Below are 144,179 nucleotides of genomic sequence, written 5' to 3' on the forward strand. Positions count from 1 at the left end.
AATAAATAAAACCATAAATGAAAGAGGAGTAATTACAACTGATAGCACAGAAATGTGAAATATCATAAGAGAATGCTATGAACAAATACATGCCAAAAAAGTAGACAACCCCAAAACTGAACTCCTAGAAACACACAATCTTCCAAGATTGAATCAAGAAGAAATAGAAAATCTGAATATGCAATCACTAGTAATGTAATTGCATCAGTAATTTAAAAACTCTAAAAAGCAAAGTCTGAGTCCAGATGACGTCACAGGTGAATACTACCAAACATGTAAAGAGGAGTCAGTGCATATCCTTCTCATATTATTCCAGAAAATTGAAGAAGCAACACTTCTGAACTCATTTTATGAGATTACCATTATCTAACCATCCAAGATATCCAAAGAGTACACAGAAAAGAGAAATACAAATCACATCACTGATGAACGTCTTCCTGTCAGGTCAGAAAGAAGAAAAGGATGCCCATTCTCACCAATTTTTGCTACAACAGTTAGGCAAAGAAAGAAGTAATAATCATCTAGTTTTGAAAGAAAGAAATAGAACTGTCACTATTTGTAGATGACATGATATTATATATAGAAATTCCAAAGATTCCATCATAAAACTTAGATCTAATACATTCATTCAAGTTGCAGATGACAAAATTAATATAGCAAAACCTGTTGCATTTCTATATACTAATAACAAAATATCAGAAAGAGAAATTAATAATAAAAATCCTGTTTATAATTGTATCAAAAATAATAAAAGAGAAATCAATTTAACCAAGGAGGTAAAAGAGCTACTACTCTGAAAACTATGAAACACTAAGGAAAGAAACTGAAGATGACGCAAATAAATGGAAAGATATACTGTGTTCATGGACTGGAAGAATCAATATTGTTATTAATAAAAAGCAATCTATGATTCAATTAATTCTCTATCGAATTACTAGTGGCATTTTTTATAAAACTAGAACAAAAATTTCTAAAATCTGTATGGGACCACAAAAGATAGACTAGACAAAGCAATCAAGCAAAAAAAAAAAAAAGAACACAGCTGGAGGCATTATGCTCCCAGACTTGAAACTCTACTACAAAGTTATACTAATCAAAAAATGTATGTTACTGGCACAAAATACACACACAGAGATCAGTGAAATGGAGGAAATAGGTGAAGGGGATTATGAGGTACAAAATTCCAGCTATAAAATAAGTCACAGAGATGTAACATACACACAGGGAATATAGCCATCATATTTTAACAGCATAGAATGGTGACGGATGAAAACTGGACTTACTGCAGTGGTCATAATGTATAAAAATATCAAATCACTATGTTGCACACATGAACCTAATATAATACTGTATATTAATTATAACCCAATTTTAAAATTAAGAACAGACTTAGTGGGAGAGAAAAAATACACATGGTTCAATTATGACATAAAAAGAAAATTTACATAAATTTTAAAGAGAAAAAAGTCAGTATATTCAAATGTACTTCACTGGTATCCTACATGTACCAGTATCATATGAAAATTAAAGTAAATCTCTATGTAACAAGATAGAATAAACCTCAAAAAGACGATGTGATTCACACATTCTGTTACATAGGTGCAATTACCTGACATTGTTTATATTATAGAATGGACTTGGGCTATTTATTGCATAAGATTCTTCTATAAACAACTCAATGATGAGGTAATTTCTTTTTTTTTTTTCCCTAAACAATGTGAGGTAATTTCTTAAGGTAAAGGGAACCATAAAAGCAAATACATTCACTAAGTGGAAAAATAGCTAAACCACAAGCAAAAATAGGAATAACTTTAGAGAAATTTTATAAATGATATGTCTAAAAATATCACAGAATATGCCAATTTCTCTTTCTACAGTATGATATCAACCAAAGACAACTATATCCACTGCACTGTGTATTAGATGTATATGGATTACCTGCTACTTGTTGCAGGTTGGGGCCTTTAAACAACACCAGCCTTATTGCCCTATCCCATTCTCTAGTAACCACTATTTTACTTTGCTTTTTATAAGTTTAATTTTTTAAGATTCCACATAGATATGACATCATACACTAGTTGCCTTTTTCTATTGGACTAGTCCACTTAGCATAATGAGCTCAAGGTTCATCTATGATGTAGTAAATGGCAGGACATTCTCCTTTTTTATGGCTGAATAATATTCATGTGTGCATGTATGTGTGTGTATACCACATCTGGTTTATCTATTCATCTGCTAATGTGAATTTAGGTTGTTTCCATATTTTCACTATTGGGAATAATGCCATAATAAATACAGCAGAGCATATATTTTTTCCAATTAGTGATTTTGGTGTTTTTGGATATACTCCCAGAATTGGAATTTCTGGATCCTTTGGAAGATCTATTTTTAATTTTTATTATAAATGAAATCATAACTAAGTGGGGAAGGTGATGTAATTATTATGAATAGAACAACATGTTTATTTGAATCTTTTCTGTTGTTGTCTTCACAACCCCATGAACTGCATCATCCCAGGCCTCCCCGTCCTTCACCATCTCCCAGATTTGCCCAAGTTCATGTCCACTGCATTGGTATTGCTATCCAGCCATCTCATCCTCTGTTGCCTTCTTCTCTTTCTGCCTTCAACCTTTCCCAGCATCAGGGTCTTTTCCAATGAGTCGGCTGTTTGCATCAGGTAACCAAAGTATTGGAGCTTCAGCTTCAGCATCAGTCTTTCCAATGAGTCTTTCCAATCAGTCTTTTCAGAGTTGATTTCCTTTAGAATTGACTGGTTTGATCTTCTTGCTGCCCAAGAGACTATCAAAAGTCTTCTCCAGCACCACAGTTCAAAAACATCAATTCCTCAGCACTCTGCCTTTTCTAAAACCATCATGGCTTCTTTTTCTCCTGATCTACCCCTCCTGAAAACCTCTAAAGGATCTATATTCTTTATCTCATTATTTAACTGCTACACATTTCTATAAGTTTAATACATATTTTACATTGTCAATATTGCTGCTAGGTAAATTATTAGCTAGAGGGGAATATGTTTATACTTCTGTATATACCATAATACTTTGAATTCTGCTGAATAAACTAGAATAGAGGGAGGATATTGATTTTAAACACTGACATTACATGAGTTCCCACTACTACATATGTTTTTATAGTTAATTTTCCAATCAATCCTGTGAGGTAGATACACTAATAAGCAACTGAAAAATGCAGAATCTGATACTCAAACTGACCACATGATTTTTCAAAGATGGTTCTGTTAATTGGTAGGAGAAATGGAAATCAAACTCACTTTACTTTGATGAAAATATGACTCTTCCATTACATAAGGCTGAATCTAAATGTTTATCAAATAAGTAATTGTTTATATTTCCCACTTATTATATGCTCCATGAATATGTTCTCATAATTTTCCCTTACTTTGCATGCATTACAGAAAAGCAATATATACATACACTTTTATATTCTGTTTCTTATGAAGAATCAATATGGCTACTGGCCATAGAAAACAGAAGTTTTAGGTTGTAATTTACTAAAAAAAAATCAAAATAAGGTTAGGATGTTAAAATATAGAGTAAAAGAAAGTTAATAGGATGCCAGATATGATTCAGGATGACATGACCTATGCAAATGACAAACATATATGATTTACTTTTGTTGTGAGTCAATGTAAATAATATGAAATCATCAAGATATAGACTATAACAGATTAATTCACTCTATGAAAGAAACATGCCGCAAACCTTCACAACAGAATTTGTTCCTTTCTCTGCCACAATTTTTCATGGGAGCAGTTACTTCAGGAAATTATTTTAAAATCTGTGCTCAATTTAAAAGATTTTGTAACATTAAATTATATCAAGTGAAGCAAATTCTATTAAAAGAACAAAGTGTATTTCAAAGCATAGGTGGTAAATTATTCTAAAGAATATGTAGTGTTTCATAATTTTAAATGTAAATTTGATCAATTACATATAAAAAATTTAGATCACCAAAACCATAGAAAGTCAGAAAACTTTTTTAAAAGTAATGGAATATTAGAACTTAAAAGTTATGCACAAAGAATTTTTGGCTTTAACAAAAATCATTAAAATTTTATGAGATTTTGATGAAAGTTATCATGTTACATACTGTGCCTTTTTAAAAAAAAATCTTAATTCCAAGTTATGGGAAAAATAACTCAAGTGAAATACAGAACTATCAAAAATAGAAAAGCAAGTCTTTCCCTTGGAAATGGACAAGTAATTATGGCCCCTTTACAGAATAAATCGAGGCCTGTTAAAATATGCTTGAAAAGGACTTTAAAAGATTTTCCCCCAAAATATACGAGATACAACATGACTTTTCTCACATTGAAAAGTAAGATTAAGTCAGATTTAGAGAACATCAAGCAAGTTTTACTGCTCAGTTGCATGCCTATGCAAGTGTGACAACTTTATTTTAAATTGTTTTAACTAGCTTACTTATAAGGAAGATATTCAATGTTATTGTATATGCTCACCTCTCAAGTTTTAGACAAACTTGACTAAAGATGCAGAAGACCCATACATTGCCAAATACAAAACATTGCTGAGAAAATCTGAAAATGAACTAAAGAAACTAGAAGGTATATGGCACTTCTGGATCAGACAACTAAGAAGTATTATATTAAGATGCTGATTCTTTTCAAGCTATTCTACAGTGTTGATACATTCCCAATCAAAATTCAAGCAGATTTTTCAAGTATAAATTGACAAAGTGATTTCAAAATTTGTAAAAAAAAAAAAATTAGAAAAAGGATCCAGAACTTTCAAAAACAATGATGGTAAGGAAATTCAAAGTTGCTCATTTATACTAACTGATTTTAAGAATCATTTTAAACCAATAACACAGTGTGGCAAGGTCATAAAAGGCAAAAAATGAAACAGAAAATGGAGTCTAAAAATAAACCAACACATCTATGGTCAATTGGTTTTCAAAAAAGATATGGAAGCAATTTAACAGGAAAAAGTTTCTTTAAAATATTATAGGATAAATTCAGGAACAATGCTTATTTAACTTATATGTAGAGTACATCATGAGAAATGCCAGGCTGGATGAAGCTCAAGCTGGAATCAGGATTGCTGGAAGAAATATCAATAACCTCAAATATGCAAGAGGCATAACCCTAATGGTTGAAAACGAACAGGAACTAAAGAGTCTCTTGACAAAAGTGAAAGAGGAGAGTGAAAAAAACTGGCTTAAAACTCAACATTCAAAAAACTAATATCATGGCATCTGGTCCCATCACTTCATGGCAAACAGATGGGGAAACAATGGAAACAGTGACAGACTTTTATTTTCTTGGGCTCCAAAATCACTGTGGACAGTGACTGCAGCCATGAAATTTAAAAAAAAAAAAAAAAGCTTGCTTCTTGGAAGAAAACCTATGACAAATCTAAACAGCACATTAAAAAGGAGAGACATTACTTTGCCCACAAAGGTCTGTACAATCAAAGCTATGGTTTTTCCATAGTCATGTCCAGATGTGAGAGTTGGACCATAAAGAAGGCTGAGCATGAAGAACTGATGTTTTCGAACTGTAGTGTTGAAGACTCTTGAGATCCCCATGGACCACAAGGAGATCAAACCAGTCAATCCTACAGGAAATAAACTCTGAATATGCATTGGAAGGACTGATGCAGAAGCTCCAATATTTTGGCCACGTGATGTGAAGAGCCAACTCTACTGGAAAAGACCCTGTTGGGAAAGATCGAAGGCAGGAGGAGAAGGGGACAACAGAGAATGAGATGGTTGGATGGCATCACTGATTCAATGGACATGAGTTTGCACAAACTCCGGGAGACAGTGAATGACAGGGAAGCCTGGCATGCTGAAGTCCATGGGATTGCAAACAATCAGACACGATTGAGCAACTGCACAAAAACAATGAAAAATAACCACAAAATTATATCCCATCATGTAAGATAATTAACTCAAAATTAATTATAGACCTTAATATAAAAGCCAGGAAAATTATGAAATTTCTTAAAGCATAGATGAAAACCTTTGAGACTTTGGATTAGGTAAAGACGTGACTACAAAAGCTAAATCGTTTTAAAAATTATCAACTTTAACAAATCTACTCTCTGAAAGACACTGTTAAGAAAACAAAGAGGGACTTCCCTCGTGGCACTGTACATAGGAATCTGCTGCCAATGCAGGGGACACAGTTTGGATCCCTGAACAGGGAGATTCCATATGCCACGGAGCAACTACATCCATGTGCCACAACTACTGAGCCTGTGCTCTAGAGTCCACAAGACACAACTACCAAGCCCATACTCTGCAACAAGAGTAGCCACCACAAAGAGAAGCCCACACATCACAATGAAGAGTATCCCCAAGTTGCTGCAACTAGGGAAAGACCACACAAAGCAACAAAGACCCAAAACAGACATAAATTAATAAATAAAAATGAAGTAAAAGAAAACAAAGAGTCTAGATTGGGAAAATATATATCTGATTAAGTTCTTTTATCCAGAATATACACTGAAAGAATAACTTTCAAAATGCAAAAAGCAAACCAACACAAATAGGGAAAACATTTGAACACATGCTTTGTCAATGTATATGTGCTTAGTCACAGATGCTCACTTGCAAAGGTCTTCAACATCATTGGTGAAATGCAAAGTAAACCACAATGAGATACCTCTATATACCTTTTAGAATGTATACAAGTAAGACAAAATACAATGGTGAGAATATGGAGCAAATAAAACTCTCAAGCACTACTACTGGCAATGTAAAATGGTACAACCACTTTGGGAAACAGCTTGGTAGTTTTTCTTTCTTAGGTTAAATATACATCTGGCACATACCTAGTCACTCCACTCCTAGCTATGTGGCTATAAATAGACAAAAGCATATGTTACTACAAAGACTTGTATATGAATGTTAATAACATTCTGTAATAAGCAGAACTAACTAAAGATGCATGCAGCTATATGGATGATTCTGAAAACAATACTAAGTGAAAAGGCACAAAAACTCACATTTATATAAAATGGCAGTAAGCTGATGAATGGTTGTTTTGAGGGAGCTCAGTGGGATGGAGGGAATTACCAAAAAATACAAGGAAATTTTTCAGTAACAGATGTGCTCATTTAGCTTGATAACAGTGATAGCTTCATGATATTTCCATGTCAAAACTTAATAAATGGTGTATTTAAATATGTCCAATTTATTGTATGCCAATTATACCTCAATCAAAGTGAAAAAATAGTCATGGAGGTAAAAATCACGTTGCTGCTTGTTTATATATAGTCATTTTACACACAAACAAGGGCAGAATATGTAAAATCACCCCATCATCAGACTTTTCCCTCTATTAAATAAGGAAAAATAATATCATTTCCTCTTCCTCATGCTTTTCCATTTCTGCTATTCATTCAGTATCAAAACTCAGGTGAAAAGTGAGATGGTAAATTTCACAATACCGGGCAAACCCACAGGTAAGAAGTCTAATTACAATATCAAAAGGTATAGGTAGAAATTGAAACTATCTCAATACCTCTGGTTCAGTTTGTTCTCTTAGCTTCCTTTCCCTTCCTAGATAAAATGATGCAAAAACTTAAAATCTCTTGATCCGATGAGAACAAATTCTAATCCAAATGGAAAAACAAAAAAAAGTTGGCCCCTTTAAGTGCTGTAGACCACATCTGTAAACAGAGCACAGCTAGAACTTGTGAAATGCAGCATGGAACACCTACTCCACCAGACTCTTAAATTTGGAAAATGTACACAGGCTGAATAATAAAGTCCTTTCACTCCCCAAGTACCATGATTGAAGCTTTCTTCTTTACTAAAATGCAAACTACATCTTATGAACGGATTTCTCAAGGGGAAGCCAAAGTACAGGACAGGTAATTTAAATGGGTATCAGAGTCATCTGCTTAGTATTTGCAAAGGCTGTAATATCTGTCATAAAATGAACACATTCTCTTAAGGACATTTTAGAAGATGAGATTCACTTTTACAAAGTATACGCAGTATTGATTTACATCACCAAGTGTTTTTGAACTCTACAATTGTAGATATGTACTAGTAAAACCGCATACATGGTATTTTCATTTTAACAATAAAGTTTCCCCAAGGCAATAGATTTCAGAAATAAAGACAGTCGAAGAAAGCCCCTTCTTTTCACTGGCTGCATTCCTTTTCTAGGCAAGTCAGCCATCCCTTGAAGTAAAGAAAGCAACACAAATTTGTAAACTGAGCATGGTATTATGGAAGATGAAACAAACAGAAACTCATAGCTGCTAGAGCAGTGTGTTCTAACCTTTCTGCATCACAGCACTATATTTGTAGGGCACAGTGTGGAAAGCTGATGCTGATTGTGGCTAGAGGGAATTCTATACATTTCAGCCTCCTCAGACTCTATCAGACCATGAAAACAGTTCCAGATATCAAAATCTCAGACATGTCCATGTACCCACTGCATGCTGTGACATTGGAAAGCTCTGTGCCAGAGGATGTTCACGCTCATACACCACAAGGAAAATGGTATGAAAAGAACTACTGAATTGTCCATATCACACATTTTAGGGTTAGTTTAAATCTCGATTTGTTCTCTTTAGGCTTTCCTAAGTACTTGTGATCCATATGATACTGTTTCTTCCAGCAGACCTCATGTTTATAAAGAATTATATCATTGGAGAGGCATGATGAATTTTTAAAAGTTCTAATCCAAATGCATTGTTTCCTATTACATATTTTATCAGAAACGTATATTTTGTGATTAAGGTCAAGACCCCTAATAAAATTCCATGGTTACCAAATTAAACAGCAACTATTTAATTTACATATATTTATATAAAAGACTTAGTATCACTCACTGTATTATCTTTGTTAAAGGAGTTATAGTTAAACAAGACAGCATGTAATTAATACCACAAAATGATATATAAGGCTTATCAGTCCCTATGATTCCTCTTATTTTTAATATTAGAAATTCAGTAGGTCTTCTGCTTTGGGAAGCAAAATGTAACAGTTATCATATTTACCCTTTTGCCTGAAAAGCATATAGAAAAAATATATATAAACAAAGGTTTTCAAAACATATATCGCCAATGATTCCAGAGATATGATAAACAAATGAAAGAGTCTCTTTGATTTTCCCAGCTTACTGCCTTCTGAAGAGCATGGCAGTGGTCACAGAACAGGGAAGAAGAACCACACAGGGAAGAGGCAGGGCCCAATACTGTCCCTCAGCTGGGCTTTCGGATTTGGAAGTCTTGGCCGCGGCAGCTAGAATTCACAGCTGCTGCTGCTGCTAAGTCGTGTCCAACTCTGTGCGACCCCATAGACAGCAACCCACCAGGCTCCCCCGTCCCTGGGATCCTCCAGGCAGGAACACTGGAGTGGGTTGCCATTTCCTTCTCCAATGCATGAAAGTGAAAAGTGAAAGTGAAGTCGCTCAGTCGTGTCCAACTCTTAGCGACCTCATGGACTGTAGCCCACCAGTCTCCTCCGTCCACAGGATTTTCCAGGCAAGAGTACTGGAGTGGGGTGTCATTGCCTTCTCCTAGAATTCATGGTAGAGTACCAAATACAGAAAAGATGCTGATCTCCAGAGGGTCACCATACATGTGAACACGCAGGAAAAAACTACCTAAAAATACTCAAGGAACAAAATCCCTAGTCAGTGTAGAAAACTTATATATATAATTCAGGAGGCAGAAGTAGAGAACCCAGAAGAATCATGCTTCACAATTGAAATAAAATTACCCCTAAACAAACCACTTCCCTATTCCCACCTAACAAAATGTAAGCTAATCCCAAAAGATCAAAATGTTTCCAAGTAACTTAACTACATCCCACAACTTAAATATATTTAAGGATATTTATAGGAATTTATAGGAATACAAAAATATGCAGTACCTAAGAATGCAAAATCCACAGTCTAGCATCCAACAAAAATATCCTCAGGCATGCACAGAAGCATCAAACTATGGCCTGTAATAGAAGCAAAATCAGCCCAATTTATAAACTGAACACGATCAAAATTAAGAACTTCCTCACAAACATTGCTACAAAATGAAAAATAAGATGACTATGAAAAACAAAGACTGTTAAAAACAGTTTAGGTTGTGTATCTGATAAACTACTTCCGTCTAGAACATATGACTCTTAAAACTTAACAAATGGGCAAAATATTTAAACCTATATTTCACCAAAGTAGATACCAATTCACAAATACCCAAGTGAAAAGATGCTCAACATAAATAGTAGTTAAGAAAATGTGCCTAACTACAATGATATAATAGTACACACCTGTTAGAATAATATATATTTTTAAAGTGCTCGTCCTAAGTGCTAGTGGGAATTTCAAGAAACTTAAATTCTCAAATATTGTGGAATTTAAAAAAATGGTAAAAAAACAAATTGTAAAATATTTTTAGCAGTTTCTTAAAAAGTGAAACATAAAACATATGTAAATATATATATATATCCACTTTAAGGTACTTACTCAGGGACTTCCCTGGCAGTCTGGTTACGAATCCGGCAGCTGCCAATGCAGGGAACGTGGGTTCATCTCTGCTCCGGGAAGAGTCCACTTGCTGTGGGGCAACTGAGCCCGTGTGCCCAAACTACTGAGCCCGTGTTCCCCAACAGGAGAAGCCACTGAAATGAGAAGCCCACACACCATGGCTGGAGAGTAGCCCCCACAGCCAAAAATACATAAATAAAAATTTAAGATACTTACTCAGGATAAATGAAAGCATTTGTCACAAAAAGACTTGTTTATGAATGTTTATGGCACCTCTATTTACAACTGTCCCCAAACTAGAAATAAACCAAATATCCAACAAAGGTAAACGAACAAATTCTGATAAATCCATGTAATGAAATACTATTTCCCTATAAAAAGGAATTGGCTATATGCACAAGACAGTGTGAATGAATCACAAATTATGAGACAAAGTATTAAAATAAACCAAAGAAAGCACATACTCTATGATTTCATTTACATAAAATTCTAGAAATTCTATCTATAGTGATAGAATAGATAAAAATGTTTGTCTGGGCATGGGGAAGTGCAGAGATGAATTAGAGGGACTGATTACAAAAGGGCACAAGAGAACTTTTGAGATGTAGTATTCATTATCCTAATTGTGGTGACTGTTTCATGAGTGTATAAATAAAATAGAACTTTAAAAGTACAGTCTGCATAAGTGCTGTTATTTTTATGTCAATTAATCTTCAGACATCTTTTCAAAACATTTTTAATCCAACAACTAAAAAACTAAAAAAACACCTACCACAGGATTTTGGATACATTAAGGATTTGGATGCTTTAAGGATTACATTAAAATAAAAATCTTAATGTCTTCCATACCTTCTCTAATTCCTTCCAAGGCTGATGAGTCATACATCTTGCTGAATTTCAGAGAAGAAAGTCACATGCTGGGATCACAGCTCCTTCAAGGTTCTCTTTTCTCAGATCTGTTTCCTGAGAAAGCATTCATTCATTCATTCTGGTCTTCCCTCCTCTGTGCAGCCAGAGATTTGGACTATTTCCTAAAAAATCATTTGTATTGAAAATACATGAGTAGCCTGCATTATTTGCAAAACTCTTTGCCTTTATTTAGCAAATGGGCTTCCCTGGTGGCTCAGCAGTAAAGAATCCACCTGCCAATAATGAGACATGGGTTTGATCCCTGGGTCGGGAAGATCCACTGTAGTAGGAAGTGGCAACCTACTCCAGTATTCTTGCCTGAAAATACCATGAACAGAGGATTCTGGTGGGCTACACAGTCCATGGAGTTGCAAGAGAGTCGGACACAACTTAGCAACTAAACAACTGAACAGATACTTGAGGGAGCTTACTGTGTGCCAGACGTTATTCTAAGCACCATGAAAAATATAGTCAACAAGAGATCCTGGACTTTTCCCATCATGAGCCTGACAGTCTAGTGGAAGTGTGGTTGACTAAATTATTGGACCCAGTACTTTACCACTCATTGTTTCCACTTCCTTTGCCCCTATGTCTTATTCTTAAAAAGAAACAGCAATCCTGCAGGCTGTCACTTCTCCGTTTCCCCCACTAGATTCTCCCCTTTTACTCTTGCACTGGTGTATGGTGGTAATAGAACAGTTGTTCTAAAACCTGTGTGAAACCAGTTCACAGGACAGGCTTGTTCCACACGTTTGATGAGATCCACACGTAGTGTTTTGATTTAGCTCATCTGGGATGAAGCAAAAGAATTTGCAATTCTAACAAGTTCTCAGAGGATTCTAATGCTGCCAACCATGAAACCACACCTTGAGATCCACTGTGTTAGATGCTAACAGGAATTTATGGAATTTAAGGAAAGGCTGACTTACAGGAAAAAGACTTACACCACTGTTAGAATTGTTTCTGTGTCACTAAAAATGGTAACAGTCGGCATCCTAGCCTTGTTTCTAATGTAGACAGACAGTGGCAGTGGCGGTCTTTGCTAGGTGGGGGAAGGAAGACTATCAGTTATAGGGGGGTCGACATCAAGTGAGCTCATTAGTTACCAGGGAAACCAGTAGAGGGGCACACCCTTCCATACCCCTTTGAGTTGAGGCCTGGAGCATATATGTAGGAAGATCAGTCATGTGAGTAGGGTGTAAGTGAAACAGGCACTGGTCTAGGAGGGGATGTACAGAGAGCAAGAGAACAGCCATCTTGGGTGGCCTGACTAAACAATTTATTTATTTTGTAACTGGAAGTTTGTACCTTTTGACCATCTTTACCTTCTTCGCCCACTCCCTGGTTATAGCAACCTAGCAACCACCAATCTGTTCTCTGTATCACTAAGTTTGTTTTTGGTGGTTTTTTTTTTTTTTTTTTTTGGCTGTTGTTTCTAGATTCTGCATATAAGAATAATGAAATCATACATTATTTTATTTTTTGTGTGAGAATTATTTTACTTAGCATAATGGTCTCAAGTTTCTCCATGTTATTGCAAAAGGCAAGATTTCCTTCTCTTTATGGCTGTCAATATTCCATTGTATAAATATATACATTTCCTTTATCCATATATACATCAGTGGACACTTAGGCTGTTTCCATATCTTGGCTATTGTAAATAACACTGCAATGAACATGGAGGTGCATATACTTTAGTTAGTGCTTTAATTTTCATTGGATAAATACCCATTGGATAAATTGGTGACTCATAGGGTAGTTCTATTTTTAACTTTTCAAAAAGTCTCTGTACTGTTTGCTTTAATTGCTATACCAATTTACAGTTCCATCAACAGTGCACAAAGGTCCCATAGCCTTCCACATCCTCACCAACATTTGTCATTTTGTCTTTTTGATAATAGCCATTCTAATGGATTTAATTATCATTCATTGATGACTGGTGATGTTGAACAGCTTTTCATGTACCTGTTGGTCATCTGTATATATTCTTTGGGGAAAAAAAAAGTCTATTAAAATTCTCTTATTTTTTAATCAAATTTTTGTGGGGTGTTTTTTTTTTTTTTTTTGCTATTGTATGAGTTGTATGAGTTATTTCTATATTTTGGATATTAACTGCTTATCAGATATATTTCTATCAAAAGTCTCTACAGGAAAATCTAGGTTTTCACTATCAAGTGCTCCAAATACTTTCACCCTCTACCTGCTACCTAATTCCAAGCCACTTCCACATTTTTAGTTATTTCTGACACCAGCGCTTCTCCACTTCCCAGTATCAAAAGCTCTGTTAGTTTCCCAGGGTTGTCCTAAGAAAGTGCCACAAATTGGGCATCTTAAAGCAACAGAAATGTATTCTCTTGCAGTCTTGAAGGTCAGCAGTTCAAAATGATGAGGTCCACAGAGCCATGCTTGTTTCTCCTGAAACTCTGGATAGAACCCATTCTTGCCCCGTCCTAGCATCCAAGTGGTGGCCACACCCCTTGCTGTTCCTCAGCTTGTAGCTGTGTCAGGACAGTTTCTGCTTCTGTCATCATATGGCATTCTCCCAGAGTCCCTGCTTCCAAATTTCTCTCTACTTATTCAGATGCCAGTCATACTGAATGCCAGTCATACTGGTAAATACTCTAATGGCCTCACGGTAACTTGACTGCATCTGCAATTACCCTATTTACAAAGGTCATATTTCCAGGTCCCAGGTGCTTTGACTTAAACATGTATTCTGGACACCATTCAACACATAAGACCAAGCCAATCCTAGAATCCAAAGTTATCCCAGCATTCCAGCCATCTTGCTAAGTAGCCTATATGAATGATTTTATAATCAAGTTTCTCTTTCCTTTTTCTTTATTGCCTCCAGTAAGGATTTGTTGGTGCTGTAACTTTGAGTCTTTTACCTTGCTAGAGACAGTTTTCTCTTTTTCCCCTGAATTTGTTAACATCTGTTTCATTCAAAAGGGAAGAATTACCAGACTGTCTTTCTTCCCAGGATTTATAGTCATGTATCGATTAGACAGTATCACTTTTTTCTATATGGCTCAATGCAGAAAGAGATAACATTCCAGAGAAACTGCTGACTGATATTGCACAAGAGAGCAAAGGGAAGCCCCTTATTTGGACTGGGCTGCCTTCTGAAAAACTTGGGGGGGTCAGTCTAAGAGAAGCAGGGATAGATTGTGGATGGGTTGCTGCTTCTGAGTTGAGATTAACAGAAGTGGTGATAAAGTAGGGATTGAGTACTCTCATGTGATGGAGGTAGTTTAGCAATTGGGTATCCCCAGTAACAGACTCAATGGACATGAGTTTGAGCAAACTCCAGGAGATGGTGAAGGACAGGGAAGTCTGGCATGCTGCAGCCTATGTGGTCACAAAGAATCACACACAACTTAGCGACTGAACAACAACAGGCACAGGCACAGACAGGCACAGAAATGTAGATGCGGGACCGTCATTAATAATAAAGCAGTCAGCACTCAAAGAAGGGGTGGTTTTAGCATTCTCCAGCTGCAGCATATCTTGCCTTTAGGACAAACAATGTTTCCAGTTAACTCACAGCTGGCTTTATCTGTGCCCGTCTTCTCCAACTGATTAATTAGAGGGCTGCTTCTCTTCTTTCCAGTCCAAGTTGTTTTTCCTCTTTTTCCGCCTGGGGTGTTCTTTACTCTTTCATGACTAAAATTTTACATGTGTGGACTGTTGTCAAGTACCCTTACTTCATATTGTCTGAAGATCACTGCAATTGTCAGTTTCTTCATAAACCCTGCTCCTTTAAGAAAATGTTTTCTTAAAGGACAGTTTAAAAATGTCATAATTTCCCATAATTAATTTAAGTGAAGAAATTATTTGAAGTCAGAACAAGTATATAAAGTGGAAATTTAGAAAGACTCATTCATCACAGGATGAGGTTCATAGGAATGCAACAGGATATGATAAGCTAGCAATTTTGGTTGCTAAATGGAAAATAAACTGGAATGGAAAAGCTAGTTATTTTTCTGATGTTTACACATAATTTTTCATTAATATACAAGATTATACAAATGAGACTTGTTTGGAAAATAATTTAATCACTCAATCACTTATTTTTACACAATCTGTGTTTTCCTCAGAAGTAGGAAAAGGAATGTCATTCTATATATTTCTGGAATTTTAAAGCAAAATGAGTATCAAAAACAATCATTTATAGAAGAATAGGAAGGAGACAGATGCAGATTATTTTATAATTTTTGTGGATCAAACATCTAAGATGGAATTTAACATCATAATGCACATTTTAAAAACAAAGCAGTATAATACATTAATGCTAATCTTGAAACAACAGCAATTTAATTGAAAAAAGTTCTTTAAAATGAAGTGAAAATGTTGAATGCAAGAAAGTTATTAATGGAGATAAAATCTGCACATTCTTAAAAGTATAATAAAATTGTCCATTGTAAAATATTTCATTCTGTTTATATGTGTGAAATTTCTTTTCTGGTACAAGTCTAAAGTAAATTTTTTTCAAAATGTAATGTGAGTTTCTTGAAGTAACATCTTGTTTCTGGGAAATAGTGTAGCTGTCACATATACTTGTCACAAAAGCAATTACTGTGAGTGCATTTTCAAACAACAAACAAAAAGGTACAGAATCATGAAACAGTTTGGATGTTCATTTGCTCAAAACTAAAACAGCAGTAGTAAAAAGCAAAATAATTCTGTCATGTCAAGGAAGTTAAGGCCAGTCTGGGGGAAATGCTTAATTTAAAAAAAAAACAAAACGTGGGGGAATTGCTCTTAAAAACACAAGCCCATCTTTCAAAAAAAGTTGAGAAGGGATGAGCAATAAGAGATTAGATGAGAAGAGAAATTTATGAAAAGGAGTTTTTTTTTGTTTTAAACTATGTATTACCAAGACTCATATGCAAAGCACCAAATATAGAACCTGTCATCACTGGTCACTGCTATAAACATTTTCAAGCAATGAGTTCCAAAATTATTTCTAACAGAAAAAATGTACTTAAATCAACATATACTCTCCACTAGAATTCACCACCACAGTTAAAAAAAAGTAGGAAATAAATATCCATGAAGGATGTAGAGTTTGGAAAGCATTAAAGATTATAAAAATAGTGGAATATAGTTTAACATCTTCCACATAATTTTAATTGTAAAAATCATCTTCCAGGTTTTAGACTTAGTTATTATGTTACTAATATTCGAAATAAATCAAAGTTGGATATTGTAGAGGAAATGCATATCCACTGAAAGAACATTAGAAACATCCCATTGTACCATTTGAAGCCAAGGAAACACATTTTCCCCATCTTAAAAATATTAAACTTCCTATATTTTAAAACATCAAAATCTTTTCATTTTTATAGCTTATATTTTAAAGCAACTTTCAGTTCAGTTCTACAACTTTTCGATGAGAGGTTTGTCTTTTTTAGAATCTGCAAAATTGAGCATTAAGGCATATATGTGACCAGAAATTTTGGATCTTATGTCCTTTGGTAAAGGAAGATATATGTTAAGGCCTTAAATATTTTAACTGAGATCCTGGTACAGCTTTTCCTCCCATGGGATGGGAAACCACTCAAGTCTGCAAAATTATTGATAATAATAAAGCTCATCAATAAAGGACAGTTAATCTGAAGAAATTTGTTTTCCCAAGTCCTTATGCTGTCTCATACTGGATTTCAGTCTGTCAACCAAGACCATCCAAGAGAAGAAGGTGGATTTTGGAGGTCAGTTTTGTGAATTTGTAAGGACATCTATAGGATTTATAAGTACGTTTAAACTCACAGTAAGATGGCTGCGGCCAGTAGGGTAGTCTAGAAACAGACTACGGATGCATGCTATAGCTAAAACATTTCTTAGGGAAATCACTTCATGATTGTTTTGTTCTTAACAATTGCTTTTCAATCTTTAACAGTCAAAGATCAGTTTCATCTTAATCAGTGTTAGATGATTAACACTACTAACACTAACACTTAGCCACAGGATTAGGTATGACTGAGAAAATGTTCACTGCCTATAGAAGGTGAAACCTTAGGTCAGTCTCAAGAAGGGCACATTTATTAGTGAACTGCATATTACACTCTGGGTCCATTATTTTGCTTCACTTTGAGAGTTTTAGATACCATATAAGCATATTATTTTAGTAATAAATTGTAACTGTTAGTATAATGGCTTTCCTGAGATCTGTGAATCTTTCCAGCAAATCATTGAACTTGAGGCTATGACTGAAGACCTTCCATACTACAACAGACCTACTATCTATCAACAACTGCTATCCTGGTGGATGCATTCTGCACACTAGAAAAGCACATTTTCTTCAGTTTTTGGATGGGATGTTTTACAAATGTCAGTATGGTCAAGTCGGTTAACACTATTCTTAGACTTTAATATCCTTAGAGTTTTTTTTTTTTTTTTTACTATTTTTCAATTACTAAGAGAAGATTATTGGTATTACCAACTACAATCATGAATGTACATATTCTTTTTCCAGTTTCATCAGTTTTTGCCTCCTATATTTGAAGTTATATTTTTAAGGGAATATGCATTTATGATATATCTTCTTGGCAAACTATTAGTCACCATGAAATCACCCTCTTTACTACTGGTAATATTCTTCATCCTGAATTCCATCATTAACATGTGCTTGCAATATCTTTCTCCATCCTTTACTATTAACCAAACTTAGAAATTTAAAAGTGTCCACTGTCAACATCATGGCAGTCAAAGGGCTCTATTGCTGTAAATGTAGATATTCTAGAATTATCAGCAATAATTAGGGAGTGTCTGTTCTGAGCTGGCTAGTAACTGCAGATCTTTTGGCAAAGTGGTCAATGTTTCAAAAACTGAGTACTGCTTTCCTGTCTCTTTTCTTTCCGCGTGCCATATTTTTCACTTAATGCAGTGACAGTCCTGGATACAGCCACACTCAGTAGTCAACTTGTTCTCTCAGTGCATATGTTCTTAGTTTTTAATCTGCCTTTGGAAACAATGCAAGATCTGACTCAATTTAAAAACAGGACTAAAATCTCACTCTCACTCTTTTGGTTCCCTGTGATCATTGAATGTCTCAGGGTCAACCCATCTTCTTTATAATTTTTCAGATAAGGAAATGATGGCACAGAAAGTTTACTGGATGTAACTAAGGTAATAAGTCAGCCTCTACTGTGAACATTGGGCTTCTTGCTCTCTGTCCAGGGCACTTTCCTCCAGGACAATTACTTTTCTTGTATACCCTCTTCCCCTAAAAAAAGTTTAGAATCCTTTTACTAAAGCATCCTATTGTCCATCTCCAAATCCTGTGTGTTTAACACAGAAAAAAACAAACAAACAGACACAAGCATATTTATTATTCTGAAGCAAGAAAAGTACAATTATCTAACTCACACCAGACATAATAACCACTCGGTAAAGTTGATCTCCGAGCTTGCCCCTTGTTATGTGTGCTTGAAGATGAAGAAGAAATTCAGCCTTCAATTTTCCTAATGGTTTAACATAAAGTCACACCTCAGAAGTCACATCTCAGACAGATATATGTGTGGTTGTGTGTGTATGAGTTGATTTCCTTCTAACAAACTGGTGAACAGATAGGAACATACTCCTAGAGTGATATATAAGATATTTTTTATCATCAATGTTGGACGGAAGGCACTGTTTGTTATTGGTAAAGATACAGTAGTAATACACAGTTTCTACATTCAAAGGGTTTAAATTTCAATGTTGATACTGGAGTAAAGCAACTCTATAAATAACTATAATTCATAGCAGAAGATAAGGTCTTCCATAGATAACTGTAAACAAAGAAAAACAATGCCAAGAGCATGAGGAATAGCTTCATTAAAAAACTTTACTGGATACTTTTATCCACATACTAATCTTAGCAGATACACAACAGGGAAATGACTACTATGCTCACTTTATAAATGCTCTGAGAATCTCTTTGTTTAGTACACATTCATCCAGAAAGGGGTAGTAGAAGCATTTTTTGTAACTCAAGTCATCAAAATTCAAACTTAGAAGAAATTATGTATTCTACTTTATAGTACCACCCGCTATCTCTAACGACCTGACTTAAACCAAATCATTTTTTAAAACATCCTATGGTTAATATATCCTCTGGTATAAAAGCCAATATTTTATATCAATGGTCCTAAATCAATTTATCAAGTCTGTTAGAGCTATAACATTCAGCATAAGTCAAAATACATTTAGAAGTTTCCATTAGTAAATTACCCAGGAAGAAAGTAGAAAGTGAAAATTTCCACAAAGGAAATATGAAATACCCTATTTTGTAGGTAATCTATGACTCAAAGAAACATACACAAATAAATAATTTTGGAAAACTGATATTTGATAAATAATAGTGTGAAAAGGAATAGGACAATGAGGAAATGGCCAAATGACTTTGTTTTCCTTTTTCTCCTTTTAATTTAGTGGTTTATTTGGAATTCTTTATTCCAGTTTGTTGTAAAAAGAATCTGGTGCTGCTGCTTCATTTATCACCATGTGTGGGTGATTATGGAGGAGGACAGCTGTCTGTCAAAAGCAGATGATGCCCACAGAATGTCTGAAAATATAAAACTGCTTATTGCACAATGATTACTTGCGTTTATCTGTCATGCACAGACTGCCTGGTCGACAGACACTGAAATTTCAGTGAGACAGTTGTGTTGGCATGTAGTACTGAAAACAACCCTCTAATTCTTAATTAGCTATAATAACTGAATTTTCTTAATTCTTCAAAGTAGACACATAAAAATTAATCACTGGTTAAATAAAACCACATATATTCAACATTATTCCATTACCAGGAAATAAAGCAATTATTATTCACTATTACTGTGTTTAAATATCAAAAAATTGAACGTGTGCTTAATTGATATCAATATTTTAAAATTCCAAGCTGTAAACACTCCCTTTCATTAGGCATTTATACATATAGATGTTATTTAAATTTTTAAAAAAATCTAGCTGTAATAGGCTACATTAGTATGTAAAATTATATCTATTCACAAAAAGTATTAATAATCAAATGTAAACTTTATTCTTGTACAGGAAGATGAATGAACATGATAAACATTATGTGACTAAATTCAATGTAGAATTTATATGACTACCAAAAGTTTCTTTGTGATTCAAATAGTATATGAAATGAATGGACATGAAGAAGTAGTAGTAGTAGTGATATACTTTCCCTGTATCCTTATTAAAGTGGAATTTTAGAAAAAAATAATAAATACAATGACTAGCTGAAAGTAATTCTGAATATACTGAGTTCTCACCATCCATAATAAAATAAATTTTATACTTTTGATATAACTCAAATATACTCAAGTATATCAAATACTTTTGATATAATTGAGGAAAAATAACTCAGTATTTTAGAGAAATTATAGGCATGATGATTACTTTCACTTTTGGGATTCTATGGGATGGAAGCCCAGTTAATATATAGCAGCTAATGGTACCAGGATTTCACAGACAGGATAAATTTTTATATACTTGAATTCTCCCTTCACCTACCAGTCTACTACAATGTCTAAGAATATTAGCAAAGATTGATGGAGAAGAGCTCCAGTACAAGATACAACATGATAACAAGAAAAGCCTATGCATTGAAAGGAATCTGAGGTCACAGATACAGACCTCTCTCCTTTCTCACCTGGGCCTTAGAGAATATATTTTATCTCCTTCTGTATGGAAGCACCACCTGTATGTATGTAAAGCATCCTGCTATCAGGAAATTCAAAATCTGCTCATCATTAGGGGAAAAGAGTCCTGTAGTGAGCTGATCATTTAGATATATTTTAGGTATGTCCCAGCTATGTGACCATCTATGATGTGTCTTCCCACATCAAAAAGCAATTCTCTAATTCACCAACACCAACTGGGTCTCCAAGAATCAATTCAGTTTCAACACTAACTACCCAGAGACAGCCCAGACCCTACAGGTTAAATGGCACTATCTCACAAGACTGCCTTAAAGGTTTCCATGACTCCCCCTGCCTCATTCAGGTTTGATAATTTGCTAGAACAACTCACAGAACTTGGGAAGGTGCTATATTTACTACTGCAGATTTATTTCAAAGAATACACCTCAGAAACAACCAAAAGAAAGAGATGCATACTATAAGGTATATAGGCAGGGATAGTACAGCTCCTACATACCCACTTTATGCATGTTCCTCTGAGAGTATGCTGATGTGTTCACTAACCTAGAAACTCTGCAAATCTTTATTGTTTAGGAGTGTTTATAACCCAGTCTCCAGACCTCTCCTTCCCTCAGAAGCCAGGGGGTATGGAAGCTGAAAGTTTCAACCTTCTAATCACATGATAGGTTCTCCTAGTGACTGGCTCCCACCCTGAAGCTATTTCAGAGGCCCCCAACCAAGACAGTCATATCATTAGTATACAAAAGACACTCTTATTACTCAGAAAATTGTTTTGCAAGTTAATATTACTTATTTTAATACATGAACATGGAATATCTTTCCATGTATTTGTATGATCTTCAGATAAAGATCAGCCAAGATGGCAGAGTGGAAATACTGAGCACACCTCCTTTCATAGACACATGAAAAACACAATTATTTTCTGGACAATCATTGATGAAAAAAGAGTGGAACCCACTAGAAATAATCTGCAACTAAAGATATAAAAAGGAACCACAACAAGATGGGAAGGAAGGGAGCAGTTTTGATATGGTCAAGTCCCATACCACCAATAATTACAATTTCAGAGGATCTCCCAAAGGAAACAGAGGTCTGAGCACCACATCAGTCTCCACGGACCAAGGGTCCTGCACGGGGAAGACAAGCCAGCAGAGCATTTGGATTGGAAGGTCAGCCGAGCTTACTTTCAATAGTCCCAGAAGGTTGGGGTAAACAGAGACTTCAGTCTGAAAGGGCACACACAAAAATCTCACACACTCCCAGACCCAGGGCAGAAGCAACAATTTGGTATAAAACTTGGTCAGAATTACTTGCTGATCTTGGAGAGTCTCCCAGAGAAGCAGAAGGGGACTAACACTCACCCTGGGGACACAGATAGTAGCAGTGGCCATTTCTGAAGCTCATTTTCCCAGAACACTGGTGCCTGCAAGTGCCATTGTAGAATCCTCTTTATAGTTTATTAGCTCCACTACCCAGCCCCTCCTTGGACCAAAAGCCAGTAGGCACCTGTGCTGAGGTCTCTCAGACCAAGCCACTGGGCATGCTTACAGCCCTATCCACCAGCAGGCAGGCTACATTAAGACTCCCAGAGCCCACAGCCATCCCTGGACATAAGCCTGCCTACCAGAGAGTCCAGGATCTGACATTACACACTAGTGACCAGGTACTAGACTCAGAACCCCCAGAACCCTCCAGCCAGAGACCATAGGATCCAGCTCCACTCACCAGGGCAGACACCAGTCCCAAGAAAACTACAGCCCCACTGTCTGCAAACCTGGCCTGCCTAGCAACAGTCCACATCCTGCCCTAAAGACTGCCTGGAATCTGCACCCACATACAAGAGAGCCACAGCCAATTGTGTCAGGAACCACATCTCCCACTATTGATCTGACACCAGCTCTGTGTCTCTTGAGCCCTGCAACCAGAGTCCAGGACCCAGCTCTGCCATACAGTAGATTGGTACTAGCCCCAGGACCTGGCTTCACCCACCAATGGGTAGGCAATAGCCCTGGAGACTTCTGGACCCTACTTCCATGCACCAGTGACACAGCACTAGCCCCAGGGCTGCCAGGAGTTTCCACAGCCCATCACCTTGTAATCCAGTCCTGCCAATTAGCGACCAGCAGCCTCTGCAGAAGGCAGGGCCTGGCAACAAACAGTACTGCCTATATAGACACCGCAACTAAAGGAGTCACACAGTTCTCAAGGGGGAATCCCCAGAGCATATACCTTCAGTGATGTGAGAGGAGTGTGCTACTGGGAAACACAGGATGTTTCCTGCAAAAGGCCACTTTCCCAAAGTGGGAAAAATGAGGCAATAGAAGAAAATGCTCCAAACAAATAAACAAGGCAAATACCAGAAGAATTAATTGAAGTGGAGATAGGCAATCTAGCCAAGAAAGAGTTCAAGGTAGTGATTGAAAAGATGATCAAAGAACTTGGGAAAAGAATGGGTGCACAGAGCAAGAAGTTAATTTTTATTTTTTTATCAAAGACTGAGAAAATATAAAGAATAACCAAACAGAGATGAACAAGGTCATAACTAAAATATTTCTTTCATCATCAATTTCCCTCATCACTGTCTCAGAAGGTTATGTTTCTAAAAATTTGCCCTTTTCTTTTAGGTTGTTGAAGTTTTGGACATTTATATCTGTTTATAGTATTCTCATTTTCATACCTCTGTGATAAGAGTTATTTCTCCTCTTTCCTTTCTTATTTTACTTGTGATCTCTGTCTTTTTTTCTTGATGAGTCTGGCTAATGGCTTATCAATTTTGCTTATCTTTTCAAAAAGCACAGCTTGTTTTCACCGATTTTTTTCTATTGTTTTTTGGTTTCTATTTTATTTCCTTTCTGTTCTTCATTAGTTCCTTTCTTCTCCTGACTTGCGGATTTGTTTGTTATTGTTTTTCTAATTCCTTTATGTGGTAGTAAGTTTGGTTGTTTAAATTTTTTGTTTCTTGAGGTAGGCCTCAATCACTCTAAAACTCTTACAACTGATTTTAAGGAAATGGCAAAACACTTCAGTATTCTTGCCTTGAGAACCCCATGAACAATATGAAAAGGCAAAATGATAGGATACTGAAAGAGGAACTCCCCAGGTCGGTAGGTGCCCAATATGCTATTGAAGATCAGTGGAGAAATAACTCCAGAAAGAATGAAGGGATGGCGCCAAAGCAAAAAGAATATCCAGTTGTGGATGTGGCTGGTGATAGAAGCAAGGTCTGATGCTGTAAAGAGCAATATTGCATAGGAACCTCGAATGTTAGGTCCATGAATCAAGGCAAATTGGAAGTGGTCAAACAGGAGATGGCAAGAGTGAACATCAACATTCTAGGAATTAGCGAACTAAAATGGACTGGGATGGGTGAATTTAACTCAGATGACCATTATATCTACTACTGTGGGCAGGAATCCCTTAGAAGAAATGGAATAGCCATCATAGTAAACAAAAGAGTCCGAAATGCAGTACTTGGATGCAATCTCAAAAATGACAGAATGATCGCTGTTCGTTTCCAAGGCAAACCATTCAATATCACAGTAATCCAAGCCTATGCCCCAACCAGTAATGCTGAAGAAGCTGAAGTTGAACGGTTCTATGAAGACCTACAAGACCTTTCAGAACTAACACCCAAAAAGATGTCCTTTTCATTATAGGGGACTGGAATGCAAAAGTAGGAAGTCAAGAAACACCTGGAGTAACAGGCAAATTTGGCCTTGGAGTACAGAATGAAGCAGGGCAAAGGCTAATAGAGTTCTGCCAAGAGAACACACTGGTCATAGCAAACACTCTCTTCCAACAATACAAGAGAAGACTCTACACATGGACATCACCAGATGGTCAACACTGAAATCAGATTGAGTATATTCTTTGCAGCTAAAGATGGAGAAGCTCTATACAGTCAGCAAAAGCAAGTCCGGAAGCTGACTGTGGCTCAGATCATGAACTCCTTATTGCCAAATTCAGACTTAAATTGAAGAAAGTAGGGAAAACCACTAGACCATTCAGGTATGACCTAAATCAAATCCCTTATGACTATACAGTGGAAGTGAGAAATAGATTTAAGGGACTAGATCTGATAGAGTGGCTGATGAACTATGGATGGAGGTTCATGACATTGTACAGGAGACAGGGATCAAGACCATCCCCATGGAAAAGAAATGCAAAAAGGCAAAATGGCTGTCTAAGGAGGCCTTACAAATAGCTGTGAAAAGAAGAGAAGCAAAAAGCAAAGGAGAAAAGGAAAGATATACCCATTTTGATGCAGAGTTTCAAAGAATAGCAAGGAGAGAGAAGAAAGCCTTCCTCAGCGATCAATGCAAAGAAATAGAGGAAAACAACAGAATGGGAAAGACTAGAGAGCTCTTCAAGAAAATTAAACATACCAAGGGAACATTTCATGCAAAGACGGGCTCAATAAAGGACAGAAATGGTAGGGACCTAACAGAAACAGAAGATATTAAGAAGAGGTGGCAAGAATACACAGAACGGTACAAAAAAGATCTTCATGACCCAGATAATCACGATGGTGTGATCACTCACCTAGAGCCAGACATCCTGGAATGTGAAGTCAAGTGGGCCTTAGGAAGCATCACTATGAACGAAGCTAGAGGAGGTGATGGAATTCCAGTTGTTCTATTTCAAATCCTGAAAGGTGATGCTGTGAAAGTCCTGCACTCAATATGCCAGCAAATTTGGAAAACTCGGCAGTGGCCACAGGACTGGAAAAGGTCAGTTTTCATTCCAATCCCAAAGAAAGCAATCCCAAAGAATGCTCAAACTACTGAACGATTGCATTCATCTCACACGCTAGTAAATTAATGTTCAAAATTCTCCAAGTCAGGCTTCAGCAATACGTGAACCGTGAACTTCCAGATGTTCAAGCTGGTTTTAGAAAAGGCAGAGGAACCAGAGATCAAATTGCCAACATCCTCTGGATCATCAAAAAAGCAAGAGAGTTCCAGAAAAATATCTATTTCTGCTTTATTGACTATGCCAAAGCCTCTGACTGTATGGGTCACAATAAACTGTGGAAAATTCTGAAAGAGATGGGAATACCAGACAACATGATCTGCCTCTTGAGAAACCTATATACACATCAGGAAGCAACAGTTAGAACTGGACATGGAACAACAGACTGGTTCCAAATAGGAAAAGGAGTATGTCAAGGTTGTATATTGTCCCCCTGCTTATTTAACTTATATGCAGAGTACATTATGAGAAACACTGGGCTGGCAGAAGCACAAGCTGGAATCAAGATTGCCGGGAGTAATATCAATAACCTCAGATATGCAGATGATACCACCCTTATGGTAGAAAGTGAAGAGGAACTAAAAAGCCTCTTGATGAAAGTGAAAGAGGAGAGTGAAAAAGTTGGCTTAAAGCTCAGCATTCAGAAAACTAAGATCATGGCATCTGGTCCCATCACTTCATGGGAAATAGATGGGAAGACAGTGGAAACAGTGTCAGACTTTATTTTTCTGGGCTCCAAAATCACTGCAGATGGTGACTGCAGCCATGAAATTAAAAAGACCATTCTTGGAAGGAAAGTTATGACCAACATAGATAGCATATTAAAAAGCAAAGACATTACTTTGCCAACACAGGTCTGTCTAGTCAAAGCTATGGTATTTCCAATAGTCATGTATGGATGTGAGAGTTGGACTGTGAAGAAAGCTGAGCACCGAAAAATTAATGCTTTTGAACTGTGGTGTTGGAGAAGACTCTTGAGAGTCCCTTGGACTGCAAGGAGATCCAACCAGTCCATCCTAAAGGAGATCAGTCCTGGGTGTTCATTGGACGGACTAATGTTGAAGCTGAAACTCCAATACTTTGGCCACCTGATGCAAAGAGCTGACTCATTGGAAAAGACCCTAATGCTGGGAGGGATTGGGGGCAGGAGGAGAAGGGGACAACAGAGGATGAGATGGCTGGATGACATCACCAACTTGATGGACATGAGTTTGAGTGGACTTCAGGAGTTGTTGACAGACAGGGAGGCCTGGTGTGCTGTGATTCATGGGGTTGCAAAGAGTCGGACACGACTGAGTGACTGAACCCACTGATAGATTCTGGAAAACTGTGTTTTGGTTTTTATTTGTCTCATGTAATTTTTTATATCTTCTTTTATTTCCTTACTGACTTTTTCAGTAGCATGTTGTTTGGCTCTGCATATGTGTTTTTCACATTTTCCTTCCTATAATTGATTTCTAGTTTCAAACAATTGTGGTAAGAAAAAATGCTGGATGTAGTTTCTATTCTGTTAATTAAATTTGTTGAGACTTGTTTTGTGTCCTAGCGTGTCTTCTCTCCTGGAGAACACCCCATGCGCACTTGCAAAGAATGTGTATTCTGCTATGTTCAAATGGAATATCAGTTCAGTTCAGTCACTCAGTTCAGTTCAGTTCAGTCGCTCAGTCGTGTCCGACTCTTTGCAACCCCATGAATTGCAGCACACCAGGCCTCCCTCTCCATCACCAACTCCCTGAGTTTATTCAAACCCATGTCCATCGAGTCAGTGATGCCATCCAGCCATCTCTCTGTCGTCCCCTTCTCCTCTTGCCCCGAATTCCTCCCAGCATCAGGGTCTTTTCCAGTGAGTTGGCTCCTCATGTCAGGTGGCCAAAGTACTGGAGCTTCAGCTTCAGCATCAGTCCTTTTAGTGAATATTCAGGACTGATTTCCTTTAGGATGGACTGGTTGGATCTCCTTGCTGTCCAAGGGACTCTCAAGAGTCTTCTCCAACCACCACAGTTCAAAAGCATCAATTCTTTGGCCCTCAACTTTCTTTATGGTCCAACTCTCACATCTATATGAATGGAATGTAGATATCTATTAAATCCAAGCTATGTCATTTCAGACTACTGTTGCCTTATTTATTCTCTGTCTGGATGATTTATCCCTTGAGGTAACTGAAATATTAAAGCCCTCTACTATTATTGTATTATTGTCAACTTTTCCCTTCTGTCTATTAAGATTAGCTTTATATATTTTGGTCCTTCTCTATTACATGTATATATGCATATGAGTGGGCTTCCCTGAGCAGCAGTTAAGGAATCCACCTGCAATTCAGGAGACACTGGAGATTTGAGTTCAATCCCTAGATTGGGAAGATTCCCTGGAAGAGGAAATGGCAACCCACTCCAGTATTCTTTCCTGAAAAAAACCCCATGGACAGAGGAGCCTGGTGGGCTACAGTTCATGGGATCACAATGAGTCAGGCACGACTGAGCAACTAAACACAAGCAAGCAGGCATGCATACGAGTGTTCTATCTCCTACTGACCCCTGTATCATTATATAATGCCCTACTTTTGCCTTTTTTATAGACTTTGTTTTAAAGTCTATTTTGTCTCAATGAATATTTCTGTCCCTGCTTTCTTGTCATTTTCGTTTGCATGAAATATGTTTTTTATCTCCTCACTTTCAATCTGTGTGTGTCTTTAGCTTGGAATAAGGGTTTCCCTGGTGGCTCAGATGGTAAATAATCTGCCTGCAATGCAGGAGATCCAGGTCCGATCCCTGGGTTGGGAAAGTCCCCTGGAGAAGGGAATGGCTACTCATTCCAGTATTCCTGCCTGGAGAATTCCAAGAACAGAGAAGCCTGGTGGGCTACAGTCCATGGGGTTGCAAAGAGTCAGACATGACTGAGTGACTTTCACGTCACTTCAGAGTCTCTTATTAGGAGAATATAGATGGATCTGATATTCCACAGATCTCTCACACTTAAAAAAATCTCCAAAACTAGGTCATTGATGCTTTCAATTAAATTGTGTCTCTCCACAGCAATCTCAAGCAACTTAAATGTTGTTTATGATTATTCTTCAAATAATCCATCTAGCACTTATCACTGAATGTGAAACAGCCAAGGAGAAGTCAGTTTTTAAAAGGTTCTAGACAGATGAGGAGAGGTTCACAGACAGAAAAACAAGCAGGTCCATATAGCTACTGCTAGGCTTGGAGCACCTCAACTACTAAAATTATGAGTAAACAGGCTGGGACTATGCTAATGCTAACCCAGAGACAATCTGTTTTTACACTATTTGCATATTGCCTTATTGATATGAATATTGCTTAGTCTGTAGTTATGTTTGATAAGATATAGAAATCAGTTAGATATCCCCAAACAGGGTAGAAGAAACAATATTTATTTCATATGCAAAATTCTTTATTTTTTACAGCCATCATAACATTATGATTAAATACATTATTATTAAACACTGATTTGTCTCAGATTAAGGAAAATGACTGATTTCTATAGATAATTTGAATGATGCTACTTGGAAGAAACAGTATTGTAGAAACACCATGACACATAGCCTATCAGAACATGATTTGAAAACCAGTTCTGACAATTACTAGTTATAGATTTGGGGGAAGGTTATTTATCTTTTTGTGATTTTTTTTCTCATTTATAAAAACAGGGCTACATTTTCTTAGGGCAGGGCTTTTTTGTGTTTATTTAAAAAAAAAGTATGTGAGGGCTGGTCCTGGCATAGTATCAGGAGCTACAATGCTACAAATGATCAAAAGCAAGTGATGCAATATAACTGTATTTTCTAACCTAATTCATTAATGAATAAGTGAATGTAAACAATGTTTTCAAGAGAGCCAAGCTAGATATATTTACTAAAGAGTCACTTGTTTAGACATGAAATTTGAACTAAGAGGCTAGATAAGACATATGGAAAAGCCAAGAGATCAGATGGAGGGCTCCAGTGGTTTACGACTGACTGACTTTCAAGTAAGAGTCTATTCTGTTTATTGAAAAAAGTATTTCCTCACACAGGTATAAAATGCCAATAAATCTACCTATAGTTTGCCCAAGCTTATATTCTATTAAATTATTACATTTTTATACTGTAATATTCACTAAATTATGTTTGCTTTAATTTCTATAGTTTAATGAGCCATCTAGATGCTAAATCTCAAATCTACTGGCAACTTTTATTACCAAAGAATAATACTTATCAGTCATCTCTACATAAAGTAGCATTACAATGCTCTGAAAAGTTGAGTTTACAAATCAGAATTGAACAGCAAAAATGTTTTATTTCATACAGAGGAGTCACAAGAAAAGTATTCTAATCTATCTGTTTTATTTAAATATTTGTTCTGTCTTTTAGATCAAGAAACAATGATTTAGGGGTTGGAGGGAGGCCCATGAAGGAAGGGATACCTGTATACTTATAGTTGATTCACACTGCTATACAGCAGAAACCAATACAAAATTGTAAACCAATTTTCCTCCAATTAAAAATAAATTTTAAAAATAAAATAAAGTCAACTTAAAAAAAAAAGAATGATTCATCCATTGCCATTTCTGACCATTTCTTTGAAAATGACATAAAATTATCTTTAGAAGGAATGGCACCTTTAATACCTATGCAAAAAGAAGTATAAGAATTTAAATACATATATCCATTTGACTGCATACATGCACAATGGAAAAACAAGCCAAATACTTCCCCTTTTTCACATACTCTTAGGTGAACTTTGAAATCCACAACTCCAAATATAAAACCATTCCAAACCTTCTTCTTGACAAGTCCTTTATGAGTCATATTCGGAGTATGTTTTCACCACTTCATTTTTCATAATACTGTCCTCCATTAATACCCTCTAAACTTTGAAAATTCCAACTTTTTTATTTGCTTACTTCTCTATAAATTCTTAGGTTTGGAAAATGAATCTTTATTTTGATAAGCATAGAAAACTTATTAACCATAATGGAAATGAAACTTCTTTTCTTTTCCTTGGTCTGTGGCAATAGATTTATCCTTGGAAATATTTTCTGTAAAAGCATATTTATAAAGTTTATCTTTTCCCTTATAAAACATAACTGATATTTTGGATCCCTCAAAAATGATCCATGTAATGAATTTAACATATATAGTGGGAAAATGCAAACATATATATAAGAAGAAAACTATGGAAAGAAAAATATGCTTAATTGTATTTAAGTTAAATATTTTTAGGTAAATCTTATCATGGCTGGATCCCATATTGAGTGCTCAATTGTGATTCAATAATTATACATATAACTTTAACTACCATGTGATTTAGGCCAATTACTACAAACATTAAATGTTTATTGTTTCAGCTAACCTATACAGCACACACTTAATGTTTGCCCTTTCTTAAAAATAGGTTTTTTTGAATCCTAACGTAACACAAAATTCTCTGTAGGTGTCTTTCTCTTCCTCCTTCCCTCCATCTTCTGCCTTTTTGTCTTTCTTCAGATTAAGCACATTATTCAAATTAAGATGCTGGAGGGGGGTGGGGCATGAATAACAGGATGTTGAAGATACACAACAAGGGAATTGGAGATATAAAACAAGAGGGGAAAAGTCACAAGAGAGATAATAACGAATTTTAGGTGCAAAATGTAAGAATATGTAACCTCTCCCATTTTATAAAGCTATTCAGTCCTTCTTACACAGATCACATTCAAAACTTAATTAGATGTAAACAGGAGTTAGCCACAGCTCACCAAACACTTCATCATATTACCTGATTGCATTTAAATTGTTTATAGGTAATGTAGGGAGTGGATTATTTTCAGGAACTCTGGAAATAACACTGTACCACAACAGTCAGGTTCCCTGTTCATCTGTTTTTAAAAAGTTAAATCCCTTTCTTCCCTAGTGTGAAATTTTTAACAAAGTCTGATTTGCTGTTAAAGGTTGCACAATGCAACCTAATTCCAGCTTACTCTCAAATCAGGAACAAGATCTGAATGTTAATCTCAGCTCCACCCCTAAGAGCTCTTTCAGGCAGTACTCATGTGAATTTTAGATACCAAAAATCATTTCAGAGTCTCCTCTGGTCTTTTAAAATATCCTTTAAAAGAATATTCTTACTCCTCCTACCCCAATAGTGTGAGGTGCATATTAAATCATCAGCAATCAAGCCCTTATCAAAAGGCTAGGTGAACTATGTCCTTGCTTCATTAAACATCCTTTGGTCAATTGTGACACCATCTAGCAAGAGGCACTATTCCTCAAGGCATTCTATAATATACGAAATTGGTACAAAATTAATAGAAGCTACAAGTAAAAGAGGCATAATATGATCAAATAAATTTGGACACACCAGTCAATCCTAAAGGAAATCAGTCCTGAATATTCACTGGAAGGACTGATGCTAAAGCTAAAGCTCCAATACTTTGGCTACCTGATGCGAAGAACTGACTCACTGGAAAAGACCCTGATGCTGGGAAAGACTGAAGGCAGGAGGAGAAGGGGATGACAGAGGATGAGATGGTTGGATGGCATCACTGACTCAATGGACATGAGTTTGAGCAAGCTTTGAGAGCTGGTGATGGGCAGGGTAGCCTGGTGTGCTGCAGTCCCTGGGGTCGCAAAGAGTCAGACATGACTGAGCTACTGAACTAAACTGAACTGAGTCCACTACTGGGCTTCCCAGGTGGCGCTAGTAGTAAAGAATCAGCCTGCCAACACAGGAGATGTAAGAGACATGAGTTCAATTCCTTGGTCAGGAGATCCACGCCATGGAGGAGGGTATCACAACCCACTTCAGTGTTCTTGCCTGGAGAATCCCACGGACAAAGGAGCCTGCCAGGCTATGGTCCATAGGGTCGCAAAGAGTCGGACACAACTGAAATGACTTAGCACACACGCACAATCTACTACTAAATAGTACATTAGTGAAAAAAGCTATCAAAATGGAAATGACACAGTATTTTGAACCAAATTATATTGAAAATGTGGCATTCAAATTTGTGTTATACAACTAAAGCTAGGGTTATAGGAAAATACATAGTAATGTCATTATTTGAAGAGGATGTGTAGACAATCTGAAATCTACTTATACCTAATGTGTTAGAATTAGGAAGTTAATGAGGGTATCTAGATGTAAAATTATTATAAATAATAGTTCTATTTCTCTAATTACCAACAAAATTTTTGGAAATAGATCTTTAAAAATAATACCATTTACAATAGCACCAAAACCCACCCAATTCTAAAGAATAGATCTGATAAAAGATGTACAAAAGCCCTGCCTTAGCAAAATATAAAACTTTATTGGGAGAAACTAAAGACTATCTTAATAAAGGGAAATACCACACCTTTTGTTTGAAAGTCTTTTCAAGTTAAGGTACTGATTTAACGTTACCCCTGTAAAATCCTAGAATTCTTATGAAATTAGCAAGCTGATTTTAATATTAACATAGATATAAATAGGGCCAAAAATAGCCAAGAACAAAGTGAGAACACTCACTATACCAAGCATGATAACAACAGTAGTTAAGGCAGTGTGATGGTACAAGGAGAGATGAATGGGCCAATAGAACTGAAGAGACAGTTTGGAAATAGACCCACATAGGAATAGGCCCTTGATTTTTAACAAAACTGGTATTGTAGAGCAGGGGTGAAAAACAGTCTTTTCTATCATATAAATGGCAGTTTGTAAAGTAACTAACTAGTTAGATAAATAACTAACCCCCACTTCACAACATACACAATTATCAACCCCAAATGGATACTATATATCTGAAAAGTAAAAAATAATAATAATTTGTCTTTCTAGGACAAAGACGATCATGTTTTCATAGCACAGGATGATCTGTTAAACAAGGAAAAATTCTCTAACACAAAGAAAACTATAGATAAATTAGACTAGTATTAGTAACTGTTTTTATAAAAAGACACAAAAAGAATATAAACAGCAAAGCCAAAATGAATAATTATATATTCAACAGTGACAATGAGTGTAACATTGTCAATATAACATTGACTATATAACTGACAATGAGTCTCATATTAAGGAAAAAATAAAGACCTCCTATTAGTTAAAAAGGAAAAGACAAGTCAGTTCTTTAGTGAACAAGAAATTTGAACTGGCACTTTACAAAAGAAGGAAACCAAATGACCAATAAACATCTTAAAGGTCACTCAACATTGATATTGATCAAGAAAATACAAATTAAAACTGCAATAGGATACCACTACATAACCTACCTACATGGTTAAAATGTAAAAACGTACCCTCTAACAATATCATCAAAAGGCAAAGTGAAGTAAGCCAGACAGAGAAGACAAATATTCATATGATATTGCTTATATGTAGAACCTAAAAATAAATTATGCAAATGAACTATATACCAGGCAGAAATAGACCCACAGGCATACAAATTTATGGTTACTAACAGGAAAAGGGGGAGAGGAATAAATTAGCGGTTTTGGATTAACATATACACACTACTATCTATAAAAATAGACAACCAACAGGGACCTACTCTATAGCACAGAGAACTACACACAATGTTTTATAATAAGCTATAAGGGAAAATAATCTGAAAAAATAATATATATTATTATTAACATAGATACATACACATAACAAACATTAGTGGACGAACTTAAAAGCTTTTATGTTCTACCTCTAAGTTTTTCAAAATGTTATTTCCATATTTACAAAAAGGCAGATTAAGAAGAAACAGAGCAATGAATCCCCTCACTACAGTGATAGGACAAGACTCCATCCCCATAATCAGACTGCAATGACACTATTATGGATTTTACTGAGCCTATCAGAGAGCAAAGATCCCGAGCAGTATTGCTGTGGCCCATTATAAGCATCTTCAATGAAAATACACTATAACAGAGCTCAAATATCTTTCAATATCATGCAAAGACAAACACATAAAGCCTTTCTCCATAGACTCAAAATGCATTTTATTATTTTGCAGCAGTGTTCTTTTAGTTTGTAAACATAAAACATCTTAAGAATAACTGGTTATTTGTCCTTCAATCAATGGTGTTCTTCCCAAATAGTTTACGTAGGACTCTGATTTTATGCAGAGAGATCTTACACAAAAAGAGAACATTTGTCTGAAGGCTGTAGGGCTATATCTCAGAATCTAATGACTATGAGGTGTGAAAGAAGTAGCATAGCCTCAGGATTACATAAATGTGGGTCTAAATACTGCTGAAGACACAGAAGCAGACTCTTCTGCTTCTCTGCACATCTTTTTCTGTTGTATTTCTTTCTGCAGACTGGCTTCTCCCACACATCATACTGTCTGATATACAATGTCTCTTTAAAGCTCCTAAGATTATTAAGAATGCAGTTACACAAAGAGGCTGATTCTTTGTCCATCTTTCTATATACGTATGTGTGTGTGTGTGTGTGTGTGTGTGAGTATGTATACACCCTCATTATAATTATAATGCTATAATTAAACTTTAAATATTAAATTTATATTTAAAATTTAAATTTATTATAAAAATTCAGTAAATTTATAGTATTTATATATATTTAACTTGATAATTCATTTGGTATCTATATCTATAATGCTTATCAAGTCATATCTTGATATATAGGGGACTTAAACTACATATACATATATATCCTTGTGTGTGTGTGTATACATACATATGGGTATGTATACACAATCTCCCTGTTTAGCTCAAGTCTATAATTTGGACTGAGCACCTATGAACAGATTACTAGTATGACTTAGTAAAAGGAGCTTTTGTGGACCTCCTCCACTTGCATCAACAAGGTGTCAAGTTAGCTAACACGCAAAATAAAAAGTCTAAAAATCCCAGTAAATGCCTATTCTCCTATGTCAAGAGTAAAATTCTTTTCCAAGAAAATAAAAGTCTACATGCTTAGCAATATTAGTGTTGACTTTCAACAAAGATTAATCACATGAAAAAGTCTTTAATTATTTATAAACTGATATGTATTTGCTCTTAGAAAGGCACATGTTTTGTATTCTATCATCTTATAGATGATCTTTGGGTTGGAACCAATTCAGCAAGATTCTCAATTTCAAATAATAGATTTTCTATTGTTCTAAAAAGGAACTAAGTGACAATTATAATAGAAAATCTATATTTTAAAATCTGTTTTACCTCACTGATATAATACCCAACTTAAATCAAAACTCAACATTCAGAAAACTAAGATCATGGCATCCGGTCCCATCACTTCATGCCAAACAGATGGGGAAACAGGGGAAACAGTGACAGACTATTTTTTGGGGGCTCCAAAATCACTGCAGAGGGTGACTTCAGCCATGAAATTAAAAGACACTTGCTGCTTGGAAGAAGAGCTACAATCAACCCAGACAGCATATTAAAAAACAGAGACATTGCTTTGCCAACAAAGGTCCATCTAGTCAAAGCTATGGTTTTTCCAGTAGTCATGTACGGATGTGAGAGTTGGACTATAAAGGAAGTTGAGTGCCGAAGAATTCATGCTTTTGAACTGTGGTGTTGGAGAAGACTCTTGAGAGTCTCTTGGACTGCAAGGAGATCCAACCAGTCAATCCTAAAAGAAATCAGTCCTGAATATTAATTGGAAGGACTGATGTTGAAGCTGAAACTCCAATATTCTGGCCAACTGATGCAAAGAACTGACTCATTGGAAAAGACCCTAAAGCTGGGAAGGATTGAAGGCAGAAGAAGGGGACAACAGAGGATGAGATGTGTGGATGTTAACAAACTGTGGCAAATTCTTAAAGACATGGGAATACCAGGTGACCTTACCTATCTCCTGAGAAACCTGTATGAAGATCAAAAAGCAATAGTTAGAACTGGACATGGAACAACAGACTGGTTCAACACTGGGAAAGACTGTATATTGTCACCCTGCTTATTTAACTTTTATGCAGAGTACATCATGTGAAACACTGGGTGGATGAACCATAAACTGGAATCAAGATGTCTGGGAGAAATATCAGTAATCTCAGATATGCAGATGATCACTCTAATGGCAGAAATCAAAGAGGAACTAAAGAGCCTTTAGACAAGGGTAAAAGAGGAGAGTGAAAAAGCTGACTTAAAACTCAACATTCAAAAAACTAAGATCATGGCATTCAGTCTCATCTTTTCATGTCAAACAGATGGGGAAAAAGTGAAAGTAATGACAAATTTTATTTTCTTGGGCTCCAAAATCACTGCAGAGACTGCAGCCATAAAATTAAAGACACTTTCTCCTTGGAAGAACTGCTATGAAAAACCTTGACAGCATATTAAAAAGCAGAGACATCACTTTGCAGACAAAGGTCCCTCTAGTCAAAGCTATGGTATTTCCAGTAGTCATGTATGGATGTGAGAGTTGGACCATAAAGAAGGCTGAGCGCCATAGAATTAACCTGTTCAAATTGTGGTGCTGGAGGATACTCTTCCGAATCCCTTGGACTGCAAAGAGATCAAAGTATTCATTCCTAAAGGAAATCAACTCTGAATATTCATCAGAAGGACTGATGTTGAAGCTGAAGCTCCAATACTTTGGTCACCTGAGGTGAGGAGTCAGCTCACTGCAAAAGTCCCTCATGATGGGAAAGATTGAAGGGAAAAGGAGAAGGGGGCAGCAGAGGATCAGATAGCATTACTGATTCAATGGATATGATTGTGCAAACTCCAGGACGTAGTGGAGAACAGAGGAACCTGACGTACTGCAGCCCATGGGGTCACAAAGAGTTGGAGACAAGTTAATGACTGAACAACAACAAAGAAGGATATTTGGAATGCAGTGAGAGAACCTGAAGTAATATCAGGAACAGGATGGCATTTTTAACAACATATACTGAACTTTTTTAGACAGACACACAGTGGGTAAGAATCCATATGACTAAAAGTGTTGAATCAGACAAATTATTTCAATTTGGGAAATTAGTTTTCAGCTTATATTAAGGCCAATAATTTTACCTTATTGGATCTAGTGACAGGACCAAGGATCTAGCAATTTCTCAGTTAATGTTATTGTTATTAAAATTACAGCCTAGACGGATAGGGTGGAGAGGGAGGTGAGAGGGGGTTCAGGATGGGTTAAACATATGTATACCTATGGCCAATTCATTTTGATGTATCGCAAAAACCATCACAATATTGTAAAGCTATTATCCTCCAATTAAAATAAAATAATTTTGAGAAATTAATTTTACAATGCCATGTTTTCATATATATGTATTGTAAAACAAATGCACAAATGTACATAATAAAGACTAAATTGGTAAAGAATATCTATAAACATGTATATGAAACTGTTTTATAAATAACTATTTTTATATGTATTATCATAGACATTGAAGTTGATAGATTGATCTCTGCATCTATAATGATTACTGAGATACATCTCCTATGGTATAATAGAGGACTCAACTCAACCAAAAGTATTCAAATAATAGATAGAAAGTGGTACATTACCATTATTGCTTACTTTTTGGTATGTTTATTCAACATAAACGTTCATAAACACACGTTTATGAAACCAAAAACTTTCTACGAACATAAATGACAGATAGATGGCTGGATAAATGGATGAATGGTTACAGTTCTTTCATTGTTTAAAAATGTTTTTGTCTTGAGTAAAAGAAGAAAATACTCAATACAGAGACATATTTGTAATTGTTAAAAAATTATTAGAAATAAAGGAATACAGGAGAAGTTTGTCTAAAACTAGATAACATATATTTGACTCATAACCTCACATACATAAAAGGGCTAATTAAGCAATGTATTTTGACAGAGCTGCTACTCTCTCATCCTTGATACCATTTTACTCTGTTCTCTGTTTCTTTAATTCCTACTGTGAGTAAGAAACTTAATTTCTTATTGCAGTTAATTTTAATTAATTTAAATCCAGAAAGCCACATACAACTATTTAAATAGTTACATTATTTGACAGTTCAATACCAGATTATCTCTTTTCTAACCCCAAAAAAGGGCTTCCCCAATGGTGCTAGTCGTAAAGAACCTGCCTGCTAATGCAGGAGACATAAGAGACATAGATTCAATCCCTTGGTGAGGCAGATGCCCTGGAGGAGGGCATGGCAGACCACTCCAGTATTCTTGCCTGGAGAATCCCATAGACAGAGGAGCCTGGTGGACTGCAGGCCATAGGGTCACAAAGAGTTGGACATGACTGAGCGACTTAGCATGCACATGCACCCCCAAGAAGACCACCTAAGCATCAGGCAGTATACTATCTAAAAAGACACTGGTTTCTGCCTCCTCACAAATATTAGATTTCTGTCATTTTCTTCTATTATTCCTTAATGCAAAATAATAAATTATGTACATAAATTTATGCTGCTTAAAGGAAAAATTTATTTAAAACATGTGACCATGCTTCCTGAAACCGTTTCTAACCTTTACATTTGCAGAACAAGCTAAGGGATGGCATTTGCAAAGATATCCCAGGATGATATTAACATTAACAACTGAAGGCATGCTCTGTAGAATATTTAATAAAAAGTGACTTTTCTCCTCTTTGAAGCATAGAAAGATTGGTCTTACACTTAACATACAAATACAAATCAGGTCTCAAGTTTTGTGTCCTGTGATCTCACCTGTCAGAAATTAATAATTCTCCTACAGAATTAAAGGGCATCTCACACAAAAATCTCTCCCAATCTGTCTAGTGTGATGCTATGGGGTAGTATCAGTGACCACAGCTCCTCTGCTCACATGTGTCTTAGGCTAACTCTAAAGTTCAGTGGTTAAAACCTCAGAGGCTAAGAGGAGGAAAATACCATTTCATTTTCTGATCTTGAACCTGCTTTTCTGCCATGGAAACTTCTCACTTTTCACCCTCCTCACTCTCGCCCAGCCCACAAGAAAGCTTGTCTCCTATGAGAATTGAAATGTTCAAATGACAGATGCTCATGGTGAATGTTATGGACAGTTGTGCCTTCTTTAGCTCACCTGGTGTTTGGAAGGCATCATGCAGCACAATCATTCATTGCACAAGCTATGGAATCAGACAGATGTTGCCTTCTTTGAATATTCAAATATTCAAATTTTCTTGAATATTTACTATATTTCTATCACCTTGGGCATGTTAGTTAGACTTTGTGTAGCCAAGCTACCGCAACTGCAAAATGATGATATTAATAGTTGCCTTCGAGGATGATTACTAGGAAAAATCAAACATTACACATGTGAATTTGTTATCCAGCTTCTGACAGCAAGTCTCCAAATGACAGCCGTTACAGTTTTTAAAGGACAAAATGGATAAGTGTGTGTGTGTGCTGAGTCGCTCAGTCATGTCTGATTCTACAACCCACCAGGCTCCTCTGTCCATGGAATTTCCCAGGCAAGAAGACTGGTGTGGGTTGCCAGGGGATGTCCAGGGGAATCTTCCAGACCCAGGGACCCAAGTCCCTTACATCTCCTGCACTGGCAAGCAGATTCTTTACCACTGCGCCACCTGGAAAGCCCATATAATAAGAGCAGGTGTAATTGAATAACAGTAATCTTAGGAAGTGTTTATCATCTTTTTGTGCTTTTCCTGCTTAACTCCTGTGTTGAATTCCTCTCTTCACTGAAACTCTAAGACATTTGAAAACACAAATTACTTTTACTGCACTTTGTTTCCTTGACTGAATCCTCAGTGAAGAAACATCCCAATATTAATATCTCTACAACTACACTCATTTTTCTTCTGTCAAATACAACACCACTTCCATGATTTCCTTTATTGATAAAGGAAATTCATTTGTCATTAATTCATTTGATTCACTTGTCATTAATCTTTCACCCCTTTCATGAGATCAGTATGCAAGTCATGTAAACTCCACAACACTGATACGTCTTAAATATCTTCCTTATATTCCTACAGCTTCTGCCTTACTACAGACTTTTACTATCCCTGTCATCAATGTCATCCTCTACCTCCATTTATGACTCCTAAAAAGCACCCAAGTGACCATTATATAATGATCATGCCACTTTGCCTGCAGTGATTTTCATTTTCGTAACATAAATCCCAAATTCCTAATCGCAGCACACAAAACTGTTAGTTATGGCAGTGTCTTTCTTTAAGGACTCTGTTTTCTACTTTTCACGCTCAAAAAACTACCTAGAGATTCACCAACATTCCCTGCTACTTGTAGATAAAAGCAATAGAAACCCACCCAAAACATTTAAAGGCAATGGAAGGAGATACTAATGATAAAGGTATGAATAGCTCACAGATTCTGGTGTATAAGTACAAATCAGATCACAGGGAGTGAAACTCTGAATGAAAAATAATTCAGTTGTCCTTTTACGGCATGGTCTGTAACATCTGCCTCCCTGAGTCAGCTGCCTGAGTCAAATTCTTGACATGCCTTCTCTCCTCAGCTCATCTTGTTACATGAAACAGCCTGCCCACAATACACAGCTCCGTACAAAGTCACCTCTGCCCCAGACCCCACTGCAGACTGATTATCTGCTGTTTGTCAGTGAATTGCAAATCTAGTTCAACTCATCACTACTTGGGTTGAACCTGAGACTGATGGTCAGAACATGCACGGAAAACAAAACTAAAATGAAACAGAAAAAGAAAACACACTGAGCATCATTTCCCTGAGGGCAGGATAAGAGGAGCACTAGAAGTTTAATCTCAAAGTGACAAGTGGGTGTGGAAGGCACATTGACTAATATATCCAAATATACTCAACACCTCTGTATTTCCACTTTTATCCCCCTTGTCTGCTAACTATCCATTTTCCAAAATTCTATAAGATCCTTGAAGACAGAGATCGTGTCTTGCTTTTTCGTTGTGTCTGCAATGCAGAAAATATGAGACAATCTACAAATCATTGTTTAATTAATTCACACATTTCTTGTCACCTCTCTATAAGGTATTTGCTGTCTCTTGCAGGAAAAAAATGACCTCTCCATCCCTTATATGATATTATAATGTCCTCTAAATATACTTTTGCTAGAAACTAAAATACTGGTGTATTTATTTGATTCCATCACTATACTGGACTACAAGAGCCTTGAGGAAATATTATGATATATTGATTTCTAACAACATTTCTAACCACTGCAGATGCTGAAAAATGTCTGTTATATATATATATAAATGACTGTATGAATGGGAAACTTTAACAATCCCTTCATACTCCTAACATCCTTGTTGATTGATTTTTCCTTTATAACAGCACTATTTTATGTAAGGTTATATGGATCACCAGGAAAAAGGAATAAGTAATACTGCACAAAGCTTGTCATTGTGTAGAAAATGACTTAACACCTGCAAAAAGAAAAAAAAATAGTACTTTTGGCCTATCACTGTCCCTAGTTTTATTGGCCTTTCACTGGTGAAGCTGGGTCTTCAGCACACTCTCTCTGAAGCATACTCAGGGGACTTTGCTAAAGGTCTTGATATAGAACTTTGACTTATTCACCCCAATGACTTAGTTATAATACAAGTCTCTGTGGAATATACTAATTGGCTTTGTTTTAATGGTCTTTTATCGCAGCATACATAATTATTTTGTTTGGAGATCATCTAAAGGGTATACCATATGTCAAAAATAATCAGATGTATTGTTCTTTCATTTCCTTAATGAACTTTACCATACTTTATCTTTTCCAGTAAGTTACATATGAGTCACAGTTTAGAAATTAATTCTAAAGGAAAGGAACTTTCCAAGAATGGGAATGGTAAGTATTAACTTCAGCATATGACCATCTGTCATAGTTAATACCCATCACAGATTTCTTCCCTAGTGATTTGTTTCTACAGCCTATAAAAATCAGAGTTTTTGAACTTTGAATAATGGCAAATTCTTTGTATACTTAGCAACTTGTTACCAAAGTTAATTTTCTTTAAGCTATAAATATTTGTATATTAAATTTTTTATCTCTATAATTTAAAGTAGAAGTGAAATTCTCTAAATTCCTAATTGTCTGGAAGTAACCCCAATGAACACGACATTAAAAAAACAATTTGTTTTTAACATTTCTTAGGGTTGTCTAACATCTTTAGACTTGCCTAACATTAAGGTTCTCTCAAAGTTTAAACAAACTTGGTTGAGTAAACCAAAAGCAGGGTCAAAATAGTCATCTCTAATTTGCCTATGTTGATTCAGGGTCTTGTCAAATGTCCAACATAAAGAAGATTTCTCTGCAATAACCTCAAATAATCACAATGACAGCTCTCTAATTTGTATGTATTTTGTCTTTTCTGTTCTTATATGACAGTTAAGTGAATAATTGCTTTCCAAAACAGTCAATTACATCCACAGTTAATTAACTGCATTAATTATCTACAGGACCTTTCTGTACAGTAGAAGGTTTCAGATATCACAAGGGAAATTTGCTTCATCTTTAAAGCATGTGGGTATAGCACATTCAGTAAACATACAGTATTGCTTATGTAAGTTCAACCCACTATGAGTATCAGTTGGGACCAGGGGCGGGGGTAGAAATCATTTGGGAACAAACAGCTCTAACTTTTCTTTGCAAAAATAGTGACATTCATCACCTTCTTTTGAAAGTGGTAAACACATAAGGAAAAATATAAAACTCAGGGTGAAAACAAAGAACAATCTGGAACAAGCAGTAAAAGCAGAATTCACCTGCTCTTTCTTTTCAAGAGACTCCTAGAAATCAGTGTGGCTGAAGAAAGACCCACCATGCCTCCTGCAACACATCCCCTCTACATGTAAAAGGTCACTCGCAAAGCTGGGAGTCCCTCACTTTACACCATAACCCAGCAAATTTGGGCTACATAACCTGAAAGAGTCAGATTTGTATTATTAACTACCTAACCATAGCAAAGCCCTATCTCATGCTGTCTCTAATTTGTTGACGTTTGTATGAAAGGAATATTTGAGAGATAATTAAGGTCATGAAAAAGAGAATCATCAGAATAGAATACATTTTGTCTTGCCTCTCTGGACAGAATATTAATCTTAATAACAATTAAGATTATATAATTAAATTTGATGGGCTTCCCTGGTGGCTCAGATGGTAAAGCATCTGTCTGCAATGCTGGAGACCCAGGTTCGATCCCTGGGTTGGGAAGATCCCCTGGAGAAGGAAATGGCAACCCACTCCAGTACTCTTGCCTGGAAAATCCCATGGACAGAGGAGCCTGGTAGGTTACAGTTCATGGGGTCACAAAGAGTTGGACATGACTGAGCAACTTTACCTTACCTTAATTAAATTTAATAATAATAATTTTAATAAAATAATTAAAAATAATCTTAATAATAATTCATCTTAATAATTTGTCTACTAGACAAATCTGTTTCAGACTAAATGGTAGAGATGTGAAAAGCATTCATAGAACAGGAAGGGATAATGAAACTCAGGGAATCTACAGATAAAATTGTTGATTATTAAATGTCTTTAGAGAAGAGATTGCCAAATTTGTGTAAGGACATCTAAGATACAACTACCCAATGGTTTGTTGAACTCAGTTAAAATTTTTTGAAAACAAACAAACAAACAAAACTGGGAAAAAATGGCAAGAGACTTGAACCTTATTTAATAAACAGTTTTCAGGAAAATATGTTTTATGATTTCTCATTTCATGTCATTTGAAGAGCACAAAATTATCAATAAATAGTATATAAAATTAGCCAAAAAAAAGACTTTATCAAATTATATAGGTAGTTCTTTGCCCTGAATTGTTAAAAAAAAAAAAAAAAACAAAACTTTTAAAATTAACACATTTCAACATTAGCCTAAGAAAAATCCTTGGAAGGATATGGGTTGAATTTATGCTATAGATTAAAGGAATCAGAATTAAAAAGTAGTATAGAATATTAGGAACAAGAAGATCAACAAATGACCAATAGAAAATGAGAAAATATTCTATGTCATTAGATATTAGGGAAATTCAAATGTAAACCTCACAAGGTAAACATTCCAGCACTATGATGGCTATAATATATTTTTTTTAAAAAAACATGGAAAACAAAACAAGTATTGGTGAGGATGTGGTGAAATTAGAATAGTCAGACATGACTCGGGATGTACAATATTTCAGCCTTTATGGAAATAGTTTGATAGTCCCTCAATAAATTAAATTTAGAAATAACATATGGCCCAGTAATTACATGCATAGAATGTAAAGAATTGAAAGAACTGAATTAACGAATTGAATTTCTGTCTTTGTGCCAAAATTGAAGAATTGAAAAATAGGGTTAAAACAAATATTTATCTACAAATAGTCACAACAACACTACTCACATTAGTCAAAAAGTGGAAACAAGCAAAATATCCATCAGCTATGAAATGGATACATAAAATAAATAGAACTGCCATATGACCCAGCAATCCCACTTCTGGGCATACACACTAAGGAAACCAGATCTGAAAGAGACACATGCACCCCAATGTTCATCACAGCACTGTTTATAATAGCCAGGACATGGAAGCAACCTAGATGCCAATCAGCAGACGAATGGATAAGGAAGCTGTGGTACATATACACCATGGAATATTACTCAGCCATTAAAAAGAATTCATTTGAATCAGTTCTCATGAGATGGATGAAACTGGAGCCCATTATACAGAGTGAAGTAAGCCAGAAAGATAAAGAACATTACAGCATACTAACACATATATATGGAATTTAGAAAGATGGTAATGATAACCCTATATGCAAAACAGAAAAAGAAACACAGATGTATAGAACAGACTTTTGGACTCTGTGGGAGAAGGCGAGGGTGGGATGTTTCAAGAGAACAGCATCTAAACATGTATATTATCTATGGTGAAACAGATCACCAGCCCAGGTGGGATGCATGAGACAAGTGTTCGGGCCTGGTGCACAGCGAAGACCCAGAGGGATCAGGTAGAGAGGGAGGCGGGAGGGGGGATTGGGATGGGGAATACATGTAAATCCATGGCTGATTCATGTCAATGTGTGACAAAACCCACTACAATATTGTAAAGTAATTAGCCTCCAACTAATAAAAATAATTGAAAAAAATAAATAAAATATTTTTTAAAAGATTCTTTAAAATTAAAAGTATATATATATATATATACTATTAGTATATACCATATATATATATACTATTAGTATATACCATATATATATATACTATTAGTATATACCATATATATATATACTATTAGTATATACTATATATATATATATAGTATAGCCAAACAATAGAATACTGTTCAAAAGGAATCAAGTACTGACCTGTGCTACCACATGGCTGAACCTTGAAAACATTTTATTAAGTGAAATAAATCAGACCCCAAAGTCAGATTATATGAACCCATGTGTATGAATCATCCAGAATAGATGAATCCATAGCAACAAAAAGATTAGTAGTTGTCAGGGTCCACTGGGAGAGGGCAAATAGGAAGTGACTGCTTAATGGATCCAGGATTTCCTTTTGGGTTGATGAAAACATTCTGGAAATGCACAGAAGAAATGGTGGTGCTGCATTGTTAATTTAAAAGTATATGCCACTGAATCACACACTATAAAGTGATTAAACTGCTTATGAAAGAAATCAAAGATGACCCAAACAGATGGAAAGATATACCATGTTATTAGATAGGAAGAATCAACATTGTCAAATTATACTAAAAATTCAGAATTAAATTGAAGAAAGTAGAGAAAACCACTAGACCATTCAGATGTGACCTAAATCAAATCCCTTAACAATTACACAGTGGAAGTGACAAGTAGATCTGATAGACAGAGTGCCTTAAGAACTATGGGTGGAGGTTTGTGACATTGTAGAGGAGTAAGTGATCAAGACCATCCCCAAGAAAAAGAAATGCAAAAAGGCAAAATGGTTGTCTGAGGAGGCCTTACAAATAGCTGTGAAAAGAAGAGAAGTGAAAAGCAAAGGAGAAAAGGAAAGATACCCCCATTTGAATGCAGAGTTCCAAAGAATAGCAAGGAGAGATAAGAAAGCTTCCTCAGAGATCAATGAAAAGAGATAGAGGAAAACAATAGGATGGAAAAGACTAGAGATCTCTTCAAGAAAATTAGAGATACCAAGGGAACATTCCATGCAAAGATGGGCACAAAAGAGGACAGAAATTACCTCTTCACTCGAGGTAATTTCCTTGCTGACAAACTTGTAACAGATATAATAATATTTAACTTATATTGAACATAGGTACAATGAAAATATTCTGCTTAATGTTAAGTATTCTTAGACATGTCTACATTATTTAGATCAACAAACAAACATTAATATCAGACATTTAACACTGAATATTTCCCATTTCACATGAACCTGAAATTCATTTAGGTTAATTTCTCTTGTATTTAGAATTATTTGATTTGTAAGCGCTTACTTTTTTTTTTTAAGGCCAGTTAGATTAGAGCTCATTTACAAACTGATCTCAGCAATCAGCAATATTATAAAAAAAAAAAAAAAAACCACACACACACACACAAAGACACACACTGAGACATATATACATACAAATAGACACAAGAGATCCTATAGCTTTGTTTTCCAAACTTAGTTATGATTAAAAAAAAATGGTTGGAGTAAGATTTTAAAAGGCTTTATTCCCCTTTTATGTTCTTTTTGGTTTCAGGAATTAGATATGGTCCAGATAAGTGATCCAGAGAGCTCTAGTCTAAAGGTATAGGAGGAGTTATTTTCTCAGGGCAAGAATTCTTAAAGAGATAATTTTTTTTTTCAAGCTTCCTCTGGAGTCTAAAGAATATTGTGACCACATTGTCAAAATTGTACTTTTTGTGTGACCATAGTTTTATAGTCAAAATTTAGGCCAGATAGTGCTCAACTTGGCCCTGATAACAAGGGCAGATTGGCCCCAGCAGGGATTGTCCCTCTGGGGAAGTAGGGGTCTTAGTTTGATCAGCCTCTGGCTGTTGATTACAGGAGGAAGTCCTGGACTCAAGGAAACTTCAGTCCATTTTCCTATCCTATGTCAATAAAGATCTAATATTTTAAGCCATTTTTCTTGTCATTGGATCATAGCTATAGATTGACCAGTCATTTAAAAAATTTTCCCAAGGGGTTCCCAGGAGGAGTGTGCAACCTTAGAGTGAGCAATTCACATATTAGCTCAAACAGTTTGTATCAGATGTCTGTGCACTCAAACCAAACCAACACACCAAACCAAACCAGGACTTCACCAGCCAGGAGTCAACATTCCAAATGAAACAAAAGGCAAAGAGATGCCCAGAAATCAAAAGCCAAATGGCAAGAGTGCCCCAAAAAGATGGTAAAGTGATGCCCAAAAATCAAAAGTCAAATGGCATAAATGCCAAACGTGACTTCCCTGTTCCGCTAGACCTGTGACCTGGCAAAGTCAGCCTTTTTAGTTCTGATAGATTCAAGCAATTTCTTGTTGCTTTTCTGCGAAGAAGTTACTCTATTGTTTCTTGTTTTAGAAGCTTCTAGATACCAGTCAAAGCACGGCCAGCTTTTTCTAATTGTGCACATAAAAATATCAATTTTAGAATATAAAAAGAACCCAAATTTGGCCATTTTAGGTTGAGATCTCTTTTAGTATAATTTCTCCAATTAATTAGGTACTTGCAAGTATGAGCTGCATGTGTATTGTACACGAATCTGGCTAGAGTGTTAGTCAGAGGCTGGCTTTCTGACACCCCTTTATTTCTGTTGAGAGATTGTTTCACATCTTAAGCTGAATTTGTCAGGGATAAAAATCACTAGTGAACTTGTGTAGTGGGCCCATGAACCGCTTGGGAGCTTAACTCCCCCAGGAGTCACCCCAGAGTCGTTTCAGCTTGTCTTACATGTCTCAGATTCTGCCTCCGGCAATCTAAGACCACTGTGGCTGTTCAGGTCACCAAATGACCAGTTTTTATGTGTGACCCCCGGACGAGCAAGTATTTGAATTAATGAGTGGGTTTCCTTATGGGACCACTGCACAGTATGAGAACTAGGCCTCCACCACTCCCATAAATTTCTCAGTCACCTGAGAAAACCAAAACCGGCCAGGAGGAGTATTGTCCCTTTTCTTCAGAACAAAGCTCTCATGTAGTTTCCTCACTTTTATCCTAACAAATTCTATAAAGGCAGTCAAATTGAGGACAAGTGTCAGATCAGCCTCTTACTTAACCACTCAACCAAGACCATTCAGTCCCCTACAATGGAGCAACCTCAGCATCTTTCAGCCAAGCCCCAGGTATTCCTCAATTTTTTTCCCAATCGAGCCCCGCTCCCCAGTACCTTTCCACTGGGTGGGCAATTTTCCTGGCATCTTTCAGCCAGCCCCCCACCTAGCATCTTTTGACTGGGTGGGAATTCCTCAGTATCTTTCAACAGACCCTCACTCAGTGTCTAGACCATAAGTGGGTATGCCCCGGATGTTTCACTTGGCCCCACCCCCAGGATATTTTCTACTAGGACGGGGAAGGTAACATGCTCCACCACCAAATAAAACTCATAATCTCAACCAATATGGGAGATTCAAGAACCAGGAGAGACTTACCCAAATTCGTCTGCACTTGCCGAGGAGGCGGATGGATGCAAGGGGCTGCTGCTGGTACCAAAACTCTGGTTCCTCATGGAGTCCAGTCGAAGGAAGGAAGTCCATTCTGGGTCACTTCATCAGCTGCCATAACTGTTGACTAAAAAAAGATGTACAACTTGAGAGTTGTGAGTTAAGTTTTATTTGGGGCAAAATGAGGACTGCAGCCCGGGAGGCAGTATCTCAGATAGCTCTGAGAGACTGCTCCAAAGGGGCAGTGGGGGAAAGTCAATATATAAGGTTTTGGTGAAGGAGGAGTTCAATACCATGAAGCGCTCATTTTACAAAAGGCTTTTTGTTAGTCATGAGGATCTGATATCACCATGAAGGGATTTAGTGCTTCTCTAGACATGAGGAGATGCAAGGATTCAGATAATAAAATCTGTTCCTAAAAATATCCAACTATCTAAAGACCTGGAGCACAGAATGCCTCAGTCCACCCTGAACTGCCTCAGGGGTTGTTGAAGGTCAACAGCTACAGCAGCATGGGGTTCAATCTCCATAGAGGCAGATGGCAAACGCCTTTGTTGTTCAGTTGTTGGCAATGCTCTTGGTAAGTGTCAATTTGTAGTTCACAGGCTCAAGCCTGGTCCCTAGTCCAGAAGCTAAATCTTCTTTGGAGATCACACATCTGACAATAGGTTGGTTTTAATAAGCTGTATAAAGAGATAAAACTCTACAATCAAGGAAACAACAAGGCAGTTGTTAGAATGAGATAACTGTGCAATGATGAAGACTGAAAACAAAGGGATGTGGAAGTAGAGAAGCTGCAAATTGAAGAGCTATATCAAACAAACAATAGTGAATTCTAACAGAACAGATGAAAGGAAGAGAATACAGTAGCAACAGAGTTGTCTAGTCTGGATTCCTCTGATACAAATGAATAGTAGGGAGTCATATGTGGTCACTTTGTCAATGATAGGCTTGAAGCACTATTAAGGAATCTACACAGATGACATGTCAGGAAGAATACTGCATTCCCTACCAATGTCAAAGTATTTCATAGTAAAAACAAGGTAATGACATATGGAAATATTTTTCCAAGCTTACATATAGCTTATGGAGAAATATAAATATAGCTCATGTATAAAAGATGGTTTCATTGTTGCTTCCATTATTAGCCATTACAATATTACATGGCTGAGATTCAAGGAGGCTCAAGGGTAGATAATCTAGACTAGTGGGTGTCTCCTTGAGGTTAGAGTTAAAAATTGGTCCATGGATGAGTTTAGTTAGAATGAAGAAGAGCAATGGGCTCATAGTATTCAAAGGTCAAAGAAGAATGAATACCAAAATCTCAACAGAACATTTAGATTTCTATAGCTGGAGAAGACTCTTGAGAGTCCCCTGGACTGCAAGAAGATCAAACCAGTCAATCCTAAAAGAAATCAGTCCTGAATATTCATTGGAAGGAACTGATGCTGAAGCTGACACTCCAATACTTTGGTCACCTGATGTGAAGAACTGACTCACTGGAAAAGACCCTGGTGCTGGGAAAGATTGGGGGCATGAGGAGAAGGGGATGGCAGAGGATGAGATGGCTGGATGGCATCACCGACTCAATGGACATGAGCTTGAGCAAGCTTAGGGAATTGGCGATGGACAGGAAAGCCTGGCATGCTGCAGTCCATGGGGTCACAAAGAGCTGGACATGACTAAGCAACTGAACTGATAGTTGGGTATAGGTTTGTTTTCTTTATCATAGAAGTTGAATTTGATATTAATCAAAATCAATGTTGAACTTGATATCAATCAAATTCAACATTTAGACATAAAGGACAACTTAATGTACTTCAGCTCTTTCAACCATTACTCCTGCCAAATACACAAGAGACATACACTAGCCAACAAGGAAAAAAATCACAAAAATTATGTGTCATTCTATATAAAGTTATGGTTTCACCATATTTTCAGTTACCCCTTATGAAACTAAAATAATTATTTTATCACATTTTGTGTGTGTGTGTGTGTGTGTTTGTGAAAGGACCAGCCAGGGTTCTATGAGTTGTATTTCCCTGAAATACAATAGTAAATGATTAGAGAAAATTACTCTGTCGATTTGTTTAGTGAAAGGGTAAAGGAAGCTGTTATTCTTAGCTTTGATAAGTAAATTCAAACAGCTAAATGCTGTAGAGACTAAGATAATGCTTTGAGTGAATTAATGGCTAAGGAAATCAATAGTCTATAACATTCTTGTTGGTGACAAGATTTAATTTACAGCTTAGAGCACAACAAAGTTGTTTTGCATGAAATTTTCCTCAAAAATAGATCTTTATCCTGAAAAACAATTAGTTTCAGACTTGTCATTTCTCATTATTTAACATTCATATACCAATATAGTGATGCCTATTCTAATTACTATAGTTTTTAAAGAATACTATCTAGTCACATAAATGAGTTCACTGAAATGTTACCAAGAAATTGTGTGACACACACACAAAAACTGCAAATTATTTTTCAGTTTGTAATATATTTAGTAATGAGCATGCATTACATATAGGATGTAAATGAAAATAAATACCATTATTGATTTGACAAAATGATTTTATTACAATTCAAAACACAGGAGTTTAGATGAACTAGTTATTTTATAACAAGTTAAGGAAATACAATCATGATGCAAAGATGGTGAATGTTTAAGAAAGAAAATTCTAGGGATGTTTTATGTACAAATTAGGATGTTGTCAGGAAATTATCATGGATTGTAACAAGCTGATCTTTTCGCAAACTCCTAATTATTCCTTAACTTTCCTTGTCTCATAAAAAAGGAGTTGTTGTTTTTTTTTTTTTCCTCCTTTCCAACTCAATGTTTTGTGTATGTGTCTGTGGCTCTAAAATGTGAGATTATCTCTCTCCTCAAGAGTTCTGCCTTCTGCTCCACTTGGCAGCCCTAAGCATTTACATAGGGCAAATCATGTCAAGCCAGAACTGTGTCAGAGATGACAAGTACGTGTCAGCACTTAATGGCCTTTTTGTATAAGATAAGAGTGGGAACATAGAGAAAATATACAGAAAGAATGCCAAAATGTAGTGCTTTATTGACAGTAAAGGTGGTGGCTCAGTCGTGTCTTTGTAGCCCCATGGACTATAGCCCTCCAGACTCCTCTGTCCATGGGATTTCCCAAGTAAGAATACTGGAGTGGGTGGCCATTCCCTTCTCCAGGGATCTGCCCAACCCATAGATTGAATCCAGGTCTCCGGAACTGCAGGAGAATTCTCTACTGTCAGAGCCACCAAGGAAGCCCTTTACTGACAGTAAATCTTGTTAGTCGCACTGTTGTATCCATCTCGTTGCGACCCCACAGACTGTAGCCCACCAGGTTCCTCTGTCCATGGAATTCTCCAGGCAAGAATACTGATGAGGGTTGCCATTCCCTTCTCCAGGGGATCTTCCTGATCCCAGGATCACACCTGGGTCACCTGCCTTATAGGCAGATTCTTTACCATCTGAGCCACTAGGGAAGCCTCAGACCTTATCTTATTTGCATACATTTACCAACAATTGTCAAATGCTCAAGATACAATACATATCTTCTTCAGTTTAGAATTTTATTTACCCTTAAAAAAAGTGTTGGAAGCCTTGCTTTGTGTTACTCACAACATCTAAGTAGAATGTATTAATAAGCCCTTTGAGGTCAGGGAATGTGTCTCACTTATCCTCCAGTACATATAAGCCTAGGCACATACAACGGTGCCTGGGAATTGCACAATTAATATGAGTTGAATGAAGGCTTATAAAAATACTTGCTGAATTTTAAAAAAATGAAAGGTTCATATTTCTTCCAGTTGGGAACATAGCCTAACTTGTTGTGTTCCACTAGTATTATAATTTAACTGAGTCTCTAAGTCAGTTCAGTTCAGTTCAGTTGCTCAGTCATGTCTGACTCTTTGTGACCCCATTGCCTGTAGCATGCCAGGCCTCCCTGTCCATCACTAGCTCCTAGAGTTTACTCAAACTCATGTCCATTGAGTCAGTGATACCATCCAACCATCTTATCCTCTGTTGTCCCCTTCTCCTCTCGCTTTCAATCTTTCCCAGCACTCAGGGTCTTTTCCAGTGAGTCGGTTCTTCGCAGCAGGTGGCCAAAATATTCTAGTTTCAGCCTCAACATCAGTCCTTCCAATGAATATTCAAGACTGGGTTCCTGTAGGATAGACTGTTTGGACCTCTTTTCAGTCCAAGGGGCTCAAGAGTCTTCTCCAACACCACAGTTTAAAAGCATCAATTCTTTGGCACTCAGCTTTCTTTATAGTCCAACTCTCACATCCATACATGACTACTGGAAAAACCATAGCTTTGACTAGATGGACTTTGTTGGCAAAGTAATGTCTCAGCTTTTTAATATGCTGTCTGGGTTGGTCATAACTTTTCTTCCAAGGAGTAAGCATCTTTTAATTTCATGGCTGCAGTCACCATCTGCAGTGTTTTTGGAGCCCCCAAAAGTAAAGTCTCTGTCACTGTTTCCCCATCTCTTTGCAACGAAGTGATGGGACCAGTTGCCATGATCTTAGTTTTCTGAATGCTAAGCTTTAAGCCAACTTTTTCACTCTCCTCTTTCACTTTCATCAAGAAGCTCTTTAGCTATTCTTCTCTTTCTGCCATAAGGATGGTGCCATCTGCATATCTGAGGTTATTGATATTTCCCCCAGCAATTGTGACTCCAGCTTGTGCTTCATCCAGCCCAGCATTTCTCATGATGTACTCTGCATATAAGTTAAATAAGCAGGGTGACAATATACAGCCTTGATGTACTCCTTTCATGATTTGGAACCAGTCTATTGTTCCATGTCCAGTTCTAACTGTTGCTTCCTGACCTGGATACAGATTTCTCAAGAGGCAGGTTAGGTGGTCTGGTATTCCTATCTCTTAAAAATTTTTCACAGTTTGTGGTGATCCACACAATCAAAGGCTTTGGCATATTCATTAATGCAGAAATAGATGTTTTTCTGAAACTCTCTTGGTTTTTCTATGATCCAACAGATGTTGGCAATTTAATCCCTGGTTCCTCTGCTTTTTTTAAAACCAGCTTGAACATCTGGAAGTTCACAGTTCATGTACTGTTGAAGCCTGGCTTGGAGAATTTTGAGCATTACTTTGCTAGCGTGGGAGATGAGTGCAATTGTGTGGTAATTTGAGCATTCTTTGGCATTGTCTTTCTTTAGGATTGGAATGAAAACTGAACTTGTCCTGTCCTGTGGCCATTGCTGAGTTTTCCAAATTTGCTGGCATATTGAGTGCAGCACTTTCACAGCATCATCTTTCAGGATTTGAAATAGCTCAACTGGAATTCCATCACCTCCACTAGCTTCGTTCGTAGTATGCTTCCTAAGGCCCACTTTACTTCACATTCCAGAATGTCTGGCTCTAGGTGAGTGATCATACCATTGTGATCATCTGGGTCATGAAGATATTTTTTTGTATAGATCTTCTGTGTACTTTTCCCACCTCTTCTTAATATCTTCTGCTTCTGTTAGGTCCATACCATTTCTGTCCTTTATTTTGCCCATCTTTGCCTGAAATGTTCTCTTGGTATCTCTAATTTTCTTGAAGAGATCTCTAGTCTTTCCCATTCCATTGTTTTCCTCTATTTCTTTGCATTGATCCCTGAGGAAGACTTTCTTATCTCTCCTTGCTATTCTTTGAAACTCTGCATTCAAATGGGTATATCTTTCCTTTTCTCCTTTGCTTTTCACTTCTCTTCTTTTCACAGCTATTTTTAAGGACTCCTCAGACAGACATTTTGCCTTTTTGCATTTCTTTTTCTTGGGGATGGTCTTGGTCCCTGTCTCCTGTACAATGTCACAAACCTCCATCCATAGTTCTTCAGGTACTCTATGAGATCTAATCCCTTTAATCTATTTGTTACTTCCACCATATAATCATAAGGGATTTGATTTAGGTCATATCTGAATGGTCTTGTGGTTTTCCCTACTTTCTTCAATTTAAGTCTGAATTTGGCAATAATGAGTTCATGATCTGAGCCACAGTCAGCTCCCAGTCTTGTTTTTGCTGATGGTATAGAGCTTCTCCATCTTTGGCTGCAAAGAATATATTCAATCTGATTTTGGTATTGACCATCTGGTGATGTCCATGTGTAGAGTCTTCTCTTGTGCTGTTGGAAGAGGGTGTCTGCTATGACCAGTGCGTTCTCTTGGCAAAACTCTATTAGCCTTTGCCCTGCTTCATTCTGTAGTCCAAAGCCAAATTTGCCTGCTACCTCAGGTATTTCCTGACTTCCTATTTTTGCATTCCAGTCCCCTATAATGAAGAGGATATGTTTTTTGGGTGTTAGTGCTATAAGGCGTCGTAGGTCTTCATAGAACCATTCAACTTCAGCTTCTTCAGCATTACTGGTCAGGGTATAGACTTGGGTTATCATGATATTGAATGGCTTGCCTTGGAAATGAACAGAGATCATTCTGTCGTTTTTGAGATTGTACCCAAGTACTGCATTTTGGACTCTTTTGTTGATTATAATGGCTACTCCTTTTCCTCTAAGGGATTCTTGTCCACAGTAGTAGATATAATGGTCATCTGAGCTAAACGCACCTGTTCCAGTCCATTTTAGTTTGGTGATTCCTAAAATGTTGATGTTCACTCTTGCCATCTCCTGTTTGACCACTTCCAATTTGCCTTGATTCATGGACCTAACATTCCAGATTCCTATGCAATACTGCTCTTCACAGCATCTGACTTTGCTTCTATCACCAGTCACATCCGCAACTGGGTGTTGTTTTTGCTTTGGCTCTGTCTCTTCATTCTTTCTGGAGTTATTTCTCCACTGATCTCCTGTAGCATATTGGGCACCTACTGACCTGGGGAGTTCATCTTTCAATTCCTATCATTTTGCCTTTTCATACTGTTCATGGGGTTCTCAAGGCAAGCATACTGAAGTGGTTTGCCATTCCCTTCTCCAGTGGACCACATTTTGTCAGAACTCTGCACCATGACCCATTCGTCTTGGGTGACCCTACATGGCATGGCTCATAGTCTCATTGAGTTAGACAAGGCTGTGGTCCATGTGATCAGATTGGTTAGTTTTCTGTGATTGTGATTTTCAGTCTGTCTGTCCTCTGATAGAGGAGTGTCTATATACTGAATCACAAAGAAAAATTATCAGATAGTACTAGCTAATATAATGACTAAAAAGAAACAATCTAGACAGTCAGCAATTTATATAAATCTTTCTTATAAAAAAGAAATAGTCCACCTCTGGAGCCTGTAGAGTCCACCTCCATATTCCAGAGCTAAGGCACAGTATAGTGATACTGTAGAAGAAAAACTACACTGGACACTTGTTTAAAACAGCAAGAAAGACCTTATTCAAATCAACTGCAATGGAGATCAAGATTTTGCAGTGGGGCAGAGGAAAAGAACTAAAACAGAAAACTTTTTAATCTTAAACACTAGGGAGAGGTATGAGCTAGTAGAAAAGAATTAGAGGATTTTGAGGAAGCTGGTCAAAATAATTAGGTCTTCTGTATTTTCTAACTGGCACTTATCAAAGTTGGGCTCTTACTCTCCCTCAGAGATTGGAAGACAAGGGCCCTATCTTTCTTGATGATTACATTTCAAAGGGAGGGCTCCCAGGGACTCCAGAAAGAGTCTTGGTTTGTAAAACTGTCAAGAGCCTGAAAAAAGATTTACAGTTCAAAGAAGCAGAGAGAGAATTTACAATGGAAAGTTTTCTTAGGTAAATGCTCCCAGAAAAAGAGGTCAGGGTCCTACAGTTAAGAAGTCTGTCTGAAATTTAGTGAAGCTGAGTGGAATACTAAGGGTGTCTTGGTCAACACATTTAGGGAGACTACAGAGTCAGAACAGTGTCACTAGAGAATAGCTGGAAAATTTAGGAATTATTTCTTGGCAAAAACATGCCCCCGGTGCTCTCCATTTACAAAAATGTGTTCAAGTTGCCTCAAAGTCTTCATTTTGCTTTTTATATTTACTGAAGTCACATCATTTACTGAAGCCACTTGATCGAGCATTCTTTAAAAACTCAAATATTTTCAGATTGGTTATTCATAAAAAAATGAAGGGTTCTGAGTGTCCTTCAATATGAACAGAAAAATTTAAATAAGTTTTCAAAATGTTGGTTGGAGGCAATATAGAAACTCCAAAACTTTGTAGAAATTCTGACTTTGCTATCTATTAGCTAACTAACCTCGTGTAAGTTTTTAACACTATATTCTTTGTGTATTCATCTGTAGGAAACAGATACACAGGGATATTGGCATGTTTAAGGATATTAACATTATTAAGTGCTTAGAAGTATACCTGAAAGAGAAGCATTATTCAATGAAGTTTAAGAAACAGAAGAATTTTTAAAGTATCTTCCTAAAACTAGATAAATAAAAACTTTGCAAATGTGTTTCAAATTGAATTCAGATTCAGAATGAATTACTGTTTTCAATTTGCTTTTGGAAGCAGGTTCTATTTTTCTTTCAAATTTTGTAAACTTACACAACCAGAAAAAAAATTTTAACTAAATTGATCATATTCCTTGTAACACTGATATTAAATGTTTTACTTCTTTACCAAATAATTAACAAAAAAATGAACATGTATTAAAACAATATTTTCCACAAAAGCCATAACTTTATTTATGATCATCATGAAACAAGACACACTTGTGATCAAAAGAACAATTTATGGTTAAGAAAGAAAGCTGTCTTCCTGTATTGCCCTGCTAGAAGGTGAAGTAATAAATTCTATTTCAGGCAAGTAAATGATGTAGCAGCCAAACACACTACTTCATTGTAAGTAGTACAAATAATGACAACTCGAAATTATATGAAAACTTATTTCAAGAAATGTGGAAAAGGTGAACTATATAGTAAAGTGATATTAAATGTCCTAAAAGTTGTATAAATAAATGGTATTATATACCACAATATGAAGATAAGAACCATATATACTGTTTGTTAAACATTTTAGGGGAGTTTAATTTAAACTTGCTTGTCAAATAGCCTCTTATATTGAGGAAGTCTACATCTGTGCTTTACTTTGACTTAGGAATAAGAGAATTTGGGTTTGTTTTCTTCCCTGAGACATTATCAAAGTTAACGATAGTATTATAAAAGAACTATTGGCTTTAGTTGACTTTGTTATTTTTCTAAGTGATAAACACAAGTAAGGTTTCATTCTGATTATAGATGTATTTCTTTCTGTTTTATTCTCAAAAAAAAAGCTTTTGAATTTCATAAGACCATGAAGGAATATTTTTCTGTATCTGAAACATCAATTTATACTTATATATTAGCAAAAGTTCTATTTTTTGGTTTAGAGAACTACTTAATTGAAAAATGTTAAACTGGTAATTATGTTAATAATACTACCCAAGGTTTGTATAGTGTATTACGGTTTTGAAAAGTATGTTAATACCCACTGCCTATACCAACCTACCACACTGTGAGGCTGGTCTTAATAGGGCCCTAAATTAGTTGGTGTGCGTTCTGTGCTGTGCCTACTCAGTTGTGTCCACGTCTTAGCAACCCCAAGGAATGCGGCCCATCAGGCACTTTTGTCCATGGGATTTCCCAGGCAAGAAAACTGGAGTGGGCTGCCATTTCCTTTTCCAGGGAGTCTCTCTGACCCAAAGATTGAACCCATGTCTCTCTGACATTGGCAGGTGGATTCTTTACCATGGAGCCACCTGGAAAGCCAAATTAGTTGATAAAGATATTGAAATGCTAAGTGTAAGTTATTCCCTAAGATCATGATAACAGTAACTGATTCCAATAAAGAATTTAATCCTACATCTTAAGTATCTTGTCTTCTCTGAAGGAAAAAGATAAAAATAGTTAAAGTAAAATGCCAATGCACCTCTCTGGTGGTTCAGACAGTAAAGAATCTGCCTGCAGTGGAGGAGACCCAGGTTCGATCCCTGGGTCAGGAAGATTCCTTGGGGAAGAAATGGCTACCTACTCCAGTATTCTCGCCTGGAGAAATCCATGGATAGAGAAACCTGGCGGGCTACGATCCATGGGGTCGCTAAGAGTCAGACATGTCTGAGCAACTTATCATTTTCACTTTGAAGAAGCCAACACAAAATATTTTTTTCTGGGAAATCCTACAAATCCAGAAAATGTTCATTCTCCCAAACATACTAGTGAAAATAGTGATGTCTTTTTCAAAATATAGCTAGAAAAAAAAAAAAGAATATAGCCTCAAAAGACCAGAACCAAAGCAAACACACAAATTACTGAAAAAAGCTGCATCTGAGGGCATTTTCAGATTCTTGGTAACAAAGAGTTTTTATTATAGGGGGAAAAAGGTCTAATAGAAAACAGAACGGAGAAAACCCTTTAAGTGTGTATTCCTGAAGAGGTTCACCTTTAGTGAAAAAGTAAGCTGATGAAATAATCTCTGCCTATGGAGACAGCACCAAAATTTGGTAATCCCTGGTTTTGTTAAGAACAGAGTGAAATACAATGTTCCTCCCTGAGACTATGTATTCAAAAGTCAGACTACATTTAGAAATGGCATTTAAAGGCTTACTAGCCACATGGTTTAAAAACCCTAAATCAAGAAATTAATTAATTTAAATCAACTATCCAGTATGAGGAAAGCATCCAGATACCTGGCAAAAGCCAATATTTTCATTCTAGGACTCACAGAATCACCACATAGAATGTTCTCCAAACCCTTTAAAATGTCAAAAGAAAAAGAAGAGTGGAAAAAAGGCACCCTAACATAGAGTAAAATAACCATAATACACTAGGAAATTACCAGGAAGCCAGAGGAGGAGGAAAGGGAGCAGAGGAAAAAGAAGGTGGAGACATAATGAAAGAGAAAGTGAAGACTGACAGGTCTAACACATATCTAATTGGAGTATTCTAAAGAACAAAGCAGAATGAGGTAAGATAATTCAAAGAGCTAATAGCTTAAAATTTCCTGGAATTAAAAAAAAAATGTATATATATATATATATATATATATATATATATAAATCGCCAGAATCAGAATGCACAATACATCCCATTCAGGATAAGTAAAAGTAAGTCCACAGTATCTTCAGAGAGTTGAAGAAAAACATATAATTGAATGCATAGTGAAATAATATTTTTAAGAGAAAACATATTGCAAAAATTTAACCAACATAACTCTAACTGAAGTATATATTTGAAAGAGAAAGAATATCATGTAAAAAGGTCTGAGATAGAAGAAAAACACAGTAAGAATAGAAAATGGCAAATATGATTAATTTAAATAAATATGTATAGACTCCATACAAAAAGACTAAAACTTCTATTTCTAGCAGTAATGGGGTGTCCTGACTGACATATATCTGAAAACTACTAAAAATGCCAAAAAACAACTTTCATACTTAAAAATGTATCAGTGAACTACAAAGAATCTCAGAGGCCAAAAATTAAATGAAAGAGGAATTTAGACTCTTAAGTAGAAGTCTGTTAATAATGGGTAAAATAAAAAGTATGGCCCAGAGCTAAGAACAGTTTTTACATTTTTAAAGAGTTATAAGAAAAACTAACAACAAGCCATGAAGAATATATGACAGAAATTATGTAGCCTGCCAGTATGTGGTCTATTAATTCTAAAATATTTATTACATGGTCCAAAGATAGTTTGCCAAGCCCTGCTCTACAGTTCAAACACAAGTAGAGCTCTAAATGTGGCTTTCTCCTTAAAGGAAACTACCTTGGATAATACCTTTAATTTGATATCTCATGGCCTTTCAAGGCCTTGTTCAGTGGCTAAGTCGTGTCCCAGTCTTTCGACCCCATGAACCACAGCATACTAGGCCTCCCTGTCCTTCACTATCTCCTGGAGTTTGCTCAAACCCATGTCTATTGAGTCAGAGATGCTATCTAACCATCTCATCTTCTGCTGCCTTATTTTCTTTACCTTCAATCTTCCCTAGCATCAGGGTCTTTTCCAGTGAGTCGGCTTTTTGCATTAGGTAGCCAAAGTATTGGAGTTTCAGCTTCAGCATCATTCCTTCCAGTGAATATTCAGGGTTGATTTCCTTTAGGATTGACTGGTTTGATTTCCCTACAGTCCAAGGGACTCTCAAGAGTCTTCTGCATCACTACAATTCAAAAGCATCAATTATTTGGCACTCAGCCTTCTTTATGGTGTCTAACTCTCACATCCATACATGACTACTGGAAAAACCATAGCTTTGACCAAATGGACCTTTGTTGGCAAAGTGATGTCTCTGCTTTTTAATATGCTATCTAGGTTGGTCATAGCTTTTCTTCCAAGGAGCAAGCATCTTTTAATTTCATGACTGCAGTCACTGTCTGCAGTGATTTTGGAGCCCAAGAAAATAAAATTTGTCATTGCTTCTACTTTTCCCCCTTCTATTTGCCGTGAAGGGATGGGACTGGATGTCATGATCTTAGTTGTTTGTTTGTTTTTTTTAATGAGTTTTAAGTCAGCTTTTTCACTCTGCTCTTTTACCCTCATCAAGAGGCCTTAGAGATGAGGATAAAAGTCCACAGCCTTCCCAAATTATAGCATCTATTAGAAGAAACCCCAATCCAAAAGAGGGGCTTCCCAAGTGGTCTAGGGGTAAAGAACCCTCCTGCCAATTCAGGAGCCTCAAGAGACATGAGTTCCAGTCCGGGGTCTCTCAGATCCCTTGGAGAAGGAAATGGCAACTCACTCCAGTATTCTTCCTGAGACAATCCCAAGGACAGAGGGCCTTGGCAGGCTATAGTCCACGGGGCCACAAAGAGTTGGACATGACCAAGTCACAGAGCACCCAATCTAAAAGATCTTGTCATCTGAGTAAGGGAGTTTCTAAAAACACAAAGACACACCCAGGTTGCTATAAAAAATATAATCTGCTTCAAAAATTACCATTTACTAAAGGGAAAACTCCTTCCAAAGGATTTACCACGTTAAGTTGGCTCTCACCTAGGTTTTTAGCTGGAACCCACATTATGTGAAAGGTCTCACAGTCAAAATTTATCTCAAAGTGGCCCTGATGAAAGATAGTATTTTTAAGTGCCAGATGGAAGCAAATATAAATCAACTCTACAAGGACCCACTTTCAATTCAAGCATCAGAGAATTCCCACCAATAAACTTCCAAGAAAGATAATTGCATTATAAAAATCATAAAACAGGTTTATGAAGAAGATAGCAGCAAAAGACTCACAGTGACTTAAATCCTAGAATTATCAAACAGAATATAAAATATTCTTACTATGCTTCATATGAAAACCATTATATAGAGTCAGAAGAAATAAAAGTTGTCCTACTATACCGGGAAGATCCCCTGGAGAAGGAAATGGCAACCCGCTCCAGTATTCTTGCCTGGAGAATGCCCATGGACAGAGGAGTGTGCCAGGCTACAGTCCAGAGGTCACCATAGTCAGACATGACTGGTAGCTGATCCCCGGAAGGAACCTCAGGTACAGGTCTCTGCTAATGAACTCTCTGTGTGTGTTAAGTTGCTCAGTCGTGTCCAACTCTTTGCCACCCCACAGACTGTAGTGGGGAGCTCTTCTGTCCATGGAAGCCCCAGGCAAGAATACTGGAGTGGGCTGCCAGTCCCTTCTCAAGGGGATATTCCTGACCCAGGGATGGAACCCATTGTCTTTTGCATTGCAAGCAGATTCTTTACCGTCTGAGCCTTCCACCTAAAGAATTTAAAGCCCTCAGTGTCCTAGGGGCTCCTTCCTGTCCTTGAGGCACTACCCTTTCCTGCAATTAGGGCCTCCGCACCTCTTCACCTTAGGTGACCCCTGCCTCAGCACCCATGATGTATAGGATGTGCTAGCAGCCGTTTCTCTATGGTATGTATGAAGTGCTTCTTACTGCCAGATGGCATGACTTGCGTATCTCTCTCCTCCTTCTAAGAAAACCATTTGATGTTCAGAAGAAGGTGATTTGTTCTTATGATAGCTCACGACCTAGTGAGTTCTCATTGCAGTGTCTAGTAGTTACTGGGGTAGTCGTGCTGGGTGGAGAAAGCTCTATTCTCCCATCATGCTCAGCCCCAAATCCCTACCCAATCTTGAAACAAATGATATGAAGAGTTCTCTTTGGGTCTGTGAATACAAAAACATTCAAAACTGCAGGAAAAAAAAGGATTCTAGATATAAAAAGCAGGGATGGATTCATAAGTAATTAGCATAGAAGAGCAACTGCCTTGGGCTTCATAATTACAACTGAGCCTAGCAGCACCTGTCCAAGGATGCTCCACCCTCAGGACACGAGGTCTCAGTCTTTCCCATGGGCCCTTCCACTGCAGGTCCTGTGAGATGCGCCCATAAACAGATCACAATGCTGGGAATATTCAAATGCCTACAGAAACAAGAAGATAATTTTATCCCTAGATCAAATTCTGACTGACCTTACTACCCAGCATTTTGTATTTTGAGCTATTTATAAATTTGTATTCACTTCTATAAAAGGACAAATGTACAAATAATGGATATATAATATCATAGATAGCAATCATAAATTTATACAATCAAGTAGCCATATGTTCAAGAATTCTACCTTCTGAGAAAATGGACCCAGAACTGAAGCCTTAAATGTTGTTTTCCCCTTTTAAAGGTCTATTTTTTAATGGTAACGTAAGTGAATGCCAAGAAAGGAATGTCTCTATAATTAATGAGAAAAAAATACCTTTCACTTTCTATTGGCAGAGTTGCTTATGCTAACTTTCAATAATTGAGGAAGTATGGCTGATAAATAATGTACTAAATCTAAATATCATCTTTGTTCATACTTACATTTCCTTGACATGTTTTGACAATGACACTTAGACTACCACAGGAAAAATTCAGTGATGAAATGCCTCAAATATCATATTCAATAGAATTTTTGCTGCTGTTTTTCTTTTTTCTTAATACAAATCCTCAACTAGATATCTCAGGTAACAAAGTCACCACCTGAGGAAAATCCAATTGAGCAAAGAGAGAGTTTATTTGTTAAGAAGTCCAATAATGAAACACTTTCACTCTGGTAGATGTATCAGGGACATACTGTGTGCCAGTCATTGCAATAAGTGATGGTAAGACTGATGTTGAAGCTGAAACTCCAATACTTTGGCCACCTGATGTGAAGAGCTGACTCATTTGAAAAGACCCTAATGCTGGGAATGATTGAAGGCAGGAGAAGGAGATGACAGAGGATGAGATGGTTGGATGGCATCACCGACTCAATGGACAAGAGTTTGGGTAGGCTCTGGGAGTTGGTGATGGACAGGGAGGCCTGGTGTGCTGCAGTCCATGGGGTCGCGAAGAGTCAGACACGACTGAGCGACTGAACTGAACTGAACATAGCAAAAAGCCTGGGCCCTTTCATTCTCTTCAGAAAATGTCTAGCAGAGTCACTGGAAGATAAATAAACAAATGAAATAGTAAATTAAGTAGACAGCCTTTAATCGCAACACACAGTGGAGTGGTACCAAATTCAGGCTTCTAATCCTGAAAAACAGAAAGAATGGCATCCTAGTTTGAGATATTAGTGATCTCAGGGGTGATGAGTAACTTGAGTGCCTCCTATAGAAAATCTGGAAAAAAAAAAAACTCACTGCAAGATGCAGCCAGTGATTTGGTCTTAATACATCCCCCATGCATGGGCTTAATGTTTACAGATCTGGCCATAGTTACTTTGTGCATAAGCTTAGTCTTAGTAGAAAATCCTATTCAACTATCAGCTCCCTTTTATAAGTATCATCTTTGTCTTCTGTAATGAAGGGTAGAGGGCACATCACTTTTTTTCTTTCTTTTCCTTACCTAGACTGCATTATTAAAAGTCTAGTCACTTCATCCCTCCTTTATACTTAATTTTGAATAACAATTATTCAGATATACAAGGATAAGAAGGAGTATCCTAAGAAGTAGATGCCAAAATGGAGTTGGAAATGCAAATGATTAATTAATGGTACAATCCGTAAAAGATACAGTGAGAGAGAAGGAGTAAGCAGAGAGAGACTTCAGACCATGGTGCTGGTCTGGTATTTGTGAATCATTCTTTGGAGTGGAAGCTCTATAATGCCAGAAATATTGTCCAACACGGAAAGTTTTCAATAAATGCTAGCTGAATAATTGAATGAAAGAGTTCTTTGTAGGGAGGGAAGGAGGAAGATACATGAAAATATATAAATAAACAAATAAAAATAGTATTTGTGCTGTCACAGAAGCTGGGTAGGTGGGTAAACTAAAATTCATTAAATAAGCTTCTTCTGGAAGCAAGTCCTTCCCAGTGGGACTGAAGGGAGATTAAAGGTATGTCTCCGCCACCACCAGGATTACTAGGAAGCGCTGGTTGATCATATGATAGAATCATTGAGGAGGATGAATGAGGATCCTGGGAAACTAAGGGAGTAGAGTCACAATCTAGTTTTCCAGGTATTCAGTACAATAAACAACCCCAAACTTAGTATATAAAAGAGCATCCATTGTATAATGTTCAGGATTCTGGGAGCTAGCCATTCAAACATAACACTATGACAATGTAAAATTTTAGCTCTGTGATAGCTAGACTTTAAGTTAGGTGTTATTAGGGCAGTACCGAAGTTAGAATTACCAAGTATGTGCATCTGTATCTCATGATATGCTTTTCAAGGTAATTATTACAGTCTCTACAATTATAATGTCTATTGTTCATTGCTTAACTTCGCACTTTGTTTTCTGATGATTATTTCTTTCACTGCTCAGGGCAACTTTAACGAGTTATCTGAGCTTGACATGAATAAAATTATTCTTTTTGAATATCCTGAAGTCAGAGTTGGGAAAAGTTTCATAGATTACACAGTAGAAGGGTCATGAATAATTGTGAAAGTGTATCAGCAGTTTCAACACAGGTATCATTATAGTTTAAGTCCCTACAACCCTTACTATTTTCATTTTGCCAGTATTCTCTATTGATTATATGGTCTTTCGCCAGACCATGTTGTTTTACTTTGTCTCAAGTCATCTACTATGGTTATAAATTAAGGAAACTTATTTCTGTTGAGGATCCTTGCAAGAATGTTTTGTCATTTCTAAATTCTTCTAAAGAACAGAATGTCCGAAGGCAACAATTTATTTTTATAATCAAATTCCATCTCTCTGCTGCTACTTATGTTTCCAGCATAGTTTGGGAATCTAGTTACTTTTTAAACATGTCCTTGTTAATTTAATCTAAACACTGCAACTTCAGGAGTTGAAATTTTTAGTCTGGTTGTGAATCTCTATTGCCAGAGAATGATATATGTGATGATGTTCATTTAAGGAACTGGGAAAAGTTGCTATTACTGTATGTAAATTGTAAAAATATGCAAGACTAACTAAAACATGATTCAATTTATATAAAGTTTAAAAGAATGGACAAAACTGCAAGAGACTATTTTTGTGGGTGAAGGGGGATTGGTGCAGCAGATGCCATGCCCTTCCTCTCACAGAACATTATATTCTCCTCTGTTTCTCTGCCTCACTGCCCTTAGGAAAATTCAAGAAAATTCTTACTGAGAACTTAATAGGTATCATTTCTTTAACTCATTTTTAATTATGCCATGTTCCTGGTCCTGGCTTCAGTATAAAGAGAGAATAATGATACACTCATCATACCCCTTCTTGTTTGTACTGGTTAAGAGGATCTTAAGGTCTGTGTCTGCCTCAGTGCAAGCACCCATCAGCGAAGTATGAACCCAAGAGGCTGATTTTCCCTAATTCTGTTATCCTTGTGACATATAAGCCATACTGTCTCTGATACATTGGCCACAGATGACTGTACCAGAAGCTGTGTCCAAATCAAGGGCAAAGAAGCCTAGACTGGTCATGGAAAAGATCACCTTTCTCTGAGGTAGCTTGGCCTAGCATTCTGTCCAGTAGGGGTGTTATATATGTGATAAAGCCTGACAGAGAAATAATCAAACAGTCCAGCATTTTTTTCTCTCCATGCCTATTTCACAGTTTAATTCTGGGAATTGTCCGTTTCAGAATATCTAATATTCATTATCTAATGACTAATATCTGAAAAACGGGGCTGTGGTTTGTAACATTTCTTGATCCTTCATGACCCTATGCAGCTTTGTAATAAGCATTCTCACAAAGAAATTCTGGTATATATTTCTCCTCATCACCCAAAAGAGCCTAGTTAGCAGAAATACTGACAAATTTATTGACTTCTTATGATCAAAGTCCCAAAGATCACCCTCAGTTTCAGTGATTCATTAGATGGACCCAGAGGCCTCAGCATATATTCATATTCGTAGCCATGATCTATTGTAGTAAAGGTAGATAAAATCAGCAAAGAGGAAAGGCATATGGAATGAAGCTTGGGATTAGCAGATGCAAACTATCAAAAACAGGGTGGATAAACAGTAAGGTCCTACTCTATAGCATAGGCAACTATATTCAATATCCTGTTATAAACTATAATGTAAAGGGATATGAAGAAAGAATACATACATGTATAACAATTACTTTGTTATACATCAGAAATTAATACAACATTGTAAACCAACAATACTTCAATAACTTTTTTTTTAAAAAAAGAAGAAACTTCCATGTTTCAAGCTTCCAAGAGTTCTTTCACAATGGAGTTACACAGGATATGCTTAAATCCTCTAACATCCGATTGTGACATGTATAAAATGTTGCCAAAGATGACACAGACAGAAAGATAAACCATGTTCTTGAAAGAATACACGTGGTCTAAATAACTATGCTACCCAAAGCAATCTACAGATAGAAATGTAATTCCCATCAAATTACCAATGATATTTCTCACAGAATTGGAACAAAAAATTTACAGTTTTTATGTAAATAAAAAAGGCCCTGAATAACCAAAGCAATCCTGTTGAAGAAAAACGGAGCTGGAGGAATCAGGCTCCCTGACTTCAGACTATACTATTGATACAGAGCTACAGTCATTAAAACATTATGGTACCTGCACAAAAAAAACGGAAATACAGATCAATAGAACAAGATAGAAAGCTCAGAGATAAACCCAAACACCTATGGTCACCTAATGACATAGGAGGCGAGAATATACAAAAGACAGTGTCTTCAGTAAGTGGTACTGGGAAAACTGAAGAGCTACATGTCAAAGAACGAAATTAGAACACTCCTTAGTGCCCCACATGGAAATGAACTCACAAATGATTAAACAATCTAAATATAAGGCAAGATATGGCTATATCTTTACTAGCTATATGCTAAGGAAGCATTAAATTATTATTCATGTAGACTAGAATATGCTTCCTTAGCATATAGCTTAGTTCTAGATTATATCCTGATGGAATCAGTGCAGTTAATCCAGACAGCTAATATTAATTAATTAATTAATATGTCAATTTTTCTGAATGGGTCTGATAATACTTGTGGCTCTGAAGGGTTTTTTTCAGTATTTTAATGGTGACAAATCAAGAGCAAGTACTTCCTATATACCCAGCTGGCTAAAGCTGATACCTGTTTTAATTTTCAGTTCAGTTCAGTCACTCAGTTGTGTCTGATTCTTTGCAACTTTTAAGTATACATTATTGTCACATCCCAATCTGGCCTTAACGACCTCCTATATATCTCTCAAATTATGTTTCCTTACATATAAAGTGCTTGTAGGCACTCATATAGACTTATGGCATTACTTAAGTAGTATAAATCACTAGAATACAACTACATTACCCATGGCTTCATGACAATTAATTCTCCATGCCTGAATCATTGCCATCGTACTTTTAATGATCATGGCAATGATTCAGGCATGGAAGATTCTAACAAAATATTGTTTATGTACACTAGAATAGAGCTCCCTGGTGGCTCAGTCAGTAAAGGGTCTGCCTATAAGGCGGGAGACCCAGGTTCAATCCCTGGGTCGGGAAGAACCCCTGGAGAAGAAAATGGCAACCCACTCCAGTATTCTTGCCTGGAGAATTCCATGGACAGAGGAGCCTGGTGGGTTACAGTCCATGGGGTCACAAACAGTTGAACACGACTGAGTGATTAACATTTTCAGACTAGAATAGATGATGCTATGTTTATGATTCTTGCTGGATTATCTTCTCAACTTGGAAAGTCTCAACATTCCCATTTGGGGAAAATCATAGGTGTATAGCTGGGACTAATGGGTCATCCTGAAAGGGAGGCCATGAAGCCAAGGTGGAGCTTCAATCTGGGTTCAGGGCTTAGACCTTTATAATGCTCACTTCTTCTCTGGCCTTTCCAGCAGAACCCATTTCACACTGGTCCCTCCTGTCCCAAGCTATTCGACAATGAGTAGGACCTTATGACTTCTTAGTTTATTTTTTTAAGACCAGGAGAAAAGGTACAATTAGAATTTTGGTGGTTGATAAAAATTACTTTATGAATTATTTTTATAAATTTATTTTTCTTAATAAACTTAATAAATTAGAAATTTTTCTTTGGGCCCAGTTGATGATTACAAACATAATTATTAATTCTTTTTCATGCCAATAAGTTAAATGTTTTCTGAACAACTGCCAGGGATTCTATCATTACTAAATGAATAAAAACCATTAGCAAAAGGAACTTCTCACACTTTTCTTTTAACCTACCCTTTAGTTTAAATAATGAGAAACATCCATAACAATTAATCACTTCAAGAGTATCTGCTAATTAAATTGGGATTTATACCCATGCAGTCTTCTCTTCACTAACCAGTCTTCTCTAACAGGTTTGTAATCTTTATTAGCCATAGAAATATGCTCTCCCTTATAAGAGCACAAATAAGCAGCATAAAGATAGTTAATTTTATAAGAGAACCTTAATCAAGTGACAATGACTAACAGCATTCACTAAATTAAAAAAAAAAAACTGACTTTAATATTGTTTCATCTCAGAGCAATAATTATACTTTCAGAATGAAAGTGAAAGTTGCTCAGTTGTGTCCAACACTTTGTAACCCCATGGACTCTACAGTCCATGGAATTCTCCAGGCCAGAATACTGGAGTAGGTAGCCTTTTCCCTTCTCCAGGGGATCTTCCCAAACCAGGGATCAAACCCAGGTTTCCCGAATTGCAGGTGGATTCTTTACCAGCTGAGCCACAAGGAAAGTCCAAGAATACTGGAATGGGTAGCCTATCCCTTCTCCAGTGAATCTTCCCAACCCAGGAATTGAACCAGGGTCTCCTGCATTGCAGGTTGATTCTTTACCAACTGAGCTATCAGGGAAGCCTACACTTCCAGATAGGAAAAAAAATAGCTTTTATTACCTAGATATCTATATTTATTATTACAACATACTATAATAGTATATCTTTCTTAAGAATAAATATAGATATCTAGGTAATAAGAGCTATTTTTTCCTTTTGAAAATTTTCTCCAATGAGAAAATAATGAAGTAATCTTAAAGGGTCAATAAAAAAATTCTCTAAGTTTACAGTTTTCATTGACTGATCTAAAGCATTACAAAGCTATCGCTATGAATCTAACTAACTTCAGCTATTCACAGCATTAACTGGGAAATTCTCGGCTTTTCATTAAACAAACAGCAAAATTTTGACTGCCAAATTGCAGAATCTGAAATCATACTGAAATAACATCTATAATCTAAATAAAGCTAAAACAGGACTTGAAATTTTCTGTCTCAGTAGAAAACTTAAGTTGAGAGCACAAGGGATAATTAATCTCCATTTTTAGTTTTATATTATAATATATATGTTATATATATTATATTGTATTTTATATTATAAAACTTTGGAAGAGGAAGAGGACATAGCAAATGATCAACCACTACAGTCATTAATGCTATAAATGACTTTTCAATTTGGGAAGTGCACTAATTCACACCTCAGGTGTCTTGCGACTCAAAGTAATACCAACTCCAGAATGAAGGCTCCATAGAGGAAGAAAGCATCTTTCACGTGCTCTAGACTCCACTTCTAAAATCTTTTCATAAAGATTTAGAAAACCTCTAGCATATACAGTCTGAAAAAGATGACTGACAAACGAAGGAGAGCCTATCTTTCTACAGCCATTGTCCTCACCATAACTCACGGCTGTCACCAAACAACACTGCAGAGTGCTTGCCAACATTGCTCCATGGCTCCAGATCCATACAAAAGGAAAATCACTTTCCCAGGCTAAAAGAAAAAAAAAAGTCAACTTAAAGAAAATGAAGAAAATAAATAGTTTTACAGGTGGTCCTTGAAGAACTCAGGTTTGAACTGAGTTCACTTATACACAAATATTTTTCAATAGTAAATACTACAGTGCTACATGGTCTGTGGTTGGTTGAAGCTGTGGAGAAACCTCAGGTACAGATATAGAGGGCCCACAATAAATTACACATGAATTAAGTTGTAAAATGTCAACAGTGTAACTATTGCTGGAATGATTTGGTGAGTTAAACACCATGATGGAAAATATACTTTCTTAGAAAGAAACAATAATAAAAATGTGGACAGGATGGCTCTAGATATCAGGACGCCTCAGATTTACATGGCGTGTTATTCATCTAAGATTGGAAATCTTAAGGAGTGAATAAAAAGGGAACACCAAATGGTATTATTGACTTTATAGGAGCTTTCTCTTTTAAGTCCATCAGGGATAAAAAGTTTGAACTTAGGAAAAGATTTCTCCTGACTTCATTACAGTTATGATAAACCCTTCCCAGTGAGTCTTTCTCTTCAGTCTCCAAACTAGAAATACACCACCTTTCAATGAGCTTTCAGATAGCTGTAACTATGGTTGTTTTGTTTTGCCTTTTAAAACCACCACCCTTATTAGCACAGAGGCAAAATTGGAATTGAGTAGTTTTTCTTTCTCGGTGTTACTGCTGTGTGTTCATTCTTTTCAAAAGCAAGTGATCTAATATATATTGTTTGCTTTATTCCAAGAAGGTCTTTAAAACCAATTAAATTATTCCTGCATGACTTCCTGAAGACTTAATTTTGGCTCTCCTCTTATTATAGTTACTAATGCCACTCTTTACTCCTTGGTTTTATGTATTCCTCCTTCCAGTTTGTCTATATCTCACTTCAGTTACAAATTACCAGATCACAAAAACCAAAAAAGAGAACATAATTATAAAACAAAAGAAAATCATCAAACCACAAAAGGAAAAAGAAAAAGAGGGATAGGAGGGAATACAAAATCAAAGGGAAACAAAGTTTAAAATGGCAATAGATACATATCTATCAACAATAATATTAAATGTCAGTGGACTAAATGCTTCAATCGAAAGATACCAAGTAGAAGATTGGATTTAAAAAAAAAAAAAGCCTACAATATGCTTCCTACAAGAGACCAACTTTAAGGCAAAGAACACACATAGATTGAAATGAGGGGATAGAAAAAATATTTCATGCAAATGGAAATGACAAGAAAGTAGAAATCACAATATTCATATCAGACAAAATAGATTTTCAAAGAAAGTCCATAAATAAGAATAAAGAAGTGAAGTCACTCAGTCATGTCCAACTCTTTGTGACACCATGGACGGCAGCCCACCAGGCTCCTCTGTCCATGGGATTCCCCAGGCAAGAATACTGTAGTGGATTGCCATTTCCTTCTTCAGGGGATCTTCCTGACCCAGGGCTTGAACCAGGGTCTCCTGCATTGTAGGCTGACTTTACCATCTGAGCCACCAGGGAAGCTTAAGAAGAAAGAAGGACACTATTGAATAATAAAAGTATCCATACAAGATAATTTAATGCTCATCAACATATATGTACCCAATATAGGAGAATCCAAATTAAAAAAACAAATACTGAAAGGCATAAAGGGAGAATTCAACAGAAATACAGTAATACTAAGAGATCTGTCCCATTAATATCAAAGAGCAGATCTTCAAGACAGAGAACAGATAAAGCAACAGAGAGAGATCTTAAATGATACAACAGTTAGACTTAATAGATATTTTCAGAATATTACATCCAAAAAAAAATAGAATACACATTCTTTTAAAGTGCAAACATACCTCAACAAATGTGAGAATATAGAAGTTATCTCAAGCATATTTTCTAACCACAATGGCATGAAATTAGAAATTAACCATGGCGGGGTGGGGGGCACAATTACATGGAGACTAAACAACATGTTCCTGGAAAAAAAAATCAGTGGGTCAATAATAAAAATGAAATCAAGGAGGAAATTTTAAAATACCATTGTCATTTTAAGAAAAATGACAATCAAAACACAACCATAAAAATATCTATGGGATGCAGCAAAAGCAGTTCTTAGAGGGAAGTTTATAGCAATACAGGCCTTCCTCAAAAGAAAGAAAAAGAAAAATCTCAGTCTAACATACCACTTAAAAGAATCAGAAAAAAGAAAAATAAATAAAACCCAAAATCAGAAGAAAGAAGGAAATAATAAAGATCAGAGAGTAAATAAAATAGACACACAAAAATATAGAAAAACAATAGAAAAAATCAGTAAGACCAAGAGTTGGTTCTTTGAAAGTAGAAACAAGATTGACAAATATCTGGCCAGGTTTACTATGAAAAGAGAGAGAAACCAAATAAAATAAACAAATGAAAAGGGAGACAAAACAATTGATACTGCAGAAATACCAAAAAAAAAAAAAAAAAAAAAGGGAATACCAAAAATTTAACAACCTAGAAGAAATAAACAAGTGTCTAGAAACATGTGTGTGCATGCTTAGTCACTCAGTTGTGTCTGACTCTTTGTGACTTTATGAACTGTAGCCTGCCAGGCACCTCTGACCCTGGGATTTCCCAGGAAAGAATACTAGAGTGGGTTGCCATTTCCTTCTCCAGGGGATACTTCCTGACTCACATATGGCCCACCAAAATTGAATCAGTAAGAGGCAGATAATGCGAACAGACCAAATTACTATACATGAAATAAAATCTGTAATTGAAAAACTCCTTACAATCCAAAGTATAAGACCCATAGATTTCACAGGCAAATTCTACCAAAAAAGAACATATACCAATCCTTCTCAAACTCTTCCAAAAAAACTGAAGAGGAGGGAACACTCCCAAAGACATTCTATGAAGCCAATATCACCCTGACACTGAAACTAAACAAAGACACCACCAAGAAAGAAAATTACAGTCCAGTATCTCTGATGAATATCTATACAAAAATTCTCAACAAAATATTAGCAAATAGAATCCAACAATACACAAAAAATTATCATACACCACAACCCATGTAGGATTTATCCCAAGTTCACCAGAATAGTTAAACATATGTAAATCAATGTGATATACCACATAAACAAAAGACAAAAACCACATGATCATCTGAGTAGACTCAGAAAATGCATTTAACAAAATTCAATATTCATTCATGATTTAAAAAAAAGTTATCAAAATGGGTTCAGAGGGAACATATCTCAAATAATAAAAGCTTCTTACAACAAACCCATGGCCACTATAATACTCAACATTGAAAAGCTGAAAGTGTTCCTGCTAAAATATGAAATAAGACAAGGATGCCCACTCTCACCTTTCCCATTCAATATATGCATGGTAGTCCCAACCATGGCAATCAGACAAGAAAAAGAAATAAAAGGTATCCCAATTGGAAGGGAAGATGTAAAACTGTCATTATATGCAGATGATATGATACTATATATAGAAAACCTTAAAAGACTCCACATAAAAACTACTAAAACTGATAAGTGAATTCAGCAAGGTAGCAGGATACAGATTAACATACAAAAATCAGTTGCCTTTCTTTGTACAAACAATGAAATATCAGAAAGAGAACGCAAAGAAATAATACCTTTTACAATGGTTCTCCCAAAAATTATATAATGAGGAATAAATCTGACCAAGGAGGCAAAAGGCTTATATGCTGAGAACTATAAAACCTTAGTAAAAGAAAATGAAAATGACTCAAAGAAATGTAAAGCTATCCCATGCTCTTGGATGAGAAGAATTAATATTGTTAAAATGGCCATACTACCCAAAACAATCTACAGATTTAATGAAGTGAAAAGTGAAAGTCGCTCAGTCATGTCCAACTCTTTGTGACTCCACAGACTTTGTCCATGGAATTCTCCAGGCCACAATACTGGAGTGGGTACCCTTTCCCTTCTCCAAGGGATCTTCCCAACCCAGGAATCTAACTCAGGTCTTCCACATTGCAGGAAGATTCTTTACCAGCTGAGCCACAAGGGAAGCCCAAGAATACTGAAGTGGGTAGCCTATCCCTTCTGTAGCGGATCTTCCCAACCCAGGCATCAAACTGGGGTCCCCTGCTTCACAGGTGGATTCTTTACCAAATGAGCTATGAGGGAAGCACAGATTTAAAGAGATATTTATCAAATCATTTGATAGAGATGAAAAATGAAAACATTTTTCACAGAATGAAAATAATCTTAAAATTCATATGGAACCATAAAAGACTCAGAATTGTTAAAGAAATCCTGAAGAAAAAGGACAAAGCAGGAGGCATAACCCTCTTAAACTTCAGACAATAATAGAAAGCTACATTCAACAGCTTTTGCATTCCAATCCTCTAAGATGAAAAGGATATCTTAGAAGGTCTTGTAGGTCTTCATAGAACTGATCAACTTCCATCTTTTCAGCATCACTGGTTGGGGCATAGACTTGGATTATTGTGTTGAACAGTTTGCCTTGGAAACGAACTGAGATCATTCTTTTGTTTTTGAGATTGCACTGAAGTACTGCATTTTGGACTCTTTTGTTGCTTATGAGGGCTACTCCACTTCTATGGGATTCTTGATCACAGTAGTAGATACAATGGTCTTCTGAATTAAATTCTCCCATTCCTGTCAATTTTAGTTCATTGATTGCTAAGATGTCAGTGTTTACTCCTGCCATCATCCGCTTTGCCACATACAATTTAACTTGAACCTGGTCCTAACATTCCAGGTTCCTATGCAATATTGTTCTTTATAGAATTGGATTTTACTTTCACCACTTGACACATTCACAACTGAGCTAAAGAATATTGAAACTATTGGACAATTGCACTCATTTCCCATGCTAGTAAGGTTATGCTCAAAATCCTTCAAGCTAAGCTTCAGCAGTACTTGAATTAAGAACTTCCAGATTTAAAAGCTGGCTTTGGAAAGAGATCAAATTGCCAACATTTGTTGTATTATACAGAAAGCAAGAGAATTCCAGAAAAACATTTACTTCTGCTTCATTGACTATGCGAAAGCCTTTGACTGTGTGGACCACAACAAACTGTGGGAAATTAGAGAGATGGGAATATCAGACCACTCTACCTGTCTCCTGATAAACCTGTATGAAGGTCAAGAAGCAACAGTTAGAACCTTACATGGAACAGCTAACTGGTTCAAAATTGGAAAAGGAGGACAAAAAGGCTGTATATTGTCATACCATTCATTTAACTTATATGCAGAATACATCATGCAAAATGCCAGGCTGGATGAGTTACAAGCTAGAATAAAGATTACTGGGAGAAATATCAACAACCTCAGACATGCAGATGATACCACTCTAATGGCAGAAAGCAGAGAAGAACTAAAGAGACTCTAGATGAGGGAGAAAGGGGAATGAAAAAGGTGTCTTAAAACTCAACATTAAAGAAACTAAGATCATGGAAACCAATGCAACCATTTTATGGCAAATAGAAGAGGAAAAAGTGGAAGCAGTGACAGATTTTCTCTTCTTGGGCTCCAAAATCACTGCTGATTGCCACTGTAGCCATGAAACAAGAAGACACTTGCTTCTTGGAATGAAAGCTATTAGCGACCTAGAGAGCATATTAAAAAGGAAAGACATTGCTTTGCTGGCAAAGGTCTGTGTAGATAAAGCTATGGTCTTTCATGTATGGATGTAACAGTGGAACCATAAAGAAGGATGTACACAGAAAAATTGACGCTTTCGAATTGTGGTGCTGGAGAAGACACTTGAGAGTCCCTTGGACAGCAAGGAGATCAAATCAGTCAATCCTAAAGGAAATCAACCCTGAATATTCACTGGAAGGACGGATGCTGAAGCTGAAGCACCAATACTTTGGCCATCTGACACGAAGAGCCGACTCATTGGAAAAGACCCTGATGCTGGGAAAGATTGAACGCAAAAGGAGAAGAGGGAGGCAGAGGATGAGACACTTGGATAGCATCACTGACTCAATGGACATGAACTTGGGCAAATCCAGGAAATAGTGAGGGACACAGGGGCCTGGCATGCTGCAGTTTGTGGGGTGTCAGAGTCAGACACGACTTAGCAACTTAAAAACAACAAAATCACTTGTATGTGGAATCTAAAATATGACACAGATGAGCCTATCTATGTAACAGAAACAGTATCATGGACATAGAGAACAGGCTGGTGGTTGCCAAGGAGGATAGTGTAGGAGGAGTGACGCAGTGGGAGGTTGGGGCAAGCAGATTTAAGCTTTTATGTATATATACACGATGAATAGACAACAGGTCCTATTGTATACTACAAAGAACTATATTCAGTATTCCATGATAAACCATGATAAGAAAGAATATTTTTTAAAAAGAATGTATATAATGTAGATACTGAGTCACTTTTCTGTCTAGCAGAAATTAACACAGCATTGTAAATCAACTATAATTCAACTTTAAAAATGACTGTAAGTTGCTAGAGAGTCCCATGCAGATACTGAAGATTCTTTAAATGTCACACAATATATTAATCATCAAAATATATGCAATTAAAATACAGAACTTTATCAAGCTAAGCTTTTCTTGAAATTTCTGGTTTGAAAAGTCACTTTTTAATTCTATGAAAACTTCTTAAAATTTCCTCTTCTAAGCCATGCATTTTTTCTAACATATCCTAATCTTTTGCATTGCTCTTGTTTCAAGGTTCTATTTCTAATTCATCAATTAAGCAGATATTCTGCACTGATTTAAACTATGTACAGAGTATGACCTCTCCCTGTTGCTTTCTTAAAGTGGTCCACACAGTCCCCTAAGATCTTACTTATATTCTATGCTCTACGTCATGATAAACTGTTTTGTGTAAAGCACCCTAAGTCACTCAGACATATGATACACTGTAAGCAATGAAACAGAGAAAATATTAAAATAATCATTTCCCACTTAAGATTTGAATTCTTACCCACCCACATGATGAGCTTTTCTTTGGAGACATCTTCCTGGGAATAAACACAAAGCGACATATTACAGTAAGTCATTGTGCATAACTTTATTCACACATCATAGATTTTTAGTACTGTTACAGTTGCCTAGTTCTGGGTCAAATATCTTCATTGGCAGGCTCTCTAGTATGAATTCTAAGAATGGCTCACTTTTAACTCTTCCTTCATAGAGTGCTTTGAATTTCTCATTTATTCCCTTTCTTTTCATACTGTATCAGAAGCTTCTCTAAGAGAGTTAAACTTTGATTAAGGACTAAGTCAGATTGTATTCTGTTGCAGGCTTTGTGGTATCTTTCTATCATTCATTCAACAAATACATAATGAGCATCTATGGAGACAGTCCCTGTTCTAGGTGCTGGTATCACAACCAGAGAGAAAACAACACAAATTCCTATCCTCAGAAAGCTTGCTTTTTAGTGGATAAAAAGAAAACAACAAAAGACGGCAACAAATAAGATAATAAACATATATCTGAGAAGGTGATGAATGCTATGAGGAAAAATAAAGCAAGAGGATGAACAAGAAGTTCAGCATATGTAAACTTGTGACGACATGGCTAAGTTTGACTTCACAAAGATAGTGCTACCTGAGTGAACATTTGAAGGAAGTGAAGGAGAAAATCAAGTCAATGTCTGAGAAAAAAATGTTTTAGACACAGGCAAGTTCAGATCAGTTCAGTTGCTCAGTCATGTCCGACTCTGTGACCCCATGGACTGCAGCACACCAGGCTCCCCTGTCCATCACCAACTCCCAGAGCCTACACAAACTCGTGAACTTTGTGTCAGTGATGCCATCCAACCATCTCATCCATCCTCTGACGTCCCCTTCTACTTCGACCTTCAATCTTTCCCAACATCAGGAGCTTTTCAAATGAGTCAGTTCTTCGCATCAGGTAGCCAAAGTATTGGAGTTTCAGCTTCGACATCACTCCTTCCAATGAACACCCAGGACTTATCTCCTTTAGGATGGACTGGTTGGATCTCCTTGCTTTCCAAGGGACTCTCAAGAGTTTTCTCCAACACCACAGTTCAAAAGCATCAATTCTTCTGTGCTCATCTTTCTTTATAGTCCAACTCTCACATCCATACATGACTCCTGGAAAAAATGTAGCTTTGACTAGATGGACCTTTGTTGGCAAAGTAATGTCTCTGCTTTTTAATATGCTGTCTAAGTTGGTCATAGCTTTTCTTCCAAGGAGCAAGTGTCTTTTAATTTCATGGCTGCAGTCACCACCTGCAGTGATTTTGGAGCCTAAGCAAGTTTCTCTCTGTTTGCATAGTTGTCCCATCTATTTGCCATGAAGCGATGGGACCAGATGCCATGATCTTAGTTTTCTGAATGCTGCATTTTTTAAGTCAACTTTTTCACTCTTCTCTTTCACTTTCATCAAGAGGCTCTTTAGTTCTTCTTCACTCTCTGCCATAAAGGGGGTGTCATCTGCATATCTGAGGTTATTGATATTTCTCCCACCAATCTTGATTCCAGCTTGTGCTTCTTCCAGCCCAGCGTTTCTCATGATGTATTCTGCATATAAGTTAAATAAATACAGTGACAATATACAGCCTTGATGTACTCCTTTTCCTATTTGGAACCAGTCTGTTGTTCCACATCCACGTCTAACTGTTGCTTCCTGACCTCCATACAGGTTTCTCAAGAGGCAGGTCAGGTGGTCTGGTATTCCCATCTCTTTCAGAATTTTCCACAGTTTATTGTGATCCACACAGTCAAAGGTTTTGGAGTAGTCAATAAAGCAAAAGTAGATGCTTTTTTGGAACTCTTGCTTTTTCAATGATCCAGAGGATGTTGGCAATTTGATCTCTGGTTCCTCTGCCTTTTCTAAATCCAGCTTGAACAATTGGAAATTCACAGTTTATTTCATACTGTTAAAGCTTGGCTTGGAGAATTTTGACCATTACTTTGCTAGCATGGGAGATGAGTAAAACAGGGCAGTAGTTTGAGTGTTATTTGGCATTGCTTTTCTTTGGGATTGGAATGAAAACTGACCTTTTCCAGTCCTGTGGCCACTGCCGAGTTCTACATATTTGCTGGCATATTGAGTGCAGCACTTTCACAGCATCATCTTTCAGGATTTAAATAGCTCAACTGGAATTCCATCACCTCCACTAGCTTTGTTCCTAGTGATGCTTCCTAAGGCCCACTTGACTTCTTATTCCATGATGTCTTGCTCTAGGTAAGTGATCACAACATTGTGGTTATCTGGGTCATAAAGATCTTTTTTGTACAGTCCTTCTGTGTATTCTTGCCACCTCTTCTTAATATTTTCTCCTTCTTTTAGGTTCACACCATTTCTGTCCTTTATTGTGCTCAGCTTTGCATGAAATATTCCATTGGTATCTGTTTGTTTTTTTCTTTTTGAAGAGATCTCCACTCTTTCCCATTCCATCTTTTTCCCCTATTTTTTTTACACTGATCGCTGAGAAAAGCTTTCTTATCTCTCCTTGCTATTCTTTGGAACTCTGCATTCAAATAGATATATCTTTGCTTTTCCCCTTTGCCTTTAACTTCTCTTCTTTTCTCAGCTGTTTGTAAGGCCTCAGACAGTCATTTTGTCTTTTTGTGTTTCTCTTTCTTGGGCAAGGTCTTGATCCCTATCTCCTGTACAATGTTACAAATTCTGTCCATAGTTCTTCAGGCACTCTGTCCATCAGATCTAATCCCTTGAATCTATTTGTTACTTCCACCGTGTAATCGTAACGGATTAGATTTAGGTCATACCTGAATGGTCTAGTGGTTTTCCCTACTTTCTTCAATTTAAGCCTGAATTTGGCAATAAGGAGTTCATTATTTGAGCCACAGTCAGCTCCCAGTCTTGTTTGTGCTGACTATATAGAGCTTCTCCATCTTTGGCTGCAAAGAATATAATCAATCTGTTTTTGGTATTGATCATCTGGTGATGTTCATATGTAGAGTCTTCCCTTGTATTGTTGGAAGAGGGTGTTTGTGATGGCCAGCGAGTTCTCTTGACAAAACTCTATTAACATTTGACCTGCTTCGTTTTGTACTCCAAGGCCAAATTTACCTGTTACTCTAGGTGTTTCTTGACTTCCTACTTTTGCATTCCATTTCCCTATAATGAAGAGGACATCTTTTGGGGGTGTTAGTTCTAGAAAGTCTTGTAGATCTTCTTAGAACCATTCAACTTCAGCTTCTTCAGCATTACTGGTCGGGGCATAGACTTGGATTACCATGATATTGAATAGTTTGCCTTGGAAACAAACAGAGATCATTCTGTCATTTGAGATTGCATCCAAGTACTGCATTTTGGACTCTTGTTGACTATGATGGCTACTCCATTTCTTCTAAGGGATTCTTGCCCACAGTAGTAGATATAACGGTCATCTGAGTTAAATTCACCCATCCCAGTTCACTGGTTCCTAAAATGTCGATGTTCACTCTTCCCATCTCCTGTTTGACCACTTCCAATTTGCCTTGATTCATGGACCTAACATTCTAGGTTCCTATGCCATATTGCTTTTTACAGCATTGGACTTTACTTCCATCACTGGTCACATCCACAACTGGGTGTTATTTTTGGTTTGGCTCTGTCACTTCATTTTTTCTGGAGTTACTTCTCCACTGATCTCCTGTAGCATATTGGGCACCTACCGACCTGGGCAGTTATTCTTTCAGTGTCCTATCTTTTTGCCTTTTCATACTGTTCATGGGGTTCTCAAGGCAAGAATACTGAAGTGATTTGCTATTCCCTTTTCCAGTGTATCTCATTTTGTCAGAATTCTCCACCATGACCCATCCATCTTGGGTGGCCCTACAAGGCATGGGTCATATTTTCATTGAGCTAGATGAGGCTGTGGTCCATGTGATCAGTTTAGTTAGTTTTCTGTGATTGTGGTTTTCATTCTGTCTGCCCTCTGATGGATAAGGATAAGAGGTTTATGGAAGCTTCCTGATGGGAGAGACTGACTGAGGGGGAACCTGGGGCTTGTTCTGATGGGCGGGGCCATGTTCAGTAAATCTTTTTTTTTTTTTTTCTTTTCAGTAAATCTTTAATCCAGTTTTCTATTGATGGGCTGTGTTCTCTCCCTGTTGCTTGACCTAAGGCCAAACCATGGTAGAGGTAATGAAGATAATGGTGACCTCCTTCAAAAGGCCCCATGCCCACACTGCTGCACTCAATGCCTCTGACCCTGAAGCAGGCCACTGCCGATCCAAACCTCCACTGGAGAATCCTGGACACTCATGGGCAAGTCTGAGTCATTTTCTTGTGGGGTCACTGCTCCTTTCTCCTGCATCCTGGTGCTCACAAAGTTTTGTTTGTGCCCTCCAAGAGTCTGTTTCCTCAGTCTGGTGTAAGTTCTGGTGGTTCTATGGTGGGGTTGATGGTGACTTCCTCCAAGAGGACTTATGCCATACCCAAGTCTGCTGCACCCAGAGCCCCTGCAGCAGGCCACTGCTGACCTGTACCCTCACAGGAGACACTCAGACATGGTTCTGGCTCAGGTCTGTGGGTTGGGCATGTGTTTTGTGACCTTCCAAGGTCTGAGCAGTTGAGCAACCAGGTGCTTGGCAAGCACACTGTCCCAGGTGGACTGTGCATCTTAATCACATCCCCAGCCTGGCCTTTCAGTTTCCTGGGTGCGCCACAAGAGCACCATCTCAGGTGTGCTGTATGTCTCCTCTGGAGAGCTGATCTCAGGCTGCTACCCTCCTGAATGATATCAACCATCCAGGATCTCAGGAAGACTTGGTTAGCAGCTGGGAGCCTGCTCACAGTTTGGTGGAAGATGCCATCTCTGGAGCTGAGATTGTAGCAGCCCCTTGCCTTCTGGCTCTGGCTCTTCCTCTGGCCGGGGAGGGGCTGGTAGGCAGCCAGCTAGCTTATAAAAGACAAAAAGAGAGTCAAAAGAGTTGGGGACAGAGACCTGTCCTGGGGAGGGAGTCATGAAGGAGGAAAAAGTTTCCACACACATAGGAACCCCTCTCACAGGTGGGTCTGTGAGGAGTTTTGGAATCTCAGAAGGCCTAACGTAACAACCTAACACACAACCTGGCCCACTCACAGAAAAAAGACAGAGGCAAGGGCAAGCACAAAGGCCTTGAGTATTTACTCTGCTTGAAATGAGTGAAGAATAGTAATGAGGCTGGTATAGGTAGTGAGAAGTAAGCAACAGAGAGGGAAATGTCAAAGAGCATTGTGAAGCAGAGAGGAAATACTTTGTGTGGAGCCTTCTAGGTGATTAGCGGGGATATTAGTTTTTAGTCTCATGATGTGGTAAGCCATTGTTGTATTTAACTGATATGATCTTATATGATATTATCTAACCTACTTTTAAACAATATTACTGCTGTGGCTCTGTTAGAAATAGACCCAAAGGAGAAAGCAACAAGGCCAGTTGGAAGCTACTGCAATAAGATAGGTAGGAGAAGATGGAATAGTAGCTTCGAACAGCACTTTAGCAGCAGAAGTTGGGAGACATAGTGAGATATGGGATATATTTTGAGAATCAAGCAAAAGATTTTTACTGATAGAATATGGGATATGACAAACTTAGAAGAATAAAAGATGCCTCCAAAGGTTTTATTCAAAGCAAATGGAAGAGGAAGTTGCTCATTCTGGAGGGGTAGGATTTTGTAGGTGGTAGTAAAGGAGGAGTGATTATGATCTCAAGTTTTGAAATCTCAAGTTTGAGACATTCTTTAGATAGCCAGCAGAGTTATTTGGGAAATCAGTTGGATATATGAGTCTAGAGTTGAGAGAGGAGGTACTGTAGATATACATGTTGGATTAATTACCTTACAGATAGATATTAAAAGCCTCAAGACTGATGAAAGTGAAAGTGAAGTCGCTTAGTCGTGTCCGACTCCTCTCGACCCCATGGACTGCAGTCTACCAGGCTCCTTCGTCCATGGGATTTCCCAGGCAAGAGTACCAAAGTGGGCTGCCATTGCCTTCTCCCAAGATTGATGAGATTCCCCAAAATAGTGAATGTATAAAGAAAAGGAAGTACTATGTGTTGGGATGCTCCAACATTAAGAGGTCAGGAAGATGAGGAAAAATTTGATAAAGGAGATAGAAAACTAATGGTCAGAAGAAGAGAAACAGGGGAATGTGGTAGCCTCTAAGCCAATGTTTTTTTTAAAGAAATTATTTCAACAGAAAGGAGTGATCCGCAAATAGTTCAGTTAGGTAAGATGAAGTCTGAGAACTTGCTACTGGCTTTAACAACATAAGAGGTTGAGTTCAAATAAGAATAGGCAGTGTCAAAAGAATAGAAAACCAGATGTTGGAGCACCCTTTAAAAAATTTACAAATATTTTTTTCTCTTACTATGCAGACAGATAAATTGAGTTGTGGCTAGAATGAGAAGAAATTGATATAGTTTCAGAATGTTTTGGCTTTGTTTTTAAAATGAGACATAGAGCATTTTTATTTACTAATGGAAAAGTCATTCCGGAGGAGGAAAAAATGACAGCGCAAGACAGAGGAGGGGGAATTCCTGAAACAATGTCCTTGAGTTGATGGGCAAAAATGTGACACAGTATGGGAAGTTAGCATAAGAATGCCTTTATATGACCAGTAGAAAAGGTTAAGTAAGCATCCACTGGTGATGATGGGAACTGGTAAAAGTTCATTTCTAATTGCTTCAATTTCTTCTCTGAAATAGACAGTTGAATGTAAAGATGGAGGAAAGGTGCTGGGTGGGGGAGGAGTTGGTCCATATGATTAGACCATCTGAGTTTTCTAATGGGTGCTTAGCAATGTTAAGCTCCTACCCTCCTACAGAGAATGGAAGACAAGGGCCTATATTTCTTGATGATTACATTTCAAAAAGGATGGTGCCCAAATCATTGAGAAAGACATTCCTGGGTTTCAAAACTGGCAAGAAGCTAAGAGATTTACATCTCATAGGAACAGAGAAAGATTCTATAATTGAAAGTTTTCTAAGATAAGAAAGGTCAGGGACTTACTGTCAGGAAGAAACTTTTCTAAGGTTAGGTCAATCTGAGGGAAACATTATGGCTGTCTTGATCATACTAAAGGCCAACACGGGGTGAAAGTAAGATCCACCTGTCTATGTATTTTTCTCTTACCACATTTCTATGGAATGTCAGAGGTTGATTTACCTAGAACTTCTGAGTGAATATGATGAAGCAATAGATGGACAAAGAAGATAAGGAGATAAGCAAAGAAGTGATTAAAATGAAAGACCATGAAATTTAAGAACTTACAATTTAGGGGGAAAAGTGAAAGTGAAAGTCACTCAGTCATGTCCAACTCTTTGCCACCCCAGGGACTACATGGAATTCCATTCCCCAGGGACTACATGGGAATTTTCCAGGCCAGAACACTGGAGTAGGTAGCATTTCCCTTCTCCAGGGGATCTTCCCAACCCAGGGATTGAACCCAGGTCTCCCACATTGCAGGCAATTTCTTTACCACCTAAGCCATAAGGGAAGCCCAAGGGGAAAAGGAGAACATGAAAAGATAAAAGGAACAGTGAAAAAGTAGTAAGCTCATTGGTTTAAAGATCCTGATAGGGTTAAAGGATTATTTGGTTTGGATATGAGTGGAAAAAGATAGAAGGTGGTGGTCAGAGGTGTGGTGCTTGAAATGGACAAGATCTAGAGAGTAACCAGAGGACAGAGTGGTTGATGGAGAGCAGGACAAGATCAATGAAAGAAAGGAAGTTTGAACAGACAAAACATGAATCTTCAATCACTATGAGTAGCGACAGGAGTGGTACTGGAGTAAAGGAAAGTAAACAAGAAGTTAAAATCTTTAAGGAGTAAGAAACAGTGACCCAGGGGTAGATAATAAGTTATATTTAAATTAGGGGTTAATTATGTTTGTCTATTGCCTGGCTGCTCACCAAACAATGGAAAGACTGGCACTAGAATGCAAAATCTTCATTCCCTCAAATACATTCTTTGAACAAAAAATTTTAAGAAAATATATTTAAATGTTTACTTCTTTGGAGAAAAAGACTGAATAATTTGAATTTTCTTATTTGTTTCTTTCTCCTTTGTTCTCATTTGTACCACAAATGGGAATGGAATCCATTTTCAATCAAGAAATAAGTAATGTAAGAAGTACAATAATCAAAAACTTCTAATATGCTATTGTGTCTAAATTAAATTACCTTGTAATCACAAACAGTAAATTGTTCCCTTACCTAAAGTAGAACAAAATGTTCAATACCAGTTTCCTTTCATAAGTATTTCCATTCATTACTTCTCATGAGTTCAAGGGGGAAATTAAACAGCAAACTGAGAGCTGTGGCTAGCATGCTGTTGCTTTTCTGCAAGTCTTATTTAAAATACTTCTGTTTGAGCCAAACTGAAACAATTCCTCTCTGAGAGTCAATTGGCCAATATTTAAAAAAAAAAAAAAAACAAAAACAAAACTATGGGAACCATATGCTCTTTCAATTTCCAGGAAACTTTAATGACAACATGCTTAATTTCCACGAATTCATGTCACAGGACCCCAGCTTTTCTGCCTGACCTACATTTCTGGTTTTTGCAGTTAAACCTCAAGCCAATGGCTAAATGCTGTTTTTGAGAGAAATCCATAGTCTGGCATTCTAAAACCATTCTCCTGTAACATTTTATTTAGTTAGTTTCTTTAGGCAAATTACTTACAGTTTATCTTACAGTTCTGGCTCATAACTAAGAGTTCGAAAAATAAACAGCTGGAGGGCTTTTTAAATTTCTTTGACTCTGATAACATAATCTATAGTCATTCTTTTAAAAAGTGATGTAACAATGGTCATCTTCACCTCTCTTCCTTTAAAAATATCAGAGACTCCCAATCAAGTTAACTGTTTACATGAACACTGAGTGCCAAATTGTTTTTAGCATTTTAATTAAAGTGAGCATTACAAAACCCCAATGCATTAAACTTAAACCTAGCAGTATAATACTGACAAAGCTTTCATATGAAAGACTTCCAGGTTAGCAAGCAACTCAGCCTCGCTGGCACAAATTCCAAAATTAGTTAACTCTGACACTGCCTCCCCTCTCAGCAAAGTCATCTTTTTTAGGACATTTTATGTTTCCTCTCTTTGAATTTGATAGAGTTCTTAAAAAAATTTTGCAAGCAATCATCCAATATACTGGCAAAGTTTCTTTCAGGCCAAAGATGGAAGTGAGACTTGAGTATCAGAATTTTAGATCTGAAATACTCCTGATTTTATATCCCAACATTAAATCAATGGAATGTAAAAAGTCAGCAAGATATCTTCCTTACTTATGAATCCTGCTCAAAATTATGTTCTCTGACAGTAATTTCTTACCTGCTGATTGGTATTACTCTGCAAATGCTTGCTTCTCCTTAATATGCTCAGTCACATCTCACTCTTTGTGGCCCCCTGGACTGTACCCTGCCAGGTTCCTCTGTCCATGGGATTCTCCAGGCAAGAATACTGGAGTGGGTTGCCATTTCCTATTCCAGGGAATCTTCCCGACTGAGGGATCAAATCCCTAAGTCTCTTGCATCTCCTGCATTGGGAAGCAGATTCTTTACCACTAGCATCACCTGGAAAACCCACTTCTCCTTAATAACAACCTCTAAATTATTGAGACTCTGAAGTTAACCTAAAAATTCAAATTTTGTAACATAACTTTGCTAAAATTAACTAGACACCTCTGGATTATATACATTTTAAGGTTTTATAGTAGCATGATTTTAGACATTGCCAAGTTGGCATAATTTTCTTAGATTAATTGAAACTTGAAACAATACATTGTTAGTGGCCCCTAGAATAACTTGGGAGCATATTCCTCATTCATGATATTCAAATAAAGAATATAAAGTATAAAATAGCTATGTCAAAATAGTAATTAGCTTTAAATCCTATCTTAAGCCATAATTACATCTAGTAGAGAGACATCAGTTTTCTCTTTTCAGTAGGGAAGGATCAAGAGCATAGGTAAAATCATGCAATTCTAGAACTTTCAGCATCACTTTTCTCTTTGCAAGAGGTAAAGATCTGAATTGTCCTTTATTTGGGAAAAATGAAATCACTTTCATTTTTAATGAAAAAGCTGGTCAGAATGTAAGCAGACCTACAACAATCTGGACCATGTATCCTTAAAATATTACTGCATTGTTTTTCCTCCCTGGATCTGTACATTACTGCTTATTTTCAGGGAGCTATACATATATATCCTTGAACAAGAAGTTACTTAAAGGGGATCAGGAGCAGAGACACAAAAGACCACAGAAAAGGTCTGCTAGGCTGATCTCTGTTCCAGACTGTGTTGTTCTGCACTGGTGCTACTTCACATGGCTCTACTTAAGGCTGAGTAATTCAGACTTCAGAAGGTGTTCTGATATAAGATTACTGCATCAGAAGGATAAGACCAGACCACATACCTGTAGATGGGAGTGAGACTTTAACTAAGGAGAATGGATATTCTGACCACTAATCATTCAATGACAAAAATGAAAATGAAGATGTAAGCCTTGTGTTCGAAGTGCCAAAGAAACCAATTACTCTCTCAGTATCCTGGGAGCAGTTTTGAATACAAATGGTTAAAATACTCCTTCCGGGTAAACTTACTTTTTAAAAAAATTGAAATATAATTGATTTACAATATTGTATTAGTTTCAGGTGTAAAGCAAAGTGCTACATCTATGCATATATATATATGCATATTGTATATATGCATATATAATTTGCAGATTATTTTCTCTTAAACAAAAATATGATATCACTTATAAGTGGAATCTAAAAAATTATACAAATGAATCAATCTATTTACAGAACAGAAAAAGACTCAAGAGACATAAAAAGCAAACTCATAGTTACCAAAGGGAAAGGAAGGGGGACAGGATAAATTAGGTGTATGGGATTAAGAGATATGCATTACTATATATATATAATAGATAAGCAACAGGCATTTACTGTATAACACAGGGAACAATAGTCAATATCTAGTCATAAACTTCATTTAGTTAAGTGGCACCAGCCTAGCAACTGAGCCGAAGAATAACCTGGAAAGGCTTCTGAGACTGTGTTGTGTCTGGCGGTGTCTGCACGCCATCACATTCAGGAGCTATCACAGTTTATTTATGCCAGACCCCCCCTCCATTATTCCCAAACTTTCTATATTCTGCTTACAAGTTACAATCTTAACCTCCATCTTCCTCGTAACCTGAGTAAATGAGGGAAACTGTGTGCCAGTCCCTGAGGGAAAGATATTACTTGTGGGAGACAGAAGCAGCAAGTTAAGAGATATTCCACTCTGTGATGGCAGCAGGTACCCAGCAATGGAGGGTAAAGTGACCACTGGGCATTAGTCCATAATGTGACATCAGACTGATGCGGGCAGTGACTCCCAGGACTAACTGTGGGGCATCAAGAATTCCTGTACACTCTCTGTATTACTGGGGGAGGAAAACCTGCTGAAAGACTAGACATCCTGCATTCAAGTATATTCAAGAATAAGGACTTTAGCCATTTTTGCTTCCAACACAGGCTTCAGTATAACACACGCCATTAAATAATTCTATTGAGGTTTTCTTTCTTGGATTTCATTTTTTAATGGTTAAATAGTAGACCCAAGATGGCTATCCTCAGAAAGGCCCACTTTCAAAGTTGGCCCCTGGCTGTCATATGGGACCCCAGGGAGCATGGGACACAAAAGCACATATTTGATGTCCAAGTAGTAAAATGTGATACACAGTGTTGGAAGTGGCATGTTTCTCAATTCCGTATCTAACTCAGAGTATATGCATAAAATGAGAATGGTAGGGAATATGGCACCACCTTGACATTCTAGGCTTATCAATTCATTCATTTCTTCATTGAAGAAGTATGCATTAAGCCTCCCAAGTGTCAGGCACTGTTATAGGCACTAGGTGTAGTGTAGTAAATAAGACAAAGTCTTATTTAATAAAAGTCTGACAATAAAAAATACCTAAAGAAAAAAATATAATGTTTGGTATCAACAAGATCTATGAAAAAAACTAAAACAGGGACAGAGAACAGAGTGTGGAAGAGGCGGCTGGGCAGACACTATCTGGCAAGGAAGGGTGTCTGACTAGGGACATGCATTAACAGCAGCAGCTTCCTTCAGTTCTTTGTGGACAATGAACGTCTATGAGGGAATCAGAAGAGGAGAAAAGAACAGAACAGTCTTTGAGCACATGCACTGTGTCCAGGGAACCCCAGAAACTGGAAGGATTCTGGGAGAGTATCGGTGTCCTAGCTATGTACATACGAGTCACAGCCACTGAAATCTGAGTTTTAACCATTAATGTGAATTCATTTGCATCCAGAACCGGCTAAGACACAGGGATATTCAGATTATACAGTTAAGGGCACAACAGGCAAATAAAGTGATAATAAAGTGAAATAAAGAGAAAGACAAACAGAAACATGGAACTGGTACAAAGGTTGGAGGTCACATCTGAATAGATACATTTCAATCTCATAGAAACAGTGGTTAAAACAACAACAACAAAATAACACTGTATTAGGACAAGCAAGGGGCTTCCCAAGTGGCTCTAGAGGTAAAGAATCCGCCTACCAATGCAGGAGACACAAGAGATTCGGGTTAGATCCTTAGGTTGGCAAGATCCCCTGGAGGAGGGTATGGCAATCCACTCCAGTATTCTTGCCTGGAGAACCCCATGGACAAAGGAGCCTGGAAGGCTGAGTCCATGGGGAAAGAGTCAAGACACGATTGAAGTGACTTAGCACGCATGCAAGACAAGCAAGAGTCAAAGATAGAGTCTTGAGAAGTGTTCACATTTAGATTAAATCAGAAGAAACAGCAGAAAAAAGACATTACTTTGGGGGAAGCAAAATAGAGAAATAACAAGAATACATTAAAAAAAAAAAAAAAGAGCATTCAAAAACAGCTAAGGGTATTCCATGGTACCAAATTTTACAAACAGAATTTTTTTTTTCAGAAGAGAAATTTGTTTAGAGGATAGATAGAAATTACAAAAGGTAAGCATCATTAGTATGATAGAATATACAGTTAAATTTTATGGTGCTATAAGGAATTCAGATGAAACAATTTTGATCAGTTACCGCAAGCATTGAGCCAAGAAAGGAAAGAGAAGACTAGGGTGGTGCTAACAGATGTGCCAATCACAGAGCTGGCAATTAAACAGGCTCTTATTTTTAAATAAATGAATAAATGACATGATGAGAATGAATGATAGTTTACCTTTGCTTTTTTTTTTAATGAAGGAAAGCAGAGGGGAGGAGTCTATGTGAAGAGAATAATTGATTACTAGAGACAGAAGGGATAATGATGAGGGTAATATGGAGAGAGAAGAAATTAGACCTTGAATATAGAGAGGTATATGAACTTCCTTTAAAACAGTAAGATATACATATATATATATATACACACACACATATATATATCCATAACTCTTTTGATGTTTCAAGATGAGGTTAAATTATATATAGGAGTTAGCACTTGATTACTCTAATCTTCTCCGAGAGGCTGGGGACAAGGAAACCAGCAACACTTGTGGGGGCTATAGTGTAACGAATCTGGAAATAACTCAACTTTCTCAGACTTTGATCAAAAAATTTAGCCCTCCCAAGGCAGGGACATTCTATTTTCAGATCTATCCTACCTTTCCTTCTCAATCTCCCATCCAAACATCCTGTTAAAAGACTAGGGACCCAAATACAAATACAGGAGAGTTTACAGATTTACATGAAGCTGATGTTAGGCAGAAAATATGTCTGGATAGGGCTGTGCAGGTGTGGGTAAATTTTTGGTTACTGATGGTATCCAACTAGAGAGCTCTGATAGGTTCCTACCTTCAGATTATTACCACACAGAATTTTACCAAAATTGATAGGTGTTCAAGGCATTTGTCAGGCTTTGTTGGCCCTTTTAAACTCACACAAATTGTCCTGCATATTGTAGTAAGATGGTGAAAGCAACCCTTAAGTGCAACATTAAATTACCGATGTTCTAGGCAAAACATTCTGATGCTAAATTACAGCAATGTTTTCTTAGGTCAGTCTCCCAAGGCATTAGAAATAAAAGCAAAAACAAATGGGACCTAATCAAATTTATTAGCTTTTACACAGCAAAGGAAACTGTAAACAAAATGAAAAAACAAAAAACAGCCTACAGACTGGGAGAAAATGTTTGCAACCAATACAACCAACAAGGGGTTAATTTCTAAACTACACCAACGGCTCATATAATTCAACAACAACAAAATAAAACAACCCAATCAAAAAATAGACATTTCTCTAAATAAGACATACAAATGGCCAATAAGCATATGAAAAAATGTTCAATAAGTATTAGAGAGATGCAATGCAAAACTAATGGGTTGGCAAAAAGTTCTTTTGGGTTTTTCTTTAAGATGTTATGGAAAAACCCAAACAAAGTTTTTGGACAACCCAGTATAATTAGGCACCACCTTATAACAGTCAGAATGGCCATCAGTAAAAAGTCTGCTAATAACAAATGCTGGAGAGGGTGTGGAGCAAAGAGATTCTTCTTACAATGTTGATTGGAATGTAAATTGGTGCGGCCACTATGGAAAACTGTATGGAGGCTCCTTGGAAACTTCCGTGCATATATCTGAAGAAACTATGACTTGAATAGAAACATGCGCCTAATGTTCACAGCAGTGCTATTTACAACAGCCAGGATATGTCCACTGACACAGGAATGGATAAAGAAGATGAGGTATATATGCATCTGCAGCAACATGGATTCAACCAGAGACTGTCATACTGAGTGAAGTGAGGAAGAAAAAGACAAATACCAGATGATGTCACCTATATGTGAAATCTAAAATACAACACAAACAAAATTATTTATGAACCAGAAAACAGACTCACAGACATAAAAAGCAAACTATGGTTTTTTATCATGGTTTATTACAGGATATTGCATATAGTTCCCTGTGTTCAGTAAGACTTTCTTGTTTATCTATTTTATATGTAGTAGTTTATATTTGCTAATCCCTAACTACTAATTTATCTCTTTATCCCTTTTCCTTTCGGTAACTATAAGTTTGCTTTATGCCAGAAACTAATATAACATTGTAAATCAACTATACTTCAATAAAAATTAATTAAATTGCCTATGTTCCACTATCAATAAAAATTTAATGAGTATATTTTAAATTGAATACCTGATGATATTTACATGTGTTTTTCATTTATCTTAAATAACATATTTTACCTCAAATTACATTTATATCCATCACACCTTCACCATGGAAAAAGTCTAATAACCCGTATTTTTAAACACAAAAATGCAGAATTTACTTTGGCAATTACAGGAGGGAAAGGGCATATGAGAAACTGCCACCTGGGGTTCCCTTACCTCCAAACACAGGAAAGTTGAAAACGTAATTTTAAAGAAACTAAAACAACCAAGATCAGATTGTATTCAAGGTCAGATTTTTTACTGTTGCCATGACTAAAGTTGACATAACTATCTCTATATTGTCTTTCTTCATAAGCAATCTTATTTCTATTCTATAGCATTTTAAACAGGAGCTAGCTACAGAGAGAAACTAAATTTGAGGCAAATAATTGGAAGCCTCACTTCTATTTAAACATTTTAAGAACAAATAATAAAGAAACACAGAGACCATTAGTTTTGACTTGGCATCTTGCCCTGCATCAACAAAACTGATATCTAATTTCATCTCCTGCTGATTTGCTGTTATTATTAATGGAGTGCAGATATGAACCTAAGATAAAAAGTTGATCCTTGAACAACATGGGAGTTGGGGCACATAGTTGAAAATCCACCCATAATTTAGAGTAAGCCCTCCAAACTCACAGTTCCTCTCTATCTGCAAATTCACCCAACCATGGACTGTATTCTCAAGTTGTGTTTACTATTTTAAAAAAGTGAACATAACTGGACTCACGCAGTTCAAACTTGTATTGTTCAAAGGCCAATTTTCTTAACAAAGTTAGATAAAATAAAACCAAAAATTTCAAGCAATATATGACAGCTAAATGAGCCCAGCACTTTGGTAGGCAAAGGGCAGATGACTAAGCCTCTCTGTATGCATCTGTTTCTTGTTTGACATGAAACTAAAATTCACAATTAAATCATGTTTAACTGCATTTTAGGTATCACATATGAACTTTAATTTATCAATACTTTTAACATAACTTTTAACCAAACTACGCTAAAATAAACTTTTTTAAGAGAAAGTATTAAGAAATTACTTGGGAGAAGAAGTCGCTTTTTCAAAAATTACATTAGGATGGAACTAGTTTTAGGAAAGATAAAACCATTAGTTCTCAAGCCTATATATCACATTAGTGACTGTTAAAAGACACCTAGTATTCAAATTGTTTCTGAGTATTGTTATTTTTGTATTAAAGTAAAACAATTTCCCTTTATTGATGACTAGTCTTTTGAAAGTTGATCAATATTTTTGGTTGAAATTTTCATATCATAGTCAGGTAATGTTGCAATATAAGATGTTTCATAAACTACAGATAATTTTGTGAATGGAAGAAAACAGTCCACATTGTACACATTTTTTCAAATCTCACATAATTAATCATTACCAGCTCTTTTGCATTTTGAAATACATATTTTGGTTACTAACATAATCGTAATTCAAAACTTAAGAACTAAAGAAAATCTAGGGAAATAATGGGAGCTATGTCCTTTAAAAACTAATTAAAACTATAATTACAGATGAAAAGCAATAAAAGCAGGTCAAATAAACCTTGCCTGATCACTGTTGGTAGAATTTATAACAGTTGTTACCATCACTTTAGAACGTAGTTTTAATGTCCTGAAGGATTAATTAAATTTGTGAGATTGCCCATTTTATGTGATGTTCATTATACAAATCTCTTCAGTTGCAAAACTTGCATATCTATAACAATTAGCTGAATATATGTAAATATTTAATGTCCAAGCAAATATCCCTCTGTGGTTTACTGCTAGTAACTTATCCCATTTTATTAGGACCTTTGTCAGAATTCTCACATGAACAGTTGAGTATTCGAACATTAACACCAAAGCTGAAATAAAAAGGCAAAGTAATTCCAAAGTAAACAAGCAAAGCTTGTCAAAGACTACCTAAAAGTAGTGCTGGAGAATGAACTTGAATCATATAAAAACTCTTCATATAAGGACGATCTAACCAAGCTATACCGAAAAAGGAAATCAGCAAGAATGGTGAAAGAAGTGTTTTCAAATCATGATTTGAGTATCTAAGAATCGCTAGTGGTCTTTACGAGAATTATTAAAACTCAGATTTTTTTTTTGGCATAAATTGTATTCCCTAAGGTCACATAGCAAAATCAAAGGTGAAATACAGAAATTAGTAGTGTGTTGTCAACTTATCAGAAAAATTACATTCAAAGTTCATCATTAGAATTAGGGTGGGTGAAACTTTGGTTTGTACTTAATAGATATGTTTCCTTTATTTTTCAAAGTATAATCCAAGTTAAATATTCTTCATTAGTCACCATGAAATTTTCATTTCCATTTTTAATGGATTCTGTTGGTGACAGAATTATTCTTAGGTAACAAGGGTTTTCTTTATGTCATTCATTTTTACCAGATAAATCAAAACCCCTTTTGGGTTATTTTTCATTTTGTCTGAGGGCAAATAAAGCACAAACAATCAGAAGTTTAGTGTGCCTACATGTTTTCCCTTTAACACAGTTCAGTTTAAGTTTCTCTTAGTTAACCAGGACTTCTATTCATCAAAGCATTATGTAAGTTCATGGTGGCTACAGAACAGTAAGAACTAATATCAACATATATGTATGTATAATATTATATGTCATAACACATGTATCAACATATACATTATTTTAAATGCATATGTGCATTATGACTCAGACTATGCTTTAAATATATCATATTTTTGTGGGGGTCAAAAATGTGTGTGTGTATAAATAGTAACAAAATTTAGATGTGTAGCATGTTGACAGAGGTTTAAATAGGATAAAAGGAAAATATTAAGTAAGGAATTTTTATAGGACTCAGAAATCCATTTCTTTTTATCAGTTTAATTTTATTGCTGTTACTTGTCTGAGAGCAAAATGGTTACTTGATAAATCCCCCAAATTAAACAAACATGACCAGATAGATTATAATTTTCCAGACTATATATAACTGACCCAAGTGAAAAGTGAAAGTGGAAGTCACTCAGTCGTGTCCAACTCTTTGCAACTCCATGGACTATCCAGTCCATGGAATTCTCCAGGCCAGAATATTGGAGTGGGTAGCATTTCCCTTCTCCAGGGGATCTTCCCAACCCAGGGATCAAACCCAGGTCTCCCGTATTGCATGAGGATTCTTTACCATCTGAGCCAAAAGGGAAGCCCAAGAATACTGGAGTGGGTAGACTACCCCTTCTCCAGGAGATCTTCCCAACACAGGGATCGAACCCAGGTCTCCCATATTTCAGGCGGATTCTTTACCAGCTAAGCCACAAGGGAAGCCCATATTTGACATAAAAGTTTTTTTTAAATTTGTGGGACATTTATAGACTATATACATATACTTCATATATATATATGACATATACACCATAGACTATAAACATATACTTTTGTTCATTTATTAATCTGTTTTCTTGTAAGAACCAATAACCAAAGTTCTAGCATAACATGAAGCAATTCTGGCCAATCAGGGTGCTCTCACATAAAAGCTCAATTGCCTTAATCATCTAAAGAAAAGGGGTGCTCTCATCTCTGAGACAAGGTTATCTGTTTTCTGAAACAAATTTCTGAAAATCAGCATTTTATAGACATGCTTCATTTTTCTCTCATTTCAAAAGCAGGCAGTAGCAATTTAAGAAAACATAAGTAGACCCAGAATTTCTTATTTTCTTCCAACTTAGTGAATAAAGTTTCTTATTACTGATGGCACTAAATCTGACCTTTTTCTCTATAGGTCTCTGGCAAAACAGCTTTCTAATATCTAATAATTTTGTTGGAAATATGTCATCAGAGCTTGCTAACATGCAAGATAAACAAGGATATTGAGTTTAAAAGGCACTGGTTGAACCCAACTTAACTATCATATGCAAATCACAGAAGTTTATTTTAAGGAAACTGTACAGTAGTGTTTTTTAGCACCTGACTAAATAGACAAGTAAAGGATTAGGAGCCAGAGGGTACTGACTGAGAAACCTCACAAGTGCTTAAGTTTGGGGATTTATTTTACTTCCAAAATTGGCCTAGTTTTAAAATTATTTGAAGGAAAATATATATTAAAAAAAAAACTACGGTATTGCTACCTTGCTGAATTACATTGGCAGTTTACCAAATGTAGAAATTTTAAAGACCAAGAGGTTATGACAGATTAAAAAAAATAGAATTTCTCGTTCTCAGTGGCAAAGGAAATAGAGTTTCTGGAAGCAGAATCTTATACTCTACAACAATATTTCACTTGCAACAGAAATGAATTTATTAGTGACAAAGGTAAATTTTATGAAACAAGGCATCAGAACAGGTAAGTTAAAATAAATCTCCTGAATTTTATATAGTTTTTCAAATGCAATCATCTCCTCTGGAGCAAATGTAGCACAAGAACAGATTTTTGGAGAAAAGAGTTTCTATAGTAAATAACAACTATCTCTTGGTTTGATAAGAGACAAACTTTTTTCCACAAGTCATAATTGGAGTATTTATGGAAACAATTCCTTGAATGTCTACAATCACCCAGAAAAAAATTATTACAAAGGAGAATTTGACGCTCAAATTGTTCTATGTAAGTTGTGTTGTTTGACTTTTGGGACAAAGATTTCTGAGCGAATTTTTTCTTAGTAATTAAAAAATAAAGACCATAATTGTTACCATCAAATCTAAGATGGTGCTAGAAATCTGAACACATTATCTTCCTCATATCTGTCATGTGGAGAAAAGGTATTCCTTCTCTACCTTTTTTCACAAACTGCTGAATAACCTAAACAGGCTCCTGTGCTGTGCTTAGTCGCTCAGTCATGTCCGACTCTTTGTGACCCCAAGGACTGTAGCCCACCAGGCTCCTCTGTCCATGGGGATTCTCCAGGCAATAATACCAGAGTGGGTTGCCATGCCCTCCTCCAGGGGATCTTCCCAACCCAGGGATCGAACCCAGGTCTCCCCCATTGCAGGCAAATTCTTTACTGTCACATTCTCCATTATCAGGGTGACCACTAAAGTGTGTGTATAAGAAGCACCCCCTGAATATCCCATTGGCAGACTCCTGTCATTTCTTTCCTTACCATTCCGCATGTGAGATTAAAATTGAGACCCTTTAAAAAAAAAAAAAAAAAAAAGGAGACTCAAGGATGGAAGACAAAGCAAGAACAGTGGGTAGGGAAAGAAAAACCACTGGGGAGAGAAATTGTTTTCTTCCACTAAAAAAACAGTTGCTAAGATTTTTCTTTTCCTTTCTTTTCTTTTTTCTTTTTTTTGATGCCACAGCTCCTACTGCTTGTCTATGAGAAGAGAGAATCTGTATCAACAGGAAATCAACAAAATCAAATACAGACTATTCCCAAACAGGAGTCCCTTCTCTGAGGTTGGACCAGATGGCAATGGAACATTTTCCTGAGTCTGTAGGTTAATTTGTGTTTGTCTGTCTTTTCACAAGATTCAGTGAACAGAAATCTACTACTCCTGGGAACTTCCCCATAGGGGAATGGAAGGGTGCCCAGTTTGCTATGGGACATTGAGGCTTTTCACCTGTGAATTTTCCCATTGTTCAGTTTCCCTACTACCCCTCTCCTGCTCACTCCCTCCTTTTCTTCTCCCCTTCCTTCCCTTTCCTCCTTTTGTTAAGGTAAAATGAGCTAGCATTCAAAGCCTTACTAAACAAAGATCAAATTTCCCTTGTTTAATAAAGAGGAAGGCACAGTTGGTTCCCTACTCCTCCTCCTTAGAGTGTACTCTAGAAAAGGTAAGAGACACAATCTTTTGATTTTCACCGCAAGATCAAGACCTCATGACTACTGTAACTGGACTCACATCTGAGACTAACCATGAAGTCTCATAAAATGAACAGGAGACAATCACAAATCAAATCTTCTTGTCCCTCAAGGAGATAAGAGAAGCCTTAAGTTTTCTGTATTACTGTATAAATTAGTAAGAAACTCTGTCCAGATGTTATAATTAACTTCATGCAAACTTAGATGCTTCTAAATCTGAGAATGCTTACTCAATATTAAATTGTGTTCTCTCATCTATATTGCTATAGAGTTTATTTCCCCAATCCTTCCTCCTCTCCTTTCTACCATTTTTTTTCTTTCCACAAATATTTACTAAGCACAGATAACAATAAATAATAGTATGATATATAATAAGTACAAAAAGACCTAGACCAAAACTAAAAGGTTAAAAACAAGACAGTCCCATTTGCTTCAGTATCTTTGACTTTAGCTTCAAGATTTCAGAACACAAGTTTTGTTTTTCTTGGTAAATTAGGTATCATTTTAGTTAACTTCCAATGGCGTCTTTTTTTTTTTTTTTTTACTGCAGCTACCCATTAATTGTTTATTCAGAAAATATTCTTTTGCTGCCTGAACTATTTTGATAGTTGCAAGAATTCTCACAAAGTGTCTGTAATTCTGTTGTTTTCACATGACTCATGGTGCATTGTCTAATATTAATGAAATATTAATGATGCATGAGGCTTGTAAATACCTGTGCTTGAAAGGGGAAGGATTCAATTCTGTCTAAGAAATTGAACATTTCGTTGCCATTAATCAACTAAGTCTATGCATTTCCCTTGAATACAAGCTTTCTTGTTCTTGAAACTTTTTCTTTTTAAATTATAATCAAAGATAACTTTTTTAAAAGCAGGATAACAGAAACATATTTAAGTCTTTATAGCTTATTACAAAAATTAGAGTGCTTACTGTATCCTAGTCATGTTTGAGGGGCTTCCCTGGTGGCTCAGGGGTAAAGAACCCACCAGCCAATGGAGACGATGTGGGTTCGATCCCCAAATTGGGAAGATCCCCTTGAGAAAGAAATGGCTACCTACTCCTGTATTCTTACCTGGGAAATCCCATGGACAGAGGACCCTGGTGAGATATGGTCCATGGGGTCCAAAGAAGTCAGACACAACTTCTCGACCAACAACACATATATATGTATTTATACATATTTTATATATATTTACACACACACAGGGGCTTCCCTGGCAGCTCAGCTGGTAAAGAATCCACATGCAAAGCAAGAGATCCCAGTTCAATTCCCGAATTGAGAAGATCCCCTGGAGCAGGGATAGGCTACCCATTCCAGTATTCTTGGGTTTCCCTGGTAGCTTAGATGGTAAAGAATCTGCCTGCAATGCGGGAGACCTGGGTTCAATCCTTGGATTTGGAAGGTCCCCTGGAAGAGGGCATGGCAACCCACTCCAGTATTCTTGCCTAGAGAACACCCATGGACAGAGGATCCTGGAAGGCTGCAGTCCAGGGGGTTGCAAAGAGCTGGACACAACTGAACAGCCAGGACAGCACAGCACATACACACACCCGCACTCACATACACGCTAACTAACGTCACACATAGAGCAACTGCAGAGCCTCTGCAGCTTTGGGATTGAGTTGCCCAGGAGTCTTCTCTGTCCCCCATGAGCAAAAAGAAGCTGCTCCTATCTGGAAATGGGCAGAGAATCAAAAACCAAAAACAAACAGAGACAATCACTGCTAGCTGATTCTCTTTCACTTTTCACCACAGCAAAAGCCGCAGGAACAAATATGCTTCTGTCTCAGTCTCCATCTCCTCCAGGGGCCCCTGACTTCCCCAGACCCTCACAGGCTGACTTGATAGTGAAGCTGCCTGCAGACTCAGTCCTTTCCTAGTTCACAGGCAGAGTCTTGCTCATTTATATTTAGATCAGGATTTTCAGTCCCCCCAGATTAACTGATATTATTGCCAACAGGCCCAGTATCCATTGTTCTAAGAATAAGCACTGAGGGCATCTGTGCTCTTTGGACTTTAATACTTCCTATTTCCCTCATTACAAGTTGGAATATTTTGGAGAAATTTAATGTCTGTCTTGGTTTCCTTCCTAGTATTCTTATTCCCTGCTTAGACTAGAGCTGTGCATAGAACTCTAAACCTTGCAACTACATTACTGGGGACCCGTTGTGAACAGACCTCTTATCTGGATTATAACAGTATGTGACAAAGGACTGTCTTTGAGTTTCTCTTGTATCTGCTTCTCTTCTGTCAGTCTGTCACTCCCACCTTACACTCCATAAACTTGCTTCATTAGAATTCACAATGACTTTCTGATATAGTTAATTGAACAAAACCAATAAAATGTCCTTCTGAAGTTAGATTATTTTCATGGCCACTTTTCTGCCCTACACATCTCTCAATCCTGTTGCTTATAATACAGTTTGCTTGAAGTATAACACAAAAATATAAAGAATACAAACAGGTACTGATGAAAATACATGCATTTTTGTAAGTCTACTATTTTGTGGGTGTTACATATACATTGTTTAATATAATAACAGCCATCCAACTCAGGTACCATTATTCTAATTTTACATGTTAGTAATCTGAGTTTGAGCTTCATAAGAAAATCAGTTGGCTAAGAGATCACAGTCAGTAAATGCAGGAGCTGACATTCAGATACAAGGCTAGATTGGGCTTCCTTCTTAAGCTCTTTCTGTTATGTCTAGAGACTCAGATGTTCATTGCTAAGAATTAGCAGTCTTGTCAGAAGGAAAATATCCAACCCCCAAAGTGGCAGATACAATAAAAAAGGCAAAGCACTAGGAACCAGAATACCTGGCAAATTAGTTGCATGACCTTGAAGAAATCATCCAGCTACTTGGAACAGCAATTTCCTCATCAATTGAATAGAGAATTAGGAAAGTTGGTGATCTTACAAATCCTTTATAAATTAAAAACTACATGGTCCTTTCTCAATGCTAATTGCAATCTAAGATATTTCTTGTAAATATGCATCTAAAAAGGAGGGCTTACTGCCATTTCCTCTGGCAACGCCCCATATCATTTAAGAAAATTTAGGAAACTTGAGAAAAGAACATCTTTCCATGTGACCTTAAAAAAAATATTTCAAAGTCCTCAAGCCTTTCTCCATTCATCCATGTAGTAGAGAGAAAAATAAAAATGTTATTCACCTCAAATTTGGTGTCAGAATGGCTATCTCTCTTTTTCTCTTTGAGTGCCTTGGCATGAATTTGAGAAGTAGCTTTTCTTGCTCTCCAGCCAAACTGCTGTACTGGAGGGAGAAAAAGCCATAAATCCCAATATTTAGCTCACAATTTACCTTCTACCTGCCCACCTAATAGTTTTCAAATTGAAAAACATTTTGTGTCCACATTCCCCTGGGCTATGAGAAGCCATTAAAAATGACAGGGATTGCTAGAAATGGAGGAAATATATAGGATCAGTGTAAGTCTGGCAGACAAAGCAAAACTACTTTCGCTTACATGTGTTAGAAAATCTGCTTGCAAAACTGATCTGCTGTGGAGAGCAGAAGGTGAAAGGAAGTCAGCCGATGCTGGTAGGCTACCATGCTCACTCAGATATGCTGATGATAGCCTCAGAACAATTCTGCTGTCCAACTCCAATCCAACTAACACTTACTGAATGCCAGGGAAGCACACAAGAATTCTGTAGATGCCAGTAGGACTTAACACAAATTTCATCTTTATTATGATACACTAGCATTGTTGTTCAGTCGCCCAATCATATCCAACTCTTTGCAACCCCGTGGACTGCAGCACAGCAGGCCTCCCTGTCCCTCACCACCTCTTGAAGTTTGCCCAAGTTTATGTCCATTGCATCAGTCCACTAGCATTACCCAAATAAACTTGCATAATTCTTTGCCTCCATTACAAAATCAAGAGAGACACATTCTTTAACTTTGCTAATCACTGACTTTATCTCTACCTATAAACTTAAATATTAAGTGGTTAATAATAATCCTACAACCTTCTACAAATTAGTCAAAAGCATCCTAAAGGAGAAAGAATTCTCTAAATATTACATGCAGTTTTTCTTCTATTTCAAATATATATGTATTTATGTAAGCAACAGAGAGAGACAGAATGTGAAATAAAGAGAACATATGTGTACAAGCCAATTAAAATATAAGTCTGCAGTAAAGTGGTTTGAATGTTGTGTGAAAATGTACTCTTACTCTGATTCAAAAGAGTTGGGACGGCAATCACAAACCTGAAATTCACTAGACAAACTTATTTGGTCTTTGGTAAGAAGTAGATAATTTTTAAGGAAAATATCTTTTCAATTGTAGGACTCAAGAGTGAGTCTTATTATCAACAGTCTTTCAATTATGACTTTTAGCTCAACTTCTACCAATCTAAAGCTTATTCTATTAACATAATCTTTAGAATGGCCTTAAACTCTAGGTTTATAATTTCAGTTGAATAACACGTGTTCTGTTCTGACACAGTTTTTACAAAAGATATGTTATAGCTGCAACTTAAAAAAAAAATGATTGCAACCCAATCAAGGCAAATAATATAATTAAAAAAAAAAACTATTCCAATCCTTAAGCTTAAATGTGCAGTCATATTAAAAAATCTATATTAAAAATTATATTCAATCATATAAAAAAGAGATGCCAAAACATTCTCAAAGAACTAATGCAATAGGAGTTTAAAATGATAATCTTTCTACCTTGCCTTTGGTGAAGGCCTCCAAGGCTGAGAACTATAGAATATATCCCAAGTACTCACATATCCTAGAGTGAGATGTAATTCACCAATGCCAGAACATGAGAAACATCTGAGGTTCTACAAGTTTAGCCACCTCACCTAATTTTTTTTTTTAATTTAAAGCTTAATCTTCACAGAGAGAATTGCCTTGGAAAGTCCATGCCAGTGAGCTAGTATTACCCCATGGCGATGGGGAGAGAAGGCTTCCTTCTACATTAAATCAAAGGAAGAGGCTTCTCAAGGACACTCTACATCTCTTCCATAATTCAGTTGATGCAGAAGACTGGTATATGAAGCACACCTCAGAAATTTAAAACTAAGAAGCTATGCCTATCTGGCTGAACAAGAGTTTGGGAAAGTCAAGGAAGATCATAGTTTGGTAGCAGAATTTCAAATATATTAGTAATTGCAGTAAATGTAGTCAGTATTCCAATAAAAACACAAAGATTTTCAAACTGTATAAAAATGCATTTGGTATATTAACAGCACAAAATCAGAGAAAAACTGAAACTGAAGAAATGAAATCAGGTATATCATGTAAATATTAATCAAAATTATTAATTTCAAACAAAGGGACTTTAAGAGGATAAAATGAAGTAAAAAGACTCAGCTCACATAGTGATACAATAATTTAAAAATCTTCCCACAAAATAACATGGTCTCAAAACATACAAAGAAAAATTGAAGAACAAAAAAAAGCTACAGAAAACAAATACAAAAACTGCAAAGAGAGATTGATCTATTTCATTCAATAATTGATAGAACAAGCTGATAAGATGGATTGTGAATTCCTGAGAACAAAGGCTGATGTTGGAACAGATTATCACTCTGAATGAGAATTTTTAAATGATTATATGATCCTAAAACATTAAACAGACACCAGGGGCAGGATCCATTTCTTCAACAACTTTCCAATGGCTCATATACACTGTTACACACCAAAATAAATCTAAGATTCTAAATCTGTTCAGTATTTTTTTAAAGGATATTCATCTAGGTAAAAGACATAAATTAAGGTAATCTTATTTTGCTAGCCAGAAAAATAATCTTTTTCCAGTATTCCTCCATTCATGACAGAAGTAGGAGTAGTCTTATAAGGAAAAAAGTTGCTTCCCTCTTTGTCTTTTTTATCAGAAACTCTCAAAGAAACAATAATATTTCTCCTTGGTCAGAAACATTTACAGAAGTTACACAGGGTGTGGAGAAAGAGATTCACTATTTGACCTAGTTTTATAGTTCCCTAGTATCAGAAGGCAGTGGCACCCCACTCCAGTAATCTTGCCTGGAAAATCCCATGGACGGAGGAGCCTGGTAGGTTGCAGTCCATGGGGTCGCTGCGAGTCAGACAGACTGAATGACTTCACTTTCACTTTCCCTTTCATGCATTGGAGAAGGAAATGGCAACCCACTCCAGTGTTCTTGCCTGGAGAATCCCAGGGACGCGGGAGCCTGGTGGGCTGCCGTCTATGGGGTCGCACAGAGTTGGACACGACTGAAGCGACTTAGCAGCAGCAGCAGCAGTATGTGAGTGTGTGGGGAAACAGGCACTCTCAAATGCTGTTAGGAATACAAGTGGCTTGGAAGTTGGAAGATACTTGACTATTTCAAACCCCTTTTAGTAGATGGATTGCCATTCACTAATATTGAGCTTTTCTTTCCTGTGGGAAAATTATCCTTCCCTACCCTCTGGAAGCCAGTAATAGTCATATGACTTACTATGGGCATGATATATGAACAGAAAGGATGTGGGTCACTTCTAGTCTTTAAGAACAAATGCAAGCTATAGTCAATAGTTTATAGTAGTTCTGTTCTATAAAATCTCTATGGGGAACATATGTACACCCATGGTTGATTCATGTCAGTGTATGGCAAAAACCACTACAATATTGTAAAGTAATTAGCCTCCAATTAAAATAAGTAAATAAAATTTTAAAAATCTCTATGAATAGTGAAGTAACAAATCCTACATCACAGGTCCTAGGAGAAATATATGGTTAGGTTCCTTTCTATCAACTGATCAATACAACTAATAATACATGTTTTATATATGTTTCTGCCTAAAGATATTATGGAATATATATTTCTTACAAAATTTAAATGCAATTTTTCTTTATAGTAAAATAGTAGTAGCTAAAATGAGTGTTTTCACTGCTGGATAACATGACTGTAAATTATCTTATTTTTCAGCCTTGCAACAATACTATCCACTATTCTTCTTTTTTTTTTTAATTGACTGTCTTCTCATGAGTCCACAAATTTAACTATTTTTCATCTTTCCTTTAGCTTCAGATGTTACTATATAGCCTGAATTTTAATACTGTAGGTGGTACTTTAGCCCTTTCTGGAGCAGGCTCACATACAGATATGTAAACATCTTCTTTCTTTTCCTGGATGTACTGTACTGTTGATTCAGTAACACTGCACTCACAGCCAACAGCACTATAACTCAGGCTTGAATAAAATTTATCAAACATTATTTTCTCGATAAAGCACATCACAGCCTTCTCATGCTTAAGAACATTAGACCGCACTTCAGCACTAGGCTTGTGGCCATCTTAAAAATCTAAATCACTAACAAGGCAAAAAACAAAAAATGGCACTAAATAGACATCATTAAAAGTCAGTTGTTTACAGTATAAGACTTGAACAAGAGGGCACTGCATCACCTTGTTTGATCTCAGCTGGAAAACATGTATGTTGGGCAACTTGATTTTTTCACCATTCTGTGCATGTCTGAATGGCCACAACAGTCCCATGGGTATTGTCTTGGTGGTTGGTTACAGATAAATCTGAGCAAGTAGGGAAATTTGCAAGAGAGTTCCAGAAAAACATCTACTTCTGCTTTATTGACTATGCCAAAGCCTTTGAATATGTGGGTCACAACAAATTGGAAAGTTTTTAAAGAGATGGGAATACCAGACCACCTTACATGCCTCCTGAGAAATCTGTCAAGGTTAAGAAGCAACAGTTAGAACTGGACATGGAGCAATGGACTGGTTCCAAATTGGGAAAGGAGTACATCAAGGCTATGTATTGTTACCTGTGTGTTTAACTTATATTCAGAGTACATCATGCGAAATGACAGGCTGGATGAAGCACAAGCTGGAATCAAGACTGCCAGGAGAAATATCAGTGAAAAGCTGACTTAAAACTCAATATTCAAAAATCGAACATCATGGCATCTTGTCCCATCACTTCATGGCAAATAAATCGGGAAACAATGGAAACAGTGACAGACTTTATTTTCTTGGGCTCCAAAAGCACTGCAGATGGTGATTACAGCCATGAAATTAAAAGACACTTGCTCCTTCGAAGAGAAGCTACAGCCAGCCTAGACCGCATATTAAAAAACAGAGACATTATCTTGCTGACAAAGTTCCGTCTAGTCAAAGCTATGGTTTCTCCAGTAGTCATGTATGGATGTGAGAGGTGGACCATAAAGAAGGCTGAGTGCCAAAGAATTGATGCTTTTGAACTGTGGTGCTGGAAAAGACTCTTAAGAGTCCCTTGGGCTGCAAGGAGATCAAACCAGTCAATCCTAAAGGAAATCAGTCCTGAATATTCATTGGAAGGACTGATGCTGAAGCTGAAGCTCCAATACTTTGGCCACCTGATGCAAAGAACTGACTCATTGGAAAAGACCCTGATGCTGGGAAAGCACAGAATGAGATGGTTGGATGGCATCACTGACTCGATGGACATGAGTTTGAACAAGCTCCAGGAGTTGGTGATGGACAGGGAAGCCTGGCATGCTGCAGTCCATGGGTTCGCAAAGAGTCAGACATGACTGAGCAACTGAAGTAAACTGACTGAGGCAAATTTGCAGACCACAGACTAGAAACAGAAACCAACTCCACAGCTGAATGTTCCCGACACTGGCTGCTTCATCACTCCAGGCTGCACAGAGACCTCAACTGACTGTAAATGAACATGTAACACAAATCAAAATTAAACTTTGGTGTTTTATGTCTCTTACACTTTGAGATTACTGGTTACTGTATTGTAACTTAGCCTACCCTGACTTAAACACCCTTGACCTAGAAATCCACTGCAAAATCATGTAACAAATATATTCACATATCTGAACTAAGATGCGTGAAGAAGGATGTAGAATATTTATAGAAGGACACACAAGAAGCCAATAACTCTGATCATTGCTGATAATCAAGATTAAAAAATTGAAGTGACACTGTTTTCACTGGGTATCTTCAATTGTTTTAAATTGCATATATTTTTAATAAAAAGAAAAAATAAATAATAATTAAAATAATAAAATTGAAATAATGTATGCATTTTTTTCCCTAGAGAAGGAAGTCCATGGGGTCATAAAGAATTGGACACGATTGAGCAACTAACACACATACATTCATTTTTTTTTTTAATTAGCCTTCAAATTTTCTCTTAAAAATAGGGAGAAATTGTTAGTCACTCAGTCATGTCTGACTCTTTGCAATCCCATGGACTTCAGCCTGCCGGGTTCCTCTTTCCATGGAACTCTCCAGGCATTAATACTAGAGTGGATAGCCTTGCCCTTCTTCAGGGGATCTTCCCAACCCAGGGATTGAACCTCGGTCTCCTTCATTCTAGGTAGATTCTTTACCATCTGAACCATAAGGGAAGCCCTCAAAATGGGGAAACACATTATATTAGACTGGAAATTTCTAGGAGGCTTAGAAATTATCTTTGTCAATGGATTCTTTTATTGTTGGAACCAATTATTTCATTACTTACGGGAAAGGTGGAGTTGAGCTATTTTCATTCATTTTTCATCACCCAAATTGTTATTTATACCTGGGGACAAGCAGTTTTATTCTCTTTTTTTGGACCCGAAGTGTCATTGTGGAATATGGCAGCAGAATAGTCAAGCACCCACCACAGCCCTGCTTCCTGGAGGAGTCAGTACCTTCATCGTGAACCTAGTTTGCTCTCAGGGGACACCTCCTCTAGAGGATCACTGGGACATGACTAAAAAGTATGAGGGGAGGAAATGATTTTCTTCTAAAAACAATGACCCATAATCTTTTGATAAACATGAGAATGCTATCTCTTTGTAAAAATATTCTTCAGAATAAAAATGTATCTCATTTGCAAATTTTTCCTCACAAGTTTTACAGTAGCTATTCATTAAACTGATTAAAAATTTAAGGTGACAACAGTATTCTAGAAATCATTTTGAAAATAAAAACTCCCATGACTTCTCTAACCTCATACCCATTTGAAGTTTTCTATTAAAAAAACATTATTATTATAATCTTTCTGTCGTATCTACAAGTATGCATAGAATTACTGAGTACATCTTGAGGTCACATATCTTTTTTTCTACATTATACTTTAGTCTAACTTGATTCTAAAAGAAAAAATTGTCAAAAAGTTTATTGCACAATTTTCCTCACAGTTTACTTTGATAATATTCCTGTATTAGTGAGTCAGTGCCACACTGTTCAAATGCGTTCTCTCAAAATCAAATTTATATATATTTATAAAAGAAGAATCGGAGAAGGCAATGACACCCCACTCCAGTACTCTTGCCTGGAAAATCCCATGGACAGAGGAGCCTGGTGGGCTGCAGTTCATGGGGTCTCGAAGAGTCGGACATGGCTGAGCGACTTCACTTTCACTTTTCACTTTTATGCATTGGAGAAGGAAGTGGCAACCCAGTCCAGTGTTCTTGCCTGGAGAATCCCAGGGATGGGGTCGCACAGAGTCAGATACGACTGAAGTGACTTAGCAGTAGCATAAAAGAAGAATAGTTGTATGAAAATAATTTATTTAGACTTGTATAAGGAGACTAGAAAATAGCATACTTTCAGGTAAATATATTTTATAGAGAAATATTATATACCATGTATATATTTTATATGTGTAAAGAGATTATATAATTAGACATGTATAGGTTCATGTGTGTATATACATACACATATATACATACACATATAGTTAACATATATGGTGACAATAGTCAATGAATATATACAAAATTATTTCTTTTTACATGTTGAAGAAAACAATCTACTCAGCACCAGCTTATAAAGTCTGAAGAAATAACTTCTATGTTTACAGATATAAATTGAGTTGAAATCTCAAGTTGAATTTGGTTGTTTGGCACATTGTAAAATCACTTTTGAACTGCTATCAACAATTATGCCCTCCAACCTGGGCTATTTTGGCACACAAACTGAATTTGATGACATTGTTATAACTTAGTCAACAAATAAAACTGTCCTTATACTTTTGCTATGCATAAAATCATCATTATTTAAATCATCACTATGCACATAGAAAATGCTACCTGATACCTTATTCTAACCATAAAATTATCTATTATTTTCTGTTTCCCATATATCCTGTTCAATTATGAAGGTTCATTTCTATACAAGAGGAAGAGGGAAAAGACTAATAAATATGAGATCTTGTTTCAATCTGTTTAAATATACACAGTGTTCAAAAACCATTCTCATAAGACATTAGAGGAAGCAGGAAATTTAATCCCTATTTGACTTTGTATTAGGTAAACTCCCTTCAGTTGAAAGTTATTAGGAAAAAAAGTATTTAGTGCTTCAGGTAACTGAAAAATTAAAGATGTAATGACCCAATAATACTAATAAGCTCTTGATTTCATTCTGAACCTCCATTCTTGTCCACAATATAAATTTTATCTAAACATGAACATCATTGTACTTTTAGGTTAGATAGCAGCTTTGACAAGAGTTACATGTCTCTTATAGGAAGGCAGAAATATGTTCTCTTCCTGCAAACACCACACAAAATTTTGAACTTCCTTGAGCCAATCACTTCCCTTGTCAATCTCTGATTATGAGGATCAGAGGAAAGTGATCCTCTGTTTGGTAAGGTGAGAGTGTGGATTAAATCCCACCCATATCACATGACTGGAAAATTTATGGATTTTCTAGAAAAAGAGAAGAGGGAGAAGGAGGAGACAAGATCATGGGGCAGAAGGACCTAAGCTCATCTCTTCTCATAAAAACACCAAAATCACAACTAACTGCTGAAAAACCAGTCAAAAAAGGACAGGAACCTACTGCAAAAGGTAGTTAACTTCCAAAGACGCTGTAGTGGATCCCGTAGAGAAAACAATGGAACTTAAATCTATAAATACTTCATTTATAAATATGGTTTCAGTAGATGAGAGACATATATAAACCACATCCTCAAGACCCAGAAAAAACTATTTGACTCAAGAAGCCATAATTACTGTGAAAGAAGTCAGTCTTGGCAGTTACTTCAAGGTAACCCTCAAGGGCTGATAGCAAGTACGCTATCATCAAATGCTAACAAAGAAACAGAAGGTATTAAGATGAGGTGGCAAGAATACACAGAAGATCTATACAAAAAAGATCTTCATGACCCAGATAGTCAAGACGGTGTGATCACTCACTGAGAGCCAGACATCCTGGAATGAGAAGTCAAGTGGGAAGCATCACTATGAACAAAGTGAATGGAAGTGATGGAATTCCAGTTGAGTCATTTCAAATCCTAAAAGATGATGGTGTGAAAGTGCTGCACTCAACATGCCAGCAAATTTGGAAGACTCAGCAGTGGCCACAGGACTGGAAAAGGTCAGTTTTCATTCCAATCCCAAAGAAAGGCAATGTCAAAGAATGTTCAAACTATCACACAATTACACTCATTTCACACACTAGTAAAGTAATGCTCAAAATTCTCCAAGCCAGGCTTCAATTGTCCATGAACCATGAACTTCGAGATGTTCAAGTTGGTTTCAAAAAAGGCAGAGGAACCAGAGATCAAATTGCCAAAACCTGTTGGATCATCAAAAAAGCAAGAGAGTTCCAGAAAAATATCTACTTCTGCTTTATTGACTATGCCAAAGCCTTTGTCCATGTGGATCACAACAAACTCTGGAAAATTCTGAAAGAGATGGGAATACCAGACCACCTGACCTGCCTCTTGAGAAACCTGTATGCAGGTCAGGAAGCAATTGTCAGAACTGGACATGGAACAGACTGGTTCCAAATAGGAAAAGGAGTACATCAAGGCTGCATATTGTCACCCTGCTTATTTAACTTATATACAGAGTACATATGCCCAGTACTTATATGCCCAGTACATAACGCTGGGCTGGAAGAAGCACAAGTTGGAATCAAGATTGCCAGGAGATATATCAATAACCTCAGATATGCAGATGACACCACCCTTATAGCAGAAAGTGAAGAGGAACTACAAAGCCTCTTGATGAAAGTGAAGGAGGAGAGTGAAAAAGTTGGCTTACAACTCAACGTTCAGAAAACTAAGATCATGGCATTTGGTTCCATCACTTCATGGCCAATATATGGGGAAACAATGGATACAGTAAGAGACTTTATTTTTTGGGGCTCCAAAATCACTGCAGATGGTGACTGCAGCCATGAAATTAAAAGACACTTGCTCCTTGGAATAAAAGCTATGACCAACCTAGACAGCATATTAAAAAGCAGAGACATTACTTTGCCAACAAAGGTCCATCTAGTCAAAGCTATGGTTTTTCCAGTAGTCATGTATAGATGTGAGAGTTGGGCTATAAAGAAAGCTGAGCAGCAAAGAATTGATGCTTTTGAACTATGGTGTTGGCGAAGACTCTTGAGAGTCCCTTGGACTGCAAGGAGATTCAACCAGTCCATCCTAAAGGAAATCAGTCCTGAATTTTCATTGGAAGGACTGATGCTGAAGCTGAAACTCCAATACTTTGGCTACCTGATTCAAAGAACTGACTCATTTGAAAGACCCCGATGCTGGGAAAGATTGAAGGCAGGAGAAGGGGATGACAGAGGATGAGATGGTTGGATGGCATCACCGATTCAATGAACATGAGTTTGAGTAAACTCTGGGAGTTGGTGATAAACTGAGAGGCCTGGCGTGCTTCAGTCCATGGGGTCGCAAAGAGCCGGACATGACTGAGCAACTGAACTGAACTGAATAAAGGCCGAGAATCAATGGAGTGTGTAATACATAAATTAAATGCTGAAATTGAGGAACTGACAGCTTTGGCAAGAGGAAACATACAGACACCAATGGCAGCAGAAGCATTTGTGAAGAAATGATAATGGAATTTGATACAGGGCACCCAGTTCCCCAAGTCTCTACAAGCTGGCAGCATATTTATTTGTTATTTAATAAATACAACTCTATTTTAGGTAGCATTCATTTTAATAAACTAAAGAAAAGTTATGTGACTTGATCAAGCCAAAGAGATGCAGGGTTTCTAAATAAAAGGGGTCAGCTGAAATTCGTATTGTCAGAAATGACTGATTTTGAGTATTCCAGTATATATGCAAAATTTTAACAGTTTTTGAAAAGTATGCTTAGAACTTGGTATTGGCTGATGAAACCTCCTCAAGGTAAGAATTTTAAAGCTTTTCATTCACTGGAATTCTATCTGGCTTTGGACCAACCCCAGAACCAAACAGAGCCCCCTCGGTATATGCACAACTGCCCTGCTGCAGTAATCTTGGAGAGCTTACATGAGGGAACTCACTTTTAAAGGAGAAACTGTATCATTTTTAAAAGACATTAACTGCATAAAATAATTTGCTCTGCTATAAGTTCAGTTCAGTTCAGTTCAGTCGCTCAGTCGTGTCCGACTCTTTGCACTGCTATAAACCACCATTAAAAATCACAGTGTTTTCATTTCATACTCAGATAACATTATTTTTGAGTAAAAATTATCACAAAAGTAGCAAATGACTCCAACAAATGTACATTATATTGTGTTCAAGAGTACTGTACTGATTTGCTAAAGTTTTGTAACTTAGTAAAGGTATTACCTTACTTGGATTTGTACTTTATGATTTAGTATGCTGTATCGTGGGTTGGTTATGTTAACTGAAAAAAATAAAGGAAAAAAAAAAAAAAAGGACATATAGATGGCCAAAAAGCACAAGGTGTTCAACACTACCAACAGTGCTAATTATCACAGAAATGCAAATTAAAACTTCAATGAGGTATTTCCTCACACTAGTCAAAATGACCAGCATGAAAAAGTCTACAAACGATAAATGCTGGAGAGGGTGTGGAACAAAGGGAACCCTTCTACACTGTTGGTGGGAATGTAAATTGGTACAACCACTATGGAAAATATACATATGGAGAAATAACAACAGAACTACCATGTAATCCATCAATCCCACTCCTGGGTATATACCTGGAGAAAATTATACTTTGCAAAGACACATGCACCCAATATTCATTGCTGTACTATTTGAAATAGCTGACATGGAAGCAACCTAAATGTCATTCAACAAAGGAATGAATAAAGATGTGATACCCGTATACAATGGAATATTACTCAGCCACAAAAAATAATAAAATAATGCCATTTCCATCAATACAGGCGGATCTAGAGATTATCATACTAAAGGAAGTCAGAGAAAAACAAATATCATATAATATCACTTATATGTAGAATCTTAAAAAATGAAACAAATGAATTTATTTAGAAAACAGAAACAGACTCACAGACCTATAAAATAAACTTATAGTTACCAAACAGAAAATGTAGGGGTGGGGGAAATATTAGGAGCTTGAGATTAATATTAATGCACAAAAAATACATATAAAATAGATAATTAACAATACCCTACTGTATAGCACAGGAACCTCTACTCAATACTCTGTAATAACCTACATGAAAAAGGAATCTGAAGAATAAAATATATATATATATGTGTCTGTGTATATATATATATATGTGTGTGTGTGTGTATATATATATATATATAATATATATGTAAAATATATTATATATATAATATATATGTAAAATATATGTGTGTGGCACGCGCGCACACACACACACACACACACACACACACACACACACACACACACGTATAACCTGGTAGCTCAGACAGTAAAGACCCAGGTTTGATCCCTGGGTCTGGAAGCTTCCATGGAGAAGGGAATAGCTACCTACTCCAGTCTTGCCTGGAGAATTCCACGGACAGAGGAGCCTGGTGGGCTACAGTCCATGCGTTCGCAAACAGTTGGGACACAAATAAGTTCTTTGTATGCAGATAACTGTATCACTTTGCTGTATATCTGAAACCAATACAACACTGTAAATCAGCCATATTCTAATATAAAATAATTTTTTTAAAAAAGAAGGTATTTGAGGCAGAAAGTTAGTTATGCAGGAAGTGGGATATGAAGGGGAATGTCAAGGTAGCCCAGATCAATAACTACAGGAAGCCACTCCCACCCCAGGGCTGAGACACAAAATAAGAGGGGAGGTGGATCCTCATCAACATTGGGGCTTAGGATGGGCTCCCCCCAAAAATGCCAAAGCGGCATATTATGTCAAGTTAAAGCTACATAATAATGGCCTATGAGAGAATGACACCCTGACTCTCCTCTCTGTCTCTGTAAAAGCTAGAAATGAATTCCCCATGTGAAAGGTGCCCTCCCTGCATCTGGGGTAGAAGGACACCCTTACTGCCAGAGCTGGGAATTCAGTCAAAGAGGTCTATATAAACAAACCATGTTACTTCTTTATTTACTGCCTCAAGCCCAAACTGTTCAGATTCTTCACTAAATATGCACCAAAAGCCCAAGTCTCTTGATCCTGCCAATTCCTCAGAAAGTTGTGGTTTCTTTGTCTAAAAAGTATAAAAGTGCTTTTTGCCACTTCTTAGGTCCCATTTTTATAAGAATTCATGTGTAAATTAAAACATTTTTTTCTGCTTAAAATAAAATTTTCCAATACCTATTTAATAGACAAATTTTTGTGCTTAAATGAAGCATCTGTTATACTGTGTGCTTAAGATGCAATGATGAATAAGATTATATTCATACTGCAGGACTCACATTACTTGCATTTATTCCTCCTTCTACATTTCTATTGCTGCTAAACCAGTCTTAACTAGCTCATTGACTCTATTCTCTTTCATATCCAACTTACCTTCACAGTGCTGCCAGATTAATTTCACTAAGAAAAAAAAACACTGCATATATTACAATCTTTTTAAAAACTTGTGATCATTCTACAGTTTCTAGAGAACTATATTATATGTCTTTAACAGGTATTCAAGGCAGTCAGCAATATGTTCTCCATCCTAGTTTGAAGCTCTCTGTCCACTCCCCCAAACCCTCTGTTCCTTCCAAACTAGTCTACACACTACTCCTACACAAGCCATATATATCCCTACTATCAAGCTTTAGTTCACACCATTTTCCTTGCCTGGGATGTATACTTCCTGCACTAACAGTATCTAAGCAGAAAAATACAATTTCAAGTACACAAAATATTTTCACAACTTTAGAGATACCTTTTAAAAAGAACATCAGTTACTTATTGAGAAAAACTATGAATATGTAATTTTTAAGAATATATTCTATTTTGCCTTATAGGTGGTACTTACCGGAGCTTCCTTTTTTGAGGGATGTACAACCTAACTGGAGAAATAGAATATATTTACTTAAAAATTAAGTACATATATATATATATATACAACTCTCTGCCTCTGTACACAACATCCGGTGGTAGAACTTAAAACACTTACAACAGAACTTTAAAATTCACACAATACATTATTTTATCATAAACAAGTTTTCCTATATTTTAAACCTTATTTTTCTTTGTATAATTGAAGGTTTTTTGAACTTGGCTTAGAGTTTTAATTATGTAACATTAACTTATTATTCTGAATTAGTATCCTTACCATAGTTCCATCATTACTCTCAGACTTGTAGAATTTTGAACTGTAAGAGGCTTGATAAATACTCAAGATTGTTTCTGAAGGCATGTAGTTATGAAATGAAAGTATCTCATCTGGATCTCATTTCTTAGCTGTCCAGGGTTTTTGCTAGAATCTAAGTTGCCAACTACTCCAACATATATACATTGTAGGAAATGAAATTAAGAAATATTAATCACTAACTTTCTTCATAACTAGGCCAAGATATATGTAACAACATGCCACCAATTTAAATGATAATGCATATTTTTCTAAAATTATGAATAATGATGAGAATTTTAGTGGTGATTTGTTTGGACAGTGAGAAGCCTCTGCTCTATTACAACCTCACCTCTTTTTTTCTTTTAACCTTGATATGTTAGAACAGTTTATAAGTTAACCCTAAAGTAAGTTTTTTTTTTCAAGCAAGTTTTGAATTGCCAAGAATGAGTTCCTAAATTTGGTCAACCAATAGCTTTACATATAGCAAATTTTTCTAAAAACTTCAAATGAATTGATTTATTAAAAATCATATAGAATCCACCTATAAGGTGGATTCTGTTATTAAATCCATTTTACAGATGAGAAATATGAAGCTTCAAGGTTACTAAACTTGTTCAAGGGAACAAAATATCTTCTAACTCAAACTGCTGCCTCAAAGGACTGTTTTTATTCACTATACCATCTCTCAGAACTGCAGTCTTACTTCTGTGGGAGCATCTGGTTTGTATTTCTAAAAATGGAGAACAGAGTAGACAGTTTATCATTCTTTAGTCCTCAAATATTCTATAAAAAAGTTGCAAATCTCTGGAACTAATTGTCTTTAAAAATATTTTATAATAAAGAGATAATAGCAGATTTGTAAAATCCATCAGTTCCCTTTTTGAACTAGTTCAGATTTAGTAACATAAAATATGCTAGTAATTTTTCCTGAATATTTATTTAAATAATGTCATCTTTTCATTTGTCTTTTTTGTTAGCTGTTCATTTATCATGAGACAAATTGTAATTTCTCAGGTTTCACTTCTCTGCTATGCCATGATTTATCATGTTTTTTCCTAAAGATAGACATTCAATCCACCAAACATTATTTTCTTTGCAGTACTTCATCTGATAAATGGAAATGATGCCAACACAATGGAAAAATACCCCCAACACTGAAAATGTTTATGTCTCATATCAAAGGTTTTGATAGAAGTGATACAGTGTACAATTAATTGTATGATTGACTAACCAACAGCTTTTTATTAAAAGAGAAAAGATGTAATAAATAGAACTGATAAATGTAAGTCAGTGTAGAGTCACATTTTGACAGTCTCCAAGGCAGCCTTCATTTTTTAAAACTTCTTCATGATTTATGTTTTGAAAATGTGGGAATTTCATTAAAAATAATTGAGTTCCATGGTGTTTCTGCAGATACAGAAACTTGATGATAGTTATCAAGCTTTTATGTGGGGTCTATAAGTATGCTAGACAAAGGATTTCCCTAAGAATACACGGAATTACATTTGTCTATCAGCTGCTTATTGTCTTTACATTGCATAATATTCAACCTTCTTTACAACTCTGTCTACCTAAGGAGGTGCCTAGTAAAAGGTCAAAGAAAATATAGCAGTAGATTGAGACATTTTTTTCTCTTTGATAATAACAATAACCAGCCTTTTTGAATACATAATACATGGAAGAAACTGGCTAAACATTTTTCATTTAATCATCAGTCTAACCTCAAATAGCCCTTATAAGACATGTGTTATTTTTAATTCCATTTGTGTAGAGAAAACAGACACAAGGATGTTAATTTACCCAACTAGGAAATATTAAGAGTCAAGTTCTAACCAATATGTATGAGTCTGTTCATGATTTATGAGCCCAGGGAAAGCCTCTATCTCTCCTCACCCTGGCCTATAGCCAAAGAAAGTGAACAAAACCCATCTGTGGTCCCTATTAAATGAACCACCATATTATATCCATCTATATATTAAATGTTGAAAGAGAAAAAGTAAATATGCAAAAGAGTGGGAAAACATGCACCCAAGGCCACTTGGAAACAGAATTCTATGGTGTGGGAAAAATAGAGACCAGACTGGCAGTAGAGATTCTCTCCTAAAATTCCAGAGAGATGGGCCCAGACTTTCAGTCCTCCTCTTTGGCCATCTCATGCTGATATATAAATGAAGAAGCTTGATGACCTGGATTTCTGACTCTCAATTTCATTGCAGAAGCCATAGAATGCTTAACTCCTCAGTCCTCTCCTAAGAGCTACAAGAAGACATCTCCACGAGTATACTTCCATGACTTCACGGAGGCACTGTCAATAAAGAAAAAAATTCCTCCCATTTGTAAAGGTTAAAATCTTAATTTATCAACAAATCTACCCAAAAGTAAGATGCAGCACTCCAATGGGAAACTCATCCCAAACCACTCTCCAGCTTGACTCTATCCTGCCTATCACCAAATGCATGAGTCACCTCCTTGGGCCATTTTATCCTTTTATCAATAACTAGGATAATCCATCACTATGAACAAAGCTAGTGGATGTCATGGAATTCCAGTTGAGCTATTTCAAATCCTGAAAGATGCTGCTGTGAAAGTGCTGCACTCAATATGCCAGCAAATTTGGAAAACAAAGCTAGTGGATGTGATGGAATTCCAGTTGAGCTATTTCAAATCCTGAAAGATGATGCTGTGAAAGTGCTGCACTCAATATGCCAGCAAATTTGGAAAACCTGGCCACAGGACTGGAAAAGGTCCGTTTTCATTCCAATCCCTAAGAAAGGCAATCCCAAAGAATGCTCAAACTACCGCACAATTGCACTCATCTCACACGCTAGTAAGGTAATGCTCAAAACTCTCCAAGCCAGGCTTTAGCAATACATGAACCGAGAACTTCCAGATGTTCAAGCTGGTTTTAGAAAAGGCAGAGGAACCAGAGATCAAATTGCCAATATCTGCTGGACCTCGAAAAAGCAAGAGAGTTCCAGAAAAACATCTATTTCTGCTTTATTGACTATGCCAAAGCCTTCGACTATGTGGATCACAATAAACTGGAAAATTCTGAAGGAAATGGGATACCAGACCACCTGACCTGCCTCTTGAGAAACCTGTATGCAGCTCAGGAAGCAATTGTCAGAACTGGACATGGAACAACAGACTGGTTCCAAATAGGAAAAGGAGTATGTCAAGGCTGTATATTGTCACCCTGCTTATTTAACTTCTATGCAGAGTACATTATGAGAAACGCTGGGCTGGAAGAAGCACAAGTTGGAATCAAGATTGCCAGGAGATATATCAATAACCTCAGATATGCAGATGACACCACCCTTATGGCAGAAAGTGAAGAGGAACTACAAAGCCTCTTGATGAAAGTGAAGGAGGAGAGTGAAAAAGTTGGCTTAAAGCTCAACATTCAGAAAACAAAGATCATGGCATCTTGTCCCACCACCTCATGGGAAATAGATGGGGAGACAGTGGAAACATGGTCAGACTTTATTTTTGGGGGCTCCAAAATCACTGCAGATAGTGACTGCAGCCATGAAATTAAAAGACGCTTACTCCTTGGAAGGAAAGTTGTGACCAACCTAGATAGCATATTAAAAAGCAGAGACATTACTTTGCCAACAAAGGTCCATCTGGTCAAGGCTATGGTTTTTCCAGTGGTCATGTATGGAGGTGAGAGTTGGACTGTGAAGAAAGCTGAGCACCGAAAAATTTATGCTTTTGAACTGTGGTGTTGGAGAAGACTCTTGAGAGTCCCTTGGACTGCAAGGAGATCCAACCAATACATCCTAAAGGAGATCAGTCCTGGGTGTTCACTGGAAGGATTGATGCTGAAGCTGAAACTCCAATACTTTGGCCACCTCATGCGAAGAGGTGACTTGTTGGAAAAGACCCTGATGCTGGGAGGGATTGGGGCAGGAGGAGAAGGGGATGACAGAGAATGAGATGGCTGGATGGCATCACCGACTCGATGGGCATGAGCTTGAGCAAACTCCGGGAGTTTGTGATGGACAGGAGGGCTGGCGTGCTGCGATTCATGGGGTCGCAAAGTGTCAGACAATACTGAGCGACTGAAATGAACTGAACTGAACTGAACTGAGGATAATCCAGGACTGAAATGACTTAGCAGCAGCAGCAGCAGGATAATTTATTACATGTTCTTAGACTAATCATCAAGAAACTGATTAAGATTTAAAATATTACTTGCATAAATTGATTGTGTTAAAGCTGCATCTTAAGAAGTCTGTGTTAGTTGCTCAATCATGTCTGAGTCTTTGTGTAGCCCACCAGGCTCCTCTGTCCAAGGAATTCCCAGGCAAGACTACTGGAGCAGATTGCCATTTCCTTCCAGTGTACATCTAAATAGGATTTAAATTGCTATCAGAGCTACCATAACTGTGCAATCTCCCTCCTGGGCACATACCCAGAAAAAAACATGATCCAAAAGGATACAGGCACCCCAATGTTCACTGCAGCACTATTTATAACAGCCAAAACATGACATGGAAGCAATGTAAATGTTCATCAGGAGAGGAATGAATAAAGAAGATGTGGTACATATATATAGTGGAATATTACTCAACCATTAAAAGGAATGAAATAATGCCATTTGCAGCAACATGGGAAGACCTAGAGATTGTCGTGCTGAGTGAAATAAGTCAGAGAAGGAGATACATCATATGACATTCCTTATATGTGAAATCTAAAAAGAAATGATACAGATGAATTTATTTACAAAACAGAGACAGATACAGCTTAGGGATGAATTGATGATTGTCAGGGGGAAGAAATGGAGGAAAAAGATAGTTAGGGTTCTGAGGACATGTACACACTGTTATTGACTATGCCAAAGCCTTTGACTGTGTGGATCACAATAAACTGTGGAAAATGCTGAAAGAGATGGGAATACCAGACTACCTGACCTGCCTCTTGAGAAACCTGTATGCAGGTCAGGAAGCAACAGTTAGAACTGGACATGGAATAACCGACTGGTTCCAAATAGGAAAAGGAGTACGTCAAGGCTGTATATTGTCACCCTGCTTATTTAACTTCTATGCAGAGTACATCATGAGAAACGCTGGGCTGGATGAAGTACAAGCTGGAATCAAGATTGCCAGGAGACATATCAAAAACCTCAGATATGCAGATGACACCACCCTTATAGCAGAAAGTGAAGAGGAACTACAAAGCCTCTTGATGAAAGTGAAAGAGGAGAGTGAAAAAGTTGGCTTAAAGCTCAACATTCAGAAAACGAAGATCATGGCATCTTGTCCCATCATTTCATGGCAAATAGATGGGGAAACAGTGGAAACATGGTCAGACTTTATTTTGGGGGGCTCCAAAATCACTGCAGATGGTGACTGCAGCCATGAAATTAAAAGACGCTTACTCCTTGGAAGGAAAGTTATGACCAACTTATATAGCATATTAAAAAGCAGAGACATTACTTTGCCATCAAAGGTCCATCTAGTCAAGGCTATGGTTTTTCCAGTGGTCATGTATGGATGTGAGAGTTGGACTGTAAAGAAAGCTGAGCGCCGAAAAATTGATGCTTTTGAACTGTGGTGTTAAGAGAAGACTCTTGAGAGTCCCTTGGACTGCAACGAGATCCAACCAGTCCATCCTAAAGGAGATCAGTCCTGGGTGTTCATTGGAAGGATTGATGCTAAAGCTGAAACTCCAGTACTTTGGCCACCTCATGCAAAGAGTAGACTCATTGGAAAAGACTCCGATGCTGGGAGGGATTAGGGGCAGGAGGAGAAGGGGATGACAGAAAATGAGATGGCTGGATGGCATCACCGACTCGGTGGACATGAGTTTCAGTAAACTCCAGGAGTTGGTGATAGACAGGGAGGCCTGGCGTGCTGTGATTCATGGGGCCGCAAAGAGTCGGACATGACTGAGCGACTGAACTGAACTGAACACACTGTTATATTTAAATGGATAACCAACAAGGTCCTAATAACACAGGGGGAGAATGGATACATGTATATGTATGGTTGGGTCCCTTTGCTGTCCACCTGAAACTATCACAACATTGTTAATTGACTATACTCCAGTGTAAAATAAAAAGTAAAAATGAAATTGCTATCATGTTAGCCAAACACAAACAAGCAACAAAAATTGTTGGTGGTGGGGTTTTTCTGTGACTACAGAAGTACATTATTAAAGAAATACCAAATGGCTTATTATCTATTTTACAAAAACAAGTATAAATGAACCCAGAGGGCTGACATTTGATGGTAGTGCTAAAATGGGAAACAAATATGAGAGCTCAAGTGAAGAATTTTGAACCAAAGATTACGTTTGATTTCTTTCTTGTGTGGGGCATATTTTCAGCTTTTTATTATGTAAAACTATTGGTTCGGTTTGATAATGCAGAAAAGCTACCTGGCACAATTCACAAATTAAATTCACTGTTTGTATCAAACATTAATTATATTGTAAAATACACTTAAACCCATACAAACTGTGATTGGTTGTCCGAAATGGGCTGATGTCCTAATGACCATACAGCCACTGCCTCTAATGCCCCATCTGCCACCGTTGTTTATTCTCACTGTGGTCTGTTTTCCATAGTTCCCAACCGGAGCAGTCTATATGGAATCTGTCACTCTGTACTATAGCACAGTTGGACTGTCTGCTGGGCTTTGGTTTCAGCTTCCTCCGGCATGCCTCCAGGCAGCCTTGCTTCATATATTGCCTCTAGGAGGCAAGTCCCTTCCTACCCACAAAGTTCCCTGGTCTGCATTCCCAAGTCTGATGCACTCACTTTTCCAAAAGAGTGGAGGAAAATTGACAGTGATGAGCAAATGTTGGTGCAAAAAATTTTTGCCATTTCCCAACTTCCTTCAGCATTTTAGAGGAAATAAAAGAAATAATAATTCAACTGAAGACTCAGAAGGATAATCTTTATATCAAAATATTTGAAACATAAAATCTCTGACCAAGACATAAACTGTAGACTAGAGCTATTCACAAATTTAAATCATATAATTGACATGTTTGAAATATTCTTAAGAAAAAAATTAAGTACCAGGTGCATTTAACTTTGGGCTTCCCAGGTGGCGCTAGTGGTAAAAGAACCGGTCTGCCAATGCAAGAGACATTAGAGACATGGTTCAGTCCCTGGGTAAAGAAGACCTCCTGGAGGAGGGCATGGCAATCCACTCCAGTATTCTTGCCTGGAGAATCCCATAGACAGAAGAGCCTGATGGGCTACAGTCTGTAGGGTCGCAAAGAGGCATGACTGAAGTAACTTAGCAGACACGCACATTCACAGTATTGTATATACTGACACTAATGTATTGCAATAGCTTTCTTAGTGGTATTTGGCATGAAGTCGTTTTATCACAAACTTCCTCACGACTCTACACACACAAAACAAGCTACAAAATGGAAAGCACTTTAGAGAAAAGCTGTCCAATAGAAATATAATATGAGCCACATAGGTAATTTTAAATTTTCTAGTATATATAAAAAAATAAAAATTCAGAGGTGAAATTAATTTGAAGAAAAAATTATTTGACTAAATATATTAAAAATATTTCTGCAAATAAATATATAAAAATATATAGATATAATTATATAAATGTAATAAAATTATTGAGGTAATATAAAATTACTGATATAATTTACATTGCTTTTTAAACAAATTCTTTGAAATCTTAAACTTTACAGCACATCTAATTTTGGACTAGCCCATTTCAGCTGTTCAATACATGTGGCTAGTGGCTAACATGTTGAAAGCATAGCCTTAGAGGAATGAATATTTGCAATCAATTTCCTATAAAAAGAATTATTTCTGTAATGGGAATATATTCTTGAAAGAAAAAAGACAAAGTTTCTGCTTATTAATATCTCAAAATAATTTAAAACACTTTAATTCTTACCAAAAACAAGTTTATGTACTCAGTTATCCGGTATAAACATGCAGTCACAAGCTATAGTTTTGAATTCCTATTGCTGTCAGATAAAAATTTGAGACTTCTCATTCAAGGCATTTAGCTGGCTTCATATTCTACTTAAAGATGTCCCAATCCTCTCTATGGAAATAAGGCTCCGAGACAAGAGAAGACAAGCTAATGGAATAGTACATGCAATGAAAAGAATATACAGCAACAGGGCATATGAATTAGTGTTATTTTCAACCCTATTTGCAATTTCAAGGATGACATACCATTTCCATAAATTTGTATTTCCTTAATTAACTTTTTATGCTCTCTTCTCTCCTTATCTCTTGAGAGACTCTACAAACTTAATGAGAATTGATCTCATCATACAAATTTAAATAGAAAAACTCAACCTTTTAAAAGGTAGTTTCAGAAAAACCTTTAAATCTGTAGGAAAAAATCTTGCATTTTTATTTTAAAAAGCCAAAAACCAACACCCAAAATGACCTCCTGTAATTTATTTATCAATACCACAGGTATGCATTCATTCAACCAGCATCTTTTGCATAGACACTACATGCCATATGTTGTGTACAGAGAACAGAAATAACAACAAAGAAGATCCTAGCTCCTGCCTAGTAGTTCACACTCCATTGAAGAGACAGACTGTGCACTCTTGGTACTCATATCAGAAATGTGCAAGAAGCTCTGAGAGAAGTATATACAGGCCATTTGTATACGCAGAAGTATACACAGGCCATCGAGAAGGCATCTAACCTCATTTAAGTGCCAGATAGCTCTGAAGGAGGAAATAAACAAGCTCAGCCCTGAAGGGTATTAAGGCCAAAGTAAGAGAAAGCAGGAATAAAACCAGCAGTATTATGTGAAAGAAGTAAGGCTCAAATGAGGCGGTCTTTGATAGAGCTTCAAGAAAGTTTGTCTAGTGAGTCTGTAAATATGAGGAAAAGGTGGCAAGAAATGAGGCTGGGGAATTAAGTAAAGAGAAGTTATATTTTGAAGAGCCTAGTACACCCATTCCAAGGATGAGGAGCCACTGAAGGAACTTACGTAGAAAAGTGACTTATCACAGTATGCATGATCAAAGTCATTCTGGCTGCCTGTGGATATGACATGGCTGGGGAGTAATAGTGGACTGAGGAAACCTCACTGAGAGAATAGTACACCTTAAAAAACCACATCAGTGATTAGAAGGAGTAAAAAGAGAATGTGGTAATGATTTCCTAGTTTCTTGCTCTGGTAATAAATAGCTGGTTATGCCATTTGTTAAGGCAGAAGATCATAATAAATGCTAAATCAAGCATTTGCTCTGTATCAGGTATTGTACTTATTTTTTGTATTAAGCAATTTAACCTTTATAACAACTGTATGAAGCAAGTGCTATAACTATCCAACTTAACTACTGCAGTAACAAAGACATGGAAAGTTAAATATTTAAGATCACACAACTATATATGTATTGGAGCCTAGATTTCAATACAAGCATCTGTCTCCAGATATACTAATCTTGGCCAGTATATTAAAAACATATTGGAAACACAGGAATTATGTAAGCCTACTTTCCAATATTTTGTTTTGGTACATGATGGTTTCAGAGAATGTTAAATTAGAGCCATAATTTCAATACCATTCTTGAGGAGAGATGTACACCCAAAGGTATTTGTTTCAAGAAACTTTATTGCATTCATTTAGAAATCTCCTAGCCGCATTGGAATCATTGCTCAACCAGCCAATATGATTCTCTTAGAGCTTTCAGTGCAAAATTCATAAAACATGCCCATCCTTAAAGGACTTTATCATTAAAAACATGCATTTATGGAAGGAATTTCCATTTGGAATTCAGCATCATATTACGGGGATTCTCCAGGCAATAATACTGGAGTGGGTTGCCATGCCCTCCTCCCTGGGATCTTCCCAACCCAGGGATCAAACCCGCATCTCTTATGTCTCCTACATTGGCAGGCAGGTTCTTTACCACTAGCGCCACCTGGGAAGCCCAATTATTAAGGTGACTACAGCCCCAGTTTGCCAAATACAGCAGTAGTTTATGCTAATTATCAGCATTTAACTATTAATAATAGTCCCTTTAATATCTGTTTAACTCAGATATTTTGGCTTAGAAGATAAATTGGTCATTTGATTTGGGCATGCACAAAGAAGAGAAATTCCAATAACCTTGATACTGTGCATATATGTGAATGTGTATGTGTGAGAGAGAGTGAGAGTGTGTGTGTGTGTGTGTGTTATTGATCATGGGATTCCTTCCAATCCATACCTCACCTGCTTCACCATTCCACCCTTCTCACTCTGTATAAATGCAAATGACTATAAAACCAAAAATGAAGACTACAAAGCCTCTATTTCAAAGCTTAAAAACTATCAAACCAAGTATGGAACTAAAAGGTTCAGAATGACATAAAAGGTTTCCCTCTTCCTGATTTTGGAGACCAGATTTTTAAAATATCCCAAGAAAAGGTGAAATAGAGGAAGGAGAAACCACGTATATAAGAAACAGAGAGAAAGAATCCAATAGCACCAACCATACCGATGGCAGGAATTCAAGCAGAATCCATACTGTGTTACTTTACACAAAACTTTCTGGTATGAGCAACTGCCAACAGCAATGCATGGTTCATCGGTTGACTAGTTTGGGACTCTACTCAGCCCTCCCACATGCTCCATCAGACCCATCCCAGTGTGCTATCCAGAGAGCCAAGACACTTGAACCACTTAGACTCCTGGAGGAAAGATGATTATGCATAGGAAAAATCTTTCCCTTGACTAAAGTGTCGTTAAAATGCTATGAAATATCTTACTTTGAGTTTCATTGAGAGTGTTATTTTATTTCATTTCCAGGTATTTTTCAATAAAAGATAAATTTACCTAGCACTTTGACTCCCTACCTCTGAGTGGGGCAAACCTTCATGACAATAGAAAGGAGAATAAGATATTTAAGCAACAAATTTCCTGGGTTGCTATAAAACCAAACCAACCTACTCAGGACACTAGGGAGTTCAGCTGAGTTCAGTTGCTCAGTCATCTCTGACTCCTTGCGACCCCATGGCCTGAAGCACGCCAGGCCTCCCTGTCCATCACCAACTCCCAGAGTTTACTCAAGCTCATGTCCACTGAGTCAGTGATGCCATCCAACCATCTCATCCTCTATCATCCCCTTCTCCTCCTGCCTTCAATCTTTCCCAGCATTAGGGTCTTTTCCAATGAGTCAGTTCTTTGCATCAGGTGGCTAAAGTATTGGAGTTTCAGCTTCAGCCTCAGTCCTTCCAATGAATATTCAGGACTGATTTCCTTTAGGATGGACTGGTTGGAACTCCTTGCAGTACAAGGGACTCTCAAGAGTCTTCTCCAACACCACAGTTCAAAAGCATCAATTCTTTGGCACTCAGCTTTCTTTACAGTCCAACTCTCATCCATACATGACTACTGGTAAAACCATAGCTTTGACTAGAAGGACCTTTGTTGACAAAGTAATGTCTCTACTTTTTAATATTATGTCTGTCTAGCTTGGTCATAACTTTTCTTGGAGTGAGTCTGTATTTCCAAACCATGGGCCTACCAGAAATAATGACACCATCATCTCTCCTCAGTTTCAGCTAGGCACAATGAATTAATGATCCATTCATTTTGCAAATATTTATTGAGTGCCTCCTCTGTACCAAGCATTGACATAAACATTTAGGATGCATTAGTGAACAAAACTATGGCAGACTGTATTCTCCAAATATTGTTACACCTACATATTTCATCCCACATGTTTTCTTGCTGATGTTATAGGGCTCAAGAGTCTAGGGCCTCTGATATCAAAAGGTCTGTAGTGTGTCTTTTGGGATTAGGCAATAAATGACATCTTCTGATTTTCTCTGTCTTGGAATATACACCAAAGGAATCCTGAAAGTCTGGCTAACCGCAAAGGCAGCCATACCAGACAATTCATGGGGAGTGACCACTCAAAGATACCTGAAAAGTATCACCCATTTCAGCCCTAAGTCCAACTACATTCTTTACCAAGACAAACTTCTTCCTCCTAAGGAGGAACACCACTTTTAACAATTAGAAATTGGGATTGAAGAGTCCAGAAAACATTAAATATTTAGCTATAAATATAACAAAATGTATGTAATATATTATGTAATGTGTAAGATGTAATATGTAATATGTAAGAACTGCACATTAAAAACTTGAGAACACATGAAAGAAATTTTAAAAATCTAAACAAACACAGTACAAATAAATTATGATCATGGATTACATGACTTAATATTATTAAAATGTCAATTCTCTAGACATTATAGATTTAGTAATTCCAATTAAAGTATCAGCAGCATTTTCTGGTAGAAATTGACAAGGTGATTCCAAAAATCTGAAGAAGCAAAAGAAGTGGAATAGACAAAATAGTTTTGAAGAAGACCAACAAAGAAGGTAAAATGGCACTGGATTTCAAAACTTAGCATAAAGCTACAAATATCAAAATAGTTTTGTATTAGAGAAAAAAATGGACATACACATCAACAGAATAGAAGATAGACTCCATAAATAGATCTCTACATATATCATCAACTGACTCTGTATAGATGTGCAGTTTAACGGAAAGAGGGTATTCCTTTCAACAAATGATGCTAGACAACTATCAATACAAGCAAAACTGAGTTTAATCATTATCTTGCACCATCACCAAAAATTAGCTCACAATGTAGATGGACCACAGTGTTAATTACAAAACCCAAAACTATAAATATGGATAAAATATTTGGAGAAAATATTTTTGGCATTGGGTTACATAAAGTGATTTTAAGCTAAGATGCCAAAAATACAATTCATAAAACTAAAAAGAGACAATGTTGCTATAAATTATTATACATATTAATTTATTAATATTGTAGGTATCAATAATTGAATGTTATACAAAGAACGTTATCTATGTTGTATTTGTAGTATGGGAAAGTAGAATGTCAGACGTTAGACCTTTAATATTAATTGCTCTTTGTCTGTCTCTAGCTGAACCGTCCTGTTAAACTGTTATATAATTATTTTTCAAAGAGGCTTACCCTTGTTTTTCTACATTAAAAACATTAATATCCTCAAAAAATCTACAAAATAAAATCCATATTTGTTTAAATATGTCATTCAAGGTATTTCCCTTCTTCTCCAGTCTTATGCTCCAGTATTCCTCACATCTTGTACTGTACATACCAGCAATACCTGGCATTCTTGGATTATCTCTTGTGCTCTGTCTTTGGATACCCTTCTTTCTACCAAAAATAACAAAATAGAGTCATTTTTTGTTATGTATCTAATGATAACAGTATGCCTGGGCTAACCACTATAATATACTAGGGGAAGTTATCTTTGAAAAGGGTTAATTAACTCCATTAAATGAGAAATTCCACTTCTTGGTACTTAACCAAGAGACATGGAATGAACATGAAAGTTAACAAAACACTCTAAAAAATGTTTTCAGAATCTTTAATCATAATACCCCCAAACTGGAAAAAGCCAGATATTCATCAACAGAAGAATGGATGAAAAAGTTGGACTATATCCATAGAACAGAGTAATATTCAGTAATAAAAGGAACTCCCAACATACCATAACACAGAATAATCTCAAAAATAGGCCAAAGAAAAGAAGCCTTTTATAAAGGGCTATATGTTTTATGTTCCACTTATATGAAGTTCTAAAATCGGTAAATTAACCTATTTTACCTGAAGAAAAAATTTGAGAAGAAAGCTATTTCTGTGGATTTGGAGGATTATCAGGTGATTTTTTAGACTGATGATAGCATTCTATACAGAAGCCATACAGAATGTACTGGATAGAGGTTTGGGTTACACAGGTGTGTGCATTTCTCAAAACCCATCAAATGTTATATTTAGATTTTGCATTTCATTTAATGTAAATTTTACCTGAAAACAGGATCAGTAAGTGAATATCTAAGTGTAGTTAATGATATGTGTGCTGAAATGTTGACGAGTTAAGCATATAGATGTTTACAATTTACAATGATACATATTAACAGAAGTTCGATATCCAAAACATAAAACCTCCTGCAAATCAACAAATACTTCCACAAACCTGTAAGAAAAAGAGAAGCAATTCTAAGAGAAATGGGCAAAGTTAAAAACATATGCTTTCTAACAGAGGGAGAACACTCTGGCATACATCACAGCAAGGTCCTCTAACCTATCTCCTACAATAATGGAAATAAAAACAAAAATAAACAAATGGAACATAATTAAAAGTTTCTGCATAGCAAAGGGAACTATAAAGGTAAAAGCACTCAGAATAGGAGAAAAATAATAGCAAATGAGACAACTGACAAAGGATTAATCTCCAAAAATATACAAGCAGCTCATGCAGCTTAATATCAGAAAAACAAGTAACCCAATCAAAAAATGGGCAGAAGACCTAGACAGACATTTCTCCAAAGAAGACACACAGACAGCTAACACACACATGAAAAGATGCTCAACACTGCTTATTATTAGAGAAGCTCAAACCAAAACTACAATGTGGTATCACCTCACACAGGTCAGAATGGCCACCATCAAAAAAATCCACAAACATTGGAGAAAATGGAAACCTCTTGCACTGTTTGTAGGAATATAAATTGATACTGCCTCTATGGAGAATAGTATGGTGATTCCTTAAAAAAACTAGGAATAAAACTGCCATATAACAGCAATCTCACTACAGGGCATATACCCTGAGAAAACCATAATTGAAAAAGACACATGTACCCCAATGTTCATTGTAGCACTATTTACAGTAGCTCGGACATGGAAGCAACCTAGATATCCATCAACAGATGAATGGATAAAGAAGATGTGGTACATATATACAAAGGTATATTGCTCAGCCATAAAAAAGGAACACATTTGAGTCAGTTCTAATCAGGTGGATGAATCTAGAGCCTGTTATACAGAGTAAAATGAATCACAAAGAGAAAGATAAGTGTCATATATTAAAGCACATATATGGAATCTAGAAAGGTGGTACTGATGAACCTATATCAGGGCAGCAATAGAGATGCAGACTTAAAGAACAGACATGTGGACACAGTAGGGGAAGGAGAGAGTGGGACAAATTGAGAGAGTAGCATGGAAACCTATACATCACCATAGGTAAAACAGACAGCCAGTGGGAATTTGCTGTATGATGAAGGGAGCTCAAACCTAGTGCTCTGTGACAAGCTACACCGGTGGGATGGGGTGGGAGAGAGGTTCAAGAGGAATGGGACATGTGCATACCTATAGGTGATTCATGTTGATGAATGGCAGAAACTAACACAATACTGTAAAGCAATTATCCTCCAATTAAAAATACGTACATTTTTAAAAATGCACTTCTTATTTTCTCCCAAACTGAGGGCTGTCTTTTCACCTTGCTTATAGTTTCCTTTGTTGTGCAAAAGCTTTTAAGTTTCATTAGGTCCCATTTGTTTAGTTTTGCTTTTATTTCCAATATTCTGGGAGACAGGTCATAGAGGATCCTGCTGTGATTCATGTCGGAGAGTGTTTTGCCTATGTTCTCCTCTAGAAGTTTTATAATTTCTGGTCTTACATTTAGATCTTTAATCCATTTTGAGTTTATTTTTGTGTATGGTGTTAGAAAGTGTTCTAGTTTCATTCTTTTACAAGTGGTTCACCAGTTTTCCCAGCACCACTTGTTAAAGAGGTTGTCTTTTTTCCATTGTATATCCTTGCCTCCTTTGTCAAAGATAAGGTGTCCATAGGTTTGTGGATTTTTCTCTGGGCTTTCTATTCTGTTCCATTGATCTATATTTCTGTCTTTGTGCCAGTACCATACTGTCTTGATGACTGTGGCTTTGTAGTAGAGTCTGAAGTCAGGCAGGTTGATTCCTCCAGTTCCATTCTTCTTTCTCAAGATTACTTTGGCTATTCGAGGTTTTTTTTATTTCCATACAAATTGTGAAATTATTTGTTCTAGTTCTGTGAAAAATACCATTGGTAGCTTGATAGGGATTGCATTGAATCTATAGATTGCTTTGGGTAGAATAGCCATTTTGACAATATTGATTCTTCCAATCCATGAACACGGTATGTTTCTCCATCTGTTTGTGTCCTCTGATTTCTTTCATCAGTGTTTTAGAGTTTTCTATGTATAGGTCTTTTGTTTCTTTAGGTAGATATACTCCTAAGTATTTTATTCTTTTTGTTGCAATGGTGAATGGTATTGTTTCCTTAATTTCTCTTTCTGTTTTTTCATTGTTAGTGTATAGGAATGCAAGGGATTTCTGTGTGTTAATTTTATACCCTGCAACTTTACTATATTCATTGATTAGCTCTAGTAATTTTCTGGTAGAGTTTTTAGGGTTTTCTATGTAGAGGATCATGTCATCTGCAAACAGTGAGAGTTTCAGCAACAGACAAAGGATTAATCTCAAATATATACAAGCAACTCCTGCAGCTCAATTCCAGAAAAATAAATGACCCAATCAAAAAATGGGCCAAAGAACTACAGACATTTCTCCAAAGAAGACATACAGATGGCTAATAAACACATGAAAAGATGCTCCACATCACTCATTATCAGAGAAATCCAAATCAAAACCACAATGAGGTACCATTACACACCAGTCAGGATGGCTGCTATCCAAAAGTCTATAAGCAATAAATGCTGGAGAGGGTGTGGAGAAAAGGGAACCCTCTTACACTGTTGGTGGGAATGCAAACTAGTACAGCCACTATGGAAAACAGTGTGGAGATTCCTTAAAAACCTGGAAATAGAACTGCCATATGACCCAGCAATCCCACTTCTGGGCATACACACCGAGGAAACCAGATCTGAAAGAGACATGTGCACCCCAATGTTCATCGCAGCACTGTTTATAATAGCCAGGACATGGAAACAACCTAGATGCCCATCAGCAGATGAATGGATAAGGAAGCTGTGGTACATATACACCATGGAATATTACTCAGCCGTCAAAAAGAATTCATTTGAACCAGTCCTAATGAGATGGATGAAACTGGAGCCCCTTATACAGAGTGAAGTAAGCCAGAAAGATAAAGAACATTACAGCATAATAACACATATATATGGAATTTAGAAAGATGGTAATGATAACCCTATATGCAAAACAGAAAAAGAGATACAGATGTACAGAACAGACTTTTGGACTCTCTGGAAGAAGGCGAGGGTGGAATGTTTCGAGAGAACAGCATCAAAACATATATATTATCTATGGTGAAATAGATCACTAGCCCAGGTTGGATGCATGAGACAAGTGCTCAGGACTGGTGCAGTGCGAAGACCCAGAGGAATCGGGTGGAGAGGGAGGTGGGAGGGGGGATCGGGATGGGGAATAAGTGTAAATCTATGGCTGATTCATATCAATGTATGACAAAACCCACTGCAATGCTGCGAAGTAATTAGCCTCCAACTAAAAAAAACAATTGAAAAAAATAAAAATAAAAATGCACTTCTTGAATAGGAAACTTGAATTGCAATAAACATATATAAAAGATGGACAGCCTCATCATTAAATAAGATAATGCAATTAAAGCTACAATGGGATACAATATCAAACATATTAGAGTAGCAAGTAATAAGAACTATAATCAAATTTAGTAAGTAATAAGAACTATGCCCAAATTTGGAAAAATTCTTGGTGAATGGCTTTTAAATTATGCCACTATGGAGAGTAACAACAAATTAGAAATAAAAAATTAGAGTATGTGAATGCGCTAGATTTTCAGATATATAATATGGAGAAACTCCTGGGTTATGTTCATCAGAGGGCATATATAAGGATGTATATTAAAACACACATTAGTAGGAAAAAATGGACAAATAAACTGTAAGGCTTTTTTTTTTCCATTTATTTTTATTAGTTCAAGGTCAATTACTTTACAATGTTGTAGTGGCTTTCGCCATACATTGACATGAATTAGCCATGGATTTACATGTATTCCCCATCCCGATCCCCCCTCCCATCTCCCTCTCCACCCGATCCCTCTGGGTCTTCGCACTGCACCAGTCCTGAGCACTTGTCTCATGCATCCAACCTGGGCTAGTGATCTATTTCACCATAGATAATATATATGTTTTGATGCTGTTCTCTCGAAACATTCCACCCTCGCCTTCTTCCAGAGAGTCCAAAAGTCTGTTCTGTACATCTGTATCTCTTTTTCTGTTTTGCATATAGGGTTATCATTACCATCTTTCTAAATTCCATATATATGTGTTATTATGCTGTAATGTTCTTTATCTTTCTGGCTTACTTCACTCTGTATAATGGGCTCCAGTTTCATCCATCTCATTAGGACTGATTCAAATGAATTCTTTTTAACGGCTGAGTAATATTCCATGGTGTATATGTACCACAGCTTCCTTATCCATTCATCTGCTGATGGGCATCTAGGTTGCTTCCATGTCCTGGCTATTATAAACAGTGCTGCGATGAACATTGGGGTGCATGTGTCTCTTTCAGATCTGGTTTCCTCAGTGTGTATGCCCAGAAGTGGTATTGCTGGGTCATATGGCAGTTCTATTTCCAGTTTTTTAAGGAATCTCCACACTGTTTTCCATAGTGGCTGTACCAGTTTGCATTCCCACCAACAGTGTAAGAGGGTTCCCTTTTCTCCACACCCTCGCCAGCATTTATTGCTTGTAGACTTTTGGATAGCAGCCATCCTGACTGGCGTGTAATGGTACCTCATTGTGGTTTTGATTTGCATTTCTCTAATAATGAGTGATGTTGAGCATCTTTTCATGTGTTTGTTAGCCATCTGTATGTCTTCTTTGGAGAAATGTCTGTTTAGTTCTTGGCCCATTTTTTGATTGGGTCATTTATTTTTCTGGAATTGAGCTTCAGGAGTTGCTTGTATATTTTTGAGAGTAATCCTTTGTCTGTTTCTTCATTTGCTATTATTTTCTCCCAATCTGAGGGCTGTCTTTTCACCTTACTTATAGTTTCCTTTGTAGTGCAAAAGCTTTTAAGTTTCATTAGGTCCCATTTGCTTAGTTTTGCTTTTATTTCCAATATTCTGGGAGGTGGGTCATAGAGGATCTTGCTGTGATTTATGTCAGAGAGTGTTTTGCCTATGTTCTCCTCTAGGAGTTTTATAGTTTCTGGTCTTACATTTAGATCTTTAATCCATTTTGAGTTTATTTTTGTGTATGGTGTTAGAAAGTGTTCTAGTTTCATTCTTTTACAAGTGGTTCACCAGTTTTCCCAGCACCACTTGTTAAAGAGGTTGTCTTTTTTCCATTGTATATTCCTGCCTCTTTTGTCAAAGATAAGGTGTCCATAGGTTTGTGGATTTATCTCTGGGCTTTCTATTCTGTTCCATTGATCTATATTTCTGTCTTTGTGCCAGTACCATACTATATTGATGACTGTGGCTTTGCAGTAGAGCCTGAAGTCAGGCAGGTTGATTCCTCCAATTCCATTCTTCTCTCTCAATATTGCTTTGGCTATTCGAGGTTTTTTGTATTTCCATACAAATTGTGAAATTATTTGTTCTAGTTCTGTGAAAAATACCGTTGGTAGCTTGATAGGGATTGCATTGAATCTATAGATTGCTTTGGGTAGAATAGCCATTTTGACAATATTGATTCTTCCAATCCATGAACACGGGATGTTTCTCCATCTGTTTGTGTCCTCTTTGATTTCTTTCATCAGTGTTTTATAATTTTCTATGTATAGGTCTTTTGTTTCTTTAGGTAGATATACTCCTAAGTATTTTATTCTTTTTGTTGCAATGGTGAATGGTATTGTTTCCTTAATTTCTCTTTCTGTTTTTTCATTGTTAGTATATAGGAATGCAAGGGATTTCTGTGTGTTAATTTTATACCCTGCAACTTTACTATATTCATTGATTAGCTCTAGTAATATTCTGGTAGAGTCTTTAGGGTTTTCTATGTAGAGGATCATGTCATCTGCAAACAGAGAGTGTTTCACTTCTTCTTTTCCTATCTGAATTCCTTTACTTCTTTTTCTGCTGATTGCTGTGGCCGAAACTTCCAAAACTATGTTGAATAGTAGTGGTGAGAGTGGGCACCCTTGTCTTGTTCCTGATTTTAGGGGAAATGCTCTCAATTTTTCACCATTGAGGGTAATGTTTGCTGTGGGTTTGTCATATATAGCTTTTATTATGTTGAGGTATGTTCCTTCTATTCCTGCTTTCTGGAGAGTTTTTATCATAAATGGGTGTTGAATTTTGTCAAAGGCTTTTTCTGCATCTATTGAGATAATCATATGGTTTTTATCTTTCAATTTGTTAATGTGTTGTATTACATTGATTGATTTGCAGATATTAAAGAATCCTTGCATTCCTGGGATAAAGCCCACTTGGTCGTGGTGTATGATTTTTTTAATATGTTGTTGGATTCTGTTTGCTAGAATTTTTTAAGGATTTTTGCATCTATGTTCATCAGTGATATTGGCCTGTAGTTTTCTTTTTTTGTGGCATCTTTGTCAGGTTTTGGAATTAGGGTGATGGTGGCCTCATAGAATGAGTTTGGAAGTTTACCTTCTGCAATTTTCTGGAAGAGTTTGAGTAAGATAGGTGTTAGCTCTTCTCTAAATTTTTGGTAGAATTCAGCTGTGAAGCCATCTGGTCCTGGGCTTTTGTTTGCTGGAAGATTTTTGATTACGGTTTCGATTTCCTTGCCTGTGATGGGTCTGTTAAGATCTTCTATTTCTTCCTGGTTCAGTTTTGGAAAGTTATACTTTTCTAAGAATTTGTCCATTTCATCCAAGTTGTCCATTTTATTGGCATAGAGCTGCTGGTAGTAGTCTCTTATGATCCTTTGTATTTCAGTGTTGTCTGTTGTGATCTCTCCATTTTCATTTCTAATTTTGTTAATTTGGTTCTTCTCTCTTTGTTTCTTAATGAGTCTTGCTAATGGTTTGTCAATTTTGTTTATTTTTTCAAAAAAACAGCTTTTAGCTTTGTTGATTTTTGCTATGGTCTCTTTTGTTTCTTTTGCATTTATTTCTGCCCTAATTTTTAAGATTTCTTTCCTTCTACTAACCTGGGTTTCTTCATTTCTTCCTTCTCTAGTTGCTTTAGGTGTAGAGTTAGTTTATTTATTTGACTTTTTTCTTGTTTCTTGAGGTAAGCCTGTAATGCTATGAACCTTTCCCCTTAGGCGCATTTTACAGTGTCCTAGGTTTTGGGTTGTTGTGTTTTCCATTTTTATTATTTTATACATATTTTGCTTTCTTTTTGATTTCTTCTATGATTTGTTGGTTATTCAGAATGTGTTATTTGCCTCCATTGGTTTGAATTTTTAACAATTTTTTTCTGTAATTTGAGATCTAATCTTACTGACTGTGGTTCAGAAAGATGACTGGAAATGATTTCAATTTTTTTGAAATTTTCCAAAGACCAGATTTATGGCCCAGGGATGTATCTATTCTGGAAGAAGGTTCCGTGATGCACTTGAGAAAAAGGTGAAGTTATGTTTTTGGGGTGAAATGTCCTATAGATATCAATTAGGTCTAGCTGGTCCATTGTGTCATTTAAAGTTTGTGTTTCCTTGTTAATTTTCTGTTAGTTGATCTATCCATAGTTGTGAGTGGGGTATTAAAGTCTCCCACTATTATTGTGTTACTATTAATTTCCTCTTTCATACTCGTTAGCGTTTGCCTTACATATTGCGGTGCTCCTCAGTTGGGTGCATATATATTTATAATTTTTATATCTTCTTGGATTGATCCTTTGATCATTATGTAGTGTCCTTGTCTCTTTTCACAGCCTTTATTTGAAAGTCTATTTTATCTGATATGGGGTTGCGACTCCTTGCTTTCTTTGTCTCCGTTTGCATGAATATTTTTTTCCCAGGCCCTTCACTTCAGTCTGTAATGGTTTTCCTTGTTTTGAGGTGGGTCTCTGTAAGACAGATAATATAAGGTGGTCCGTTGTTTTTGTATCCATTCAGCCATCTTTTGGGTCTTTGGTTGGGCATTCAACCCATTTACCATTCAAGGTAATTATTGATAGGTGTGGTCCCGTTGCATTTCTTTGTTGTTTTTGGGTCACAGTTTATAACAACTTTCTGCATTTTCCTGTCCTAGAGAAGATTCTTTAGCATTTGTTGAAGAGCTGGTTTGGTAGTGCTGAATTCTCTCAGCTTTTGCTTATCTGTAAAGCTTTTGAGTTCTCCTTCATATCTGAATGAGATCCTTGCTGGATACAGTAATCTAGGTTGTAGGTTATTCTCTTTCAGTACTTTCAGGACGTCCTGCCATTCCCTTCTGGCCTGGAGGGTTTCTATTGATAGGTCAGCTGTTATCCTTATGGGAATCCCTTTGTGTGTTATTTGTTGTTTTTCCCTTGCTGCTTTTAATATTTGTTCTTTGTGTTTGATCTTTGTTAGTTTGATTAATATGTGTCTTGGGGTGTTTCGCCTTGGGTTTATCCTGTTTGGAACTCTCTGGTTTTCTTGGACTTGGCTGGCTATTTCCTTCCCCATTTTAGGGAAGTTTTCAGCTATTATCCTCCTCGAGTATTCTTTCTCATGCCTTCTCTTTTTTGTCTTCTTCTTCTGGAACTTTTCCTATGATTCCGAATGTTGGGGCGTTTCACATTGTCCCCGAGGTTCCTGAGTTGTCTCATTTCCTTTTTTCTTCTTTTCTTTTTTCCTCTCTGCTTCATTTATTTCCACCATTTTATCTTCTACCTCACTTATCCTATCCTCTGTCTCCGTTATTCTACTGTTGGTTCCCTCCAAGTGTTTTTGATCTCATTTATTGCATTATTCATTTTTAATTGACTCTTTTTTATTTCTTCTAGGTCTTTATTAAACAATTCTTGTATCTTTTCAATCTTTGTTTCCAAGCTATTTATCTGTAACTCCATTTTGTTTTCAAGATTTTGGATCATTTTTATTATCATTATTATAAATTCTTTTTCAGGTAGATTCCCCATCTCCTCCTCTTTTGTTTGACTTGGTGGGCATTTTTCTTGTTCCTTTACCTGTTGGGTATTTCTTTGCCTTTTCATCTTGTTTAGATTGCTGTGTCTGGAGTGGACTTTCTGTATTCTGGAGGTCTGTGGTTCCTTTTTATTGTGGAGGATTTACCCACTGGGTGGGGTTGGACGTTTGGCTTGTCAAGGTTTCCTGGTTAGGGAAGCTTGCGTCAGTGTACTGGTGCGTGGAACTTGATTTCTTCTCTTTGGAGAGCAATGGAGTGCCCAGTAATGAGTTTTGAGTTGGGTCTATGTGTTAGGTGTGACCTTGGGTAGCCTGTATGTTGACATTCAGGGCTATGTTCCTGTGTTGCTGGAGAATTTGCGTGGTATGTCTTGCTCTAAAACTTATTGGCTCTTGGGTGGTGGTTGGTTTCAGTGTAGGTATGGAGGCTTTTGGACGGTCATTTATCACTTAAAGTTCCATGTAGTCAGGAGTTTTCTGGTGTTCTCAGGTTTTGGGCTTAAGTTTCCTGCCTCTGGATTTCAGTTTTATTCTTCCTGTAGTCTCAGGACTTCTCCAACTATACAGCAGTGATAATTAAACTTCTAGGTTAATGGCGAAAAGATTCTCCCCCGTTAGGGACACCCAGAGAGGTTCACAGAGTTACATGAACAGGAGAAAAGGGAGGAGGGAGATAGAGATGAGTAGGAGGAGAAAAGGGGGGACTCAAGAGGAGAGAGACAGATCTACACAGCTGTCTGTTCCCAGAGTGTTCTCGTATCTCAGACACCTACAAGGATTCACAGAATTGGATGGGGAAGAGAAGGGGAAAAGAGGAAATAGAGGTGTTCTGAGGTAGAAAACAGAGAGTCAAGATTGGGAGGGAATAATCTTCGGTTTTAAGATAGGGCTTCTCTTTTTTTTTTGTAAGGTTATAGTGTAGTGAAGATGAAAATGAAGAGTAGTAGAGGAGTACTAGAGGACTTTAAAAGAAATAAGAGAAAAAGAAAAATAGAAAATAGAAGAGAAAAAGGAAAGAAAAAAAAAAGAAGAAAAAGGAGAAGAAAAAAAAAGAAAAAGAAAAAAAAGAAAAAAAAAATTTTTTTTTTCCCCTAATTAAAAAAATCGTAAAAATCTATGAAAATGAAAGTTAAGGAGTAATGGGGGAGTAATAGGGGATTTTAAAGGAAAATAAAAGAGAAAAAATAAAAAAGAAAAATATAAAAAGAAAAAAAATTTTTTTTTTTTTTCCTTACTTAGAAAAAACAGAAAAATAAAAAAAAAAGTAAAAATATGTCTAGGAATTTCTCTGGAGCTGTTGCGGTCAGTGTGGGTTCGGCTCAGTTTCAGATAGCTCCTCCTTCCAGCTTGCACTTCTCGATATCTACAGGGCCCTTCCGGTGAAGTCGGTGTTTTCTTCAGGGATTTTAATCTGTTGCACCAGTCCCTTCTGAAGCGGTTCCCTTTGTTTATTTGGCTTCTGTTTGCCGGTCTCTTCAGAGGCTCATTTCCGCCCTGACACAGGCGGCCGGAGGCGGACTCTTATTCAGGTAGCTAGTTCCGTTGCGCTGCTGGGAGGGGCTGACGCTGCGGGGCGGGGCTGACGCTGCGGGGAGGGGCTGGCCCTGCGGGGGCGGGGCTGACGCTGCGGGGAGGGGCTGGCCCTGCGGGGGCGGGCTGGCGCTGCCGGAAGGGGCTGACGCTGCTTTCTCCGTCTGCGCTGCTCAGGCTCCCGGCTGTTCTATATGGAGCGCGCCCCGCGCTGCGCGAGGTTCCAGCCCTCGGGTGTTACACAAAAGCGCGGAAGGAAAAGCTGCGCCTGCTCTCTGTGCCTTCCCCGTCAGAGCGGTCCAGGCAGCGAGGGGCTTGATGGGCGCGCTATCCCCAGGTGTGGCGCACTCACTCCCTTCCGCGGACCCAGTCTCAGTTTCCGCTGGCGCCAGTCGGGTGCGCGCGCCTTCCGCCCTCTGCGTCCCCAGCCCCAGTCCCCGCCCCGCGCCGGTCGGGTGCCTGCGCCCTGTGTCTCGCCGCGACCTTCCCCTCCCCCCTGCCTCCTGCCTCCGGCGGGGCTGGGCCGGTCCGCAGCCTGCGAGCTCTTCTCGGGACTTTCCCCGTCCCTTTGTTCTGCGAACGGCCGGCAGTGTGTTCCGGCCGGTCAATTTTCTCTCTCTCCTTTGGTCTCCCACAGTTCAAGTTGGCACCTCACAGAAGCTCCCCCCGATTGTCCTCAGGGCACTCAGGCCCGGACCCTAGCCCAAGCAAGGCCGCCTAAGACTCCCTTCCCGGGACGGGTCTCCGTCCTTAGCTCTTTTGTCTCACTTTTTATCTTTTATATTTTGTCCTACCTCCTTTCGAAGACAATGGTCTGCTTTTCTGGGCGCCTGATGACCTCAGCTAGCGATCAGAAGTTGTTTTGTGAAGTTTGCTCTGCATTCGGTTATTCTTTTGATGAATTTGTAGGAGAGAAAGTGGTCTCCCGGTCCTACTCCTCCGCCATCTTGGCTCCTCCCCTGATAATATGTTTTAAATTTCAAATTTTGCTTGTTCATTGCTGCTTTGTAGAAAAGTAAGTGACTTTTGTATATTAACCTTATATCTTGCAAACTTGCTATACTTGCTTACTATTTCCAGTGTTTGAGGGTTTTCTGTTTCGTTTTGTTTTGGATTTTCTGCATAGACAATCATGTCATCTGTCAACAAAGACAGTTTTGTTTCTTTCTTTCCAATCAATATGCCTTTTATTTCCCTTTCTTGTCTCATTGTATTAACCAGGTGTCCTTTTTCATACCCTTCTCTTATTTTCTGTATCATTCAGTTTCCTGTTTGTTGCTCACTTTTCATTCTGAATAACATCTCCTTGTTAAATCAGACAAATGAGAGTAGAAAGGGATATGTTTCACAAAACACCATTTTTAATTAATTGCATGTAAAGGAATTGAGTACCTAAATGTTTATAGACTTTCAGATGAAATTAATTTTGACTTAGCCTTTTGAAAATTTGAATTGGATAGAAGATGGGAGAGGAGAAAGTTTATAGTTACAAAATCTGGCAAATGGTAAGAAAATATTTATATAGAGCTGTTGTAATTATATGAGCTTTATTGGAGTGAAAGGTCATTATGGAAAGAATGGAACTAGTGAAAGTAAGGATCATGAGAAGAGAATGAGACAAGTGCTGTATTCATAGCACTTCAGGTTTTGTGGAACTTTAAACTTTATAAAACCATTTTCATGTAACCTTCTGAGAAATATGGGTGTATTCTTGTTTTATGGATGAAAGAATTAATACTTGGGTTAAGAAATGTACCAATTCCATATAATAGTATATGACCCAGTTGGGACTAAAACTCATTATCTTGTATTTCCAAGGGCCCAGTTCTTCACGGATACTGTTACGTTTCTGTTGCCTCAGCAGAGTGTCCTGTACTCCTCATTCTTACAGTCTGTTGTGTCTTCATGTGCATTATCTAATTTGATCCTCAAAAACCTTGTGAGGTACATATAGTTCAGGTATTATTAACATTGGGCTTCCCAGGTTGTGCTAGTGGTAAAGAAACCTGCATGCCTTTGCCAGGAGACTTATGAGATGTGGGTTCAATCTCTGGGTCAGGAAGACCTCCTGGAGAAGAGCATGGCAACCCACTCAGTATTCTTGAGAATCCCATGGACAGAGGAGCCTGGTGGGCTACAGTCCATAGGGTCTCAAAGAGTCGGACACGATTGAAGTGGCTTTAGCACACGTTCATGCATTATTAATATTATGATGTCACTTTGATAAGGGAATTGAAGGTAAGGTAAAGTTGATGATGTGAAGTAGCCAGGACCACTTTCTTAATCCTATTGCTTATTTTCTATGTCTACTCACCTTTCCTATTGTTCATTTTTTTCTTTTTAGTCTAGATAATTAACTAGTTTTTTTTCTATTAAATGAAGGCTTAAAAAAGAAGTTAAATAAGTTTAAGAGGTCAGTACTATAGTAAGTAAAAAGAACAGATCCAGATCTAAATATATGCCTTCTGGTTGCTGTTTTCTTAAAATATTCTGTTCTGGAATAAAGTACCTACTGGAAAACACTGTACCCTGATTGAGAATTATTCTCTTAGATGTATATAGGATTATTTGGAGAGGTCAGAAGTGGAGGTTGGTGATATCAGTTATAGTGTCATGTTAACAAAAATTTTTAGCATATGTAAAATTCAGATGAAACAAATGTGAAATGATGACATTCTTAGTGAAGATCAAAGTTTCAATATTTGAATATTTTCACTTTAAAATGCCCTAGGAATGAAGTGTTAGATTCTCCCCTGCCTACCAACATTCATATTATTTACTAATGTTCAGAATTTTGTAATTTATTTGATAACACTTTTAAAATAGGAACTGATCTTCTGCTTTTTAAAAAAATATTATTATCCCTGAAACTTGTGTATGAAGAGTGAATGAGATAGGAAAGAAACGGTTCTTATTGTGTAGATGCCTTATGTTCCTTTCATCTATTCTAAGCGGCTGCTATGAGCCATTCTGAAGTATTGGTGTCTTAATTTCTTATGGCTGCTATAACAAATTACCACAAACTCAGTTGCTTAAAATAACAGAACTTGATTCTCTTACAGTCGCAGAGGCCAAAAGTCTGAAATTAGTAACGCTGGCCTGAAATAAGGTGTTGGCAGGGCTGCGCGCCCTCTGGAGGTTCCAGGGGAGAATGCGTGCCTCACCTCTTCCAGCCTCTGGTGGCTGCCAGTGTTAATTGGTTTGTGACTGCATCTCTCCAATCTCTGCCTCTGTGGTCA

The 144,179-nt window shown here is 36.9% G+C and overlaps 1 long non-coding RNA gene across 1 annotated transcript; it reads right to left on the bottom strand.

Annotated features, from left to right (window-relative positions):
- Window positions 1-11,423: 11,423 nt before the first annotated feature.
- Window positions 11,424-116,580, bottom strand: LOC122439274. The gene is made up of 4 exons (XR_006268834.1): window positions 116,564-116,580; window positions 116,264-116,297; window positions 49,247-49,385; window positions 11,424-11,538 (listed from the first exon to the last, which is right to left on the bottom strand). It is a non-coding gene; the product is annotated as an uncharacterized LOC122439274 (long non-coding RNA).
- Window positions 116,581-144,179: the final 27,599 nt, after the last annotated feature.

This window comes from Cervus canadensis, chromosome 4, assembly GCF_019320065.1.
Source record: "Cervus canadensis isolate Bull #8, Minnesota chromosome 4, ASM1932006v1, whole genome shotgun sequence".
Taxonomy (NCBI): domain Eukaryota; kingdom Metazoa; phylum Chordata; class Mammalia; order Artiodactyla; family Cervidae; genus Cervus; species Cervus canadensis.